At 42.6% G+C, this 144,179-nt stretch overlaps 3 protein-coding genes across 3 annotated transcripts; 1 reads left to right on the top strand and 2 right to left on the bottom strand.

The window, feature by feature from the left end:
• Nucleotides 1–13,440: 13,440 nt before the first annotated feature.
• Nucleotides 13,441–18,651, bottom strand: LOC136579709 (red-sensitive opsin). Its single transcript, XM_066579774.1, has 6 exons — nucleotides 18,543–18,651; nucleotides 16,438–16,734; nucleotides 15,876–16,044; nucleotides 15,362–15,527; nucleotides 14,767–15,006; nucleotides 13,441–13,557 (listed from the first exon to the last, which is right to left on the bottom strand). The coding sequence occupies exons 1-6, from the start codon at nucleotides 18,649–18,651 to the stop codon at nucleotides 13,441–13,443; spliced, it is 1,098 nt and encodes a 365-aa protein (XP_066435871.1).
• Nucleotides 18,652–36,451: 17,800 nt separating this feature from the next.
• Nucleotides 36,452–54,195, bottom strand: LOC136579708 (blue-sensitive opsin-like). The gene is made up of 5 exons (XM_066579772.1): nucleotides 53,808–54,195; nucleotides 46,467–46,635; nucleotides 40,140–40,305; nucleotides 39,345–39,584; nucleotides 36,452–37,725 (listed from the first exon to the last, which is right to left on the bottom strand). Exons 1-5 carry the CDS (start codon nucleotides 54,193–54,195, stop codon nucleotides 37,600–37,602), a joined length of 1,089 nt encoding a protein of 362 aa, XP_066435869.1. The 3' UTR covers nucleotides 36,452–37,599.
• A 29,623-nt stretch (nucleotides 54,196–83,818) lies between these two features.
• On the top strand, nucleotides 83,819–143,533 carry MECP2 (methyl-CpG binding protein 2). Its single transcript, XM_066580734.1, has 3 exons — nucleotides 83,819–83,878; nucleotides 134,678–135,016; nucleotides 137,946–143,533. The coding sequence occupies exons 1-3, from the start codon at nucleotides 83,847–83,849 to the stop codon at nucleotides 138,958–138,960; spliced, it is 1,386 nt and encodes a 461-aa protein (XP_066436831.1). The 5' UTR covers nucleotides 83,819–83,846; the 3' UTR covers nucleotides 138,961–143,533.
• Nucleotides 143,534–144,179: the final 646 nt, after the last annotated feature.

Raw genomic sequence — 144,179 nt, 5'->3', positions numbered from 1 at the left:
GGCTTTGATTCACATTTTGCATTGTGTTCTTGTCTGCGGCTTCTACATATCACTGTATAAAGACACTGCAGTCTAAGGGCTCACTCACATGAGTGTATTTAGCCTGCATATTAGGCGTGTATTTTTTGCACATGTACCCTGTTTCCCTGAAAATAAGACATACCCTGAAAATAAGACATAGCATGATTTTCCAGAATTTTTGAGGATGCAAAATGATTTTTCAGGCTTTTTGAGGATGCTTGAAATATAAGCCCTACTCCAAAATTAAGCCCTGCTAACAGTTAATTAAAAAAGTCAATTTAAATAGTGTCCAGGCAGCTATACATGTAAAAAAGTGAAACCTTTTTGAACAAAAATTAATATAAGACACTGTCTTATTTTCGGGGAAACACGGTAATATGCAGAGCTAAAAGCCCAAATTACATTCGGCCATTCAGACCACCATTTTTCATGTGTGCGCATTGCACATGTGAAAAAAATGCAGCAGATCCTTTTTTGAGAACTCCCACCCCCATGAAAAATCAAACGATTAGTATCTTTTCCTGTCACAGCTGATCAACCATCAACCCATTACCATCCTAAGCAATATATTTATAATATTATATTATTTTAAGTGTTAACCGCTAGACCTCCAGGGTTATAATTACCCTAGACTGTTTGACCACCATAAACAACCAAGAATATTAGTAACCATTTAACCTCTCTAGACCACCAGGAATATTAGGCATACTATCACTAACCACTAAGCTAGTCCCTATATAAAAATGTGTGACGTAGGACAAATAAAAAATTTGCAAAGTGAGTATTTAATCAGGGGCGATCTTGCTGTTTCATGCATTATATGTGCACTTGGTTGCTGAATGATCTCTCTCTCTCTAGGGGTTGCAGCAGTGGCACATGGGCCCTGGTGTCCTACAGGGCCCTAAAGGCCCTTCTATCACATACAAAGATACCAGCATTATAAGTGGTCACAGATTTTTCATTGTAGCCAAAGAGCTTCTGCACATCCCAAGCATCCTGAAACTCACTGAAATAAAAGGACAGAAAAAGCCACAGAAACAACAGAAGCCCTAATTGTAGGAAGCCGCAGAGATCTACCTTAATGAGAAAAAAGTCTGTACATAATAAATTACTATGCGTTTAAACATCAAGATAACCAATTAAGAAGCACTGCTGGAATGGATGTTATAATCGCAGTAAGGTCTCCATTGCAGAAACATGTCCATGGAGCCTGCGTGGCCATGCATGAAGGTAATAATATGGTACCGCTCTCCCGCACCACATTATGGACATATCAATGGATTGCAGCATTGAGCTCATGGTTTAGACATCCACCAAAGTGACATTTCCATGTTTTTTGGGTAAATTTGTGGTTAGGGATCGTGTAAGAGTTGGAGATGAAAACTTAGACGGTGATCGCTACTAGTAATAGGAGTCCGTGTTTTATGATAGTTCCTTCAAAAAAAAAAACTGGGCATCACACCTTAGTGTGACATAAATAATAGAAAGTGACAACAGACTTGTATTTGCCCACAATGGAGCCCAAAGGCGTTGTTTGCTATTTCCACACCCTGCTAAATGTGAAAGTTGGGAGTTGTAGTATGAGTAGTCAACGACTGTCCTCCAATCCCCATCAATATTACTCTAATTGGAGCATGCTGAGGAACAACATACATTACCAATATAAATGGGTTGTATCCAGGCTTCACTGATACATTGTAGCAAACAATCTCAAAGCAGGATACAGATGTGCTGTGATATATGCCATACTGATTTATTTAGCTCTAAGGGGACTGCCTAGACCAGGGGTGTCAAACTCATTGTCACGGAGGGCTCCATCAGCAATATGGTTGCCTTCAAAGGGCCATTTATACGCGATTATTCACATATTTCACGTATTTTGCGCTGCGTATTACTCGTGTAATTCAGGCAGCTTAAACACCTTTGTTTTGCGTTGGGGTATTCAGACGTGTTTTTCACCTGTGAATTTTATGCATGTGAAAAGAATCGCAGCATGTCCTATTAGGGCTCCTTCACGCGGGCGTATTTTTCATCAGCATTTTGTGAGCCAAAACCACAAGTGGAACGTACAGAGAAAAAAAGTATAATGGAAAGATTTGCATTTCTAACATATTTTGGATCTACTTCTGATTTTGACTCAAAACACTGATGAACAATATGCCCGTGTGAAGGAGCCCTTATCGACGGAAATTGCCCATTAGGGCTTAAACAGGTGACCATGATTTTGGCCCGTTTTGTGGGTGTGAAAATCACAGCCACAAGACGGGCCGAAACAAACCTATTGATTTCAATGGTTTCACTTTGACTAGCGGGGTTCTCGCATGATATTACTATGGGCTCTTTCACACGCTGTTTTCACGGCCGGCCAATATATGCTATGATCTGAGGTGTAAAAACTTGTGAACTGGCGCACAAATCTAACGTTTGTACACCCGTTCAGACGGTATGGGCCGTGGTGTATATACGCTGAGCCTGCCAGGCCGCCGCCCTTACTTCCCCCTCTCCAGCTCTCCTCCTCTCTCCTCCCCTACAGCTGCTTGCAATGGCAGGGGGCAGGACAGGGGCAGAATTAAGCTCCGCACCCCGTCCGCAGCCAACAATGGGAGGAGGCAGGATGGGGTGGTGCTTAGTTCAGCTCCTGTCCCGGCCATTCTCATTGCAATCAGCCGGAGGGGAGGAGAGAAGGGGAAGGGAGTTTAGCAGTCATGCTGCTTAACTTCCTCCCACCTTCCTTCTCCGGCCACTATCATTGGCTCCCATAGGAGCCCGTGCAGCGGCCGACGTTTTCTGGCCCAAAAGATAGTTCCAGGACTATCTTTTTGGCCCGACGTAAAAGCACCTGGCGCTATATTGGCTGCCCGGGCGCTTTTACACCGCTGGAATATGGCCATGTGATCTGATGCATTGGATCCAATGCATCAGATCATAGTGTATATCGTCCAACTGTGAAAACGGCGGGCCGATATACGCTCGTGTGATAGAGCCCTATGAGTCAGAACAGATAGGACTTTCCCTATGTTTCTCGCACGTAGTTTTTCTACGTGCGAGAATAAATAGGGCATGACCTATCCTCCTACCTTTTGTTTCAAACTCGCGCAATAGCGCAGAGTTTGCATAGCCAAAAAAATATTAAAAATCACTGGTTCATGCGCTAATATGCTCAATTGCAGCAAGCGTATTTGTGCATGCGCCAGTCTGAAGCCGCCCTCAAAGTTAATGAGATCGCATAAATATACAGTGAATAAATATACAGTCCTGACTAGAGATGAGCGAGTATACTCGCTTAGGCAAACTACTCGAGCGAGTAGTGCCTTATGTGAGTACCTGCCCGCTCGTCTCTAAAGATTCGGCTGCCGGGGGAGGGCGGGGAGCAGCGGGGGAGAGCGGGGAAGAACGGGGGGAAAATCTCTCTCTCACTCTCTCCCCCTGCTCCTCCCTGCTCACTCCCGCAACTCACCGCTCTCCCCCGCCGGCACCCGAATCTTTAGAGATGAGCGGGCAGGTACTCGCATAAGGCACTACTCGCTCGAGTAGATTGCCTTAGTGAGTACGCTCGCTCATCTCTAGTCCTGACCTATCTTTCCCGCTTGCAGTATTCACTAAGTGCGGTCAAGGTAGGGCATGTCCTGTCTTTTCTTGGCCATAGAATTAACAGTCGTGAAAAGAACTAGTGAAAATGAAAGCGCTAAAAAACATTGAAATCAGTGGTTTCGTTTTGTCCTATTATCACAGCCACATAATGGGAAGAAAATACGCCCATGTGTTTTGCCCTTAACAAGGCTATGGAGCTCTATGCACTATAGGGCCTGGGTAGAGCTGCCAGAGCTGTGCCACCACCTGTGAGTTGTTGTACAGAGTGGTGTGCATGTGTGCGCCGGAGTTCAGAATCCAAGATGGCACCCGCTCCATGTGCTGGTGTCTCCCCTTCCTGCCAATGGCTGACTGTGTCCTCTAAAGAAAGTGGAGAGCCGGTCGGGTCCTTCTGCGTCCTGACCTTGTCGCTGGGCCACGTAAAGAGACATGGCCGGCCGATTTGGGTTTGACACACGTGGCCCAGACTGTATACAATTGTAGGAAGTATTAGGCTATATTCGCACGAACGTGTGCAATGCAGGTCCGTGAAAATTGTGATGTGTTAAAAACACATAGTATCGCTTTACATGCATTTTTCACACGCGTGTGTTTTCACTAGTTATAATGGTAATACATGCATCGCACTTACATGCAAATCACATGGCATACGAGTGCGATGCGTTTTTTTTTCACGCTCCCATAGGAAATAAGGGGTGATTCTTGAACAAGAATCACTCCAAAATAGGACATACTGAGATTTTTCAATCCCGCATTCTCAGTCCGAGAGGAAAACCGCTCACGTGAATTAACCCATTGAGGTTAAGGGGCTCATTTCACCTACAAGTTCTGTCCTTCTCGCACACAGAACTCACACGTAAAAATCGTTCATGTGAACCCATCCTTGGGAGGTGCTATTACACAAGCGTTAGCAGCCGCCATTAATACCTGCAATTTACTGTATTTATCGAACTGAAGTCCAAGGGTGGCCCTGGCAATTATTGGTAAATTGCTAGCATTAGCGGAGATTGCTTTTGCTCATGCAGTAGCACCCTTAGGCAAAGATCTTGAAAATAGTGGGGAATTGAAACAATGTATATTAGAAAGTAATTAAGCTCTATTATTTATCCGTGGGATGATTATTTCTCATAGGTACCTCTAATAAAATATATATCCTATGAGGCATCAAAGGATAATTTTCCAATACTCTGATTACATCACCCGATTTGTGACTAATCATTAAAACAGAACGTCACAGCCGGTGTCAAATGAAGGTATTATGGCTCTGTGCAATGCAGTACATCAGTGCCAAAAACGGCATTGGATCCCATTCTGTAAATTGAGGAAACCCTTTCCTGGTGCCTTCTAGAACTGCATACATCTTCATTGCTGTCTTAATAATGTATATTGTAATTAAGAAGATAGGTACCTTGTATCCTGGTTGCTGCCGCTTGTGCTCGTCCTTTAAAGAGGCTCCTTCTCTTCTCGCTGACTCTTCCGCAGTGAACCTACTCTGTAGCTGAATGCTATATAATAGAGCAGCTGAGCACAGGAACGGAAATGTTTTATTCAGACTTGAAATGCATGATGGGAGGGGAATAATCATTGTACATCTCATCATCCGTCATTCATGCTTTATCCAGCCACTGAAGCATCTAATGATTATCTGGTGTCGGCTTGACAGGTGCACGGAGAACATTTCATGTGCTATCAATGGAAATAAAGGCTTTTTGTCAAGAGTTTTGAAAAGCATAATTAAATTCAGATAATCTTTAATCCAAGTAGTGCAAAAAAAAATAAAAATCCTAAAGTAGCTTTCAAATATCATTCCTGGAATTTTTAATGGGAGGGATGAGGATAAAAAAAAAGGGGTCTCCTTTGTTTTCCGAGAAACAGGGCCACTCTTCATGGGCTATGTCTGACATTGCAGGAAAATTAATGTGAGTGATTGGAGCAAAACTGCAATATCAGAGATAGTTTATGGACAAGGGTGGCGTTTCTGCAAAAAAAAAGTATAAATGTCTAATAGTATGGGAAGACATATTGTGAGGATACTTTCTGTGTTGTCTATGTCTTGAATTGTATGTATACTGTATGAAGATCATTGAGGGATAGGGGGTAATTTGCCCATCAATGGGCACCAACCGCCCATCAATGGGCATCCAACCGCTAGGACCCACAACAATCTAGAGGAATTGCTCCTGATAGGTTCTTAAATTTTGACATCGGTAGTCACGCAACACTGAGCCTTTCACTTCAGTGGGACCACCAGAGCAAGCCGAGTTCAAGTGCTTGGCAATCCCATTGAAGAGAATGGGATCGCTAAAGATTGGTGAGTGCTTGAACGTAGCTGTCTTTAACAGCTCTCATTGAAGTGAATGGTGTGGCACTGCGCATGTACAGCCACCGCTGTTAATATTTAAAGATTAGCTGGGGGCTATATTTCTGGATAGGTGGGGGTCCCAGCAGTTGGACCCGCACAGATCATCAAGTTATTCCCTATCCTGTGGATAATGGGGCAGTGGACTATAATTTTGCACCATAGTCAAATTGCTACAAAATCTGCATGTCTTTGCCTTGGATTTCCTTCTCTACAATGCAAAAGGCATAATCCATGGAAAATCCAGATCCCCATGCACAATAAATGGATTTTGTGGCAGATTTGTCCATGGTAGTCCCTGAGTATCCCTTGCAGAAACCCCTGTAGAGGTGCACTAACACAGCAAAACAAAACAATAAAGGTAACAGAAAACAAGAAAAAAGAACACCAGTCCTTATCTGTATATGGCGGTATATCACCCAGCATAGAAACACCAACCTACTGTAATCACTCCTCTAAAGAACTGAACAGCAAGGGGAAGATGGCGTGGTAGGAATATAAAGCTCTCCACACTTGTGCAACCGGCAGAGAGAGGGGGAAGGGACAGGCCGCTTAGTTATTTTTAAAATGGGTAATTATCCTGTATCACGTCGTGACGCCACCGTTCCCACACACTGTTATTCTGTGCGGCGGAGTAATAAACACAGAGACTTGTGTGTCGTACCTCGGGTCCTCAGGAACAGTTGAGGCCCGGTAAAACTTTGCTTGAATAAACGTGAAATAACAGGTAGTTACAGGTATAACTCAACTGCATACAATTACAGGCAGAAGCTCAGAGGTTGGGAGGATAACACAGGAACAATACGGCCCTATAGTCCACATTATCTATATGTCACCGGTCATGTAAATTGGGTATAATCCAGGGGAGATAAAAGGTAGCGGTCACTCCACATACACTCTGGCAGACAAAAAAAAGAACAGCTTAGCCTAGATGCACCCCCACAACATCTGCTTGGGTGTCACCATTACATACCTCTGTGTGGTGATTCTAATGACGGATGGCCACACAGGAAAAATGCTGCCTTTAGTGTGAACAGGTACCTGTTTTAGTGGACAGGGGAAATACGCTCTCTCTCTCTGATAGGGGCTCACTCCTCTCACATCCACTCTCCAGATGCTACAGGTAGTCGTTCCTCTTCCTCCATCTTCACCAACATGCAAGGTAAAGGTACTTCCATGCGGCTCTGTGTTAGCCCTCAGTAGCAGGTAAGATAGAACCCTACTGTTAGGGTCAAACAGACCGTTGAGCTGATGCTGTCTGCTTCCGAATTAGTTCTTAGATGTGAGTACTCAGACGACACAAATGGACAGCCACATACACCATGGGGTTGTCATAAGTGAAGTGAAGGTTTATTCACAGAGTTACAGAAGTTATAGGAGAAGTTTGCTGACGTATTGATTTGATTACTGCGCATGCCCAAGGCTACTGAACATCTGCAGATTTTTAATGAACAATATATCTTTCAAAGACATTTCTTACAGGAACAATACATCAATGCCCGGTGACAACTGTATCAAAACATAATGTCCTTGGCGGGCTTCTTAGAAGGGAGTGAGTTTCTCAAGGAAAGAGAACATGGGAAAGAACTGATAAGGCATATGGGAACATATTCAGGGTCATATAGCGAGAACAAACAGAAAAGAAGTTAATTTGGAAAAAGAAATTAAATGTATTTTCTAAGACAAGGGAAAATCTAGAATTAACCCCTCACACTACTCTAACACATATTGAAGAAGACCTCTTCCCGCTCTCAGACACTCACTTTTATAACCTCACTTGTACCAGATGACACAGTAGAAAAGAGACATTTAGCAGAAGAGCTGACAGGCAATGATTTTATGGGAGTTAACTCTTTAGACGCTGCAGCTGTGCAACATACATAAAGAAAATTGACATGACAGTTTTGCACGGTGAATCTACATAAGACAGAACATGTATGACAATTATGGAGGGGACCAGGATGTTGTTCTGGGACAGTACACTTGCTGATTGGTAGAGCATCTAGCAATCTCTGCACAACGTGCATTAACCTTTGCTCTGCATAGTATCAGGGTGATGGGTTAGACCCTGTGTCGTGGCCACCATGCCACGACGCCATCGCGACTGACAAGCCACGACAGTGTGCTCCTGGAAACCCTTTGTACTATAGGTCCCAGCAGCACAACTTAACAAGAGACTCTTAAAGCCCCACTTCCTTAGCTAATCCCTACCCATCCAGTTGTTTCCTAGCTTGAAATGGAACAGATCAAGTTACAAACCCCTATCTTCTCTGCAGGATTCATACAAATTGTTTATTTCAGTAACATGCAGAAAATTCTTTAAATTGTAAAAAAATTGGGGAAAGATTATTTCCTGTTTACTTTTATCATTTAGTTCTAGGTTTAGTGTTTCTTTAAACATAAAATTTATGCAACTTTGCTTTGATTCTTGATTCCATTATAGTGTATTAAAGTAAGTGTTGTTTGCTAATCGTAGATAGATTCAAGCCAAGTAGTAGACAATCTACCAGAGAATAGACAAGGTCCAGAGTGGGCATAGGATGTCTCTGTGAGGCAGAAGATCTTACCGCTATCTGACAATTACATATATAAGAGACTAGTCAACTGTAGAACTGGCAACAGCAACAGGGACTCAGAACATCCAACATCGATGAAGGCCAAGTGCATATCCAACATTTATCCTATGAGTAGAATGGCAGTAATTAAAATCACTGGAGCATAACAGACCCTTGTAGTAGTCATTGGAGAGCATAGGTTCATATAGAATAGTGTGGGCCTCAAAGAAAATGTAATGTGCCACCTTCCTTATGCTGGTTCATACCACACCATCCCTTCTCCCAGGAACAGGAACTATAAGCACATTTCTTCTCATAGGCTAGATGAGTATATTACCCCTTGGCTAGTCTCCATTCCCATGTTTCATAGTGTTGAAGGGCGTATAAACATTGGACCTTGCATGGCTTTATGCTTCTCATTTGGAAGAGGATGATGCCTCCAATGCAGGGTATCCTTCTCAGCACGGGTCCCATAGATGTCACAGCTTCTAATGTTAATCACATTATCTGTGTAATTTACCTGGTCCGCTACATTAACATGTAATGACAAAAGTTGCAAGGAAAAATGGTGAGGGGTTGTGGCATTTTGTAGGCTCTTGGTAATTTCATGTTCTTCTGCTGCCAAACCAGCAAATTAAAAGTTGTCAAAATCTACCTACATCTTAGACAAGTACTTAAGGAGATTGTACAAGAGTCAGGTGCAACCCCATATAAGCTAGACTTTTTGTTAAAATTTCCCTTCAAGCCACTGTAACGACTAGACTTTAGTGGTGTAATGTCATGTGGCCATGTCATCCAATCTCTGCATGCTCTTCCATTGTGCTGTAACCTCCTCAACAGCATAGCCGAACAGCGGTATATCAACCAAGTAGAATTTGGAGAACACAATATATTATTAATTGCTTTATCTTATTATTTTTAAAGGTTCTGCCCATTTGGAGGATTTTTTTTCCGAATCTTGCATAACTTCAATATATTTCCTTTCTGATGATTTTTTGGGGGGTTTTATTTAGGGGCAACCTTCTTTATTGGGTGTAATTGTGTTTTGATTGTGTATTGTTATTCATATTTCAACTCATATCGACTATAATTACTTGAAAATGACACTTGAGTAAATTAACTGAAAGAGTATGATCCACTCATAGCAATAGTAGGAAAAAGGATCGCACCAGTGGCGGAATGACCTGAATAATTCATAAGATGCTTTTCATTAGCAGATCTTGTTTCCATCCTGTTCTTCGATGTCTTACACAGAAGCATTTTCTCCTAGTCAAATACAGAATGCATAACCTTAGGAGATGTACTGAAACTTCAGATGTTGTGTGTTCTGCACTTGAAGTATAAAACAAACACAAAGCTGCACTTTAGTTTATTCTGTTTTGTACAGAACACCTCCACAACCTACAACTCTACAAACTTGCCTTAAGGAGAGTGGCTTGATGGTGACCCTACCCACCACCTAGGCTCCCACAAGCTACACCCCTGCCTAAATCCTTAAAAGTGAACCTTTACCTTGAAGCTGCTTTTTAAACTTCCATGCTACAGACTTACCTTTCCATCATTTCACTCCATTCTGTACATTTTCTGCAGTTTTATGACTAGAATTACACTGTTGACATATGACAACCATTTGGGTAACATAGCAGGGTGGCCATGTACAGTTCGAAGTTTCATTTGCAAACCCACTGCCATAAGAAAAATACTGGTGATGTTTACGGCACTTCGAATTGAGCAATAAGCTCCACAAAGCCAAACGTACACTAGAAGACGGGGAACTCAATTAAAATCTCAATTTCCTTTCCCTTTAATATTAAAGTGGCAAAGTTTGTCCAGGATTCGAAAAAAATTGGCCCACTTTTTTTTCTCAGAAACAGCTCCACTCTTGTCTATGGGCTGTATATGCTATTGCCTTCTCTCCCCACATGAGTGAATGGGACTGACCTGCAATACCAAAAGCAGCTAATGAAGAAGAATGGCGGAGACTTATTTCTAATCCTGGGCACCCCCTTTAAGTGTGGCTAACATGCATCCATACTGGTCAAGAGCTAATCACCATTGAACTTATTAATAGTTTTAATATTGCAATTGTTAAGTAGTTGGTGGATGAGGGCAGGGAAAATTTTTATCCATTGAGTGTTCAGTCTGTGTGACATTCAATCCCATTTTTAACCCTTTCCAATCCACTGTCTGACTTTCTAAAGACATTATGATTTAAGGCTGTACAGCTCCGATGTTGGAAGACGTCCGTCGGGGTTCTCTTACTGTATATTGCCAGCCTCTCTGCTGTCGGAGCCTATCCAATGTGTCACCTCATGCAGTACTGGCTTTAGCCAGCATATAGCGCCGTTGTATAACAGCAGAAAAAAAGTAAGCCCCCTAGGAAAACCAGACTACAAATTGGATTGGAAAGGGTTAAAATTGACTGCCAGTAACTTGTTATATGAAAATATGTTCCCTTCTATTTGAAGACAAATTGTAAATTAATTTATTTCATATGGTCTGAATAAGATATCAAGAGATAATGGCAAAAAGCAAGGAAAACCCAGGACATGTTGAAAAAAATCAAAGCACAAACACAATTGATGAAGAGTATCAGATCTATTTGCAGAATATTCCAATTTCAAAGTCACAATTTATGATCAGATATTTTAAGGTTCTTCTCTTCACCCTGCACACCAACATGTCATAGGACAAAAAGTTATGTTAGAGCAACATTTCTAAAATGCTACCTGACAGGTCCCATGAGCCCATCAACTAAAGATGTGGACTTTAATTTATAGGGCTCATGAGATCTGACACATTCCCTTTAAAAGAGTTGTCCAAGGCTAAGATAAAAGGTCTACTCAATGATCACTGACATGTTTACGGGATGTCACAGGCTGACCCAGAGCCGGGGGACGCGGGAGAGTTGAGTACATATTCACTGTTATGAAGGAAGCTTTTTTTAGATATAACTGTTCTCTCGGACAACCCCTTTAAAAAGATGATTCATTAGAAAGTCTGAAGAACCCCCATAATAATTAATTATATACTCGTCACCAAAATACTCAAACATTAATTAAACTGCAATATATATTATTAAATGGGTTATACAGGATTAGAAAAACATGGTTGCTTTCTTCAAAAACAGCGCCACACTTCTTCACAGTTCATGCGTAGTATTGCAGCTCAGCCCTGTTCACTTCAGTAGAACAGACCTGCAATTTCAGACACAATTAAAGGACAGGTGTGGTGGTCTTTCTAGAAGAAAGTAGTAATGTTTTTCTAATGCTGAACACCCTGTTTAAAACTCTCATTCAGCAGCCACATTCAACCATATGCTCAACTATTAACCCATGAAGTAATCCATAGGGTAATAAAATGGTATCCTGACTATAAAATCAACAATGATATAAAACAATAACACATAACCCAATATGATCTTCTAGGGAATACATTGCATAATTTATACATACTCCTACCCTATGATGCCATCTCAAGTCAGAGTTACTGGATAGTCCCACATATATGGTCTGTTTCTTGACCCATCATGCTGAAATATTGCATTGCATATGGCCCTCTTATAAATCACTGTATCTACATCTCTGGAGACTTTGAGGGGGATTCATAAAAGTGTTTAGGCCAGAACCATGCAGATGTAAAAAAAAAGTTGCAAGTTTTTGCACAAGTCCCACTTGAGCTTAAAATTGTGAGTTTTTGACATTTTGCTATTTCGCACCGCCCTTACCACTTATTTAAAAAGTGCACGGGGTTTGGCGACAGGGGGCAAGGCCACCCATAGCCCGTCAATTCACTACAAATTCACTATATCGTAGCAGAAATCAACGCCAGGTTTTATCTGAAGTAGATTTCAGGAAGAGGCACATAGGCGGCCCAAGATACAACAAATGCATTAAGAGCTTTGCATCTCTAAATACATTTGGCCACATCGTACTACCGTCGCACTTATCTTAGACCGGCATATAAAACCATGGTCTAAGACGAATGTGCCCCTTTGTCTTCTTCTGGCCTTTGGATTAGAAAGACCCTCATTCAATGTTTTTATTACACTGTCCGTAATTTAGCAAATCTGGCCTTAGGCAGGAGAACTTTGTCAACAAATCTCAACAATCTTGGTAGGATCCTTGAACAATATTGTGTCTATGGTCAACATTGGGGATATAGGGATCAGGCAGGTTGAAATTCAATATGCCCAATCCTATTGTTTTGATCTTTCATTGAGAGAACTCTCATGAGTATGAGTCAAGGGAAATAGGTGTCTTTGATCATCTTCGTCAGTCATCTATAACTAACTACAGATGTGGTGCAACCTTTCAAGGTATTCATTCCAACAGAAGAACAAATTAAATCACCATGTCGCCCATGCTATACATTTTCAATTACAAGAACCTTGTTGTGAAATGCTAGTAAAAAACCCTTATTTACCCTAACTTTTCACTTTCATAAAGCCTACCCAACATTGCAAGCACAATCGAATCCCGGCATTCTATACTGCAGGTTGTGCTTACGTCAGATCCACTGCCTTCTCCTATGTACCCACCTCACTATCACTATATTCACCTTGTCTTTGGATAAGTTGCACATATGACTTCATAAACGACATAATTCATTGAGGAAGCTGTAGTTTTGGCTAGGATATCCCAATGAATATCCAAGACAGGGTAGACTCATTACATGAGCACTACTATGGACAGTCCTGCTGTCTGCAAAATATTTCATTGCATACATTTTTTTAATAGGTAACATCCAGGCTAGTTACAAGATTTCATGATAACAGTGTGACAATATACAGTGGAAATGGGCAAGCAATGCATGTGTCAATAGGAGAGAAAAAGTTATAGCTGCTCCTGCAAATACGTATTTACAATATGTGCAGACCATAGTGAGGATCTCGGAAGAGATATTCCTGGATTTTTATGAAGGTGATACAGAAGAGTTGGAAACTGATGAGACTTCTGTTCGAGATGAACTGGACACTTCTGAGCCATCATCAACCTTTTTACCAAATAGCTGATAGATACAGTTACGGAACTACAGGAAACAAAAAAAATCAAAATGAGTATATAAACCCTGTGCAGCAGTACACAGACTTACTATGGGTCTGTATTATGTATCAATGTAACCATACATACACCATATGGTGTCTTAATGAGGCATTGTATTCTCTCTTGGAAGCAATATTCCTTGGGGAAACACCCCTGCCCTATAATATTCATGTATTTTACATGTGCGCCATAACTTTTTGTTCTTTGCAGATTCTCAAAGATTTCAGGAGTATGGATTACGGATCAGTACAACATGGATCCATGATGTAGTTTTACGCATGAGGTCTAAGCATTATGTAAATGTTGTTTGTTATGGTAGCTACTGGCAAACACTAACTTCAGATCTTATTGACATTAAAATAAGTTGCAGTACCATTTTACACCACTATTGATTGCAAATACTTTCTGTGGACACCAAAATAACAGTGCCCTCAATCTATTAAGGCCCTTTTAGATGGGACGAATGTCGGGCAAACGATGCCCAACACTCGTCCCCACACATGCTAGATCCCATGCTGCTGCATGAGAGCTTGTATCATTAGCTCTCAGCGGGGAGGCTGGAGGAGAGTTCTCACCTTGCGCTCCCCCGCCCCTCTCCATTGAGTTAACATAGTGGCCGTTCAGTACTGAACGGCTGCTGTTTACACTGAGCGATCAGCGATCTGCTCATCGTCCATCGTTTATGCAGCAGCATAAATGATGAACGATGAGTTGATCGCTCAGAACGGCCGCTATGTTAAGTCAATGGAGAGGGGCGGGGGATCGCGAGAAGAAAAATCTCCTCCTGCCGCCCCGCTGTGAGCCAGCGATACTAGCTCCTGTGGAGGAGCACGGGAGCGAGGACACACATGGCCGAGTTTCGGGAATCATTTGTCCCGTATAAATGGGCCCTTAGATATAGTAAATACAACCTTAAAGGAAAACATTTCCCAGAAACTGAAGACCTATTGTTTGACTCATTAATTGGACCTCTAGCGGCACTACCAATATTCAGCCAATTATGGGTGATTTTCTGACCCAATATTAAACTAAACATTTCTCCAAAACATTTCAAGTCACATTGTGGTTTTACATCAATAATATACTAGACCTAGCCCCATTAAAACCTCAAAAGGAAAAGTGAATATTCTATATATTTCACCCGCAAAGCAAAATAGCAAGTTATACTTAATATATACTCAATCATTGGACCAACCTGTCTGTTCATGAAGACATATATAACTGGGTTGTAAATGGTGGCACTCTTAGCAAAAAAGGCAGGCAATGAGGCAGCCAAAGGATGAAAACTGTAGCCTGGGTTGGCAGCAGCAAAACATGCAAAAAATGTATATGGTCCCCAGCAAAAGATATAAGCCATGATCATCACAACCACCATCCTTGAAACCTCACGCTCAGCTTTCTGAGTGGACTCTGACTCCTTCTGCTGTTGTGCAACCTGGAAAATTAAAAAACATTTATAGAATACTTATTACAATGCAATTATATACTAATGGATTTCTTAATAGATTACTATAGCAGTTGGAGGTCCATTTTTTGATGACCATTGGTGACCATATGAGAATTAGTGGTTGGTTACATCAAAATACAAGAGTGCTCAGGGTATAGCCAATTTAATCATCGAGACTTTTTATAAGTCACTTTCATATATTGTCCAGTACTTTTATGCTAACAAGGCTTAACAGTGACAGTTTTTGCCTACTGTTTTAACTCAGTATAGGTTCTTATTGTAAAATGGAAATCCTGCATGTTCTCTAATAACGTAAGTTATAAATACACATATCATTACTCACCTTACGAATGGCCAACCATACAGCTATGTAACAGAGGATGATAATAGACAGAGGAAGAATGCAACAAGTCGACATGAGAGTGAACATGTAAGACTGGATGCCAGGGTCAGAGCTGCCACTGAACACATCTGGGCCACAAGAGGTCTTCAATCCATGGGGCCAGTACCTACAGGTAGACAGAATATCTCTGTGAGACTAAAAAGCCAGTTCTTCATGGTCAAAGTAAACTATATCGTTGCATGTAATCCATGATAGTGGGCAATACGTTCATGCAGCAATGTTCAAGACCAAAGAAATGTATAGCACTCATCAATATGGGTGTCTGGTAAGGTGGCTGTGATTCATAATTGTGTAGAGATGGAATTTTAGGAGGCTATCACAGTTTTATGAGAATATTGGAATTAAGTTGCTGCTCAACACTTCCCCAGATTGGGTTCTAATATATTGGATGCTCTAACTGGGAAATTACTGTTCTATATATGTAACAACAACTGTAACATTTTGAAGAACTTACCTACTCCAGCCAAATATTGGTGGAGCACACCAGCCAGCTGCCCAAGACCAGGCGAAGATGATGCCACCAGCAGCCAATTTTCCATCAAACTTAATGTTTCCAAAAGGCTTGCAGACCACAAACCAACGTTCCCAGGCAATTACAGTTAAGGACCAAAGTCCAGTAATTCCTGTGGACAACATGCAGTTTTATGAGGATTCTAACATTTAAAGAGCTTATCTCCCTTTAATATGTATTTATTTTCTTCACCTTAGATTCCCCTTAAACGCTGCACTTGGCATAACACATTGTATAGATTGATTGTTCCTTGAAATTGCCCCTTAACTGATTCTTTATATACTATCACATATACAAGTAAGGTTTCACATGCACTTGTATGTCCTAATTTAGCCTGCCAAGTTCTATAATGTAGACTTACTCAACACCCCATCCTATATTATCACCTTCCATTTGTCTGGATGCCCTAGTATAGTTTTAATCTACATCATGTAGCATATCTTCTGTCACACAGCACTCCATTATAGTATATAGACCAAATAATGCAGCTGTCACTATAACTTACCACAAACTGAAACAGTATAGCCTTCTATTACACATAATGGATGGCCAAGGATAAAGTAACCAAAAATCTGGTTGAAGACACTAATGGTACTGGCAATAACCGTCTCTCCAAGGTCAGCAATAGCTAAGTTGACCAGAATCCAGTTCAAAGGGTGCCGAAGCTTTTTAAATTTGAATGTAGCTACCAAGACCAGACCATTTGTAAATACAGAGGCTACTACTACAAATATCATCCACAGGGTAGTTATGTTGTAAACCCATCGAGGTGCAATGTGGTAATTTGGACCTTCAAAGGGACCTGTAAATGGTAAAGAACAATAATTAGAAATAATTTACCATAAATGAATCCAATTACATTGCTCTGCCAACATGGCTATTCCGTGCCAGGGCCTGGTTGTTTTGTTGTAATGGCAAGTCTTAAAGGTAATGTATTTAATATTAACTTGTCATGAGTAGTGAGATTACTAGCACTCTATGTTAAAGGTTTTATTAGTAAAGAAGGCAACAAGCTATGACAAGGGTTTGACTGCATTGGACCCCTGAACTGGGATTAGTGACATTACTTGATGACATGAGGCAATCAACTGATCTAAAAGTGTCAAAAGCTGTGAGTGGAACAGAAAGTAATCCGCTCTACTGGCAACCTCAAGGTCATCTCCGCCTTCATAAGGATTACTGCACGCTCATGATGAGATAAGTCAACAGCAAGGTGCCAATGGAACATATATATATGGCATACGAGATTATTCTTGCCTTACATAACGTTCCGATATGCGAAGCTGTTCATACTAGGTCTACACTAATTCTACAGTGAAATCTCTCCAAAAGATCACCTCTTTAAGAAGACTATCCTGTTATCTAAAACAGATTTGCCATGACAGATTTTCAGTTCCATTAGATACTCTGTATACGGGCCATGTTCTTTGAAAGGACCATTCCTCTAGAAGACAATTTTTCCATGTGATTTTGAGTGGTCATCTTAAAGAAGTTTCACTATATATATAATTCAAAGTAATTCATATACTTGGCGACGACATGCAATGAAAAAATACCAAAAAACATCTAAAAAGGAACGCTATATTTTACAAAAATTAAAAGTTACTATGTTAATTAAAGCTGAACTTAACCCAGAGCTTCAAAATTGAAATGTCCTTGCATTTAAGCCAAATACTTCAATAATGCTCATACCATACATTCAGAGGGGTCTAGGAAATTGGGATATAGGGGGTTGTTTGAGAAGACTGTTACTCTGCAGAGTGGGTGATAACTATAAAAACAATAAAATAGTGGTACCATTTTGGACATTTTTTAGCTAAGGAAAGGAAAGCACCAGTGATCCCCTAGCACTTCTCTTTGAGGTCCATGCTAAGGAGCTACACTTGTCTTAACTTCCTGGAGCCCTGCAAGTATGACTTGTCAGTGAAGTTATAACTTCTACCCTAAACATTGTAGAACGTTCAGCTCCATAATGTGATCTGTTAGCAGTATCTGTGCCATAGATATAACTTGAGAACTTGTAAGATGTTGCTTATATGCTGATATCAAGTATTTTGGTTGATAACAATGAAAACTTTAATTTACTTGATTGGCTCCTAGATGCATATTATATGTTGCCTGGATTATTGGCTATGGTAATGATTATCTCTACCTTCCACTTTTCCCACTAGTATGAGATTTTTATTGTCTGGTTTATGAGAATGGGGTATAGTTCAAATTTTAGCTTGATATCTAACAAGTCTACAGGACAGAATAAGGATCTACTAAGCATGTACAGCACATCTAATTCTAGCTTCATTAGGGGCAGTTTGTGTTGACCCATTTTGAGAGTTTTTTCCACGTCTTGCCCATCTCACAACATTATATCCTCTTTGCAGATCAATATAATCAAATAATTGTGGCTAATCCTTAATTCATTTCAATATTGCCATCCTAGAATCTGATATCAAGAACCACAGTGGAAACACAGTGATACAGATCTGCCAAAACGCTCAACAGTTAGCCAAATCCTCAGTAAATATAACTTAGTTCACCATAAATTATAATTTTGGATAGCAACTAGCTTTTTTGAGTAAAAAAAATGTGGCATAGACTACATTGACTACTCACCCCGTGTGTTGTTGCTGTTAGTGTATGTAAAAATACTACTTCTCGTGGTGTCTTCATCATCATGCTTTCTCCGGGCAGCATACACAGCTTCATTCCATGATGCCGCCATGCCCTGTATGTCCCTCTAACACCCGATTCACCTTTATCTTTGATTTAGCTTTAGCGCTTTCACTCTACGTCTTCTATTACTCAAAATTCTTTTCGCCCTTGCTCACTAAACTCATCTGTCATTTGGTTGGGTGATTGGGTGACTTCTCTTCAGTTATATACCGAGCTGAGATGGATTAGCCTAGACACTCACAGACCAGCTCAAGACCCTTAAACTTTTTATCTCTTAATTGGCATATGAGTTTTAAGTTCACTCCCCCTCCTCCTTTTCCACCTTCAATCTTTCTGACTCTGTACTGTGGGTTTACGTCACTTGAGCAGGTTAAGGATGACTTTTCTGGACACTTTGGGTGACAGGATAAGAGCTTGCTTAAATGAAAGAGAGAGAAGGATGGGAATGGCTTGAGCTTTCTTAGCAATCAAATCCTATCTCATCTTCTCCATGTCTGTCCATTTGCTAATACCCTTTACTTTGTGAAATTGGGGTCACTGTGTTAATTAGGGGAAGTGAAAATTACGTGTAAAATAGAAATCACTATACAAGACCTGATGAACTTGTATCTTTGAAATCTTTCTTTAGAGCCTACAACACGGTTATGTAATTGACTATCAAGCAAAGGTGACATTACAAAACACAGTCAGGGAAAGGTTTGAAGGCCACACGTCTTCTGTCGTATTATCTGTTACCAGGATATACATGTCTGATACAACAAGTCAACTTAGTATGGTCAAAATAGCAGGAGATGGTTCAAATGAAGATTTTGTATTGATGCTTTAATAAGAAAATCAAGAAAACTTTCTCAATAGGAACTAGCTACAGATTTAGTAAGACCGGACTTTGATTTTTCTGGGACAGTGGTGCCAATTTCTTGACTGAGGATTATGGCTTTAGGATGAAAAGATATAATGAGAAGCCTAGTTAGATGCTCTGCATATGCTAAGAATAGAATGACCCAGTCCAAGTCAACATCTAAATCAATCAACTACTGTTCTTTGAAGACGGGAATTAGCTACATTTTTTTTATAGTTTTAAAAAATGACCAAAGGCACCCGCTTTTAAAGGGGTTTTCTGGGACTATAAAAATTTTTTACCAGCCTAAAATATTGAAAAAATGTATACTCGCTTACTCCAGGGACTCCTCATCCAGCACCAGAGCTCCAGTCCCACTGCTTGGAATCCGGAAAAAGTCAGTAGGCAATCATGTGCCATACATTCCGCATGTGACTACTCCGACAATTACAGGCTTCAATGGTGATTCTTCCATAGCCACTGAAGCCTGTAATTGGCTGAGGGCTCACGTAAAACAGCACGTGACTACCGCCAGCCTTTTCTGGGTTCCGCGAAGCAGGAATCGGGGCTCCGGTATGGACATGAAACCCCTAGAACAGTTGATCCTACTTTTTTTCATTATTTTACACTATTTTAAGTCTATAAGTTTTCTTAAAGTCCCAGAAAACCCCTTTAACCATTCTTCAGATAGTTACTAACAATGTTTCAACTGTCAATTGTCAAGGATTTTTGGATATTATAACTAAAGAAATTATCACTATACCGTGTAAGGTTCCATGATGGACTGTTTTAGCTTTTTGGTCTATCTATTATTAAAGTATCTAGTATTAAAGTAGAAACTGACTAATCCGAAAATTCTGATGTAATCAGATATAATGGTTCTGTTATTGTCCTTGGGTAAAATAACAGGTTTTGCATATGATGCAGTGGTATATGTGCAACAGATCTTTTGCTCTGTGTCAACAATATGATTCAGGTTATAAATGTTTCCTTTAAAAGAGGATTGTAAACTTTTTAACTTTGGAGAGAACTTATGTAAGTCCATGGAGAGCGTACAAACTTCATGCAAGATATTTATACTGAAATGGTAATAGTAGTCATGCCCTGATTTGCTGCCATAGGTGCAGTAGTTAGATTTGGGTGGTGTACCACTTCTGTTTCAATGTGTGGAATACAGTTGTGTACCAACAACCATGCTATCAATGCAGATAGGTAGCATATAAAGAAATGGGGTTGCCGTCTACTGAACCTTTGAGGCCCATTATTTTGTCAGAGGTTCAGCTTACAGGATGGTCTTCTGATACTCTGGCAACATTATCTATGCTTTTAGTTTATATTTTATGCATAGGCTGACATGATGAATAATGTTAGTAGAGATTATATACTTGGGCCACTGCTTTGTCCAAAGTGTTTGGACTGTAATAAATACAGAGGCTCAGTGCTACGAAGCAAAGAACTTCATTAGTCCAATAAATCAGAAGGAACATATACAAAATAAGACATACAGTATTTACAACACAGACCGATTGATAGTTTGAACAACAGGAAGTGAGGGCCCTGCAAAAGCTTACAGACTTTAAGGAAATGGGGGTGACACAAGCAGTACAAGTGCTTGTTCCATCCAATAGTCCAGCTATTTTTTCAAAATGAAGAATACAATATTAATATATTATAATAATCTGCCAGTTGCTTAAAACTCTGGGCATGAAAATTAAGCTGATTGGGGTAGCGCAGTGCAGAGAACTGGTGACACTTTCGAAAAATCTTGTAGATGGGAGTGGGAGGTTCTGATGAATGGGAACTTAGTCTGAGGTCATTACCGGAACAGAAGGTGCAGGTAGGGTAGTAGTCTGAGATGAGGAAGAATATTTAGGATAGTGCAGTACTGTGGAGAGCTTTATGGATGAGAGTGATGAGTTTAAATTGGATTCTATATTTGATTGGCAACCAGTGCAGTGACTGGCACAGGGTACAGTCAATCAGTGTAGTGGCTGGACAAACAGATGAGTTGCAATAAGAATAGATTGGAGGGAGAGTTTAGGGAGGGGAAGACTGATCAGTAGCGAGTTGAAATCAAGCAAGAAAGAATGAGGGCAACAATAAGAGTTTTTGTTGTATCCACTATGAGAAAAGGGCAGATTCTGCGGATATTTTGTGGTGCAGGTGACATAAACATGCAAGTGATTGAATATAGGTAGTGACAGAAAGATTGGAGTCAGACAAACCCCAAGAAAGCGGGCATGCTGCTGAGGAATTATAGTGATACCACAAACTGAAGTGGAAATATTAGGATTTGGTCAGTTGGTAGATTGCAGGAACATAAGAAGTTCAGTTTTTGAGGGATTCGGTTTTAGATAGACAGACAACATGCTGATAGAGATAGTAGACAATCAATAGCATTCGGTAGTAGCAAGGAAAAGTGTATAATTGGAAGTAGTCAGCATAAAGATGGTACGGAAAGCCAAATCTGCTAATAGTTTGTCGAATAGGAACTGTGTGGATGGAAAACACAAGAAAACTGAACCCTGAGGAACCTCAACAGGTAGGAGAAGAGGAGAAGAAGCTTAGCTGGCAATTGATATACTGAACGAGCAATCAGAGAAAATCACATGAGCGCAGCATCCTTAAGGCCCAAAGAACGAAGCATACTGAGGAGAGGTTAGTGATCTACAGTGTCGAACGCTGCAAAGAGATCCAGAAGAACTAGCAGAGAGTTGTCACCATTCAATCTAACCTTGACTGGTCTGAATAATATGTTCAATTTATAGGTTTAAATTGTACAATACCCCAATGGTTAAAACATCACAAAGCAATTTCCACCAAAGAGGTTCCCAGGGACAACAAAAATTTAGCCAAATAATCTAAGCAGTAAAAGTGCCCTAATTTCCTAATATGTTCTTTGTGCTAATTTGCCCTTCAAGATCTCAGGAACCAAACTGGAACAGATATTGTAGGCAAATAAGGACACTTTCAGTGTTTATTTAATCCAATTCTATTTCTGTTGACCTAGAAAACCCCTTTCATTTTGTGTACTACTTGTTAAAATAGTATGTTATGCTGTGGTAGAAGAACATGTTCTGGTGTAAGAGTTTCACCTTGACTCTCATTTTATGGAGTAAATTAATTCAAGGTCTTAGCAGATGCCTTTTGACAGATGCACCAGAGATTATCTCCGCTTTCTGCTCTGTACTAGGAACTAGTTAGTGCAAAGAACCCCAAATCTTATAAACGTGTCACACTTTTTGTAAGTGACTGATGGAGACTGACATCAAATGTCCATGAGTGTCACTAATCCCCCAGGGGATTCTTGGTTCAGGCCAGGGAAGGCAGATTAAGGAAATTTTTAATCTACCACGCTGGGGAGATGTGGGCTCTGAAATTTAGGCTAAGACAAGAGAGGAAAGAAAAAGGAGAGGAAAATCATACCACAAATGTGAATGACGGATGTGGAGCAGTGAGTAAAATGGACAAGTCTTGCCACATCTCAGATGACTATCAGCAGGAGCAGAGGCATGGATCTTCAGAAACAATGATAATAACTGGGAAGGTAATATAATCATAAGTAAGTAACAAAACTACAATACTTGGTAAACAATTCGGGATTGGTGGGAGAAAAAAATGATCAATTACATAGTCCACTGTTTAATTCTTGACCACACAAGAGTTGTCATAGGGAAATTTAATAATATAGAACAATAAAATAGTTTTATATTTTTCTGCTATTTTCTAGTAGAAAATCATATAGGCATTGAAGTTATTCTCTTTTTTTCGTTTATATACTGAAACGTATGTCTTCATCTACACTTGAAGAATAATGGTTGGAAGTCTTAAGCCCAAGACTTGTGTATTTAGTATATTATTTCATTTCAACAATATGCTGCTATACACAAGTCAAGTCACCCTGGTCATAAAGAGATAGGCATTATTTTAAGTAATACGAAAAAAGAAGAAAATTAACTAAGCATTTGTAATGTGGTTTTTAAACATAGTTAACACTAATGAGTTGAAGAAATTAACTAATGCCTAAATTGATTAAATCTGAGCATAGTCTGAAAATGAAACTGATGACTGTCATATGACATTATTTAAATAATTTAAATAACTATATATAGTAAATATATTTAATTAATTAGTCAATTAAATATTCTGTCTATGCTATATAAAAATATACAAAATTATTCTATACAAATTTCTAATTTGATTTTGCAATTTTTTTTTAGAAAATATTACCAGCCCTAATAGTATGTAAGGCAAAAAAATGCTTATTAATTTTTCAATGATTTATTCACAGATAGAGTGAATATAGTATTCTGCATTTAATTTAATATAAAGTATAGAAAATAAGCAATTACAGACCGTATTTTATAAAACATTTAGGATTTAAGTCAAACTTCACTTTATTTACGTGGAAGACTTGATTTATAAAGAGGAATTCCACCTTTAATTCACAGTATTCTCTTCTCAGCTGTATTCATACTAGTTCTTTTCATCAGGTTTCCATTTCCTGTTGGTAAAATAGCGTAGCATGCTGTGTTATTGTATTTAGTAAAAATTAAGTGAAAACCTTACAAAAATATGACTTGCTCACTTAAACAAACAATACGGATCATAATGGAATTATCATATATATTATGAATTCTGTAAAAGCACAGGCTTGATGACGCCATTATGGACTTTTTGTATTTGTATCACTTTTAGTGATAGTCATCTTGTGTTTAGGATCTATAGTAATTATTCCGACATGTTAAAAATTATGGTCGCCAGTAAAGTACTATTGTAAAGATTGCTGTATGTAAACTGAAGGCTTTCAAAAAAATAGGAAACTTGCCTTCCAATGTCAGAATTGCTGGATGGAGGCACTTTTTGTCCAATGATACATAATGCTCATAATAATTGGATTGTAAGTAGGCACTTCATCGGATTACATCTATCTTCAGCCTAATTCTAAGGGTGTAATGCAGCATTTTTATCTTACAAACGAGTATTTTATGGGGTTTTCTGACATTTTATTTAAATTTGCCAGAGGTTAGATAAGTGTGTGAAAAAAAAGGAAAAAAAAAGTACTCACCTTTAAAATGTCCCACCATTCCAGTCTCACAATGTCCTGCAGTAATCACATGCTGTTTATCGTTCAACTGACTGGCCTCAGCAGTCATGTGTGCATGAATGACATATAACCCCTCAGGCCTGTGATTCGTTGCAGCAGTAATGTGAATGATGAATGGCACATGACCACTGCAGGAGATTCTGGGACTGGAGCTGTGGGACATTTAAAAGGTGAGTACTGCTTTTTTCTTTCTTTTACACAGTTATCTTTCCCTGGCAAATTTTTAAAAAATTATGGAAAACCCCATTTAAAGGAGTTGTCCCATCAGATCAACCACTGTCCATATGTCCTACTAGGGCATAAAGACCTCTAAGAGAGGGGTCCTTTATTAGACAACGCATGAAAAAGATAGAGAAGAAAGCAAATAACAAGCATTACCTCCAGTGACGTAACCAGAGTCCCATGATAGCCCAAAAGGACCATGGCTCCCGTTGTATTGCACCCAAAATTATTATGCTTCTGTTCTCACTTTCCCTAACCCCTACACTGTTATTACTGTGCATGAGGGGTCCAACAGTATACAGTCTGGCAGTGCCCAGCTGGCATATTTATTACAGTACCTCCACTCCTTAGGAGCCCCTTGCAGCATACAGTCAGCCAGTGTCTATCTGGCATAGTTTATTACAGTATCCGCCATTATTTAGCGGCTCCCTCCACTTACCATACAGTCAGCAAAAATCCAGCTGGCATACTTTACAGTACCCCCCAGGTGCCCACAAATGCAGCATACAGTCAGCCAGCAGTGGACATAGCTAGCAGCTTCTTCTCCCACATCAAGCACTCAGACTCCAGCAATGTACTGCGCATGATTAAAGAAAGACCAGCGTGCTCACTGCTCTTGCTTCACTTACATCACTGTCTGTGCATGCAAGCAAAGCGAGAAATAAGTGCTGCTTGCTACTCCTGCAGATGTATAGTGTGGTGGTATTACCATAGGTCCCTCTGCCCTTCTGGACTCATTTGCATCTCTTGCAACCTTAACTGCTATTTTCCTTCAATGACTCTTGCTCTAGGGAGAGCAAGTCTACATGGACCTGGTCCGTCCATGTATTAAATGGGCATATATTTGAACTAGGCAACTTCACTCTGAATGTGACTCACAGCACACTTCAGGATTTTTAAGCCAGTACAAAGATGACTGTTAAGTCCATGGGATGCACGCCACGATTTCGGGGTCAGAGCCTCCAGAGAACCCAATGTACCTGTGTTCCACTTTCTCACCAAAGGAATGGCAGCATCCAGGGCGTGGTATAATATAATAATTTATTCCTCCAAAGTCCTGCTACGTTTCGACCCTCTTGGGGTCTTTGTCAGCATCCAGGGCGTGGTATAATATAATAATTTATTCCTCCAAAGTCCTGCTACGTTTCGACCCTCTTGGGGTCTTTGACAAAGACCCCAAGAGGGTCGAAACGTAGCAGGACTTTGGAGGAATAAATTATTATATTATACCACGCCCTGGATGCTGCCATTCCTTTGGTGAGAAAGTGGAACACATATATTTGAACTAGACCAAGCTGCAGGGAAAATTATCAGCCAATAGCAACTATCACCAGCAAATCCAGAGGGTTGGCTCTCATGGTTAATGGATTGTCTGTAATGGGGCAACTCCTTTAATAACAATGCCATACAGAGACTAACTTTTTGAGTGCTAAAAATGGTGACTTCTCCACCCTCTACCATTTAAAAAGGATTCCTACTACATTTGGATAAGAATCAGGAGAATTACCTGAATGTGAGCAGAAGGTTTTAAGTATTAACAGCATTACACCCAAAGTGATTGCAGGAGGTGGGAGGAGCAGGAAGTCCTTGAGGTGCAGCTTCAGCCAATAGTTGCAGAGTAGGAAATTATGTCAGAGATTGGGGAATACAGCCCAGTAGCATGCAGCAGTAGCTGTTATTGCCTATGATGTTAAGGATATATAATGGAAGCAGTACAGTGGTAACTTGCATTGTGAGGACCAGAGTGAAAGAAATAGCAACCCTGGTATGTTAAGTAACATTTGTATAGCTCCATGTATATAAGTGCTTAGAGTTTTATTTAAAACAGGTAAGCCACACTTTTTGGTAAATTGCACAGGAGACCTACAATATGGGTTCCAGCCCAGGCAACCATGAAAGTCAGTCAACGGACAAGGAATAGGCCATGGTGTGAGATGGTAAGGCAGGAGCAGACTGAGCCCCATCTCAAGAAGTGCCTGCCACCATGAGGTGGTGTAAACCGCAAAACAGCTTTGCCAAAGTAAATTATCTGATTTTTTAAAAACAGTTTATGGTACATAAGGGAGAATTCCTTAGATTTAGTAGGTGTTCTTCTGTTATTCCATATATTGGCAATTGAGGCAGATTTACTATTGGAATCAGATTCTTTTTTCATGCAACCACTGGTCTCATTGGGCAGCTATGTCTGTGTGGCAACTGGGGGCAGATGGGTAAGCAAACAGGGTCAGGATGAGAATAAAATGGGCCCTGGCGCACTAAACATCATGGCTTCCTTACCAACCACTATAGACATGATATCCTTATTTGCAGTTCCAGCACTTAACTATGGCAGTGCTTTTAAAACAGTAAGGTAACCCTAAGTTCTTGGTGAGGTACAGCTAAGAAGGCAGATTTGACAGAGGTGATGATAAGTTCTACAGGCCTTTTTATGGTTGCACCAATCTCTGGTTTAACAGACACTGGATCTTTTTGTGGTTATTTTAATGGTCTACTGTGTTTTTAAAATTTAAGACAAATTGAGGTCGTTTTAAAAAATGTTGGCATGCATTATGACAAATGGTTAGACCCCTGTAGAAAGAGATTGAGAAACAGAGCACTAAGGGGCCTCTATCCCTATCTGGCCATGGACCTTTGAACACTGCCCTAATGCCTAAATAGTTAGCCTGCTTCCACACCTCTTATCGATTGTGCTACCGTTAAGCTATGACATTTTCTAGGTTAGGCTCACATGGCACAATTAATGAGATTTATTTTGAAATATGTATAGTTGGATGATTGTGCAAGTGATGATTTCTATCATTAATCTGTCTACCCTTAGTCCTAACAGCAGCACAATAATAGGGTAATTCTGCCCCTGTGCAATGGTAGCACCAATGGAAATTTTAATTAAACAGTTAACCCTACACCATGATGACTGAATTAGTCCATCCCATCTTGTGTTTATTATGAAATAGTAGCATTAACTAAGGGTGGGAAATTTGTGCTGCTGTTAAGACTAAGTAAAAGCAGATTAACATTAGAAATCATCACTTCCTTTACATCTTATCACTAGCTCATTAATGAGGATTTAGCAAAAAGTAACCCTATTAGGGAGAGTTCTCTTGATGGAAAGAATTCAGAACGGACCGCCCAAAGGTCATCCCTTCCATAATCTGAGAGTCCAACCTATAATGGTTGACAAAGGTGTTATGTGAGCTCCAAGAGGCTGCATTACAAATTTGGTCCAAAGGATGAAACTTCTTTCAGCTCAAGAGGTGGAAACTGCCCTACCTGAATGGGCCTTTAATAATTCAGATGGCTCAGAACCCAGCAGTTCATAAGAAAGTCTAATGGCCTCCTTAATGGATGGTTTTGAAGCCTTGAGACCCTTGTTTATCTAGTAAAGAGGTAGAGGACATCTGTGCTGTCTTTACTGACTCCCTTATATACAAACAGATTTTGAGGCAGATGGAGATGTCTAGAGTTTGGAAGCGAAATTCCACATCATATGAGGTGCTAAGGCAAAGTTTTGAAAGAGAAATGACTTGGTTGGCATTATGGAATTAAGAAACCTTTGGTAAAAATCATGGTAGGTAATAAAGTTGAATCCTGTCTTGAAGTAGGAGTTGGACTGCATTTCACTAATTCTGTTGGCAGAAGTAATGACCAATAGAAAGGGACTCATACTTGAATTAAATTTTCAGCAGGGGTTCAGATTGGGAAAGGCACAGCCCCTGCAGGACCAAAGGTAAGTTCCATTTCACTACTAGTTCAAGATAGAGGGACTCAATCTGATAGATCCCTTCAGGAATTTCTTTATAAGAGGGCCCTGGGAAAATAGGTTTATCTAACAAGGCCGAGATGGCTGCCATCTGTACTCTTAGTATAGATGAACTTAGGCCTTTCTCAAACTAATCCGTGAGAAAATTTAGAATTTAGTTAGGTACTGTAGTTCATTCAGCCTTTATAGGGCTGAGGCTTTATTTGCTAATTTAATTATTTAATGGAAATTTCCATCTGCCTTACCAGCCCACAACGCAGAAATACCCAATTTTTGTGCCGCTGCTAAGGGAAGATTTTTGTTGAGCCTTTAAATGTATAGATTTAGCAAATTATTCCTTTACCACTTATGACATTAGAAGGCCAGTCATTCCTTTGCGAATGACTGAAAGAGACTTCTATTGACATATGGCAATCACCACATTTGAGCTTCTCCAACTACACAAACTTCTATATCAGGTGTTCCAGATTCAGCAAATAAAGGTTATTATTCGTATAAGGAAAGTTAGAATAATTTTCCAGTATACTTTTTCACTTCTCTCCTGGTTTTAAAATTTCTGCTTGCTGTCACTGAATATGATCCTTTATTTCTTACATCCAGTGGATACAAATTTTTCCTGGTCATGTGATGTACCTGGCTCATTATAAGACACAGCTCTGATAACTGTACTGTAAGTGTTTGAGAAGTTGTGCTCCTGTTTGTCCATCACATGACCAGAAATGTTTATTTCCTGGAAGTTAACAATAAAGGTCCCTATTGAATGATAGCAAGCAGAGATCTTAAAAAGCCACAAGGAACTGCTACGGAAAGTATATTGCAAAATGATATAACTTTTCATATCAAATTACCCTTTTGTGTAAGAATCCAGACGGTGTACGAGTCAGGCAATCTTATATTTTATTTGTTGCATGCTACTGTGCATGGAAATGTGAAATCAAATGACTGTCATGGCCAATCAAGGTTTGATTTGAACTGATATGCGACCAAGGAGTAAACCAGTCACAAATCACGAGCCTTATATATTGATTTTTCAAGAAAAGTTTCACTTTGAAGAAAGAAGCAGAAGATTCATTCTTTATACACAGGATTTCAATCAGTGAAAGTTTCATCCTTTCTAGTTTTGCCTCTACACGGACAGGGTCTGAAAACAATCACCTCCTTGCCCTCTCTCTCTGGGTCCTTGACAGGAATTCCGCTAGTTCTGAACTATTCCATATTACTTCACAAAAGTTCACTACTAGCAGAACTCAGTCACGTACCACACTGGCAGCAAGGGAGAGGCATGAGGGAAGAGGAATACTTAGCAGTAACTAGGCCATCTTCTGACTTCAGCAGGAGGTTCAAGTGCCAGGTCCTTGTGGCCTTAATCCAAGGCCCTGGCTGAACTGACTGCTACTATGTGACTCCATCATCGGCTTAAGTCTTGGTGTCTTTAGTAGAGTGTATTAGTATCCTTAGTTGTGTTTTGTCAACTTAGTAAATGAAAATGAGGATTCCTATAAACAATAAAATGCCTTGTTCTTCAATTATTACTTTTCATGTGTCCTATTAGAAGGCTATCTATTGTGTACTACTAAGTAACATAGTCATCACATAGATTGTCATTTTGGTTAAGTCGTCTCCGTCTTCCATGTTGAAATAAAGACACATTTATACTTTCAGAAAAAAAATAAGTGACCGATTAATAGATTTTTTTTCACTTTTTCTTTTAGGACACATTGTTAAAAATTCTGTTTAGTTATTTCTTATTATATTGTTATTTTCGACTGCTGATTTCCAAAGCTGACCACTAATGACTGCCATTAGAGTTCCTAACTATGATGGGGTTGTCAAACTCCTAAATAGTAAATTTGACTAATTATGCATTAAAATGGGGATATGAACTAAGGCAGACTTAGTGGCATAGCTATAGGATACAAAGAGGTAGCCCAACCCAAAGGCCCCTCTGCCACATAGGATGACGCCAGTACCATAAAAGGCACATAGGAGGATGACCTGTTACACATTTTTCATTGGGGGTCAAAAGGCTCAAGCTATGCTTCTGGACAGATCTGCCATCTTGGTTTCTGGGATAGATCACCTAGGCTTAAAAGAAACCTAAGATACTAAGATATAGCTGTGAGATGGCTAAACAGAATTTGTAACAACTTTAACGGAAAACTCAGATACTTTGCTGTTGATTATATATTATGTTTGGATGTTTAATAATATAGTAACCTGCCTACTTTACCAAACACGTGACAACAATTCTGTCTCGGAGAGAAGATAAAGTGGCATCAAACATAACGAATGGTATGTATTTTTTCTAATCAATCGCTGGCTTAATGCCATAGTGTTCTAACTCCCAATTTGTTAAATTTTCATCTCTTCCTAGGCAAAAAAAACCCCTTAAACTCCATTTTACAATACATTAGACTAGCATTGTTAAGAGTTATTTCCAATGTTAACATAGTAGTTCCCTTGGAGATAGAACACTGTTTAGCCGCATGAATTGTTACAGAACAAAATGTATTCTGACTACTGTTCTTAGCTTACTGTTTGATATGACATAAAGACATTCCATTTAGTTCTGAAAGAGATCTAAATCTGAAAATGATAACTTTTTGCATACAAAGACACTGTTTATACGTGAGTTATACTTTTTTCACAAGTATTATAAGTAATATTAACTGAAAAGTAAAACTAACTGTAATCAGTGTTCACTTCAGAAGAGCCATAAGGACCACAAGGAAGGCCAGGGCACGTCTTACACACAACCAAATATGCCTATTGGCGAAAAAATGCCCTAATTACGGCATCCTTGTCACTTAAAAGGACTCGCTCTTTACTGTATACTATTAAGATTACTAGAGGGCAACAAATTAAAAAACCCAGTGCATACCACCATCTTCAGAGATTAAGTGTCATGGTATTAGTTTAACATGTCTCCACCGAAAGTATGGGTGGAGACATGGGTTGGCCAACCTGAGTGAAAGGGAACGCCCGCTGCTGCTGATTGTCTGCCGGAAACACACCTTCTGAGATCCCTGACAGCCCGCCCTACATACACTGTACAACCCAGTATAGTGTATCCCCGCACTGACAGGCCGCACGACTCCGCTATCTCCTGTCCTGCGGCGGCCTGGCTGTGGTGGTCAGTGTTTGCAGTGGTCTTCCTTCCCTCCCCCCCCCAGCACACAGCCCCTCCAGGGCAGCAGGTCGCAGTCACCGCTCCATATCTCATTCCCCTTATTGGTGGTGGTGGTGTTTTCCCCATGACTGGAGGGTTGGGGTGGGGGTGGTGCTGTGTCCTGGGTCCGCTGCCCATCTGTCTGTCTCTTTGATCTTGAAACTCTACAAGCAGCCACCACCACACTGTATAGCAACTACACCACAAGTCACATCCTATCGCCCCAATGGCAGGGCGAGGCAGGCTGGTGGCAACAAGGGGAACGAGATATAGAGAGGGCTGAGTGTGGTCGTGGGCCCAGGGGCATGTATGCTGGGGTGCCAGTGCTGCAAACAGCGAGTGCCACAGACAGGCCATCATAGACAGGTGGCAGCCAATCAGCAGCAGGGGGTGTTCCCTTTCCCTCAGGCTGAGCAACCCATACTTCTGGTGGAGACATGTTAAGCTAATACTGAGTGACACACAAACACTTGGTGTATAACTACATGTTTTTTTTTAAGATTAACCAGTTTTTTTGCTGCAGCCAGAAAACGAATAAATGTATCTGTGTGTGTGTATATATATATATATATATATATATATATATATATATATATATATATATATATACACATATATGCCACAGGGCTCACTGCATATTAAAATACATATTTATTTTAATATGCAGTGAACCTTGCGGTGTTTTCTTGCCAATAGGCATATTTGGCTGTGTGCACTTCAGAAGAGCATCCCAGCATGCCCTGTTCTCTCTTGAAAAGTGTTTGTACAGATTCTTAATGTCGCTTACTTTTAGCTTATCGACTTTAAGCTGGCTAGTGTTCAGCTTTGCAAATGGAAGAACACTTTCTATCACTTCTGTTAATATCTATTGTTATTGGCAGCAGCTGTCTCAGGTCCTTATCAGCAGCAACCAGGAAGAACAAAGTACTTGTGAAGCAATTTTAGGAAATGGGAAAAGCCCTTTAACAAGAAGTTGATGCAGTTTTACAGCATAAACAACTCAGATCTCTACCCTTGCTAGTGCCATTACATCTCTGCATGTCTGCTGACAATACACAAGCTGACTACTAGTCAGAGGAGTTAGAAAACTATGACTCAGACAATACAGTATCCTGGAAAGTTAGAACTAAATGGAATGATCAGTATCTCTCACAGATATACAAGCTTATGCAATACTGTTCCCTTGTAAACAATGGTAGTTAGAACACAGATGTCTATTCAACTGAATATGGGCTAAAAGACGAATTAGAATATTTTGGAACTGAGGCAGTGAAATGTGTTCAGGATCCAATTAGTTATGTCAGACTTGGGAAACTAAATTCGTTCCAGCTTCTTGAACGGTGACATCAAGGTTTAAACAAGGCCTTCCTACCTACCAAAGCAACCTATTCTAAGATATAGTGCTAAATTCAAAGATTGTCTGAAATCTTAAATACCTGGACTCTAAATCCCCATTTACACGCAAAGATGATCGCTCAAAATTTGTTCAAAAGATAGAGAGAATGACAGTTTGAGTGATCATTTTGCATAAGTTGTAATGAGCACTAATGTGCATTAGTAGCTTAGTACCTTTATTTGCATGTAAATAAGGCTCCCCTTGTTGTATGCAGATAACAGCAGGTGGTCTGTTATCTGCATACAGCCCCTTTGTTCTGCTGCGGGACTGCAGCTGAAAACAATGTTCTCAGCGCTCCCCTGGAGAATCACAGCGTGCGGTCCCTGCTATCAGCTGCCCAGCCGAAAGATGGATTTTAAACTCAACATAAAATCATGGTTCAGCCAAAAAGCTAACGATGGTAGCATTTACACGCAATGATTATAGCTCAAAAGACATCATATGAGCGAATTTTGAGTGATAATCATCCCGAGTAAATGGGGCTTATATTGGAGGATAGAACAAATTACAAGTCTAAACCTCAAAATGATAATGTAGGTCACACAATTTATATTTACAGTACAGTATATACACAACTGTCATGTGGGATTCTACAAGAATAGGAGATTGATACTTCAGGCAGAAGCAAATATATTAGACTACCAATGCTCTAAAAGCAGTTGTGAACATGTCATCATAGTTCAAGGCATTATGCGACTTCCACGTTTCCATTAGTTTAATTAAGAAAGAAATGGAGTTGTACAAATAACTATAAAACTGAACACACTGCCCTATAAACAATCTTGCCAAGCCCAATCTTTATTGGTTGTATACATGATATAATCCGCTACTCTTGGTTGCATCTCTATTAGAGATGAGCGAGCGTACTCGCAAAGGCAAACTACTCGAGCAAGTAATGCCTTATGCGAGTACCTGCCCGCTCGTCTCAAAAGATTCGGGTGCCAGCGGGGGGCGGGGAGCGGAGGGGGAGAGCGGGGAGGAACGGGGGGGAGATCTCTCTCTCCCCCCTGCTATCCCCTGCTCACTCCCGCAACTCACTGCTCTCCCCCGCCGGCACCCGAATCTTTAGAGACGAGCGGGCAGGTACTTGCATAAGGCACTACTCACTCGAGTAGTTTGCCTTAGCGGGTACGCTCGCTCATCTCTAATCTCTAGCAATTTACAATATGTAATAAGCTACCACTTCTTTCTTCATGTCACTAAAACTAAGAATACTCAAAATAAACTATCATGCAAAAGCTTATATAAAAGAAAACCTTGAAAGAATCCAGCAGTCTTTTTGAAAAGCCAGTGACAAAGTGGATAACATTTATGAGCTACATGGGCAGAGCCCCTCATTTGTATAGTGGTTGACCAACAAAGTTATGTGAGTGGTCACCAGATGACCATGCCAGCCATCAATTCATGGTACAAAAGATTTTCTGCTTTTTATTTTTTGACTGACCCTCTTTTGTTCTCAACAGGGACAAGTAGCACTAGAGATGCCTGATTCACACCTTCACCATCCATAGTCATTACATGAAGGTTTGGCCAAGCAATATATGTACGATCTTGGGTTACTGAATGCTCTAATTACTCTTTGCAACCCTCTTGTATCTTATAGTCACTGGAACAATCCTTCAACTGGGACATTTAAGAGTATAGATGCCACAATGCCGTTTTCTATGGCATACAAGCCTAACATAGCCATAAGTTGTAAATTGTTGTGGACTTCCTATGGCAAAATGTTAAGATTTCTTATTCTGAAAAAGGAACAATTAAAGAAAATGAAATCCATAATTAACTGGTGCCATCTTCTACCATATTGTTCTCTAAGAGCCATGAGTGTATATAACTTTCAATATAGAAATTGTTTTAATAATCTTTAATATTTGCTGGAGGGAGTCCAAATGATTGGCCACCAATGTCTATCTTGACACAACTCCTTAAAGGGTATCTGTGAGTTGAAGACAATTTTGAAGCTTTGTTAATTGACCTCTTGAAAATTAAAAGCCCCCAGTATAGGCAAACAAACCAACTGTGTCCAAGTTCAATAACGAAGAACAGAAGAACACAGCAAGGTCTTACAGCGGTGGAAATAGGAATACAATACAAGGCCTGCACTGTCTCTTCTGTGTAATAGAGTGAAAAGTTTATGAAGGTCTTGAAAGCAAACTTCGGAATAAGCTCATTACAGAGCGAAACACCAGTCGGGCAGATACACACCTGAGATGTGATCTTAAATTTTGTTACATTCAGCTTTCCCTTGAGTATAATAAATCTGTATGGGATTCTATCTTTACTGGCGGCACTTTCCCATAGGCATGTTTGATTCCATCTGTATTTAGCACCTGAAGTGTGTGAAATATCGTACCTGGCCTGGCCTACAGGCGTTACCAATGGCCACTGCAATAGGTGTTTCTGGATCTGCCTTTTAGACCTCCATGCACTTTTTGCCCTATTACACAGAAGAAACACTGCAAGCCTTGTATTGTAGGACTCTTATTGTAGGCATTGTATTGTAGGCCTCTTGAAAATTACCAAGAGTATTATGATCATACACTCACAAAGGATCAATGCTGATCAGTTAGTCTTCTTTAGAGCTGACACAACTTCTAATACAATAAATGATTACAACAGATCCTCTGTTGATCCAGTTTATCGTTGGGAGGTCCTTCTCCGACAAACCTTAACGACCTAGTTATACAGGTATGTGCCCGAATTACGATGCCTTAACTTTTGGGAAGTATGACAAGGTTACCATGGTCATTGATAAGTAAAACTATAAGTAAAATGGTATCATATGACAACCTGTGAAGATGAGAATGATTTTCGTTCTTTGACCGGACAAGTAGAAAGAAATGGAAACATTTTGCAAGAAACAGCGTCCGAGATGCATCTGATATTTTTATTTAATGAAATGAGAGGTGCCGAAAACTAAACTACTCCCTACAGAGAGACAAATACAGATATAAGCCTAGTAGCCCCAAGGAACGATATTTACAATACTGAACATGTATTCCCATCTTGAGAGTATGTAGAATGGTGGTATGAAAAGGTATAATAAATATGGAATGTTATGAATTCATCTTGTTGAAGCCCCTAGTTCCCCCCACCCCCAATATCACATGGTACAGGTTTCTAATATCTAACACATCCAGCTTTTATTTGTATGGGTGATGATTGGACACTATGACATCTCAGTCTTCTTTATCATTTCATCGATCTTGACTCTTATAGCTTTAGCAGACAAAGTTCGACACTTCTCAATTACCCTTCTCTCCATCTTGTAGGAAAGAAAGACTTAGAGCTTTATGGGATGCAGAATAAGCTAATATGTTTAATACTTCGAAAAAAAGTGCAAAACATTCACAGTCCATCAGAGCCAGTCTTGTTTACATTATGTTTCCTTAATTTTTACAATAAGGGGTATTGTAAAGATATATATATATATATAACAATTACTGGGTTAATGCATTTAATACAGATGTTTCCATATTAAAACATATTGAAATGACATACTGTAGGTCATATAACACGTTTCCATACAAAATGGTCCCATTTTTGGGGAAGAATGAAACACGCGGAGGGCCCAGTTTATGACACTTCTGTTCTTTTTCTCTGTCAATCAAAGCTTTTTTTTATACTTTTTGTTATCCTTTTATACTTCTGATGTTTTTGTCTGTCAAGCAAAGCTTTTTATACTTATTGTTATCCTTACTTTTGAAGATCGAAATTAGATATTGTAGCTCCATATTTATGACAAATTACTTGGCATTGTCGGGTTTACAATGCCATATATATGATATATGTAGTTTAGATGTAATACTGGTGTTACGCTACCTCAATTTTTCCCCTGAGTTTTCTTTGCATCTAGGCATACCCATCTTCATCTGAAGGGGGTTCAGTTAAAAAGCAGAGCTTCCAATTACTTAAAAATGTTAATAAAATGATGATTTTTGTATATGGTAAGAACATGCTGTTAACCAGCATATAAATCATAGTAATACTTCTCAGTGTCATAAAATCTCTTCCCTGACTGTTCTTGGAAAAACCTATGGAATTAAACCAGAATTTTGCTTCTTGGATGTGGACTTAAAAATAATGCTAAAAACTTATTGGGCTGTAGGTAAAACAAACGGTAAAACCACTTCCTTTTGTTATTATGAAAGGGGGACTGGACTTTTTAGGACCCTCAACGAAGCAATGAGCATCAAAAATTGAATGTAGCATCTAAATTACTCTCAGTGCCATTGGTGTAACTCTTATACCCTCTGGTGGCCTGTAATTGCATACTTACTGTTTGTTAAATGGAGAGTTTCATGTTTTGCTATTAGTTGAGGAAGGGATGAGGTGACTCCTGAAGATGTAGCATCTACTTAGCCAAGTTGAAAAAATTATTTTCATAGAGGCTGTGGGATAATTGGGTGAGGATTTTTGGAAGGTAGTGGTGTCACCTGGAAGCTTTTGAGGGCGTACAGCCGTGGCAGCAGACAATGCAGAACAGAGGATAGATGCTGTTGGCGTTATGCCGGAGCCACCTGACTGCTGGACACTGAAGACACCTGGGTAGACCCAGAGGCAGAAGCATCCTCATCATCACCCAATGGATTCTTTCCACAGAAGATCAGCTTCATCATGCAGGATCGGAACTGAAGAGAAAAGCAAAAATAAATGTGATTAGCAAAGGTATGTAAGATAGAAACATATGTTTGGTAGAAAATATTGTTAGGCAGCAGATGTGCTGCAAAACAACAAAACATAACATGCAGCCAGCGGATTATGGACTGTACAGTTTTAGACTAGGACAGTGCTAGAACATCCAAGTATCAGAGGATCCTCCAGTGGGCACAATCTTTGAGACAATAATGCCCTTCAAAGGTCTAACTGGGAACTTTGGAGCCAATCACTTGCCACTAGGTTTTCTTTTTATGGGCTGATTCAGAAATTACTTAGTGGACCTTATTGATGATATGTCCTGTGTGTACAATGACACAACAGAAGTGTGACAATAAATGGAAAAGTGTATGTGCTCATGTTCTTTATAGATGGAGGGTGAGTTCAAGGGACGCCTGTCAAACACTGAGATTATCCAAGGAGATTTAATTGGGAATGTTTAAAACATTTTACGCCAGATTCTGCCGTAAGAAAAAAAAAACCACAAAATTTTGCATAAGCCCTGCTTGCGCAAAAATGTTTCAATTGATAGAAAAGCCATGAAATAATGATAGATAAGCCATAGAGATGAGCGAGCGTACTCGGAAAAGCACTACTCGCTCGAGTAATTTGCTTTATCCGAGTATCGCTGTGCTCGTCCCTGAACATTCGGATGCCGGCACGGAGCGGGGAGCTGCAGGGGAGAGCGGGGAGGAACAGAGGGGAGATCTTTCTCTCCCTCTCTCCCGCCCGCTCTCCCCTGCTCCCCGCTGCGACTCACCTGTCAGCCGCAGCGGCACCCGAATCTTCAGACCCGAGCACAGCGATACTCGGATAAAGCACATTACTCGAGCGAGTAGTGCTTTTCCGAGTACGCTCGCTCATCTCTAATAAGCCATCAATGTATAATTGGTGATCAGTAGGATGAAGGGGTAGCTCAAGCCATTCAAGTAAATGAGGCTGAGTGTGGTTGAGTTGCAGCAAAAGGCACAGCCACACTATTATGGATTTAATTTTGCCAGTTACTGAAGGAGACGCTGTGCATCAAAATGTGCCGCTGCCCCTTCAACCTGGTGATTGGTGGGGTTCCTACCACTGGAACCCCACCAATCAGACATAGTAAAGAATTTCTCAGAGAAAAGAGAATTTAAAGGGATTTTCCCAAATGTTTTCTATTGATGACAGACAGTTGATCTTCGGGGACCTGCCACTTAGATCCTTGCCGATCAGCTGATTCCTGGGGCCACTGTCACTGCGGTCAGTGCAGGAACTAGAATGCACTAACCACACTGAGCGTAGGGCAGCTGCCCAATGAATTCAACATGAGCTGCACCTGCAGTACCAAACCAGGCCACTGCACTATGGTCAGCGCATTCTGCTTCCTGTGCTGACCACAGTGACAGGGGCCTGGCAATCAGCTGATCTGCAGTCATGAATAGAACAAAATAAATAAAGCTTCCAGAATAACCCTTTAAACTTTTCTGAGATTAGACAGGATAAGATTAAAAACTCTGATCGGAAATGCCCTTTAACATATATATGGCGTTCTATAATGACCTGGACAGACATACATAATAAGAAGTTTTTGGGTCACCAGTTATCAGGATAAACTCACCTGTCTATTCATAAAAATGTAAATAAATGGGTTGTAAACCGTGGAGGCCTTTGAAAATACAGAGGGGATGGAGGCCATACGCAAGTCGAATACTTCTCCACGATGTGTTACAGCCCACAGAGCGAAGGACGCATAGGGAAGCCAGCAAATTAAGAACCCGACGACCATCATAATCACCATTCTGGTCACTTCTCGCTCAGCTTTCTGTGTGGTGGCTGACTGTTCCTGTTGCTTGGCAACCTGGATGGAAATATAGCAATTATCGACTTGTGTTATCTCTGAGCTCCTATACTGCTATCTGGTTTGATAAATACTGTAGCTATGAGCTACTATATGAAGCATACCTGCCCAAAAACTAGTATAATATATATAGGCAACATGATTTGGCATCTCAGTTGGGTGGTCACCTTGACAGGTATACCTCCAACTTGCTGCTATATATATTTTGAACTACATGTTCAGCAATTCCCTAACTTTTTCCTGTTAGAAGTCCTAACGACTTCACCTGTGTAGTTTTTAAAGTCTAGTCTTTTAATACTCATGTCTTATTATGTTGCAAAGAGATCTTGTAGCATAAGTATAACTGTTGCCTCTGTACCCAATAGCTACACCCCTACACCAAAGTGCGAGGAACACTGGTTAGTAGATGATAGCCTAAGTGGGGGGAAGACCATCCATGAAGCCCATATGCACCCTAATAGGGCATATGGGCAATTGAGGTCCTCCTCACCTATCGTGCACTATATATGATACTCATGTCTAGGTGCCATAATGCTACAGGAAAGCACTACTTACCGCATGAAGAGTGAGAAGCAGACGTCCATAGGAAAAGACAATGACTGCCAGGGGAAATCCAAAGCAGAAGCAGAACATGAAAAGTACATAAGACTCATTGTTCCATTTGTTATTGACAGTGTACCAGTCTGGTCCACAGGAACACTGCAGGCCTTCTGGAATGTATCTGCAAACACAGAACAAAAAGTAGTCGATGGATATTGTAATGATAGTTATCTGTGGTTTTTTAAGAGATCAAGGTGACACACAAAAGGTTGGAGCAGAATATTAAAATACTTCACTCAAAAGTTGACGACTACCGATGTATAACAAAAGATGTTCCAGGTAATGTGTTAAATGGCAGAATATCTGCTGTGAATGCAACTGAGACATGCAGAAATGGTAGCGAGGGTCTATAGCTTTCATAAGTGTTGAACGAACCAAACCCGTAGAACCCTGTTTTTGGACGAACTTTGCTCAAAGTTCGGTTCAACATGCACTCGAACTGAGCTTTTAGTAGAGTTCTGCCCGAAACAGGGTTCTACTGGTCAGTGCGCTAAACGCTATTCTTGAAATCTGTCCAAGAGCCATAAAAATTTGTATAATACTCTCAGCCTTTATAGCTCTTAGGGCTCACTTAGACTAGGGTCAATTTTCTACTAAGTTGCGTGATTGTGGATAAAAAGAGCATGAGGCAGAGTGTCTCTGAGACAAAGGCTGGTCATATATCAACACAATCCAGAAACGCTGGCATCTTCTCTGGATCATAGCTTATTTAAATGGGAAACTGTTTTGTGGTCAGATTTATCAAAATTTGTACCTATTTATGGAGACCACATACGCCGTGTCATGTGGACTCAGGAGGAGAGGGACCATCCAGCTTGTTTTCAGCGTATAGTTCAAAAGCCTGCATTTCTTATGGGATGGGGTTGCATTAGTGCCTATGGGCAGCTTACTGGGCAGTTTGCACATCTTGAAAGGCACTGTCAATGCTGAGCAGTATATAGAGGTTTTAAAACATATGCTCGCATCCAGACAACATCTCTTTCAGGTAAGGCTTTGCATATTTCAGCAAGACAATTCTAAGTCTCGTGTTGCATCCATCAAAGAGATAAAACAGGTTGTCAATTTGTCAGCCAAAATGTTGACTTTTGAACAAATTTCCTTATTGTCTTGTGGAATATCATTTACTCCAATTTGTCATTTTGACCTGTATAAAACTTTGCTTGATGTTAACCGTTTTGCTAGGATTCGTACAGTCAAAAACATTTCTTTAATACCGATTCATAGGAGATTCCTTCAGATGACGGTAGTGTTTTGGAGGTGAATGCCACACTGGGCGTGTTCTCTTTTAAGGGTTATCTCAGTACTATTGTATCTTGTCACCACCACAATAATGGGTGGAGACCTACAATGAGAGCTAAAATCTAGGGTACGCCCCCAAAGGTCCTCATTGGCTGCATGCAAGAAGGTCCTAGCAGCGTGGGGATGTAGTTATGGCTGGGATGGAGGGTTAGGGTTAGTTTCAGTGTTAGGCTTACATTATTAGCTGTACGGCTGCAGTAACATCAAAGTATTCACAGCAAATAATATAAGCCTTACACAGAAACTAACCATAAGCGTAACCCTCCATCCCAGCAATAAATCATTGGCCAAGCTGAGAGCGGAGGTGGGAGACTGCCGCAGGGACAAGAGTGACAGCGGGGTGGCTGGTAAGAGGAGCAGAGGTGGGAGACTGCCGCCGGCGAGACTAACAGCGGGGCCAGTAAGGGGAGCGGAGGTGGGAGACTGTCGCAGGGACAAGAGTGACAGCGGGGTGGCTGGTAAGGGGAGCAGAGGTGAGAGACTGCAGCCGGCGAGACTAACAGCGGGGCCAGTAAGGGGAGCGGATGTGGGAGACTTCTGCCAGGACGAGAGTGACAGCAGGGTCGGTAAGGGTAGTGGAGGTGGAGACTGCTGCTGGGAAACCCGAGAGTGACAGTGGGCCAGGTAAGGGGAGCAGAGGTGGGAGACTGCCGCCGGGACGAGAGTGACAGTGGGGCCGGTAAGGGGAGATGGTAAGGTGAGATGCAGTCACAGCAGCGTTGCTGAGAGGGCACAGCCGGTGGCTACAGTCAGAGCGGGGGCAGGAGCAGCCCCGCCGCCACAGCAGCAGCAGATGGTAGCAGCACACTCACATCTGTGGCTTGAGTCATCTGAGACCGGAGTGGTGAGTGCCAGGACCTGTGAAGCCGAGGAAGGGAACCCAGCCATGCAGCCAATCAGGAACAGGGGGGCGTCACCGGCCTGTCAATCTTGTCTCCACCACTACTTCTGGTGGTGACAAGATACAATAGTACCGGTTATCTCTGCATTGTCATATACCCATCACTTACAGTCTAGAGTTTGCCGGCTTTGTTTCCAAATCTCCAACAGTTTGTATTGCCAACAGCACTTTTTATCCAACCAAATCACGTTTGGCTCCTTTTGATCAATTTCAGGAGTAAGTGGAACGTGATTTGAATGATTTGCATTCTAAAATGTTATCCAGGCAATCTGGCAACAATCTGACCCAAAAGGAATTCATGGCTGTCAAACACTTAAAAGCTCTCCCTGATATTGAGATACGTGAGGCTGACAAAAGGGGTTCTGTCGTTGTTCTTCATTTTGGTCTCTACAAACAGCAATATCTGGATATGCTATCTGACACGTCCCGTTTTTGTGAACTGCAATCTGACTTGACTTTTCAATTTCAAACTTATTTTTTCTGTAGCAAGATGAGGGTCGTAGTCTGGATGTTCTCACGCCCAAACAGGTAGATGGCATTAAAGTACAACATCCTACTATGTCAATTTTCATTTACTGCCTAAAATCCACAAACTTGTTTCATCCACTAGTTGCAAGCATTGGTTCTCTCGATGAGAACTATGTGCGTGGGTGGACAATCTCTCACAGCCTCTTGTCCCCAATATTCCTGGTAACATTCAAGATTCTAAAGATCTTTTGAGACAATTAAAGTTTTTTTCTTAGCAGCCCAGTTATATAACGGTTGATGTGAACTCTCTGTACACGGTTATTCCTCATTATTTAGCAAAACTGGCGTTGGAGTTGTTTGTGGAGGTATATAAGAACTATACCCGTGATTTGAATTTTTTTCTTATAAAATCAGTATGCTTTCTACTCTTCCACAATTTTCTGAGTTTCAATGGCAGGTTTTTTCTTCAGTGTACTGGGGCCAGTATGGGAGTGAAATTCTCCCCATCCATCGCCATAGTTTTTATGGCTTTTTTCAGTGTCAACCCCTTTAATGCAGTTCTCACCTGTTATGGCTGCTACATAGATGACCTGTTATTCATTTGGTGTGGGGATGTGACGGCCCTACCTCAGCTAGAACCGTATCTCAATAATAACCCCTTTGGGTTAAAATTTTCCTTTTTTCCCCAAGCATTCTCTATTTCTTATCTAAGGTACAGTTGAGCGTTGGCCTCCATCATCAACAGGTAAATATGCTTACATAGTGAAAGTAATGACAACATGGTGTTGTACGCTTCATCATGTCACCCCACACATACAATCAAGAGTGTTCCAGTTGGGGAATTGCTTTGCGTAACTGTTCTATCACTAATCAATTAAATTGTGAGAATGATAAACCTATTCATCACTTAAAAAACATAAATATCTACTATGGATGTAAGGCCTCTTTCACACATGCTACCAAACCTCGCTACAAAATCATCGCTACAAAACACATGTATGTGAAGCCCATGGTTTCCAATGGGTTCTTTCACATGAGAGATGTTTTGCAGCCTAAAAGAACACATTGGAAACCATCAGCTTCACATACGTGCGTTTTGTAGCAATGATTTTGTAGTGATGATTTTGTAGCCCGTGTAAAAGAGGCCTTAAACAGAGCTAAATCAATTGTAATTAATAGGGATCGATCTGATCGCTTACATACACCTCTGTCTGTAAAAAAAAAATCCAGTTATTTTCACGAAATATGCTAGGTAGTTAATAAATATGGACCTATTTAGCATATTAATTCTATTTTCACATCTATTCTCTGCAGTGGTCATAGGAATGTAGCAAAGACAGACCAAACTTTGGGTCAATTATTATTGCCTAGTCTGTTTTCTGACCATATTGTCCATCTGCCTCCTAGCTCGCACATCTTAGGTCATTTAAATGTAGACATTCCAAATGGAGTTTTGTTCGGTTTTCCATATCTCAAAAACATTTGTTTCATGTGTAACTGGGAGGTCATTCGATATTAAAGAATATATCAATTGTAATACTGCTTATGTGGTGTACAGTATTTGATCACTTGTGTCTCATGTCAACTTTGGCATGTTGGCTGCATGACTTGCAGTTCAAAAACACGTATAAGGCCTTAGTCACACGGGCGTTTTTTCGCGCGATTTGCAGATCGCATGATGGATGCGCATCCGCAAATCGCGTGACCGATGCCCAAAAATCGTCCGAAAATCTGCTCCTAGCCGCGTTTCATTAGAAACGGGCCGGAGCTGTCCAGCACATTGCATTCAATGGAGCCGGCAATACATGAATTCATGAATGGGTGTGAGTGAGACCTGCCTCTGATTGGCTCAGCGCTGAGCCAATCAGGGGCAGCTTTGATTCACACCCCCTTCACACCCACTGCAGGACGGCCGCGCTGTACTCCGGCTGCCGGGACAAGGTGAGTATATATATTTTTTTTATTTTAACACATTTCTGGATGAATTGCAGGGAAGGGCTTATATATTTAAGCCCTTCCCGACAATTCATCCAGCGCTGTCCGGCAGCCCATTGCTTTCAATGGAGCCGGCTGTATTGCCGACTCCATTGAATTCAATGGGCAAACATCGTTCTTCTCTGCCACAGCTGTTACAGCTGTGGCAGAGAAGAATGATTTGTCTTCTATATGTTCTCAATGGGGTCGGCGCTGCTGCCGGCCCCATTGAGCGCATATAGAGAAGAGAACAGGAATCGCAGATCGCAGATAGGTGCGATCTGCGATTTCTGTTCTATAATTTATCGGACGAGCGCATAAAAAGCGCTCATGTGTCCGATACCATTGCAAAGCAATGGTTTTAAAAAATCGCCGGACGCATGCGAAAAATCGCCCGTCTGACTGAGGCCTAAGACATTATATCTCTGATATATCAAACAGGAAATCCAGGAATGTTTCTGCAGTTTCTGTGTCCTTTTTCAACATAAATGCTAGCAATTTTTCATCTACGTGCGCTGCAGGCATTGAACGGGTCAGTCCTCCCATTAGGGGAGGTGACCACTATCAAAATTAACTTCATAGAGAAATATAACTGATTTTTTTGGTTGAAAACCAGCACTTCCTTTGGTTTAAACAAAAGATCTGACCTAATTTTGCACAAAGGGTTAATTGCCAGATGTTCTATCTCCCTTTTTTCTGCTAAGTCACATGATTACTTTGTAGTTTGTTTATTAGTTGGATTTTTCTTTAAACTGAGCAGAGCGCCTTGTTCTTATGCTATGACTTCTGCTGTGACAGCTTCATACGCGTTAGTTTGACGCGCCATTGTATGTCCTTTCAGTTGAGATTTTAACCCTTTCCAATCCAATTTCTATCCTAGTTTTCCTAGGGGGCTTACTCTTTTTCTGCCGTTATACAATGGCGCTATCTGCTGGCTAAAGCCAGTACTGCATGAGGTGACACGTTGGATAGGCTCCGACAGCACAGAGGCTGGCAATATACAGTAGGAGAACCGCGACGGACGTCTTCCAACATTGGAGCTGTACAGCCTTAAATCATAATGTCTTCAGACATCGGACAGTGGATTGGAAAGGGTTAATATGTCTCAATAAAGCTGTGATTTTATGGATACTGGGTCCTTTTCTTGCTTTCTTCTGCAATTATAGCCTATGGGTGCATAAAATACGTAGTTAATACGCATGCTACATGTGTATCAGCTGCGTACTGTGTATTACATGCTCAGCAAATACACCTCTTGTACGCAGCCAAAATACACTCATGTGAGTGAGCTCTTAGACAGTGTTATACACAAGTCTTAGGGGTTTTGGTGAACTTCCAGTCCGGTTTGAACTAATTCAGACCAAACTGAACTTTTTGCAAAGGTTTGGTGAATCAGCCAAACCAAACTTTTCCAAAGTTCGCTTATCACTAGCCTTCATCAAACAGTAGTTGCACTAGTAGTAATTTATTATAAATGAATGTTTGCCTATGATTAACATACATTGTAATACAAGAAAAAAATCTCCACTTAGAAACTGTCAGCAAGCAGGCTAACTGCTGTTTTGTGGGAGGAGCTCATGGAGGAAGCAATATACAGAACATTATTAACAATTTTTTTTAATGTATACAAAATATCATACCTGCTCCAGCCCAGCAATGGGGGAGCAGCTGCCACTAAGGAAATGACCCAGGTGAAGATGCAGCCCATAACCGCATGGCTTTCTCTGAACGTGAAGCTCCCCATAGGCTTACAGATCACTAGAAACCTTTCAAAGGCTACAACAGCTAGAGACCATAGACTGACCATTCCTGTGAAATGAAAAAAAAAAACATGTATTAATCTCCCAAGAAGCTCGGAGTCAAGGATGAAAGCCTATAACATGTACTGCGTTAATCAAGCAGATCATTAAAAATGGAAGCCTTCAAAAGAAATGCTAATAATATCATAGAAAACCATAATTATAAATTATGCTTTTATAAGTGTGCAATTAATCCATGAGGAGCTGACAGAGGAGATTTGCAAAGTTGTTAAGAGATTACACTAAAATGTTATTAAGAGATTAAGATACAAAATACATTAATTCCATATACGACATGCAAATGCTTGACTCTGACCTGCTTAATGATAAGGGGCGAGCTTGGAAATTTAAACTGATTGTACAGAAGCAGACAAAAATGGCTGCGTTATTCCATATGAATCTGATATCACAATTTAACTTCATTGAATTAAATGGGGCTGAGTTGTAGTACCGCACACAAACTGTTCATAGGTGTGGCACTGTTTTTGGAAGAAAGGAACAAAGGGGGACATTTATGAGCATTTTTGACATTTATGACATTTTTGCCCTGTTGTGCAAACATTTTATAACTTTTCTTCCTCCTGCGCTGGCCCAGCCACTTCTATGAAAAGCGGGCGGGGCTTGTTGGGAGGGGGCGTGGCTGCCTAAACTGACAGATTTATGTATAATTTGTGCCATAAAGTAGAAAGATGGAACATTACCTCTGCAGCGCCACCTATTGGATGGCAGCATTCTTTTAAATCAACGCATGACACTTTACAGCTGTCTGTATATGGATTCCTGCTTGGTTATCAATACCCAATCATTGCTCTACAGACCTGTATAAAGGGTCAAGCATTGATTTGAAGGAATGCTGCCATCCAATAGATGGTGCTGCAGAGGTATTGTTTCATCTTCCTTATTTGTATATTACCCAGAGGAGCATGGATGGCCTTATAAATCTCGTCATTCACCTTCTTGGTGCTCTCCCTAAGGAGAGATGATACCACTCCCATACCCTTATGCCAGAAATGTACACTTGGTGGAACCAGGCGTACATTTCTGTAAAGGAGCATGGGATGTGCTGCGCCTTTTCATGTATTCAGCACACCATGTTCTGGGGGAAATCTTACTAAGGGCTTATTTAGACGACCGTATATTGGCTCGGTTTTCACGCCGAGCCGATATACGGTGTCCTTGCCTGCAGGGGAAGGGGGTGAGGATAGAAGAGCCAGGAGCAGAAACTGAGCTCCCGCCCCTTCCCTTGCCACTATTTGCAATGGGAGGGATGGGACAGGGGCAGAGCTAAGCGGCGATACTTAGCTCCGCCCCTGTCTCACCCCCTCCTATTGCAAATAGTGGAGAGGGGGCGGGAGCTCAGTTCCTGCCCCTGGCTCTTCCATCCTCCTTCCCCTGCAGACAAGGACACCGATATACGGTCGTCTGAAATAGCCCTAAGCCTGGCGCAGGAAATGCCAGGCTTAGTACATTTCCCATAATGTGTTTCTGATCCTGTGCAATCCTTTTAAGGCTAGTGTTACACAGCGATTTTGGCCTCGACATGTATGACACAACCAAATCATTTATGTGGCCCAGCAACATCGCATTGCCATTAAAATCAATGGAGCCACTGGTTGCCATTACTGCAAAATCGTGGTCGCAAAAAACTCCATAGCAACTTACAGCGACTTGCAACACACTGTGACTCCATTGGATTCAATGGCAGTGCAATGGCTGCGCTGCACAGCAGTTTTGGTCACGAGACAGCTGTCACAGACAAAATCGCCATATATCCTTAGCCTAAGGCCAGTTTCACACAAATACATTATGGGCGCATTTACGGGGCTCAATGTATGATGATCTCAGAACACCAGCGGTTGGGCTTGGGACACTTGTCTGAATTGTGAGCGCATTAAATGCACCTTAAAACGTTGATAGAGTTTAACGAGATTCTGACCGCTTTCCTGACACGTTAGTTTTAGTAAATAATTGTATTCCCTGATACATCATTCTGGTGCTTCTTTTCTTAAAGTCTATGTTCCTCTGTTATTCTGCCTAGAAATTTGTGAATAAATATGACAATTGGGTGTTACCAGTTGGGGGGGGTTGTCCTTAAGCAGTCTGTTGCTGTCAGAGTCAGATTGTTCATGGACACACCCCTTTGACAATGGTAGCACTCAGTTATATCTAGGCCAGTTTCAGATGAGTGTAATGTAACACTTTCATAATATGGATGTGTTACATATGACATTAAACCCGTATCTCATCACTATTTGCTCTGTACTTGCCTCCATACTTACTGTTGTTAGTTTTATTTCCTACTGGGCAAGTACTCATCCATATTTTCCCAAAAGAAAATACCAATTCGGAGGGAAAAACAAACAAAAGTAGTTTTTTCAAAAATGGCCATGAAAAATAAGGCCATGTGAATAGATATATAGCTTTTAGAGATGAGCGAACATACTCACTAAGGCAAACTACTCGATCGAGTAGTGCCTTATTCGAGTACCTGCCCGCTTGTCTCTAAAGATTCGGGTGCCAGCGGGGGCGGGGAGCGGCGGGGAGGAACGGGGGGGGGGGGAATCTCTCTCTCACTCTCTCCCCCCCTTTCCTCCCCGCTCTCCCCCGCCGCTCCACGCCCCCCGCCGGCAGCCGAATCTTTAGAGACGAGCGGGCAGGTACTCACATAAGGCACTACTCGATCGAGTAGTTTGCCTTAGCGAGTATGTTCGCTCATCTCTAATAGCTTTACATTCGCATCGTATCATGATCTGCAAAACATGGACCAAATGCGGAATTAAAAAATGCTTCTTGGAAAGTGGTCTTATTCGTATTTCTAGGTGGAATAACAGAGGAATGGCACAATGCAGAGTATATATATATATATATATATATATATATATATATATATATATATATACCGGTATATATAATCCAAAATTGTGATTTATGAGGAATACAGGTATTTACTAAAACAAAAATGCCAGGATCGCTGACCAGTCCTCTTTAACCCTTTCCAATCCAATTTGTATTCTAGTTTTCCTAGAGGGCTTACTCTTTTTCTGCTGTTATACAATGGTGCTATCTGCTGGCTAAAGTCAGTACTGCATGAGGTGACACGTTAGATAGGCTCTGACAGCAGAGAGGTTGGCAATATACAGTAAGAGGACCCTGATGGACATCTTCCAACATCAAAGCTGTACAGCCTTAAATCATAATGTCTTTAGATGTCAGACAGTGGATTGGAAAGGGTTAAAATAAATAATCTACTGACTCAATAATGTTCATGTTTGGCTGATCCATACATAAAGGAGCTGATGGCTCATGCAACCAACGACTCCTCTGATGCAGCTTATTTTGGAAGAAAATCTGCATAGGGAAAAATCCAACAACTCCAATTTACTGTTTTCAAAAATAAACCAGACGCATGAGGACTGTGCAGTCAGGGCATGCAACCCCTCCCAAAAACATGCATCAAGCTGAGTTCACATTAGCTTTTGTTTGTCAGATCCCGCTTTATAAAAAAAAAAACGGAACAGTGCAAAATGAAAATTAACGAAAAGTATTCCCTCCTTTTTTGGTAACTCCATCAGATCCTTAAAAAAAATGGAAAGTATACTTTCAGTTGATTTCCATTTCACTTCCATTTTTCAGCATTTTAAAGGGATCCGTACTTTTGTACTGCTTGGCTTGTTTCTCTTTCCCTCCCATTGTCATCTACACTTTAAAACCTGACACAAAGGCAGGAAGGGAAAACAGATGAAAATGGATTGCTTTCCTTTTTTTTTCAGTCTTCCATTGACTACAATGTAAACAAAACAGATGCTTTTTGATCAATTTTTCGAACTGGAAACAAAAGCACAGCGGTCTACGCTTTTGTTCCAGTCTAAAAAATGGAATGGAGACGGAAAATTGAGAAATTAATTGAGGGTCTTCAGTTTCAATGTATTTCTATGGAGAGGAACACTAAAATGTTTTCTTTCCGTTTTGCTGCTCCCATAATGGAATAGCTAGATGGAAGGCAAAAACGCCAGTGTGAAATGGCCCTTACCTAGCACCCAAATATAGTAGATTGGCACATGTGAAACTGGACAAGACAGGGGCATTTGTTACTATAACTGAAGACTCTTTCAGTACCAGGGCTTAAGTGCGACCTTAAAAGGGTATTCCTAAAATTGACTTTTATCACCTATCAACAGGACAGGTGATAAAAGTCTGATTGGTGAGGGTCTCACTGCTGTGACCCTCACTGACCCCGAGATTGGGGGTGACATTTCCTCCTCTCCTCCTCACTGTGAGCTCATTGCACCCCCCACAGGGACATGAAAATCAAATGGAACGTCAGCTGAGCATGTGCAGTTTCGCTCCATCTATCTGCAATCGGACTGCCGGAGACAGCTGACCACTCGTAGTGACCTATTTCCTACAGCCACATTAAAATGAATGGAGCAGCACCATGCAGGCTCCACCATCACTCCATTCAATCTTCACGTCACTGCGAAGAATACAGTAAGCTCGCAATGAGAAGGAGAGGGGGACGTAGGAACCCCGTTCTCGGGACCGGGGGGTGTTTCAGTGATGAGACCATCCCCGATTAGACTTTATCATCTATCCTAAAGACAGGTGATTAAGGTCAATTTTGGAAACACCCATTGATTCCCATCCCTCCTCAATTTGATCTCTCCGACCAGCCATTCAGAAAGCCATTTGGTGCATAGAAATCACCCAATTGAAGTATTTTATGCATGCCTTAATTAAAAGGAATCTGTGATAACAGATGGCCTCTAATAACCTCTGACAGGTTTACATTAGAGATGAAAGTAATATAGGATGGATCACGGTGACCCCAACACTCTTATGGAAGCTGTCTAGATGAAAATCTGTCGTTTTTGCCCATAACAAGCAATTACAGCGCTATTCTCAGTTTCTATAAAGCTGAAGTAAAATGAATGCTGTGCTGTGATTGGTTGCTATGGGCCAAAAAGACATTTTCTTTTTGGAACTTTTCATAAAAGTCTGGTACCGGGCTTATTTTTCCTGTATCTAATATTTTAAAATAGTGTATTTAAGTACAATAAAAATTACATACACAAGATGAACTATATGGGCTGCATGTGGAATTAATTACACTCTTAGGAATGCTGGTCACATAAACTGTCTAACCTTAAAAGTTACAGATAGATAGATATAAGATGGATGGATAGACAGACAGACAGATAGATATGAGATAGATAAATAGATAGATATGAGATAGATAGATATGAGATAGATAGATAGATAGATAGATAGATAGATAGATAGATAGATAGATAGATAGCTATGAAATGGATAGATAGATAGATATACAGGTATGAGATAGATAGATATGAGAGAGAGAGATAGATAGATATGAGATAGATAGATAGATAGATAGATAGATAGATAGATATGAAATGGATAGATAGATATGAGATAGATAGATAGATATGAGCTAGCTATGAAGTGGATAGATAGATAGATAGATAGATAGACAGGTATGAGATAGATAGATATGAGATAGATAGATAGATATGAAATAGATAGATAGATAGATAGATAGATAGATAGATAGATATGAGATAGATAGATAGACAGGTATGAGATAGATAGATATGAGATAGATAGATAGACAGGTATGAGATAGATAGATATGAGATAGATAGATAGACAGGTATGAGATAGATAGATAGATATGAAATGGATAGATAGATAGATATGAAATGGATAGATAGATAGATATGAGATAGATGATAAACAGATAGATATATATGAAATAGATAGATATGAGATATGAGATGGATGGATAGAGTCATATTATTGTTATTACAGCATAGAATAGATACATGCTGGCAACCTTAAATACCAATGATCGCATACCAATTATTTATGCAAAATGATCGCTCAAAGCTGTCACTCAAACTGTCATTTGAGCGATCTTTGAGCGATCATCTGCTGGTGTAAACCAGTCTAATGAATCAATCAGCAGAATGCAGACTACTGTTTGCAAAAGCTTTCAGGTAAATCACAGGATTGACTGACATTTTTGATTGTATAGGGTCCTCCTGGCCATTCCCAGATGGCAGATGTCGGGATGGGATCTAGCATGTTCGATTTCAAATAAGCCTGAATTTACATGAACAATTTTCCCGTGAGAGTTCTGTCTTATTGCGGTATGAACAGGAAAATACCCCATTGATTTCAAGGGACTAATTTACATGGCAATTTTTCGTTGCCACCGATAGTGCGAGATCGAAAAATCATAGCATGTCCTATTTTAGGCGATTCCGCTGCAAATATAGCCCATTCTTACCTAGGGGAGAGTGAAAAATCGCATTGCACTCACATGCCATATTTCAGCTATTGGAACAACAAGCGATTTCTCTGCCGCGCATGAAAATCAGATGTACGGGAATCCAATGCATTTTTCTTGCAAAACACATCGCAATCATAGGAAAAAATAGCAGGTTTATGAGTGCGATATTGGTCTGGTTTTCTCAAACAGATATCGCACTTGCCAGGTAAATACTATCTTAATGTATGCACTTCACTGTGAAAGCAGACAATGGAGCAGTATAGAATTTCCGTCTCTCACAGCTTCCCCTATTGGATCAGTTTCTATATGGAAATTACATAATTCAATAATTTAAAGGTGTTTTTCCCATTACTTAACCCATTGCAATCCAATTTTGGATTCAAGGTTTCCTAGGGGGCTTCCTCCTTCTGCCCTTATACAATGGCACCATCTGCTGGCTAGAGCCAGTACTGCAGTATGTGACATGCTGGAGAGGCCCTTGACAACAGAGCGGACAAAAATCTACAGTAAGAATACCCTGCCGGACGTCTTCCGACATCGAAGCTGTACAGCCTTCAATCAGAATGTCTTTAGACGTCAGACAGTGGATTGGAAAGGGTTAAAGTCACTTTGCATTTCCTAGTTGTCATTGACCACGGCATATGACTGCGGCAGCCAATCACTGGCTATAGAAGATCTCTGCTGTGGCCAGTAATTGGCTGCAGCAGTCACATGTCCTGGTCTACAGCAACCAGGAAGGACAGCGTGGTTATGGAGCAATTTTAAGTAATGGGAAAACCCCTTTAAGTGCTAATTTTCCTTTATGCAATATTCTAATATACAAGTTTAGGTATGCCAAATAATAAGTTCTAGATAAAAAAAATAATTCTTACCTCCCAGTGTGGCTGTGAAACCTTCTATTTTGCATGCCAAAGTTCCCAGGGCGAAGTACATTTGAGAGAAGCTGTAAAAGGCAGTGGTGGAGCCAAAACAGATGACTACAAGGTTGGCAACAGCAAGATTTACCAAGATATAGTTGAGGTGGGAACGGAGCTTCTTGTACTTGGCAGTGCAGATGACGGTTAGTATGTTGAGGGGAAAGCCAAAAATGATGGTGAATAACATGAAGGCTGACATGCTCATAAACATGCCCGGGGTCCCCAGATGTGTTTGGGGTACCAGGAATGGGCTTACAGAAGAAATGTTAGTGGTTTCCAGAGGAATGGGGATGAAGAATTCATCTGGCATCTCCATCCTCATGTCTGGACGGCCTCTGCTCATTTTGGAACTTAGGGGATTGTCAAGGACAATGAAGAAGAGATGACTACACACTCATACAGGACAAACCCTTCGATCTGCAGTCGTCGATGGCCCCCCGAACAGAGCTTATCCCCTACAGTACAATGCAGTGAAGATGGATGAGTGTCTTTTATAGTCACGCAAGTGAGGAAAGGTCTGGCATGGACCCCAATTTTTCTTTTCTTCCTAATCTTACTTAAGAACATAAAGCTAGGCTTAGTCATATTATCCAGCCATCATGGCAGACAAGCTTGGGAAGGTGGTAAGGGATAATCTTCAAGGCAATCTCCTTTACAGTCACCTAATACAGATGGATGGCTTTAATCTAGTGTTTTAAGATACTTATTACGGATGCTGGCACACCTTTTCATACCTTAACAGAATGTCAAGTATACATGTCATATGGCTTCGTAAGCCTTTCAAAAATGGTGTACACCCTGGTTGTAAGGTACAGCTTGGGCAAAAAACATGCAGAAACAGCAGAATGCAAAACAGACATAAAACAATAGGCTGCTGATCATTCAAAATCGACATAAAATTATGAAAAATAGCAGTTTGGAACTGGTGACATCAATGGCATGTAGGGCACACTACATTAGACAGTATGCCATGTGTTTTTTATGAAAGTGGTCCTCGGGTTTCGGAACGAAATTCTGACCTGAGACAGGAGGTAGAGGGAGTATATTACCTGTAGTTCTTATTTGCCACCCCTTCAATTAGCTAATTCTGGGCCCTATTTTTGGCTTTCCAAGAGGGCTATAGCAATTTTTTAACACTTTGCACTGTTATCTAATTGGTCAATGCTCATCACGTGACCAGCTATAGCCAATCAATGAGTAGATATATTGCATTAATAGTCTAACACTACCAATGCACTGTAGGGAATAAGTAGTCTGCAGATTGATTGCATTGGTCAACTTGTGTGGCATAAATGGGTCTCAGTACTGGTGGATCAACAAAACGGAAGTTAATAACAACTGCAGGCCATATACCCTCTCCCTCTCTGATCCTGGGATGAGATTGTATCCCAAAACCTGAGGGTGACTTTAAGGCTGTAATGCCTGCATACCTGGTAAAATTGGGGTTTACTCTTTCCCACAGACTATCTCTGCTTCCTGCATTGCTCTCCAATCTCTAGGCATTCTCTCTTTGATTGTTGGGTGATGTCGTTTGCATCTCCTACATATTTCCCAGATGTCACGCAGCTAAGTATCGGCACATACGCCGATCGTTTGGCCCTATTGTGGGCACACTTGGCCAACTCTTTCATGTATGCAGAGGTCTGTGCTTACGCATTTTCAGCAGTGTCTTCTGGAGCTACATGAATTATCCGTCTCCCGGCTCTGTGTCTTCCCCTCCAGCGAACTGGAATATCAGAAAGGAGGAGACATAAGTGGAATAAAAAGTATTCATGTAGCTCCACAACTTGCTGCCATATTGAGGAAGTGAGAATATTAAACAATTAAGCCTAAATTCTGCATAAAGATTGGCTGTGGGGCAGAAAGCGGGTACTATTACATTATGGAGCGCTTTAACCTTATGGGGGCACAAAAGGGACACCATTACCTTATGGGGGTGCTAGTACTTTATGGGGACACAAAGGCAGCAATGTTGCCTTGCAGAAGTAATATAACTGTGGGGAGCTGAAGGGATCTAAAGGAGCAATTAATGGCAATTGGACACCAAGGGGGCACTAAAAGAAATACACACAATAGGCAATGAGTAGCAATTCAGCTGAACGGGGGCACTGAAGAGAAGGAAACTACAGGAGCAATAAATGGCAAATGGGAAGGGAATTCAGTGCCTCTGTATTGCCTTTTCTCTATTTATTACCTTTTTAAGCCCTGTTCACATCATACTATTGGTCTATGCCTAGCGTGTATGCCAAGAACAGCTCCCTATGTACACAGTGAACGTATCCACAGGGCTCCGTTTTTTTGGCATCTGTCAGGCTGGTATACCTTGGTATACTTTTTATTGTGTTGAACAGCATAGTAAACTTTGCTATTCTATACAAAAATCTTCTATATATAAGGAATTGAATCTTAACAGTTAGACAAAGTGGAGCTCTGTCAGCACACTAGCACCCTTGCGATTCAAGCCCAATGTCCAGGGGCGGATTTGAATTGCGGAATGACCTGCATGGACAAGCTGCCTATAGGGAAGCTGCGCAATTAACACCTGCGGATTTAATATGTGGATGCCACGTACGGAAAAATATTGCATCATGCTCCATTTTACCGTGGATTCTGCGCGGATGTGCTCCGTTGATCTCTATGAAAGCGAGCGATCCGCAATGCATCTGCAATTCAATTGCGGATTTTTAGGCAGATACCTCTCTGGTTGCTTGGAGACCAAACAGGGACGTAGGAAGGATGGGGAAGGCTGGCACTTTGGGCTTGCAATTTTTTTTCTGCGCGGATGATCCTCAGTGCCTCCACATACATCGATGCGGAAAAGCATTTAAAATTAAAAATAATTTCCGCACTGACATGCAGGTCTTCCGCTGTGGAAATCCGTGCGTGCCTTGGACATGAGACCTCAAGCACTTAGTTCTTCTACTGCACTTCTACTATTTATGTAATGAGCTTGGTTCTGGTATTGTATCTATGTACTGAGGTTGGTGTGTGCTGTGTTTATGTTGACTTTGATTCTGGGGCTGTATTTATGTTATGAGCTTGGTTCTGGTTCTTTGTTTATTCACTGAGCTATTTTGGAATGGGTATGCTGCTGTCTTGCTGCTTTCTGCACAAGAACAGTACAGGCAGACTGCTTATCAGAGCAATATATACATATATACATATGGAATGGGGGGATCACGCAGGATGTCATCTAACATAGGGCTGGTTTTGTGCCCCTAATATATTCTGAAAGATTAGCCAAAATGTAACCCAGATTGTAATGAAACTTCTACCAGTCCTTCTACAAATTCACCTGCTTTTACACTAGGTGGCGCTGTAGGCTTACATAAATAAGCAGTCAGTTTCTGTGCAGTATGCAGTGCTGTAAAAAATATGATGCATCAATATGTAACTATTAAACGCTACTTTTTTGGTAAAAGTTGTATATCAGCAGTTGGAAATTCTGCATTTACATAGTAAACATGCAATGACTGGTAATGTAATGCAGCTGAAAGAGCAATGTTACCAAGGAAAGAAACCATACCAGGATGTTGTCAGACGTTCCGTAGTAATATTAATGATCATTTTCGAATGCTGGACAGCAACCGGATGAGCAGCAAGAGATGTTTATAGTTTTTATTTAAAAAAAAAAAGAAAAAATGAGATGTTATTTCCGGCTCTTTTCACATCAGTGTCAGAGGCTCCATACAAGCCCCCTGTGTAGATCCATCACAAAATCACAGATGACATGCATGTAAAAATATGGTGTGGATTTGTCCACGGACGGATTTTCTGCCACACTATATACAAACATATGACCTGTTAGGGAGGCTTCACACGGATGTATTTGCGCGCAAAATTTGCACACGCAATGTGCAGAGAATAGAACCCATTGATGTCAATGACATTTACGCATTTCTGTGAAATGCAGGCGCAAAAAACAAAAAAACATGCTGTACTTGTGTGAACATTTGGACACCAAAGGTCCCCATGGAAGTCTATGGGAGGTGCGCTAATGCGAGCGCAATACGCAAGCAGATATGCAATACGCTGCACAATTCTGCTGGAATAGGAACAAATCTGGAACTCATTAGGCTAAATAGCCATTTAAATTGGTGCGTTTTGAGTCCAAATGAACCTGCCCTGCGGCCGCAAATAGTATAGTGCAAAACACCGACAAAAAAAAGCAACTTGTTCAGGGCTTAGCCACACGGGCGAATCGGCACCTGTACACGGGCGCCCCTGTGACTGAGCCCTTACTGCAGGAAGAAGACGTCCGTACTTCAAGAAGGACGACTCCCTGCAGCGCTGAAGAAAGAACACATGAGCGGCAATGAAGCCGGTCACATGTTTTTTCTCCCGGCTCTGCAGGGAGACGTCTGTCTTGAAGTACGGCTGTCTTCTTCCTGCAGTAACAGGGCCGCCGATGCGTCCGTGTGACTACGCCCTCATAGCGCAAATACATTGCGCTGAGGTGCGCACAGTTGTGCATATGCTCGTGTGGAACCACCTTAAAGAGTGTCTTTTTGCTATATTTTGATGGATGCACATTTTTGTATTCCCGGAACCCATTCTTATAAACTTTTTAAAATGTAAACTATCATTCGAAGGCTGAGAGACCTCAAATGACACTTGAACTCTGGCTATTATAGCATTTACCCACTTTGTCTTGTCTTTTTGAATGAGGTCTTGAAAACTGTGTTCTCAGCGCTCTGGTGTCCTGCTTTTAGTTGGCAATGAAAAGCATAATCACCCTAAGCTCCTGCCACTGATTTAAAAGCTTGTCTCAGATCCCAAGGTGAATCTGTGTCACTGCCAGATCCAGATGCCCTTTTCCTGCCTTCCTTTTCTTCATTTTCTTGCAATATGCATGTAAATGAGAAATCAGCATTCATATATCATATGACAGACGAGCAAATAAAGAGACATCCTTAAGCGGACCGCACACATATCTGTCTTTGATGTATGATCTCACATGGTATTTGAATTGATCTGATAGTAAACCTAGATGTATGTGTATATATATATATATATATATATATATATATATATATATATATATATTGCCCATTAGTTAAAGGTGTTTACATGACAAAAGTCTGACCGGTTGAGATCTGGCCTCTGTAACCCCCACCAATCTTAAGAAAAGGCTGCTGACTATTTAGATCCAATGATGAATTTTTGCAAATGAGTGTCCATCTTCCTTTGATGGTCTTAATCAGTCGTTGAGAACCCAACCAATTTAGAAAATGGTTTTGCTGCAGATTCTGCTAGAAGAATGGGCGATGAGGGAAGGGGGGTCATGCAGCTTTAAAACTCGGAGTTATGAGATGCCACAGGTCTGGGTAGGCAAGATGGTGATAGCCTTGTGGTTTGCTACCAATCAAAGTGGGCAGTCATCCAGATGTAAAATGGGTTTAATGGCATAAGAACAAGGGAAGGTAATATGTATTGTAGTGGCCAGAGAGTAATGGGAGATTAAATAAGAGGCAGGTAGAGTAGGTAGGGCGTTCACATTTTTTTCCTTTTACAGCAAAAACCCCAACTATTCTAACTTAAAAGGGTTACATATTACTTAAAATTGCTCCGCACAGCCAAAATCACAGCCAAAACATGTGCAGCTTTGTTGATGCTGTTTTTTGTGCGTTTTTTTGCAACACTCCATGTGAATACAGCGTAAGGGTGCATTCAGATGACCGTATATCGGCTGGGTTTTCACGCCATCTCTCTCTGCAGGGGGAGGAGGCTGGAAGAGCCGGAGCAGTGCTCTGAGCTCGCGCCCCTCTTTGCCTCCTCTCCACCCCCTCTCCGCCTCATTTGCAATGAGAGGAGGCGGGATGGGGCGGGGCTAAATTCAGGGAATTAGCTCCGCCCTGCCTCTCCTCTTTAAAAATAGTGCAGAGGGGCGGAGAGGAGGCAGAGAGGAGGCGGGAGCTCAGAGCACTGCTCCCGCCTCTTCCAGCCTCCTCCCCCTGCAGAGAGAGACACCGTATATCGGCTGGGCGTGAAAACCCAGCCGATATACGGTCGTCTGAATCCAGCCTAAGACTTCATGCACTAAGACTAATTTAAAGTTGCACCTGATATTCTCGGACACAACTCACATGCCTGATGTATGGCACCCTGCATATGTACATGTGCTATTTTATCCGAATCAGACAAAAATAGGACATCTTGGGATTTTTTTTTACTCGGACTTTCCATCCAAGTTAAAAGAAGCCCATAGGCATACACTGATACAAATGAATGGGTGCTATTTCTGTCTGATTTTCGGACCAATTTTTTTTGTTTGAAAATCGGTCAGAAATATCGTACATATGCGTGTACCCTAAGGCCCAATGTCCATGAGCAGATATGATTTGCGGAAACTGCGCAGGTAACCCGAGTGTAAGACCGGCAAATCAAGTTGCCCATAGGGATACATGGGCGTCCGCAAATGAAGTAAAGCATGCAGATGTCATTTGTGGACCTTTTGGTCCGGAAATAAAATTGCAGCATGCTCCATTTCAGTGCAGATTCTGCATGGAAGGCACAAATAATACTTCCAAACAACAGTGAAGAAATATCAACATTAAAAGCTCACGTAATACCACTAAGGGCTCCTTCACACGACTGTTTGCCCAGGTACTAAACAGAGAGAATAGAACCCATTAATTTCAATAGGTTTGTTCCCATGAGGGCGTTCTGCACACAAATTTCTTTATGATCAGTGAGGGTATCCAATCTCTGGGACCCCTACCAATCCTGAAAATGAAGGGGTCACATTGTTAATCCATCACATCTCCATTCAAGTGAATGGGGTCGGCTTCAGTTCCCTAGAAAATTAGGTGTCTGGAGCAGCGACATGCGATGTGAAGGTGCCACAGCTGAACAATGTGACTCTTCATTAGAAATAGTCTGTCTGTGCATGGTTTCTGGCTTGGTTTAATATTCCCAATCATTGATGACTTGATATAAGGTCACTTTGAATTAAAGGAAAGCTGCCATCCAATAGATGGCGCTGTAGAGGTGTTTTTCCATCTTTCTTATCTCCATTCTCAGGAACTGTGGGGGTCCCAGAGGTGGACCTCAGCCGATCATAAAATGATCCTAGAGATATGCCATCGTTTTATGGAATGGGAAATACCCCTTTAAAAATATGCACACATTAAATACCTATAGAATTTTACACACAGAATCATAGCAAGTCTTATGGAGGAGAGGAGTCCTGCAGGTAGCCATAGTAGCACGGAAAACAAAGGGAAGGGGTCACCAGGCTGGACAAACTTTTTCTTCTTGTTTTCAATAGCAGCTTCTGCTGCAACTCCCAACAGACAATTTCTTACAGGTCCGATGGCTGAGAAGTTCAAGCAAAGCGTGTGCAGTAATACTGATTAGGCACTTTACAGCACTCAGAGAAGCTGGGACGGCGGGGCTGTAGTGTTACATGTCACACACAATGGCTTGTGCGGATTACTGAATGTTGCTGGTCAGAAGTCCCACCTTCCCTGAGTACTTACAAAGTTTACATCGCGTTGCGAAACTCGATAGTAACTTACAGGAATCCGTACAAGCCAATATGTGTGATGTGCATGAAAGCTAGCTATTATTTCCCAGGGGATCCTGTTTCTTTTATACTGCTTATGCCTAAGGCCTCGGTCACATGGGCGTTTTTTCGCGTGATTTGCGGATCGCATAACGGATGTGCATCCGCAAATCGCGTGACCGAGGCTGGCGATTCGCTAAAAAATCTGCATCTAGCAGCGGTTTCAGCGAAATGGCCCGATCAAACGAGCGCTGCCCGCTATCCTCTGCCACAGCTGTGGCAGAGGAGAACGATGTTCGCCCATTGAATTCAATGGAGCCGGCAATACAGCCGACTCCATTGAAAGCAATGGGCTGCCGGCAAGCACTGTATTGAATGACAGCTGAGAGCTGTCTCTGATTGGTCCCTGCGCTCAGCCAATCAGAGGCAGCACTCACTCACCCATTCATGAATTCGTGAATTTTAAATCCCCGCCTACTGAATACTACAGAAAGCAGTTCAGGAGAACTCATTTTCAGGATGCTTTTCAGGGAAGGGCTTACATTTTAAGCCCTTCCCTGAAAATTCATACAGCGCTTGCCAGCAGCCCATTGCTTTCAATGGAGCCGGCTGTATTGCCGGCTCCATTGAATTCAATGGGCGAACATCGTTCCTCTCTGCCACAGCTGTTACAGCTGTGGCAGAGGAGAACGATCTTTAGTACATGTTCTCAATGGGGTCGGCGCTGCTGCCGTCGGCCCTATTGAGCGCATATATAGAAGACTGATTTGCGCAGAACGCAGATAGGCGCGTTCTGCGAATTGTTGTGTCTCGCTCCTATTGCGATGCATTGGGTCTATATATCTGCAGATCACAAGTGCGTCTGCAAATCGGACCAAAAAACGTCCGTGTGACCGAGGTCTCAAGCCCAATGTCCACGGGCGGATTTAATTTGCGGAACCTGCTCCAGATATCCGTAAATCAAGCCGCCCATAGGGATGCATTAGCGTCCACAGGACAGTAAAAAGCATGCAGATGTGATTTTGTTTTCCCTGGCACACGGATCGCATGTGCAGGAAGAAATCGCAGCGTGCTCTATTTTTCTGCGGATCTGACAAGGACGGCTTCCATTGAAGTCAATGGAAGTCGTCTGATCCGCGGCACACCTGCAGCTGTCACTGTGGACGTGCCGCGGATCCACAGGAAAGCAGGAGTTCAAAAAAAAAAAAGAAGTGCTGGGGGCATCTGTGGTGCAGAAGAAAGAAGATCTGTCCGTGGACGAAGTGTACCCGCTCCGGCTCCTGACAGGTAAAAAATTGTCCGTGGCTGTGGGCATGGGCGGATACCATGCGGGATTCCTTGCACAGAATCCATGCATGCAAGTGGACATTGGGCCAAAGGCCCGCGAGTGGATTTTATTTATGGAATTCGCGTGGGTCTCCCGTGCGGGAGATTTGCAGCTCTAGCCGCCCATAGAGAAGCATTGGGCATCTGCACTTCATTTAAGTCCTGCAGATTTGATTTTAAATGATTTACGGATTCCGCGCGTGAATAATTAATGGCAGCATGCTCCATTTTACCGCGGATCACGCGCAGATCTGGCTCCATTCGTCTCTATGGGAGCTTAGGCATCCGCAGTGCATCTGCAAATACATTTAAATACCTGTGTGGATCCGCTGCAGATTTGAAGGTTAAAAGCAATTAGGGAGGTGGGAAAAAGCTGTAAGGTGGGGTTGCAGATTTTTTCAGTGCGGATGATCCGCAAACTCTCGCGCTCGAAATTCTCGGGTGCAACTCGCATTGCACACCACATGGCCCCCTGCCCTGTCCATGTGCTTTGCAATGTGTGGGATACCGCACATTACATGTTTTTCTCTCGTGCAAGACTCACATGGCAATAGGACATGCACTAATTTTTCAAACTCGGACCATCGGTCAAATGAATGGCTTCTTTTTCCATGAGAGTTATGCCTATTCTGGACACAGACAGAAGTCACGTGGAAATGTTGACCATGTAGATATGGCCTAAGCAAGAACCGTAATAATAAATTCTTTATCAATCATCAGTTATTTATTATGTTACCCCCAATATTCTATCACCCTAGGCACACATGAGTGGGCACCTAGTGGGAAATATGTCCCAAACTGCAGATATAACCTTTATAACTAGTTGCCCTTGCCATTGAATGGAATGATGACATGCTACTTGGCTGGCTGGGAGAATGACAGTCTTCTTGGTTGTCAGCTAGACATAGAGGTACATGTAGTGGAGTAGATAAATTTATATGCTGATGCGCTACGCCATCACGCTGTAAGAAGTATCTGCTGGAAAATTTAGGTGTGCATGGTTTGCATGTGGTGCCTATTGGAGTTGCTGCTAGCCCGTGAGATAGTTAGGCCTATTCACATTGAGAGTGGATTGCCCATTGGAGACTTTGGCAGTGGACTGGAAGCTGGGATGTGTGACATGAGGCCTGAGAAGCTGTGCAGAAGCTCTACTGGTATACTTGAGTGAGTTTCTTGAGGGAAGTCAGCAGTTCAGCTGCTACGCTGAGCAAGCCCCAGTTGTCACTGGAGTATACAGGGAATCACTTAAGAAACACCCATATTACTGATATGCCTGTTATATGCACTTTGACATAAAATTGTTGCACAGTGCTTACTGGAAATTGTGAGGATCCACTGGGTTGCTAAGGATTTGGCATTGGTCTAAACCAGGGAACGGAGTCTAACGAATTATGAGTGCTTCCCTCTAAAAGTCCTACAAAGAGGGATGGTCATCCCCATAGGAAATCCCCAGGTCGCTATTCCCTGTGTAGTCTCCATTAGCAGCGACTGATGTGTGGATGGACAGAAAACACCAATATGTGGTACAAAGAAGCAGGTAGAAATCAAATTGAGATGGGCAAGATCAGGGCTGGTGGAGTTCGGGCAACGGACAGGTAGTAGGTCAGGCAGCAGATGGGTAAATGAGGTCAGGAGACAAGCCAGGTCAACATAGAACATAAATAAGGACAGGTAGCAAAATGTTCTTATTTCACAGATCCTGGGAAAGGAACCTAAGGTGCAGAAAAGCCCTATAGAAGATTGTGACCATTAATCGTTGGCTGGAGTGCAGATGAATTTGGGCACACTTGCACTTTAATAAGTCAGGTGTCAGCGTATATGAGAGCAGAGGTGGAAGGGTAGGTTCTATGCAAAAGAACTATTTCAACAATATCCTATTAACCCTTTCCAATCCACTGTCTGACATCTTCCTACATTCTGATTGAAGCCTGTGCAGCCCTGATGTCGAAAGATGTCCAGCAGGGTATTCTTACTATATATTGCCGGACGCTTTGTTGTTGGGGCCTCTCCAACATGTCACATACTGCAGTACTGCCTCTAGCCAGTAGATGGTGACGTTGTATAATGGCAGAAGAAGGAAGCCCCCTAGGAAACCCTGAATCCAAAATTGAATTGCAAAGGGTTAAGGATAAACTTTCCAGGAGTGTGCCACTAACGTTGTGTATTGCTTTTTAATTGTGGTTCTCATGTCTGCAACGAAATATCCACAGCAATTCTGCAAAAATTCCGGGGTGGCCAAATCAGCACCTAAATCGCGATGACCGATGACCCTGGAGGTCCCTTCCAACTACCATTCTAGGATTCAATATATATAAGCTCAATCCTGAGTTTTTCTATGAGGCCTATTGAGGTTTGATATCCAGTAAACACTTCACATCATCTATCTTGTGTTCCTGAACGATGCTTGGACGTTGTCATAGACAGGAATTTAGAGGAGATAGATACCTCAGGAGCTGTAATCACTTCCACACATTACCCCCCCCCCCCCCTATTAAAGACACTGACTTTCACAGCTCCACTGATATTGGTGGCCTATTACTAACTGTTTAGCTTGTATTACTTCATTCACTGGCATCAAGGCTTTATCCTTTTTTTTCTATACCGCTAGATGGCAGACTAGTCCAGGGAAAGTCTCCCTTCAAATCTCCATACATACGCTCTATCTTAAATGTATAGTAATAAGATATACGTAATGAGCAGCTTTTCCTTATTTTTGTATGGCAATTTCCCTTGCTTCCTCGTAGCTCATATCAAGTAGATGTTAGAGCCATTAGGGCGCCCTTACAGGGGATAGAAAATATTCAACGGGACATTGCAGAATATTCTGCTATCAAAATCCGCAGGTCTAAATGCTGGCAGAATTCTACCATTTTCAGTTCCGCATCGCACGTCATTTGATTTGTATGCCTCCATGATCTGAATGATAAAGAAATGATCATTCGTCGTTTGGATGATGCAGGCATTTACACTGAACCATTATCATTCAGATTGCCGCCATCCGGCGAGAATCTGAATAACGTTCAGAGCCCCTAGACTAATGATCCATACTAATGCGCAGAGTGCCTCGGGTAGTTAGAGTTTGTGTCGCCGCCATCTTTATTTGTCCTGGGGAGTATTTCCTACAAATTGTGCCATAGATTGTGGTCAGAATTTGCCATTGCTTTTTGCGCTTTGCATTGCAGAGGGTGAATACTGCACTCAAGTCCGTAGCAAAAACTGACATGATGGGCAGGGGCGTAACTATAGAGGGTGCAGGGGATGCGGTTGCACCCGGGCCCAGGAGCCTTAGGGGGCCCATAAGGCCTCTCTTTTCCATATAGGGAGCCCAGTACTATGAATAAAGCATTATAATTGGGGGCCCCGTTACAGGTTTTGCATTGGGGCCCAGAAGCTTCAAGTTATGTCTCAGCGTGGTTTAGGTATGGGTACAGGTACAGATACAGATAGAGGGGGGGCCCCAGCTCACCTTTTGCATCAGGGCCCCCGAGCCTTTAGTTACGCCCCTGATGATGGGGATTTCAATTCTGCTGCATACAGTATGTCATTTCCGCTGTGGATTTCATGCTGAATTTTTCATCACATGTGGATGAAATTTTTTACATTTAGCCCCGTGTAAACTGCCCTGTCAATCAGCTTTATTCCTGTGAACTGCAGAACCTTGTCAAGCTTGTGATATCTAGCCTTGTCAAACCAAAGTCTGCTCAGCTCTCCCCCATCGCCTCTACCTGCCATGCTCATCTGTGCTTCCAAGATACCCCGTGATCAACAGTCAGATCACGGCTTAACCCCTTCAAGACCAGAGTGTTTCAGTCCTAAAGGACTAAACACTTTCTAGCTATTTTACCTATGTGGTGGTTTTATTGTCCTATGTGTTTTCCTGGCCTGCTAAAATAATTTTTGCAGGTTTTTTGTCATATATTGGGTTATTTATTTGAATTTTTTTTCACTGAATTTTTTTTATTGTATTTTATTAGTGGTAATATGTACAAAAAGGAAAAGAAATAATTTACAGTTATTTATTTTAACCCTTTGCAATCCAATTTTGGATTTAGGGTTTCCTAGGGGGGGTTTCTCTTTCTGCCATTATACAATGGCGCCATCTGCTGGCTAGAGCAAGTACTATGATATGGGACATGCTAGAGAGGCCCCCGACAACAGAGTGGCCAGTAATATACAGCAAGAATACCCTGCCGGACGTCTTCCAACATCGGAGCTGTACAGCCTTCAATAAGAATGTCTTTAGACGTCAGACAGTGGATTGGAAAGGGTTAAAAGTATCATATTTACATTATAATAAAGTATAGGAATGAGATGTTTTGATACATAGTTTGTATAATCTTGGAACACAAGGTGGATATGGGAATGGTTTAGGTTGGTGCGGTGGTGGGTCGTTTTCTGTATATATATATATATATATATATATATATATATATATATATATTTGTATTTTATTCAGTTTTTTTTTTTTACCTATTTGTGTAACCATTTATTTTTACATTTATGTCCCCCATGATGTCATATAAGGCCTCTGGGGGAAATTCATACTGTATTTTTTTAAATTTCATACATTTCCACTGTAACTGGAGCATCCATAGTCTCTATCAGGGCTGGTCAGGGGTCTGCTAAGACCACACAGCTCTGACATTCCAGGGTTTCAAGTGATCATGCGTTTGGTTGCCATGCAGGGAATGACAATGCTGCTTCCTGCATTCTCTACATAGCACTCATTGACCGCGTCTGTCTTCTCTTTCAGGTCCTCAGCTGTGTCTGACAGCCGAGAACCAAACCAGCTCCTGCTAGATTGCAAGAGCTTTAATCCTGCACTATGCTTTTACTACCGGCCATGATTAAAGCTCAGGACCAAGCGCCATATGTTTACGGTGCTTGGTCCTTAATGGGTTAAAGGATCGACTAACTAACTAGTGCCTATAGCAGGTCTGTCTACATACAATGATCTCTAATTAGTAGAGGTGAATAAGCCCTAACTGAAGCCAGAAAATTAGAATGACTTGTGGTATTATCTGTGTCCTATATGAAAAAGTGTAAGTACCGCAAATTAAACACATTTAGGAAGGCTGTACCCCAGTTTTTTTCTGGCATAGAAAAGTTGCAAAATTGTGTGCTAGGACTGCTTGTGCAAAAATTTTGTGACTTTTCAGTCTTCTGTGCTGGCCCCACCAATTTTTAAAAAAAGAGGTGGGGCTTGTTGGGATGGGTGTATCCACCCCAAACTGACAGATCTATGTATAATTTACACCAAGAACTGGCGTAAATTATGCCAAAAACATATACCTGGTCGAGACCAGGTGTGCATTTCTGCAAAGTATTGGGAGATGCGCTGAATGCATGAAGTGACATGCGCCTTTTCGTGTATTCACAGCACCATGCACTAGGGAAGTCCTACTAATCCCGGCATTAGAAATGTAAATTTTCCCTAAATTATGTTGTATCTGAATATGACCCTTATCCTGACAGCATACAGAAAAGTCACAGAAACAACTAACTGCCCACTGACTAACACATATAAATATAAAACATAACCTTTATTAATACTTTTAAAAATACAAGACAAAAATCCCCACCATAACCCTATTAAGCCCTATTCTAAAACCTGCATGCAGAGCACCCGCCCCGAAAGGGGCGACTCCATGCTGGAACCTGACCATGGTGTGTCCTCTAACAGTTTATAGACTACCACTAAATCAGAAAAACAGTATACAGAAAATGTACAAAAAAATATATATATATATACACATTATTAAAATATATATAGATAGCTGATACCTAAATGTAAAATCTATGCACTTTCAGATACTTAGACGAGTAAGGCAAGCCTACTTTAAAAAAAAATAGAACCTGGTCTACAACAAATATATACGTAAACAGCTAAAAACTCCAAAATGAAAAATTACAATATGTATTAATTAATCAATTTATTTTACTTGCAACACATTAGTGCATAACTAGGGTTACCCAGAAATTCCTGGACAGTCCGTAACAATAAGGCACTTTTTTACAGCATCTGTGAGAAATAATAGAAGTGTCCAGGATTTTTTTTAATGCTGGTGGTACTTAAGCAGGTTCTTATGACTGTAATTATCATAATTTTACGGCTCACCGTAAATGCTGGTAAGTTCATATCAGTATTTGACTTACAGGCAGGTATCATTTGCTCATCATTCAGTGTGAATTTCTAATGTGTCCATCAAAAATATTGTCCGTCTGTGAATTTTGAATGAGTTGTCCAAAGAAAATAAAAAATTCAGGTTGGCAACCCTGTGCAGGAGACCCGCATGCAACAACTGTGTACATATGCAAATGTACACGTTACCAGTACCTACAGTCTCTAGGCTTATTTAGACAGGCGTTTATCGGTCCGGTTTTTACACCTGGCCGATATACGCTGTCCCTCTCTGCAAGGGGAGGAGGCGGGCCTAGCAGGGAGCTAGTGCACTGAGCTCCTGCCCCCTCTTCACCCCTCGTCACTGCTTGCAATGGGAGGTGCGGGACAGGGCGGAGCTAAGTTCCACCCATCCTGCCCTCTCCCGTTGCAAACAGTGGCAAGGGGCGGAGAGGGGGCAGGAAACCCCAACCGAAATACGCCTTTCTGAATAAGCCCTCTTGTACAGGCTTCATATTACTATTCCAACAGTAGTAATATAAAGCTCTAATACATACGCTACGGGGCGTATTAGGAAATGAACCGGGATTTTTGCTTTTTAGAGCATTGAAACTTTACACTAGTGCACGCGACTTTGAAAAGAAAAGCGGGAAGATAGGTCTTGGTCTATCTTTCTCACATGTAGTATTAACTATGTGCGAGAAAGATAGGGCAAGTCCTATTATTTTCTAGCACATAGTATGAACATGCGAGAATCCCGATAGTGGAAATGAAGCCATTGAAATCAATGGTTTCATTTCGGCCCGTTATGCGGCTGTGATTTTTACGGCCACCTAATGGGACTAAAACAAACCCATGTGTTTAAGCCCTTATACAGATTGTAGGGGCTAAAGCATTCAGACATCACCACTAGAGATGAGGGAACGCACTCGTTTCGAGTAATTACTCGATCGAGCACCGTGATTTTCGAGTACTTCAGTACTTGGGTGAAAAGATTCGGGGGGCGCCGGGGTGCGGGGGGAGGCATGGCGGCGCGGGGGGTAGCAGCAGGGAACAAGGGGAAGCCCTCTCTCTCTCCCTCTCCCCCCCACTCCCCGCTGCAACCCCCCACTTACCCATGGCGCCCCCCGAATCTTTTCGCCCGAGTACGGAAGTATTCGAAAATCGCGGTACTCGGGCGAAAAAGGGGCGTGGCCGAGTACGCTCGCTCATCTCTAATCACCACCAATAAGGCATTGACAAAATGTAAGATTTTTTAGGTTTGTCTTTTTTTGGCCTACAGTATTCAACACATTACAACTTTATTATGCAATGATGTTTAGTGATGGCCTATTCTGTATCATGAAATCCTCTAGATACCTCTTTGAAGTAGCTGCGCAAAATTGCAGAGTCCATGGTTTTTTAAAATGGTAATCTGCTCCAATTAAAGGGACAATATACAGAGGGGCTGATTTTTCATAAGAGGAATAATATAAATTAACTTTTTGCTGTGCCCTTTTTCCCTACACAAGCACAAAATGCAAAAAAATTATCTAACATTGTGTGATAGTTTGATAAATTTTACCTTAATAAAGTAAAAAAAACAGTGCATGGCAAAAAAATCTATTCCTGTCATGATGGATCAGCCCACAAAACTCACACCAGCTCAGCACTGGAGTCTACTTGCACAAAGATTCTGAAACTTTTTTAAAACTCCAAACCAATAAACATGTTGGAAAAATATACCGATCCGATCCGCGTCCCTGCAGGGACCAGTGCGGGTCTCACCTTCTCCCGCGGCTCCAGCTCTGTGATGTGCTGGCTGCCGCCAGCCAGAGCGCTGAGAGTGACACTTCTGTGGGTGCCTCTGCGAGACCCGCACAGAAATAGAGCATGCCGCGATTTGTTTTCGTGTGTGTTTTCATGCGAACGAATCGCGGCCATCTGCCTAGGATTGCGTTTTCTAATGCTATTCTATGGCAGCGGCCACAGGTGGAAATTCTGCGAGAAATCGCGCCGCAGAATTTGCGCCTGTGTGCAGGGGGCCTAAACTGGTAAAAAAAAAAGCTGTCAGACCAAGTGTAAAGAAAAGAAAACATACACAAATATAATAAACTAGATAAAGAAAAAGGAAGTGCAAATTGCCCCAAAAATTCGATGGAAATCAAATGATAAATCAGTCCCCAAGGGGAAAAATCTAGTCTACATAATGGTGGCCTTCTCTAAAAGATGTTCTTTCGGAAAGGTTTTAGTGAGTTAACCATAAGAAGATTTTTTCAAAAAGCCTCAGAAAAATGAGAGGTGGTATTTCATTGGTTCCTAAGAGGAACCATTCCACTTTTCCTCTCCTTCAGTATTTTTAAAGGGGGTTTTCGTGATAAGGAATATATACTCACCTGTTCTGGACTGCCATAGCTCCAGTGCAGCACCACCCATTCCCCCGCTGGCGCTCTGTTTACATACTGCAGTCAGCCTATATACAGAATGTTACAGATTGACCAAGACCTGTGATTGGCTGCAGTCAGTCTGTGACGTTCTGTATACAGACTGACTAACATGTAAACAGAGCGCCGGTAGCAATAATGGGAGCTGCAAAGGTCCAGGACGGGTGAGTATATGTTACTTCATTATTTTTCAGTTTGGCTAGCCAGTTTTTTTTTCTGTTTAATTATCTTGGAAAACCCCTTTAAGCCATAAGTTTGCTGCGGCTCACTACTAAGCATAAACAAGGAGAGTGATAAGAATACTTTTATGAAAAAAGAACAGTGTTATATTTGGTCATACTTATTTTTACTAATTAGCATTATTGAAGAATTTATATACAAACCAGCAGTTGCGGAAATAAGGAAAATATCCATATCATATTATGTTCTAGTCAATCAATTAAATTTTTTTTCCTTGCTTGTCTTGTGATAGAGTTAAAGTTCCAATTTTGGATTCAGGGTTTCCTAGGGGTTTTTCTTTTTCTGCCATTATGCAATGGCGCCACCTGCTGGCTAGAGCTAGTACTGCGGTATGGGACATGCTGGAGAGGCCCCCGACAACAGAGCGGCCAGTAATATACAGTAAGAACACCCTGCTGGACGTCTTCCAACATCGGAAGCTGTACAGCCTTTAATCAGAATGTCTTTAGACGTCAGACAGTGGATTGGAAAGGGTTAAAATTCAAAAACCTCTTTTATATTTCTCTAAGTTGGGGGGAGGCAGGTTGGGATCCCTATCATTGGTGTGGATTTTGGATCGGGGTCAGCTGCGTGCCCGCGGCTGGTTTCAGTGGGCGCAGTGCTCCCCTTGCCTCCAGGATCTGTGCTCTGCCAGCATGGCTTTTCTCCCAGTGTCTGGCTTTCTGTAGCAGGCATGGCACTGCTGGTCAAGTTATGCCACTTTTTTGTCATCTGTCCAACGGCACATAGCTGAAGGCCACTAGGTGCTAGGAGGGGCTGAGCTAGAGGCGAAGAGGGTTGAGAGTAGGTGGGGCACTGTATCTCCCATAGTTGGCTGCAGGTGTACAGCTGGTCACTGATTGGAGTCAGCGCCAGTGGTACGAGTTTGGGCTCTGTTTCTTTTGTGAGGGTGCTGCAGATTTTGGGCTCATGTCCATGGGTGTTTTTTCACCCCATACTACACATGCATTGCACGCCCGCGTTATACACGCTGAAAGGAGTCAATGAAAATCAATGGACTTTTATTGATCCATGCGCATGTGTCTGTAGACACTGCATGTAGATATGAACGGGAAATAGATCGCAGCATTCTCTATTTCTCTACATACTAAGCAGCATGAGCCCTATACATTTGTATAGGCAGCGTATGCAATGCTGTCCATACTTAATACATTGCGTTTGGATGGCGTTTTCATATGCAATTCCACTATGAAGCAGAGCAGGGATTAAAAAAAAAAGTCACACTGCGCACAAGTGCGTGCTGCTGATACACAGGCATACGCAGTACACTCGCAGCCATACACGGTCTCCGCTGGCTCTCTGCCGGCAAACCCGGTATTTACAAACACCGGAAAAACGCTGCGGGGAGACTCACAGCGTTTTAACAATACGACTGTGGACATCAGGCCTTTGTTGCAAGGTTTTCCACCGCAGGGCGTCCATGGCATTTCCACTGCATGTGAACGTGCTCTTAACCCTTTCCAATCCACTGTCTGACGTCTAAAGACATTATGATTTAAGGCTGTACAGCTTCCATGTTGGAAGATGTCCGTCGGGTTCTCCTACTGTATATTGCCAGCCTATCTGCTGTCGGAGCCTATCCAACGTGTCACCTCATGCAGTACTGGCTTTAGCCAGCATATAGTGGCGTTGTATAATGGCAAAAAAAGAGTAAGGCCTCATGTCCACTAGCTAAATGGAATTGCAGATTCCGCAGCCGATTTTGCCCATAGGGAATCATTGGCCATCCGCGGTCCATTAAATTGATTTTTGCACCCGCAGATGGCATTTTAAAAGAATTGCGTTTTTCACGCGCGGGAGAAAAAACGCGGCATGCTCCATTCTGCCGCGGATTCCGCGCGGATAGGCAACATTGCTATCACATTGATAGCAATGTGTGCAGATATCTGCATGCAAAAAAATACCATTTAAAGCAAATCCGCGCGGAATCCGCAATTCCGGATTGGAAAGGGTTAATGTATACCTTAGGGTTTATTCACATGAGCCTATATCAGCCGCCCTTTTCACGGTCGGCCCATATACGCTACCATCTGATACATTGGATTCCATCTGAACGGGCGCACAAACGTTAGATTTGTGCGCCCGTTCACGCGTTTTTACAGCGCCGGTGTACGCACGTAAAAATGCCTTCGGCCGGCTAATTTAATATTTAGTAACAAAAGATCTATATGGTTGTAAACTTTCTTATTTACTTTTTCCTTTACAAGAACGCAATAAACATAGAGTTTAAAAAAAAAAGGTTCTAAATTCCTTTATGTTCTTCCTTTATAATTTTCTACTCTTTGGGTTCCACTCCTGGCTTTGGCTAAAAATCTGGCACAAAAGTCAGGCCTACTACTGGAAGTTTATTTTCAAGTTATTATAAAACTTAAGAAAAAAATGTTTATTAAAAATTTTCGAATATCAATGAAAAGCAATATCATCATATAACACTATATATTCACAGTACTTTGCAAATTAGAGCAAATGAAAACACCTCGCATCCAGGGGTTTGACATGAGTCGCGAGGGCGATATCGCCCTCGCCAGTGAGAAGCAGCCCTTAGATCTCTGTTTTGTACATTCACTTTGCATTTTGATAATTGACAAAAATAAGCTACTAACACGTCTATTTTTGAAAGCATTATTACTTTGCAGCTTTTTTCCCACACCTGTCTAAGGTCTCATGTCCACGGGGGAAAATCAGGCCCGCCGCGGATTCTCCATGTAGAATCCGTAGCAGGTCCCTCCTGCCCTGCGGACATGAGGCTAAAAATCAGAATAAACTCACCTGCTCCGGACGATGCGGATCTTCCTTCCTTCGCGGCCGGATCTTCTTTCTTTGGCCCGGCGGATGTGCTCAGCACGGCGGCGGCGCATCGTGCGCATGCGCCAGGCACATCCGCCGGGCGGAAGAAAGAAGATCCGGCCGCGAAGGAAGGAAGACCCGCATCGTCCGGAGCAGGTGAGTTTAATTCTGGTACGGGTCTCCTGCGGATCCGGACGGCTTCCATAGGCTTCAATAGAAGCCTACGGGAGCCGTCCCCGCGGGAGACCCTCACGAAAATGGAGCATGTCCATTTTTTTTCCCGCACATGGATCCGCGCCTGACAGGAAAAATGACATCCGCAGGGTGTCCAATGCATCCCTATGTATATAACTTTCCATATGTCTCAATGCATGCATTTCCATTGCATATGTAGACAGCGCAATCTTGTAGCGAGTGCAATCTTCTTTATAATTGCATTTTGCTGAACTTTTGACTACATATTACTCTCTTTATATACTGCGAACTACACAATCATACACCTGTCTTTGCATAAAAATCGACACATTATTTTCATTTGGACAATAACAAATCCATTTATCGTGTTATCCAATAAGTGATCCCTTATCCCGCGTCTATTTGTTAAGTTTGTCTGTCGGCCCATAAATGTTGTTTTAAAGAAATTTTCAATAGAGGATATCATTTTAGTCTATATCTGTGAAGGGTCTTTATAATTGCACTTCCAATATATTCAGGTTTTCTGTTGTATTCTTTTGTGACTTTGCAGCATTTTCTCCACACCTGTCTAAAACTTTTGCTCAGTATTATATATAATACTATAAGGGCTCGGTCAGACGAGCCTTTTTTTCACGCATATATAGGTGCTTTTTAAGGGCTCAGTCACACGGGCACATCGGCGCCCGTGTTACTGCAGCCAGCAGACGGCCATACCTGAAGACGGACGTCTCTCTGCAGTGTCGGGAGGAAGAACGTGTGACCGGCTTCATTGCCGGTCATGTGTTCTTTCATCAGCGCTGGAGAGAGACGTCCGTCTTCAGGTACGGCCGTCTTCTAACTGTCAGTCACGCGGGCGCATCGGCGCCGGTGTACGGGTGCCGATGCGTCCGTGTGACTGAGCCCTAAAAATGGCTCTATTAGAACCAATGCTTTCATATGAAAGTGGTCACATGTCTGTTTTTTACAAGCGCAAAATATTTGCACCTGCAAAAGATAGGACATACGAGTGCAAATGCACCCATTCAAGTGATTTTTTTACACGCGATGTCCGGGTTTTTTTTGCGCGCCCATTCATGCGCGGAAAAAACGATAATCTGACCGAGCCCTAAATATAGGATTGTATTTAGAGCATTTATTTTGTGAATGCACATGCCAGGTAAGTGTGTCTTAGTGCACTATCATGTGTATATATATACATATGTATATATATATATATATATATATATATATACACACACATTAATGTGAACAACGACACATTTACCTGCCGTATGCCGAACTTTCTTCTATTTTGTTTGAAAAGCTTGATAGAAGAGTACAATCAAAGTGAAAGCAAAACACTGAAACACTAATTGGTTCCTATCAACTAATCCACTTGATATGTTGACAAATATTGAATGTTAAATCTGCCTAAGGCGTTGTTCATATGTTCAAAATCTAAAAACATCAGACGCGGTTCTGCCTTGTAATCTGCTCCTTGGATGTCTGCTGGAGCTTTGTATTTCAAGATGCTTTGGATCTGCGTTAATTCTCCCCATTCAATAGGACTATTCCGCGTGTGGATTTCTCGACACGGATTCCATGTGGAATCCACATCAAGAATTTATATGTCAAGTTTCAAATGGAAATTACAAAGCAAACTCGAACTGAACTCAATGGGATGCTACAACAACAGGCTTTCAGAGTGGAATTAGTGTGAATGGGGTCTAAAACTCTAGAATCACTATATACAATTCAGTGACTGCCTGCATCACAATGATGTCTCCTGTAGGGCAAATCCAGGATGCTTGCATGCCCCAACAGGCCTACGGGGTTATTTCGGACTGCTTCTTCCTGCAAAAGAAGATATCCCAATAATAACATTACACTGGGGAATTGCTAGTTTCCTACTGTAATCATAAAATGTGGCTCTAATTAAAGCATATTTCTACGTTTTCAACCATTTTTTCATTGCGCCAATGTTTCTAAAATAAATTTAAATAATTGCGGTATAGTCAAACAGTCTTGAGTATATACCACCATTATGCCTCTATACCTCCAATGTCAGAGGCTACAAATAAACCCCGGGTACAGTCTGATCCTGTAGTCATTTGTTCCGTAATTCCCATTAATATACATTCAAAATAAAATGACATGTTGTGATCTATAATTATGGAGACTCATAGGCCTGCATAAAAGCTGTATACACCAAACGGTAAGATATTGTTAATCAAAGCTATTTACAAATCAGCTTTATTTATTTTTTAGATGCATTGAAGCAATAAAAGAAATCGATTCCAAAAGTGTACATATCCTTTAACTGAAACAAAAAAAAAAAATCTGTACAAAATGTGTTTTTCTTCGAGTTTATCCAATCAATAATTATAATCTATCACCCACTAGTTCTACAAGCACATCAAAATCCCATTACCGAGTGTTTTAGAGCGATACAAGGCCCATTTCATATATAGTATGGATGCTTGGTAATGTAATTACAACTCTCTGTGGCCTACAACCTTTTTCGGGTGGCCAATACATTATCCTGACAATTATTTGCAGATTTGTCGCCGACATTTCTGCAACTGAAAAATCCATTTCGTACATCGGGTTGTTTCTGCACATGTGCATAGATTTCTGCAATCCCCATGTGTGATAACAAATCTGCCACATGTCAACATATGCTCAAAACGCTTCAAAAAAGGGGAAATTCAATTGAGCTTGGCCACTTAGCACTCATTGTGCACCTCATATGGAGTCCTTCAGCAAGCTAGAATTTGCTGTTTTTGTGAAGATGCAAGAGATGCCTCCACCCTGTGCCATCCACTGCACTGATTGCCCATCCACTATAGAATACATTTTAAACTCATCAGTCTTCAATAGAGCTCTCCACAGTGTTGCGCCATCCTATATCTCCTACCACATCCCTTTCTGCATTCTTAAACCTAATTCCTCATTAATTAGAACTTCACACTCCCGTTTCCAAATTTTTTCCGAGCTGCACCATTTCTCTGGAATGCGCTACCCAAGTTAATCAGGTTAATTCCCAATACTCACAGATTTAAGGACACCTAAAAAACATCTCTTTAGGGAGGCCTACCATATTCCCTAATCTAACTGTTCTCCATTTACCCCTTTTCTCCATCCAAAAAAACCTGACACCCTCATTTCTCAGTATCCCAAATACTCTAGCACTTCATATCTGTACATTTTCAAATGATGGCTAGTGACCGGCTCATTTAGCTTGATGGATACTACCCTACGTATTCAAAAGATGGCTGGACCATTGTACACAACAAGCAATTTTATCTCTTATATTAGCTCTATTTCGTCATATCTTGCAAGCTCTTGCAAGCAGGGCCTTCTCTCCTACAGTTCAATATTCCTTATTGGTTTAATACTGTACGTAATGTCTTAATTTGCCTATGTTCCCTCTGCTTTATAAAGTGACGCTGAATATGTTGGCGCTATGTAAAAATTATTATGATTAATAATAATAATCTTTATTTATATACCGTCTTTCCCAAAAATAAGACAGTGTCTTATAATAATTTTTGTTCAAAAAGGTTTAACTTTTTTACATGTATAGCTGCCTGGACACTATTTAAATGGACTTTCTTAATTAACTGTTAGCAAGGCTTCATTTTGGAGTAGGGCTTATTTCAAGCATCCTCAAAAAGCCAGAAAAATCATTTTGCATCCTCAAAAATTCTGGAAAATCATGCTATGTCTTATTTTCAGGGTATGTCTTATTTTCTGGGAAACAGGGTAGCGGCATCATATTTCGCAGCACTTTACAAATCACTGGCTGCATACAGAGACAAAGTCAGGCATTACCCATGCAATATAAAACCAGTAACAAATAGAAGGGGTGAGGGCCCTGTCCCCCCAAGAGCTTACAATGAATAATAATAAGAAATGACATTATATGAGCTGCAAAGGAATGTATATTTTAACAATCAAAGCAGCAGCTAAAAAATGGAAAAGTATAAATGTCTAATCACAGAATACAATAAGGCTGCTTTCAGACAAGCGTATTTATAATCCGTATTTGATCCGTATTTTGCAGGCGATAATACGAAGCTAATGAAAATCTATGAATCTATTTACATGGGCATATATCTTATGGCTGTGTTCATAAAATGTAGTATGAGCTACTTTTGTCTGTTTTTGGTGAAAAATAAGCTCATTATAGTCTATGGAAAGTGATTAAAATATATAACCCATATGCACCCATAATGTATCCATAGTCAATCAGTATTTGATCTGTAAATGGCCTCCAGATTCGCATTTATTGGTATTATTTTCTATTGGGCAAAATCTACATTTGCCGAGTAGGAAATGAAACCAATGCAAGCCCATACAAAGGCAAATTCAGATCAAATACGGAGGCAATTTCATCTGTAATACATACGCATCCCTATTACATACATATATGCTCCAGTAAAACTGACCCAAACTAAATATATTCCGTCACAAGCACAAATAACCTGACTAAGGGCTCCTGCACACTTGCGTTTTTTAACGCGATTGTCAATGGGACTTTCGAATGTTAAAAAACGCATCGCAGGTTTGTGCTTTGCAATTTTTATGCGTTGCGTTATTTAACATTAGAAAGTCCCATTGACGATCTTGTTAAAAAAGCGCAGCATTAAAAAAATGCAAGTGGGTAAGAGCCCTAAAGGTGCCTTCAAACCTGTGATAAAATTGCGCCATGCGAGAGTGAGTAAAATTGCACAATTATGACGCCAATGATTTTCAATAGTTTCATTCCCATTTGCTATGTTTTCACTCATGCGATGCTGCGATAAAAAAAAAAATCGCAGCATGTCCTATCTTTTTTGCATTTAGCTTTTTTTTTATCTCCTGTGTTTCCCTATGGATCCTCCTTTTTATTGCATCGCAAAGCACAAACTCACGATTTTCGTTTGATGCGATTTTTACACCAGGAAGTCCTATTGACTTTCAAGCTAACAAATCGGGGCAAAATCGTGCGAGAACATCAAAATCGACAGCGATGTTTTTGCGAGAAAAAGCATCGCTGACGCTCAGAAATCCTGAGAAAAAAGATGAGACTTTCTTGCGGTGATATCGCGATCGCCTATGTGAAACTGGCCTTACAAGGGTTTTCTAGGAATATACATTGATGAACTATCCTTAGACTAAGCCCTCAATGTCTGACCCCTTATATTTACCAGAATAAAGGGGTGATGCCACTCACTTTAGTTCCACAACCCCTCCATTCTGATTGGTGATGATTCCAAAAGTTAAGACCCCTAAAGACTACTATTATTGGCCTATCCCATTCTATACCCCCTCTTTGATTTGAATTTTTTATATGGTCTATTGTGCTCGCTTACAAAAAAAAAGAAAAGAAAACCAAGAGTTAAATGTGCCTAATATTGTGTCACTCCTTGCACATCCAGGAGCGGACACTGGTCAGACCTAGGTTCTTCATCTCCATTCTGATTGGTGATGATTCCAAAAGTTAAGACCCCTAAAGACTACTATTATTGGCCTATCCCATTCTATACCCCCTCTTTGATTTGGATTTTTTATATGGTCTATTGTGCTCGCTTACAAAAAAAAGAAAAGAAAACCAAGAGTTAAATGTGCCTAATGTTGTGTCACTCCTTGCACATCCAGGAGCGGACACTGGTCAGACCTAGGTTCTTCATCTCCAGTTATTTATCATTTGAACAATATAACACCTTAATGACGAGCCATTGTTAATTGATTTATGCATGTGTTACAAAAATGTGCCCTCGTCCATGCTCTAACATGGTTATCTACTCAGGTAGAAGAACGGTAAATTATACCCTACACTTGGCGTTGTATTTCATAACATGTGTTAAACACAATCATTAAACATGGATGTTATCGCGCCCATTAATGTTCCATCACTGTGTCATCATGTATATTCAGCAGACTTTCAGGCTTTCAAATAAACTAAAATTTAAAAAAAGCAAGTTTTTAATAAAATGAATCGATTTCCAACAACGTTTTCTGTTCTGCATATAAACAAGGATTTGTGTTCCATATTGTGTAGTTTAACCCCTTAATGACCAGATTGTTTCAGTCCTAAATGGCCAGACACTTTTTGGCTTTTTCATGTATTAAAATGGTTTCATGGTCCTATTTTTTCTCTTGAGCTACCAAAATTATTTTTACTGCATTTTTTTGTGACATATACAGCTATTTATAATACCTTTTCTCATTGATTTTTTTTCCATTGTTTTGTTTTATTATGGATAATGTGTACAAAAAGTTTGAAAAATTGTGCTATTTATATTCTTTTTTTAATTAGTATATTAATGTAAAAACAAAGTATTAGTAATAGGTTCCCCATTTCATTTACTCCGTTTTGATCTATTATATAGAGTCAGATTACAGAGTGACTATGGCGACGGTTTAGGTTGGCGTGGGCAGTTGATTTTTCCCCTCTTTTTTAAAATACATATATTTTTTTTTTTTTACTTATTTTTATATGTATTTTTTTGACATATATGTGAATTTTCTAATGATTTTATATAAGGCCTCTGGGGGACATTCACAGTGTCAATTTTATCTTATTTTGCAGCTTTCCACTGTAGCTGTGACATCACAGAGGTCCCAATTAGCTGGGAAAACATCCTCTAAGGAATAATAGTCAATGACAAAAATGAGCTGGGCCTACTAAGACCCACCAGCTCTGCCATACCGTGGATATTGACAATTACGTGATCGCTGGGCCCAATAGAGGAAAAGGCGCTGCCGTTTTCCCCTATTAACTACGTAGCACTCATTGAGCACTATGTAGGCTGGAAAATAGAAGCAGTTATAAACTGCTTCTGTCTCCTCCTCAGGGTCCTCGGCTATCTCTGACAGCTGAGCACCCGACCTGCTCCTGTTAGATTGCAGGAACAGGAGCTTTAAACCTGTGCCGTACATTTACAATGCTGTGGGTTTAAAGCCCCGGAACAAGTGCTGCACATGTACAACGCTTGCTCTCAATTGGATTAAAGGGGTTTTACAGAATTATGAAAGCATGGCTACGTCCTTCCAGAAACGGCATCACTTCTGTCTACGGGTTTTAGGATGTACTGCAGCTCGGCTGCATTGAAGTGAATGGAACTAAGGTGCACTACCATACAATTCCTGTGGACAAATGTGGCGCTGTTTTTGGAATAATGCAGCACACTTTTTAAAATCCTGGACAGATCTTTATGGTCACATGGCACAATGATCCAAATTGCTTAATTATCTAATACACTGATATGATTTCCCTCTCCTACAGATATGGTGTAAAAAACAGTTATAATCATCAAATTAATTTAAGAAGTTCCCCATAATCCATGGCCTTGGTTGCATAGTTACGTTATGGTCATTTATTGCACATTTGTCAGGTAAAAAAAGGGTATGCTTTTTTTCAGAAAGAGCGCCCCACGTCTGTCCATGGACTGTATCTGGTATTACATCTGCAATACAAGACAAAGCCCAAGGAGAGATGCGATACTGTTTCCAGAAAGACAGCAGACCTGTTTTTCTAGTCCTGGTTCTGTTCACCATTGTATCTTCCGTTAACGCGGCGTACGGTTACATTATCAGCCTCCCTAAGGTATATTAGGATGCAAACGCCTACATAGAGGGACGTAGCGGTGCCTGTTACTTCTACATGACTACTTTCCTCTATCCTGGTCCCTATAGATATATATAAACTATATATTCTGCTAAGCATATGCTATCGTCCAGGCGTATTCCCTAAAGAATGGTAAATTTACCATATGGGCAGAAAAATATCAAAGATGAACAATCCCTTTAAGGGACCTCTAATCCTTGATATATAGCTACAACCGAGAACACAAAGACAATAGCAACGAGTCTCCGGGTCCTCGTCTGCAACTGTTAACGCAAATAAATAATTATTAATTGATATGTTTTTAGGTATCGAAATTAATTGTTTATGTTCGAGCTCGAAGAAGTTTACAAGTCACACACACACACATTGGACGTGGTTGAAAGTCATCCGTTTATTCCATTAGCAAACAGAAGTGTATATACAAAGACATTTGCAAGAAGGCTGGAACACGCCTCTCTCGTAATAATTATAATTTATAATTAATTTATTGACAATGGTTATTAAAGCTAAACATGAACAGTGACGTCTGAGCTGTCAGGCGGGACTTCTCTCAAGCCGATTGGAACTATTTCCCATGTAGAACAGCTGCTGATAGAACCCGGGTTGCATCGTCCGATCCTCTTGTCTCAAAGTACGGAACGTATGGGATGTCCTGACCAAGCGAGATTATACTAGGCGTAATATCTGCAAAGTCCTCATGAAGGAGAATGTCGACCATATAATAGGCCAGGCTGAAGCATATAAGATGGTTACAAGATACAAAATGGATTCCTATTTACTGCTCTAACACAATAATCCAGCGAAGTAATGGCCCTTTTACATGAAATGTCTGAACGCTCCTCCGAACGCTCGGTGGGACGACGATTGCGCCTTATAAAAAGGCCAATGATCAGCCGACGAACGTGTGACTGCTGATTGTTCAGTTCCAGCGGGCAAAAGAACCCGCTAGCAGATCGGCTGTACGTCTCCCCGTGTGATCGTACAGCCGGCCTAATAGTCATTACGACCGTTCGTCCCCATTCGCCAATTCTCACTGCCATGCGTAAAAGTGCAAATTGACACTGCATTTCAATTGGCACTGAACCGAAAACTTGGCCAGCCTAAAGGGACCGTAAGGCTCTATTCCCATTGGTGCCGCTCTGGCACGTAATCCTGGACAAAACTGAGCAGCATGCCGCGCCATTTTGTCCATAAAAGCGCCACCGGACGCCCGGCATATTCCGTTATAGCCAATGCGGTTCACCGTATCTCTCGTCATGGGCCAATTTATCCCCGACTTTGAAAAAACGTTAACCCGGACGGCCGTGAGCGCGAACTGACCCTAACGCGTCTCTCAGCCGTTACGTTTTACTATCCGCCTTCAGTAAACTGCTTTTTCATTCATTTCAAAAAGGATTCTAGACCAATAAGGCCTCTTTTCTTCCCTATTTCCATGCCACAAGCAAAAATCACCAATATTTTTCACCCAACATACACCAAAACCCCAGGAATCTCCTCATAGTAACTGCGTCAACTCAAAGCCCACCACATTTATGACGCACACGGTTCAAAACGAAGCCCCGCCCCTCCCCATAGGCTAATATCAGGAGAGGGCAGGCTCGGAGGGCGGGAAAACCAGAAGCCCGCCTTTTTTTTTCTTCTTTCCCCTCTCTTGTACAATGAAACCTCCCTGACGTCACTGCGAGTAAGAGGCAATAGAGGAGGCAGGTAGGCTCGGCGCGGTGACGTCACCTCGCCGCTGCTCTCCCGCCCTGCCCACCCCCTTTTTTCCCTCCTCAGCCTGTGGAGGAGCCGTTAGAAAATGGCCGCCGCGCCGAGCGGAGAGGAGAGACTGTGAGTGCTGGGACTAAGCCGGTCTGGGTTATTCCCCCCCCTCTTTTTTTTTTCGCCCCCCCTTCCGCTTCCCGCCTTCTCGCTTTGCCAAATGCCAGCCGTTATCTCCCTGTGTGTGAGGGGGCGGGCCCCGCAGGGTGGATGTTTTCTGATGATTCCCCTCAGGCTTGGGGGGGGCGGGGCTGTGGGAGAATAAAATGTCACTGTCAGTTGCTGTTGCTTTCCCCCCCTCGTTATGGTGTGAGGTGTTTTATGGCGGGGGGGAGTGGAGGGCACTTTACGTCCGTCCAGCTTGGCATTTCCACAGTGCGTCATTGAACCCCCTCATAGAGAGGCCCCGGACAGTCCAGGGGAAAAAGCCGAATCCTGAGGGGAAAGGGGCCCCGGCAGGGGGGCTGCGCTCAATGACACACCCCTCACCTCCAGCTTGTGCTATGTGTCCAGATACAGGAGACCCCCCCCCACACAACGACCGCAAACATGGAGGCTCGCCACCTGCCATACCGCACTTTTTACGCTGTTTTTTCATACGTGTCGCGTCTTCACGCCGTCCCCTCTGTTATTAAGCCGTCTCCCAGCGCGTATTCGGTACGCTACGTAAGGAAACGGCGTGCCGACGGGGCGTCTCGTGATCCGGGCGACTTCGGCCATTTCTAATGCAAAAAAAAAAAGTGAAGCGTTTTGGGCGTCCGTTTTTCCATTCGTCGAACGCCCGCAAGTAGACGCATATCGTACGATCGCACCATCCTTAAGGCACGGGCGTAAGTGCATTTACGTTGCGGGTATTGCGGGTTTTAAGACCGATCTCTCGCAAACGGCGTCGGTAAAACGTTTTACCGTGAGTTTGATTAGCGTTTTCAGGACGTCGCTGCGTTCGGCGGCGCTTTTTAACGCTCCCCATCACTGTAAAACACGAAAATAGAGCAGGCGGCGCTTGAAAATCGTGAAAAGCGCAGCGTTCGGACGCCGCTCTGCGAGGCCCTGTTGCCCTAATTGCGGGATAAAGCGTCCTGTGTGAGAGCGGCCTAAGGCTGGTTTTTTACAACGGCGGTCACTATTATCGTCGAGAGAATATCGCGTCTTTGTTCTCGCGATGGAGCGTCCGCCATGCTTTTTCTCTAAAAACATCGCTTGTGATTTTTTTTCTTTTTTTGCGCAATTTTTGCATATTTTTTCAGCCGTAAGTCAATAGGACTTTCTAATGTAAAAAACGCATCGTACGGAAATCGCAGGTTCGTCTATTGCGACGCGATAAAAGAAGGCTCCGTAGGGAAGCGTGGGAGATAAAAAAATCACAGAAAGACGGGGCATGCCGCCATTTTTTTTACCCAACGCAACATCGCATGAGTGAAGGAAACCATTGAAAATCATTTGCATTATTCTGCGTTTTTACTCGCTCTCGCATCGCACGATTTTTATCGCCCGGGTAAAACCAGCGTCATCTCCGTCACACAGACGGTTTTTTACTGCGATTAGCGCGGCGCTATCCGCGGTCTAACGCTTCCATCGTTTTCAATAATATTGGCGCAGATTTCCCCCCTTTCTTCCTACATTGATGTTTATTGAAGACCGAGCGGGCGGAGTTACAATAATAAGGCCTCCTGCACACGGGCGGATTGGCATCGCGAAATCCGGAGCGGGATTCCGCCTCCGGAATCTGCATCAAATCCAGGCCATAGCATGCTACGGCAAAACGCGATTTCTTGCCTACGAGCGGAAATCGATTGTGATTTTTCCGCTCGCAGGGGAGAAATCGCAGTATGCTGTGACTTTCTGCGGGCTACGCATGGGCAACTTCCATTGAAGTCAATGGAAGCCATCCGTCCCACAGCCGTTCTGCAATCATCAGTGCAGAATGATGTGGCTCCCGCGACCATCGCCATAGCAACGGCCAGGCGTCTTCTGTGCTGCACACGTTTGCCGGCGGCGCATTCGCAACAGAGGAGGAAGACGGCGCAGCAGTAAGCTATTGTTACTGGCCGGGCACCGGGTCCGACCCGCCCGTGTGCGGGAGACGTAACGTGGTATCTCTACAGGTAGACAGCTGCTATCACAAATGTGCTTTCTTGAAATTGACATTCAATTTTCCCCCTTTTTTTTCCCCCTCAGTATTTTTTCTTAATTTCAACAATAACAGAAACCTTTATAAAACGGCATCTGATCCAAAAATAGAAAATCATCCTTTTTTGTAAAATTATGACCACAAATCCCAAACCTCTAAATATTTATTAAGGGAATTAGAGCGAATAGCCGTCCATTTTTCTCTCTCAGGCGTATTTGCACGCGCAAAATTTACGCACGCAATATGCAGAGAATAGACCCCATCGATCTCAATGGGTTCGTTCACATAAGTGTATTTTCTTGCGCAAGAACAAAAAAACGCAGCATGCTCTATTTTCTTGCGTATTTGTGCACCAAAAGTTCCCATAGAAGTCAATGGGGATGAACGCAAAATACGCTAGGAGAGGAATGAAACACTGCGTCGTTGTGCAGGAAAGAGAACGCATCTGGAAACTCGTTAGACTAATTGGCCATTTCAGTCGGCACATATTTTCTTTGCACATGCCTTGCACGTAGAAAAAGTACAGTTAAATATGTTGATGTGTGCGCAAAAAAGCATTGCTCTTCTGTCTGCAAGAACTTCACGCTTGTGTGTGCAAATACGCATCCGCTCGTGTGAAGGGGACCGGCGGGCGTGTTCAGAGGGCGGAATTCACGGAGGAATTTTCTGCATCAATTCAGGCTCTAAAAACCATTTAGTCTTGCTGCCGGTTTTGGCGCAGATCCGCGTGTGGATTTACCCTTGTCAATAGGCAAAATTCGGACATGGAAATTTGCTGAAATGTGATTTTTTTGGGGGGGGGGATTTTGCCCACTGACAGGGCTAAATGCACACCAAAACCCGCTGCAGATTTTTACATGGTTTTGAGAAGTAGAAATCATGCAGAAAATTCCTCTGTGAATGATGCCGTTTTTGGTGTGGATTCACCCCCAAATCTGATATTTATGAAGTACCTTGATGATAGAACCAAACAATGCAGAAAAGACCATAATGGGGGTCCGTGCGCCTTTCTGGCTTTTTCCTGGATTTCAATAGCAGAGGCTCCAAATGGAACAATTGACGCCCATGTGAACATAGCTAATGACATCCAGTTGGGCTCCTATTGGCTGCAGCGGTGACAGGGTTGCAGCAGAGAGGTGAGGTTTTTTTTTTAAAGTACATTTATGACTTCCACTGCCAGCAATAATGCTTTTTTTATATTGAAAACCCGATACTTGTGGGTTATCTGTCGCTACTTTTAACATTTATACCATTTGACGCTATCTTGCAGGCTATTGCTGCGTTTATACCGCCTCAATCATATTAGAAATATTTATGTTTTGGATATATAAAGAGTTTAAGAAATAGTGGGTTTTTGTATTTGTAAAACATTTGTGAAGTTAATTTAAAAAGTAGTGACAGATAACCCACGAGTACAGAAAACCCCACTAATTGAAAACCATACCTGGACAGAGCAATAAATACAATGGAGATAAATGGAGAATGCGGTTAACGCATTTTTGACTGCGTTTTTTCAGTTCTGGCATTATCAGCTTGCTTGGCTTTGTTTATGGGCGCTTTCACACGAGCGCTGTCCGCCCGCAGTGTAGCCGCGTGCATAGCTCAGGCTATAGTTCTATAAAGATCGCGTGAACGGGCTAATTCAAACTACTTTGTGTATGGAAAGCATGCAGCAAAGATAGGACAGGTCCTACCTTTGTGTGCAGCCCAGAGCTGCCATGCGAGTTTGCACTCACATGTCCTATCTTGTGTTAGGTGCGCAAATTTAGCTCTTCTAACATTCTCTCGTGTGAATGCTTCTATAGGAACCCATTGGTTCCTATAGAAGCGGTTTCTGTGTGCGGCTACACTGCGGGCGGACAGCGTTCATATGAAAGAGCCCTATAACTGTGCCGAAAACGCAGTCAAACGCTGTCAAAAACGTATGTCAACGCAGCATTTTTACAAGCGTCTGCGTAAGAGTGGCCTGAGTCACAATCCAGCATGTTCTCAAAAATAGCTATTGTCACCAGCCACAGGTGTCTTCTGTTACTAAGTAGCAACATTGACATATTTTTTTTTCTGAGGCTGCTGTCACACAAGGCGTAAATCCCGCGGAATGACCGCAGCGGTACCGCACGGAAATACTGCAAGATTTCCGCAGCATAAATGCAGCTTTAAAACTCGTGCTGTTTTGAAGCGGCTTCGCCGCCTGCATTCCGCTGTGGCCGTCTCTCCTCATGTAAACGAGAGATGGCCGCAGCAGAGATGGCAATAAAACTGACATGCCGCAGCTTTGTATTCCACGCGGCATGTCAGTTTAACCATAACCTGGCCGCAACGGCTTCTCCGCTGCGTGTGTATGAGATTTTTGCAAATCTCGTCCACTTTGCTGCTTTATCCCGGGATAAAAATTGCTGGCGGTATTTCCGTGCAGAAAGTCTGAACGGAAATTCCGCGGCAATTCTGCCCCATGTGACCCCAAGCTAATAGTAGTTGGTGGGATTTTTAAAAAGCGCCTTTTACACTGCTCACACCCATTAATAACATCTGAAACTGGCTTGAAAAGGGGTTATATGGCAACTTTGGTTGCGACACAAGATCGCTTCGTAGCTCTATAACCTCGCACACAAGTTGCATCGCAACCCAATTAACTTCAATAAAGTGCAGGGTCGCAGGGCTCACAGCAATCTTTGGGCATATTTTGCAGCATATTTTAAATCTGCACCCCCTGGCCATATTGCACTGCAGATGTTCTATCTGCAGTCGTTGCTGCTGGTATTGTAAAATGCTGCAGATTTTCTACCTTGTGTGAAAATATCCGTAAGGTGCATTTACATGTAGCAGATTGGTGCAGATTTTGACATGATCTGTAGCAGCTTCACCCTTTCAATTGAAAGAGTGAAATCAGTTGCGGATGCACATCAAAATGTTATGGGTTTTGGTGCGGATCCACACCAAAATCAGCGGAGCAAAATATATTGTAGATTTTGATGCGAATTAGCACCAAAATTTCACACGTGTCAATGTATCATTCGGTCGCTCCCATGCATGCATTCAGATAAACACCGCTCGAAACCGCGGTATTTTACAGCGATTTCGAGCAATGTTTTTGAATGCATGGTACAGTGTTTGACAGCACCTTTTAAAACACCCCATTATTGTGATGAGGTGCGTTAAAAAAACGCAGAAAAATAGAATAGGAGGCACTCTGCAAGGCCCCGTTGAAATCATTGGCAGCGTTGTACCGTGATTAGTACGGCGCTCGGGATGCTGGTATGAGAGCGACCTTAACATGGTTTCAGACACAAGGTTTTCTGACAATTTTTTTGTTTTATGAACAAAGCCAGAAATGGATCCAGCAGAAAAGAGAAGTATTGTACAAGTCCTCCCTTTATATTTCCTAAGCTTATTGAATTCACTTTTGACTTTGGATCACAAAAAACTGCGTGAAGAACGACTACAAAAACTGGCAGATAAATCTGTGTGTGAAACCCCTCTTAGACCATGTTCATGGATGAGATCTTCAAAATCTTGTCCACATGCTGCAGAAAAAAAATGTGCATTAAAACAGGTGCAGATATTAAGCCCGCAGCATGTCAATTTGAGCAGCGGATTTGCTGTAGCAGACTTGGGGATCGCTGCTGTAGCCTTCAATCGTTAAGACAAAATTCACAGCAAATCTGCCACACTAGCTACAGATTTGGAGAGCCAATATCTGCAGCAGATTGTCTTTGCTGAAAATACACAGATAATCTACTTAAAAATGCGCAACAAATCCATAAAAGTTGCAGTGGGTTTTCACATAGATTTCACATGGGGAGATGCTGCCGCCAATCCGCCCCTTTCACAAGTTGCAGAAAATCTGTAGATTTCATCCATTTATTTGAAAGAGTAAAATCTGTGTTGAAAATCCACAGATCAGTTGATACTGCAGATTTTGTTTGTAGCATGTAGATGGGATTTCTAAAATGCCATCCGCTGTAAGGCCTCTTTCACACGGGGACCTACGTGTGTAAAAAAAACTTGCGACTATTAGAGCCAATGGTTTCCTATAGGAACGTTCAGATGTTTTTCCTACAAATAAAATTTCTTCATCTGAATGTTTCCATAGGAAACAAGTGGTTCTAATAGCCGCTGCATAAGCGATGGACGATGAGGAGATCACTGATCGCTCAGTGTAAATAGCAGCCGTTCAGTACTGAACAGCCGCTATGTTATGTCAATGGAGAGGGGCGGAGGAGTGCGAGGAGAAAAATCTCCTGTAGCCTCCCTGCTGTGTGCCAGCGATAGTAGCTCTCGAGCAGGTGCACAGGAGCTACAGTAGTATGTGTTAGGGACGTTGTGTCGGGCATCGTTTGCCCCACACGTATCCCATGTAACTGGAGCTTTAGTCCTTGTAATCAGATTGGCCGTAGGTATATGATAATTATCTGCCAAAACAGACAAGGTTGAATTAGCTTATTGCTGTTGTCTTCCGTACTATATTTGAGGATGTTTGCCTAGAATTCTGAAGGTTTGGAAATGCTGTTGGCCAAAAGAATTGTTTGATGGTCAGTCGAGAAAACACTATTTGATAAATCATTTCGAAGGATGTTCTCCAAAAGTAGTCCTGTTAGGTGGTGATGGTGTTGGAAATAGCAGTAGTGAAAACCACTTAGGGTGCCTTCACACATAACAGAAACCGTGCGGAATGGTGTGATCATAGGGATCGTATCTGTACGCAAAAGGTGACATTTGTGGTGACAGTCACAATAAACAATTTAAGGGCTCCCACACACTTGCAGTTTTTTTTAACGCAAATGTCAATGGGACTTTCTAATGTTAAAAATGCATTGCACCAAAATCGCAGAAGCACAAACTTGCGATGTGTTTTTAACATTAGAAAGTCCCATTGACATTTGCGTTAAAAAAAGCATGTTTTTTTGCGTAAAAAAAAAAAAAGCAAGTGTGTTGGGGCCCTAAAGAGACTAGACTGTCCCCTACATTTAGCCCTATAAGCTAAGCTATGCGTTAAAAGTAGGTGCCCTGCTAAGTTCAGGGATGTAAGTGTTGTACTGCTGGAACTCACCGCTGCTCAGCGCATTAAGCCGTGCGCTAAGCAGTCCGCCCATTATTAAGTTAGAATAGGCGCACTACTTAGCGCAACACTCAATGGATTGAGCAATAGCTGCCAGCGCTCACACTGGGAGAAGAGATGGAAGTAATTATAACTTACACTTACTTTTAGCCCATAAGCTCAGTTTATAGGGCTGAAAGTAGGTGACTGATTCCCATTAATATTGTATGTCAATTTGTCGTGTTTTTTTTTCTTTTCTGCACCATGTCAATGAGATTTGTTAAAAATTTTATGCACATAGCTTGTACTGTACATATTGCAGATTTGGGCCGTATGCACACAGCAGAGCCAGACTCCAAATGCGAATTCTCTGATTCTCTGTGGTGAGCCTATCAATTAGATAGACTCATCGCGGAAACCTTACAGTGCTCCCCACTCCTCCCCCGCGGCAGAATATCACCAGCGATATTCCGTCGCGGACATAGGCGGCTTAATGGATTCAGTTTTCCTGCTCTGTTATGAGAGGAGGGAAGGGGAATCCCCCTGGCTGAACGGATCTTTTTCATAGCGGAATTGAATAGCGCCAAACGGACCCCATCGACTATAATAGAATCCATTCATGTTCCATTTCGCTGTCTGGCATTTTACTGGACTAAAAAAAAACCTGCATTTAGGACTTTTTAGTCGTTTTTTCATACCAAATTTGTATTGGAGGCTCCAATACAGATGGTATTTCTTTTTTGTATCATTTTTGGGATTGCTAGGATTATCCCAGGCTTACGGTATATTCGCTTACTGTTGATTTTCCAAACACATCTGCTTTAAGTTTGTTCCAAGCATCTACTACTCTTTCAGTAAAATGTTTTCCGACATTACTTCTGATCTTCCCCCACAACTAGTTTCGGATTGTTTCAAAACACTCATTGAAGTCTTTGAAAGTGCTTGAAATATGAAGCCGCCAGTATTTGCTTTCATTGGTATTATTTTTTATTGGTCGAAATTGACCCGTAAAATAATACCAGTGGATGCGAGTACGGATGCTTCTTGCCTCCTAATGCGTCCGTATTACGAATACACTTGTGTGAACAGGCCTAAGGTGCGGCTCAGATCTGCTTCACGGTTACTTTTTAAAACAGAAGCCACTAATCTGCGAGATCCTTCACACAGCGCTATTTTTCTTGTCCAATCTGATTGGATCTGCAGTGGAGGCAGTTTTGCACAATTAGACTGTTATTTACAGGGATTAGAATGAATATAATATTTAGTTGGGATTTTGTAAAATGAATATAATATTTGGTTGGGATTTTTCTTTTTTTTTCCTTTTTGGTTTACGTTTACAAGTTCTAAATATTTTTTGCTCTTAACTGTATTTTGTGATAAATGGTGACATGTGGTTATCCTGTTAATGTCATTTTCATCACTTATGTGCAGTTCACATCCTGATAATTCAGGCCACGTAATATTAAAGTCATAATGTAGTCGATCACTGATTTAGGGTTCCTGCCCACGTACAGATATTTGCTGCGGCGGGCATATGCACCGTGGATCTGCAGCAAATATCGCCCATAGCATGTTATGGGAAATCGGTTCTTCCTGCAAACTTGCAGAGACTAATTGCGGTTTCCACAAGCGTAGGAAAATTCACAGCATGCTCCACTTTTGTGCAGATTCCGCACTGACGGTTTTCATTGAAGTCAATGGAAGCCGTACAAACCGTGGCCCTTCTGCAATCACATTGCAGAAGCAGGAGTTTAAAAAATAAAAAATCTGTACTGCGAATGTCCGGCGGCTCGCCATGCGGACCATCTGCAGTACTAAGGGAAAAATGAAAGTAACAGGTACGCACGGACACCGCTGCTTCCAGGGCCGGATTCTGCATGTGGAATCCAGCCCTGCCGTGTGCAGGCGGCCTTAGGGATCATGTTATTTCTGTATACACTTAAGGGACCACGTTTACCAATTATTAACTATCTTGTAAGTTTTAATGTATACCAATTTATCATCTACAACCGTTTAACGTGAGCTAGGATTTTCAAATTGGCGTTAGGCTGGTTTCAGACAAACGTATTGTAACACATCCATAATACAGACGTCTTACAAATGACATTACAACCTTATGTCATCAGGCTTTCATTACTATTTAAGTATGCCTCCGCATATTTCATTTTCTACTGGGCAAATACTGATCTGTATTTAACCAATAGAAAAAAAATAGCAATACGCAGGCAAATATGCAAAATAGGTCATGCTGCGGTTTTAAAAGAACAGCCACATAAAATACGGCCATGTGAATACATATATCGATTTACATTCACTCCGTATCGCGATCCGCAAAACACAAACTAATACAGAGCTAAAATACACTTGTCAGAAAGCGGCCTTAAATGGGTTCTTTCGGGCTAGAAAAAATGGTCTGTTTGTTTTCTTACAGAAACAGCGCCATGTTGTGGCCTTTATTTTGTATTACAGCTCTGCTCTATGAGCTGTAATATCAGACATGGCACTAGTGCAGGAAAAAAGACTTGTTTTCTGACCATGGAGAATCGCTTTAAAGGGTTGTTTTGCCAGTACCGAGAATGCAGCCTCAGTGTGTGCCGAAATGTGGGCCGCGGAGGATGCATAGGCGTTCCTCTGATTACTTCGATGGGACAGCTGGAGATAGCTGAGAACTTGAACTCTATTTTCGGCATTCCCAGTGAAGTGAATGGAGTGTGCCCGTCCTCTGCTGCCCACACTTCAGGACGCACTGGTGCTGCATTCTTGATATCTGCTTTGGTGAGACAACCCCTATGAGGGATAAATGTTAATTGTTTCCACTAGAAGCAAAAATATTCCATAGTTTATGATCAGATTTTTATAAAAGACCCAAAGAAAACAGTCTGTTAGATACTTTCTCAAAGTTGTATCCGCAGGTGATTTTGCACGCACTAGACCCTAAGCCGTGTGCGCATATTAAGGTGCCTCTCAGCCTGATGGGCCAAAAGGCAACATGTGGTCGTGGCTGCAATTCCCCTCATTATGTGATGTCTCTTGTCCAGTTTGGCATTGAGGGACTTTAGTTTCCATACAGCACAAATAAATTAGTTCACCCGCTGACAAGATCTCATCCCTTGACATTCTTGGTATAATGGCTGATTTTTCTTTTCATATGAGCCTTACTACGAAATGTTCCTAGTGTTTATTTTGGCACGTGCATTGTGGTCACACAACTTTAAAAAAGTGCATTTTCGTGTTCTTCCCCCACTAAAATTTGTTGAATGGCCACTAAAGAGTTAAGGCGTTCAGATACATCTTTCCATTTACACACACATGATCAGCAAGAATGATTGCTCTAGGTCATCTTGAATGAAATATTGATGTCAAACACCTTTATTGATTTTTCTGTAATGTGAATTCCTACTTAAAATTTGATGGGGTCTTGTATGTTAGGGAAATTACAGCACTAGGTAAATACAGCAGATGCAAATTACATTTTGTCTATTCAGTGTAGTCTTGTCAGGTTTTGGAAAGACAATTTTAAGGGTTGACTGCAAGGTGTGAGCGCCCTCTCAAACATTAAGAGGAGGATTTCACTTGCGGAAGGGGTTAATAGACTGAACTGATGTGGTGCTGAAATGTAATCACAAAAACCCTGTAAGGCCTTAGTCAGACGGGCGTTTTTTCGCACGATTTGCGGATCGCATGACGGATGCGCATCCGCAAATCGCGTGACCTATGCCCGAAAATCGCCCAAAAATCTGCTCCTAGCCGCGTTTCATTAGAAACGGGCTGGAGCTGTCCAGCGCATTGCATTCAATGGAGCCGGCAATACAGCCGACTCCATTGAAAGCAATGCGCTGCGGGCGAGTGTGGGATGAATTGTCGGGAAGGGCTTAAATATATAAGCCCTTCCCTGCAATTCATCCAGAAAAGTGTTAAAATAAAAAATATATACATACTCACCTGCTCCCGGCAGCCGGAGTTCCGCGCGGCCGGCCTGCAGTGGGTGTGAAGGGGGTGTGAGTCAGACCTGCCCCCTGATTGGCTCAGCGCTGAGTCTGACTCACACCCCCTTCACACCCACTGCAGGCCGGCTGCGCGGAACTCCGGCTGCCGGGAGCAGGTGAGTATATATATTTTTTTTATTTTAACACATTTCTGGATGAATTGCAGGTAAGGGCTTATATATTTAAGCCCTTCCTGACAATTCATCCCGCGCATGCCGGCAGCCCATTGCTTTCAATGGAGTTGGCTGTATTGCCGGCTCCATTGAATTCAATGGGCAAACATCGTTCTTCTCTGAGAAGAATGATTTGTCTTCTATATGTTCTCGATGGGGTCGGCGCTGCTGCCGCCGGCCCCATTGAGCGCATATAGTGAAGAGAACAGGAATCGCAGATCGCACATAGGTGCGATCTGCGATTTCTGTTCTATAATTTATCGGACGAGCGCATAAAAAGCGCTCATGTGTCCGATACCATTGCAAAGCAATGGTTTTAAAAATCGCCGGACGCATGCGCATGCGCAAATCGCGGCTAAAAACGCCCGTCTGACTGAGGCCTAAAACATGGTCCATTCAGCTGAACTTAGGGCTACAACTTAGTGACACCTTTAATTATCTGTTTACTGTATGTTTACAAGCTGTGGATGAGCAATGTTACATAGCAATATAAATAGCAACTGTAGAAACAAAATATACTAAAAATGAAACTAAAGAGGAACAAATCTTTCCTGCTAGCGGAAGGAAAGCAAAAGCTTGACAGAAGAAACCAAAACAAAGAGAAAACTAGGTTTTATTGCAAAATCATAGTGTTCTTCATGATTTTGCTGCCGGCGTGTTTAGTAGTTTTTTTTTCCGCCAAAAATGTTGCATGTTCTCTTTTGGTCAATTTTGAAATGTTCTACCATACTAACAGCGTAGGGTTTTTTTGACTAGTGTTCTTTACCTCATGTTTTGTGCCTTTTTTCGGGTCCTTGCAGCATGCTCTGGGTATCGTGATTTTTTTTATTTTTTTTTATTTGGGGGGGGGGGAGGGGGGGAGATGTAGCTATAAAAAATAAAAAGGCGAAACAATAAAAAAGCTGCGTGCGACCAAACACCTCCAAAGAAAAAAATTTTAAAAATGCAAAAAAAAAAAAAAAAAGGAATGCAACTATCATTAAAAACATATGCAGATTTTTTTGGGTGTTTCAAACCTTTAAAACAAAGGGCATAATGATCATGGCATCTTTTACAAGTTTGAAAACATGCCACAAATAATGTGTTTGATGGAAGCCTTAAATTTACAAGTAAATTGCTTTCAGTGTTGAAAACTGTTTGAATGGACAGAGCCGTGCGAACAAGCATGAATTGGTTTGCCAAATGGCGGGTTTCAGATGGCATTTTCGGGTCTACCTCCTCTCCCTCTCTGCCTTAGAAGATTTTCTGTCTTTTATGCCGAAGATTGCATAGAGACGGATATCTGGAGAGAATCACTGCCGTCTTCATTTCACAAGGTTTCTGTCCCCGTCAGTCGTTTTAGCTAAATAGAAAAGGATCTTCCACAGCGTGGACCCAAGAACGCCACCTAGAGGAGCTTTAGCCGTGCTTCCTCAGATTAGTTTATAGGGGCACAAATCTGAGAGCGTTTATGTTGCAGTGTTTCAGCACTACAGGTATTGCTGCTGTTAACCTACTACTCCCTTTTGGGCCAGTTTCATGTAAAAACACCTCCGCACTACAGATTTGTGTTGAAGACGTGTTTCACAAGACATTACATCAATTTTTCATCCGTATCCGCCTCTGCATTTTTTATTATGTTTTATTGAGCAAATACTGATCCATATTTGTCCAATACAAATACGAAGACAAATAGGCAAAAAAAAAATAGATCATGCTGTGTTTTTAAAAAACTGCAGTTTAAAAAATACAGCTATGTAATTAGTCATGTAGATTGATGAAACTGTCTTAGTTGCCTATAGAATCCGATCACAGCGCAACTTTCATTTTGTATTCTGCTATGGTTTTTGTTTTGGACAGCTTCATAAATCTGCCCTTAGGCCTCATGTCCACGGGGAAAATCAGGCCCGCTACGGATTCTACATGTAGAATCCGTAGCGGGTCCCTCCTGACCCGCGGACATGAGCGCTTAAAATAAGAATTTAAAAGAATTTACCTATCCGTAGTGGGCGGGGCAGGGCAGCTGGTCCTCACGGCCGGATCTTCTTTTTCGGCCGGTGGATGAATTCATCACGTCGTCGACATCCGCCGAGCCGAAGCAAGAAAGATCCGGCCGTGAGGAAGAGAAGACCTTCCCGGTCCGCTCCGGATGGGTAAATACTTTTAAATTCCTATTTTAGGTCTCCCGCGGATCCGGACGGCTTCCATACGCTTCAATAGAAGCCCGCGGGAGACCCGCACGAAAATGGAGCATGGTCCAGATTTTTTCATGCTCCATTTTTAAAAAAATCCCTTTTATTGACCATCCGCGGGTATTTATCTACCCGCGGGTGGTCAATGCATCCCTATGGGGTGCGGATCCGCATGCGGGAGATCCGCTGCGGATCTTAAATCATATTTTGCCCGTGGACATGAGGCCTTAGGTCTGTATTACGGTCCCCTCAACACAGACCTAATTACGGAGAATCTTTTCGCCCGAGTACGGAAGTACTCGAAAATCGCGGTGCTCGGGCAAAAAAGGGGCGTGGCCGAGTAGGTTCGCTCATCTCTAATGCCTATGTTTATATAGGCAGAATTGAAGTTCAAAAAGAAAATATTGCTTAAAACATCTTGCTGTGTTTGTCCATTCGTATTACCCCTTCACTCTGTGTCACACGAACGTACCCCTACACACACACACCTAGCAGGTATAAATGGTATTACCTCTAGCTGAAGCTGTCCTGATGCATCATGAGCTTAATTGAAAATGAAAGCAAAAAAAATGTCACTCTCAAGATACTGCCTGATAAGCATCAGACAGGAAGCTGCAAGCATAGAGGTGGCTGCAATACACAGAAGAGACCTCCACATGCAATTAAGTGAGGGGGATCGAGATGGAAAAATGTGTGTTTGCTGGAATAGGCCTTTAAATTGTTAAGACTTTTACTGCCTGCATGAAACTCTGCTTTCGAAATGCGTACTCATTTTAATGATTTTAGGAGGTACGTTTTTAATTTTAGTATGGCCTCCCGGGCATCACCATGTTCTGGTGAGTGAGGCCCCAGTAGAAAAAAAGCTAGGAAACCCTTGTTTATAACACGCACGTATTGTCAGTAGTTTGAGTATGTATGTATACTACAATTCATTACATAAATATTAACCCTATGATGTAAATGACTGGTACGTTTTTTATAAAGGCTAAGGAGTTCTGAGATGCTACTTATAATGTGATTTCTGAGTAACCGTGCTGTCTTTAGGGTAATGGTTCACATCAGATTTCTGCATCTAGAGATGAGCGAGCGTACTCGGGAAAAGCACTACTCACTCGAGTAATTTGCTTTATCCGAGTATCGCTGTGCTCGTCCCTGAAGATTCGGGTGCCGCTGCGGCTGACAGGTGAGTCGCAGCGGGGAGCAGGGGAGAGCGGGCGGGAGAGAGGGAGAGAAAGATCTCCCCTCCTTTCCTCCCCGCTCTCCCCTGCAGCTCCCCGCTCCGTGCCGGCACCCGAATCTTCAGGGACGAGCACAGCGATACTCAGATAAAGCAAATTACTCGAGTAGTGCTTTTCCGAGTACGCTCGCTCATCTCTATCTGCATCTAATTCATATTCATGAACTGGGGAGACCCCATCAGTTATGGATCCAGTGCTGAAGAAAACACTGAGAACGGAATGAACAGATGCAGCACAATGTGGGGTAGTTTGGATGCATTTTTATTTCACCAAAGCTTTGAGTGAATCCTAAAGCTAAAATCATGAGTGTTTTGCGAAAGACTTTTACAAAATCCTATTCACATGCTAAAGGAAAAATGAGCACAAATTTTAGGCAATGCTGTAGATTTTCAGTTAAGCGACACACTCTAAAATTGTGGCAGATCTTGTCCTTTGAAGCAGTGCTCCAGACTAAAAAAAAATTGCCTAAGAATCGTTGGCTCGAAAATTGAAAAGTTTCAGAGTTGAAACGCTTGGTCCTGGGCTTTAGGGCTATTTCAGACGACCGTATATCAGCTCGGTTTTCACGCCGAGCCGATATACGGTGTCCTTGTCTGCAAGGGGAGGAGGATGGAAGAGCCAGGGGCAGGAACTGAGCTCCCGCCCCCTCTCCGCCCCTTGCGACTATTTGCAATAGGAGGTGGCGAGACGGGGCGGAGCTAAGTTCAGATGCTTAGCTCCACCCCCGTCCCGCCCCTCCCATGGAGATGGAGACCACAAATAGAATTCATCCCTTAAGGCCAGCTGCACACGGGCATATTTGCATTGCGGAGAACGAAGCGAGCGTCCGTCTCTGGATTCTGCAGCGAATGCCGCCCATAGTGTGCAATGAAAAAGCGCTTTTTCCTGTACATCAGCGGAAATCAATTGCGATTTTCTGCACGCGGAGGAAAAATCGCAGCATGCTCTATTTTTGTGCTGTGTCCGCATGGATGGCTGCCATTGAAGTCAATGGAAGCCGTCCGACCCACCGCTCTTCCTCAATTAACATTGCAGAAAGGTCACGGGAAAAATCTGTACTTTGCATGTCCGACGGCTGATGGGCTGGGCCATCCGCAGTACATAAATAACTGAGAAATGAGAGGTACATGGAGTCACCGGCCTGGCACAAAAGGTCAGATTCCGCTGTGGGCTCCCGAATGCGGAATCCAATCCGGTCGTGTGCAGTCAGCCTAAGGGCCATTCACACTGGCATATTTTCTGTATGCATTGCATCTGTAATTTTTAAATCTGGAATACGAGCAGGACACACACCATTTATTTACATTAGAGTGTCCACATGAGTGTTTTGTTTTGCAGACTGATCATCAATGTAGAAAAAACCTGCACCATATCCTATTTTTCATCCATATTTATGGACTGAAATGGTTAAAAAATGCAGCAAATATGCAGTTGCACGCGTATTAACGCCCTTTTTTTTTTTAAAAACATATGTTCCTAGAAGAGAGTAGAAAAAAAACTAAATTGGGCCCTACTGTTTTTTTTGCTTTTTTTTTTTGTGCACGTGAAAAACGCAGTGAATACAGACGCGGTGCGGACGTAAAAAACATCCACACTCATCCAAAAATGAATGAAACATGCACAGTGAAAATGGTGTGTTTTTCACTGACCAAAATTGCATGCGCTGTGTGAATGGGTCCCTCTGGCGCATGTACACTGGAGCGCTCCTCGCCACATTTTTGCCGCTGGATTATATATAAACATATAATTGTGAAGGGGATTCTATTAAGGCCTCCTGCCCACGGGCGGATATTTGCTGCGGAATCAACGGATTTGCATCAGCCTTGCGGATCCGCAGCAAATAGCGCCTATAGCATGCTATGGGAAATTGATTCTTCCTCCACATTTGTGTAAACCACGCGGACGGCTTCCATTGAAACCTAGCGATGGCGCAGGGAAAAAAAATTTGAAGTAAAAAAACTGTACTGCGCATGTGCGACGACGAGCCGCCGGGTCCATCCGCAGTACAGATTATCCGGCGACAGACCAGGTACGTGCGGACACTGCTGCTGGCAGAGCTGGATTCCACATGCAGCATCCGGCTCTGCAGTGTGCAGGAGGCCTAAAGAGAGAATAAGCGTGCTGCAGTATTTGAAAACAGCATAGGTCTTATATTCAAGGGTTTGGCTAATTTTTGATGGCTTTATCTCATTGTGTTTATTGTACCGCAGCATGTTTTTCCAACGAAGTGTTGTAGAAACGCTTCTTACAACTGCTACTATAATAACAGTAATGTTATCAGTATTGTGGCAGAGCGGTTGAGGCTCACTGATGCAAAAAATAATGAAACAATGAGTTGTACGATTATTGTATCTGTTTTTTTTTTTTTTAACTTTGTCTTTATTAAGCAGGTTTAGACAAACATGTAATATTACAGTATTCTTGCAGGTTCTTTTTTTTTTTTTTTCCGTATTGTCTCAGCCTGCATTTTTTGTATTATTTATATTAAACTAAACAAAATAAAATAGAACATTGAATCAGACAATGAAATCTAACCTTTGACCCATTTTGACCACGGATATTTTTGGTCTACTGACCTGTATGTTGAGGATCTTCAAAGTTTTCGGAGGCCCCGCGGGCTATGGCACGACCTGTATATCACCCTAAATCGGTGTGTCTCCTATTGCTATCTGTTCCTGGAACCAGCAGGTGTAGTAGAAACAGTTTCTCAGTTTGTCTTTTACCCTTTGAGGTAATAATTGAATGAAGCTCCCCCAGGTCTCAAAGAAAGTTTGTACTTTCTTTTCTTTGAAAAGTGAGGTTTCCGCCCAATCCATCTGGAACAGGAACGCTAGCTTGTCCAGGAACAGTCTGAATGGGGGTCCTGTTGGTTGTATCCATGTTTGTAAAATGGCCTTTAGTCCTGCTGCTGCTATAAAGTGCAGCAGTTTTCTAACGCCTCTCGAGCAGTGATAAATTTCAGGGTCTAAGTAGCCAAATATTGCCCATTTTGGTTCTTGTGGGCAGAAATTCGTCAGGTGCGTTTTTGTGTATTCTCCTATTCGTGTCCAGAAGTTCTGTATTGGGGGGCAGGTCCATAGGTTGTGATATAAATTCGCGTATGGGGCCTGGCATTTAAGGCATTTTGGGGTGTCGTAAGTTCCTATTTGGAATCCCCTACTTGGGGTTATGTATGATCTGTGGGCAATTTGCAGTCTCATCTCCAGAAATCTGGCTGATGGTAAGTATCTGTGTGCTGAGGTCAGAGACTTCATTATCAATGTAGGTGTGAAGTCAGGATTATCCCTGGCCCATTTACCTACCCCGGGGTCAATGTCATCTTGCTCCCTCATATTTCTTATTGTCCTGTACAGCCTGGAGATCATTCCCTGTGGACCTGTTTTCCTAGCCGTCCATATGTCGTTTGTTTGTGTCCAGTCGGGTTCTTGAAGTCGTGGTATGAGTTCTGTGATGTAGTGTCTTACTTGTAGGTATGAAAATAATGGGATTTGGATCTCAGGGTATTTTTGTTTCATTTCGTCATATGTTAGGATTCGTTTTTCCCCTGTGTGCAGCAGTCTGTCTATTGTATGTATTCCTTTGGTCTCCCATTCCGCGAATATATTATGGGGGTTACCGTCTTGAAAGTTGGGGTTGTTTATTATCGACAGATATGGCGATACTTGTGGTGATGTTTGGTTATCTTTACGCAGTTTATTCCATGTTTTCCAGGCCGTTAATATCAGGGGATTCTTTTTGATTTTTCCTGGGAGTTCTGCGTATGAGCAGTGGAGGATATTCTGGAGTCGTATTGGGCCTGCCATTTCTTGTTCGAGTGGTTTATTTGTGAAGTGTGACTTGGAATGAATCCAGTCATGAATAATTCGTGCCTGTGCCGCTAGGTTGTAGTCTCGTATATTGGGTAGGTTGGTTCCTCCGTTCTCTCTGTGTTTATGTAATATTTTGAGCGCGATGCGTGGTCTTTTCCCTCCCCATATGAATCTCCTGTATAAATAGTTTATTTTCTTTATGTCTTTTAGTTTTAGGAAGATAGGTAATGAGTGTAGTATGTATAATAGACGCGGAAATTCTATCATTTTTAATAGGCTCACCCTTCCCAGGAAAGAGATCGTGAAATTTTTCCACGTGTTTAGGGTCGTTTCTAGTTTTTTAATGTGGGGGTCTATGTTTGTGTTGTATAATTTGGAGGGATTTCTCGTGATTTGTACTCCCAAGTACTGTATTGCGTGTTTTTCCCACTTGAATGGATATTGCGTTGCCCATGAGGGTTTAGCTTGCCCCCTTAGAAGTAAGGCCTCTGTTTTATCTAGGTTTAAAGTGTAACCCGAGAGTTTGCCGATTTTTTCCACGTCCTGTAATAGGGGTGTTAGTGTTTCCCTAGGATTGTCTATCACCAGTAGAAGATCGTCTGCGAAGGCTTCTACTTTTATCTTTGTCCCTCCACAGGTGACTCCTGTAAATAGCGTTGTTTGTGTCAGGTACCTAAGCAGTGGGTCTATTGATAGATTAAATAACAGTGGTGAAAGGGGGCAGCCTTGTCTGGCCCCTCTAAATAAGTCTATGTTGGGGGTATTAAGGCCATTGACTGTGAGAGTCGTGGTGGCCCTTGTGTGTGTTGTGTCTATATAGTTCATAAAGATCTGTCCAAAACCCCTTTTTTCCAGCAGTTTGTTTAAATATGGCCAGGCCATTTTATCGTAGGCCTTTTCCGCGTCCAGACTCAGCAGCATTGTTATTTGGCTCTCAGGGTTTTGTGCTATGACCGTTGCCGCTATGGCGGCTCTGATGTTTTTTAAAGCACTTCTCCCTTGTGTGAAGCCTTTCTGTGCTGGGTCTAATATGGACGGGAGAATTAGCTGGAGTCTATCGGCTAGTATTTTGGACAGGAATTTATAATCGCTGTTTAGCAGTGCTATTGGTCTGTAGGATTTTGGATCTGTCTGGTCTTTACCCGGTTTGGGGAGTAGTATCATTCTTGATATTCCGAAGTCTTCTGTTTGTGTGTCGTTTTTATATATTGTATTATAGAGTTGGGTCAGTATTGGCACCATATCTGTTATCAATATTTTGTAATATTCCGCCGAGAATCCGTCGGGGCCTGGCGTTTTTCCCCTTAGTGCCCTCGAGATCGCCTCTCTTACTTCTTCCTCCCGTATGTCGGCATCTAGTAAAGATGTTTGTTCTTCTGTTAGTTTTGGTAGGTTCACAGATTCTAAAAAACTGTTTATGTCTTGCATGTTTGTCGGCTCTGCCCTATATAGGTTTTCAAAGTACTCGTGTAATATTTGAGTCACTTCTTCCTGTTTTGTTGTAAGATTGTCTCCATTAGCTTGTCTCAGTGTCAATATTGGTTTGTGTGGTTGTTTTTGTTTGGCCAGGTTGGCTAGCAAGCGGCCTGTTTTGTTGCCCCATCTATAAAACTTGTTTTTTGTTAGTTGTGTTTGCCAGTGTGCGTGGGTATGTACAAATGTGTTTAATAAGTGTTTTGCTGTGAGGAAGGTTTGATATGAATTATCGTCCTGGGAGTTCATATATTCTTTTTGTGCCTCCAGGAGGGAGTGATGTAATGCTTCGAATTCTGTGTGGAATTTTTTTCTCCTATGTGACAGGTAGCTTATGATGTGGCCCCTCATCACTGCCTTTGAAGCCTGCCAAAATAGGTTTATGTCCTCTATGTGAGCCCTATTGTCATCTGCGTAATTATTCCAATTTATTTTCAGGTATGCCCTGAAATCCTCTGATTCCCACAGGAATGAGGGGAATCTCCATATTTTTGTTAGCCTTCGCGGGGTTGTCAGTTGTAGTTTAATTGTTATCGGTGCGTGGTCACTGAGGGATATTGGGTGGATTACTGATTGGTGGTGATGTTCAAAAATGCTGTTTGATATCAGAAAAAAGTCTATACGCGAAAATGAGTGGTGTGCATTAGAACAGCACGTATATTCTTTGTTGGTGGGGTTCAGGAGTCTCCACGGGTCACACAGATTGAGTTGTTCTTTCAGTGTTAGTAGTGCATGTGTGATTGAGGTTGTTTGGGTGGATGGCCCTGTTCTGTCTAGTGTTTCGTCTTGTACGCTGTTAAAGTCTCCTCCCATAATTATTCTGTCGTTTAGGTACGGTTGCAGTTTTTCTATTAGCGTGGTACAGAATGCCGGTTGGTTTGTGTTGGGGGCATATACGTTCACCAAGGTGTATATTTGTTCTTCCATTTTGATTCTCATTATTAAGTATCTGCCCTGCGGGTCAGCTATGTTTTGTAATATTACATGTGGTGTGTTTCTCCTAATCAAAATGGCTACTCCTCGTGATGCTGATGTGTGTGAGGCTGTATAGCATGCGTCTATCCATGGTGCTTTTAGTTCCCCTTTTCCCTCTTTTTTCCAGTGTGTTTCCTGTAGAAACACTATGTCTGGTTTATATCTTTTTAAATGTGTGAGTACTTTTTTTCGTTTAATGGGTGTGTTTAGTCCGTCTACGTTCCAGGACAGTATTTGTATCGTGGAGGGTGTTTGGTATTCAGTAGTCTCTAAGTCTGTGGGCATGTTGGTGTGTGTCGGTTATAATTACCGTGGTTTTTGCCTCTTTGTTGTCGTCACATCCTTCGGTCCCAGCGAGCCGTGGATGCGACTGGGTGTTGATTGTGCCATGCCCGCGGAGCCCTCCGGTCCTCCCTTCAGTCCGTTTTTTAAAGGTCAAGTGGGTCAGAAAAAGAAAAGAAAACACAAAAAACGTGAAAAACATTGTTATAAACATATAAACTTTCAATATTAAATTCTTTTGTATAACGGATGCCACATCCGCGATGTTTCGAACAGGGTCATAGTGGATAGCAATTGAGCAAATTCTTCCCCCCTCCCTCCTCTCTCTCTCATCCCTGTTCTCCTTCTTCTTCCATACGCAGGTGTCTTCTGGCTTCCTCCGGGGTGTTAAATATTAGAGATTTATTGCCATCCAGGATTCGGAGCTTTGCTGGATATAGCAATTGGAATCGTGTGTTTTGTTCATGTAGGGACTTGCAGATTGGGGTAAATAATTTGCGTTTTTGCGATACTGCCACTGAAAAGTCCTGGAATAGTAAGATTTTTGATCCTTGTATGATTAGTTCTCCTTGTCGTCGGTAAGCTTGTAGAATTGTTTCTTTCGTTGCCCAGTGCATGAATTTTGCTATCACTGGGCGGGGTCTGTTTCTGTTGTTGCGCCCCTCTCCCGGGGGGCCAATTCTATGAGCTCTTTCTATTGTTAGAGGGTCTTTAGGTATGTCGAGTTGGAGTTCTCGTGGTAGCTCGGTTGTTAAGTAGGTTGTAAGCTGGTTATTGGTTACTGTCTCTGGTATTCCCACAAAGCGAAGATTATTGCGGCGATGTCTATTTTCTAGGTCGTCGATTTTCTCCCGAAGCATTTCGGTTTCTGACTGGTTTCTTTGCAGCGAGGTTTCCAAGTTTGCTATGATTTGTTCTGTATTCTGGGTTTTCGTTTCTAGTTCCGTCAGCCTTTGGGTGTTTTCTGTGATTTGGGATAATGCTGAATTTATGGATTTATGCAATGCTTCCAGTCTGCTATCAAATAGGGGGAGAAGCATTTTTGAGACCTCTTGTGCCACCAGTGTCGCCTGGGTTATGTCCATGTTATTATTCGTTGGTTGGTCATTGGTTTGTATGGAGGAAGTGTCCATTGTCTCGTGGTCGGTGTCTGATAAGACCGCGGTACGTGGTGGGGAGTTCTTCGACGGGGAAGCAGGTTGGTGTGTATTTTTGCTTTCTCTTTCTTTGATGTTTTTAGCTGATTTGTTCTTTTGTTGTCCTCCCATTGATGTTTTGTCTGTGTTTGGCTGGCGTGTTGCCCTTGTTGAGGTGCCCGCATTTTTTTCGTTTAGATATTTATCCATGTTTTTTATGTTGACCGTTTATGCGGGCTGATTTGCTGAGGTATCTTTCCCCGTTCTTGAGGTTTTTCTGGTTTTATTGCAGTTTAATTTTGTTGCGGATGTGGCTTGTCTTTCGTTGTCTATTGCTCCATCTCTGTTAGTCTGGGGTCTTTAGTTCGCCCCGCGACTAGTGTTTCTGCTGGTTTCTTTTTTGTCACCTTTGTCTCTCCCTCTTCTGTTTTTGGTATATTTTAATTATTCTGTTTTGTGCTGTCTGTGTCTTCTCCCTCCTCTCTTGCTTATTTTCCCCCTCCCCCTCTGTTGCTGTTTTATTCTTTTTGGCGATTTGTCAGGGGTTAGGCCCGAATAAAAGTCTCTTAGGATCTTTTCTGTGTTTATGTATTAGGTTTTGTACTTTTCTTCTGGTTGGGATGGGGCTCGTATGATGGTTGTGGTTGCCCACTGTTTTTGGGTTGTTTTGTTTTTGTCCTTTGTGTTTTCCTCTTCCCCTCCCCCCCCCTTCTCTTTTTGCTGGGGATCTCTGGGCCTCCTGTGTCTCTGTTGTGTTCTGAGGCTTTTTCTGCAGCGTTGGTGTGGCTGTGTGGTATCTCCACACTTCTTTACTGCCTCTCGGCTCCTTCCCCTGCCTGATGTGGTGGGCGGGGCTTATTTTTGGTGTCGCGGCCGAAATTTATGCCGCGGCTTCTGTTGTCGCTAGGCCGCTGTGTCCCGATCGATGCTCGGGGGGGGGTCACCGGTCCGGGGGGAGGGGAGGCCTCTCCGGTTGTCCGGGTGCTTTCCCCTTGCGGTGTTGTATTGCGCCTGTCACGGCCTAGGGGTTATGGCGCGATACCCGCTGCCGCCCGCTTTGGTGTTCCGGCGGTTTTTCGGAGGGGCAGCTATTCCCGGGGGGTCCCCAGAGTCTTCTTGTGGCTTCCCGAGGCCTTCCCCCTTCCCGCGGCTCTTACCGGGCTCAGTCGCGGCTCTCGCGGCCGGAAATCCAGTCCGCGGCTCTAGGCGCGTCTAGGCCGCAGTGTCCCCGGCTCTCTCAGTGTGTCCTGTGCGGGGCCCGATGATTCTGCAGACCTTACCGGAGGTCTTCGGTGAGGGTAAGGTCCCGATTTGTTGTGGGTTAGTCGTCCCGTTTCCTCGCCGCTGTGCCCCGGTTCTCTTTTCCCGCGTTCCGCGTTCGGGTGTTCACGGAGGGTTTTCCGGGCACCTTGCCGATATGGGGTCTTCTGCCAAGCAAGCAGGGGAGATGTCCGTCCCCTGCAGCTGCTTTTTTTGTGGGTCTCTAGAGGGTCCCGGTGTCTCTGGGGGTTATTTCACCTATTGTATCTGTTTTTAAACTGGTTACCGTCAATTCTGATACAAAAGCCTTGGATTGAAGGTATGTTCATGAATAGCGTATGTCTGCAGGAAGTGCGTAGTGTATTACATTAGCAGCAGGGTGGGGGAACTTTCAAAGGTAAGGCCGGTCTCACACGGGTGGATTTCTATAGCGGAATCCGTGGTCGGCGACCACACGAAGGATCCGCAGCAAATGGCATGCATTGAAAGGTATGTAAAAATCGCTTTTTGCTTCACACTTGTGGAAACGAATTTGGTATCCCGCTAGAGGAGGAAAAATCGCAGCATGCTCTATTTTGCTGCGGACTATGCAAGGACGGCCTCCATGGAAGTCCGTGGAGGTCGTCTGACCAGCAGCCCATCCGCAATTGAAATATTGCTGATAGGCTGTGGGTACCCGCGTCATCGCCTAGCGATGGCGCTGGAAGTATAAATATTTAGGTAAAAAAAACAGTACTGCGCATGACCACCGGCAAGCTTCTGCGGTCATCTGTAGTACAGAACTAGCAGGTATGTGGAACCCGCATGCCTAATCCGGATCGTTCATGTCTAAAATGTAAGACCTCACTGAAAAAAAGAGTAAGGCTAAGTTCACACGGGGCGGATTTGCTGCGGAATTCTCGTGGATTGGCCACACCGAAAATCCGCAAGAATTCCCCTGGAAAACTGCAGCTGCGGGTTTTGGAGCGGCTTTGCCGCTGTATTTTCGCTGCGGCCATCTCTCCCCATAGAGGGGAGAGAGGCCGCTGTGGGGAAAAGAAGAGAATTGACATGCTGCGTGTTTAATTTCTGCGCCGTATAGCCGTTTACGCACCATTTGTCCGCAACAAATTGGCCGCAGCATGTGAACGAGATCTTTGCAAAATCTCATCCACTTTGCTGGCTAATCCCGGATTAGGAGCCGCATGCGGACAATCTGCATGGAAATTCCATAGCAAATCTGTCCTGTGTGAACCCAGCCTAGGATGTGAATGGAAACCAGGGATGGTGAGTAAACCAGAAAGGAGCCTCAAGGGAGTTCTTTACCCTGGGTTGATGCTTGCCACTAGAGATGAGCGAGCACGCTCGGATACAGCAGTTACTCGAGCTAGCATCGCTCTTCTCGAGTAACTGCTTACTGGTCCGTGCTCGGGAAGAGGGGGGGGGGAGATCTCTCTCACTTGCTCACTCATCTCTACTTGCAACTATTATGACATTTATAGGGTCTTGAACCCTTGTACATCCAGCTGTCATCCTGAGAGCTCTTTTACTTGCATGATGAAAATGGGATTAGGGCGCGGGGCCTTGGGACTTTTTTTTTTCCTTCTAGCGGGAACACTCATAGGACAACGGGGGTTAACTTTTCAAGCTACAATATGCTTGTAATGAAGATGATGCCCACAGCAAAAAAAAAAAAGTATCTTTTTGTTGGGAAAAGGTGTTTCAATTAATTTTGGATTACAGAAATGGCTCATGGAATGTCAAAGAGCCAAAGGGCAGAAGCAGATAGCGCTGCCCTCCAAGAAAAAACCTCACAAGGATTTGTTATTCAGTGTGCCGAATCTGTGCATTTCAGGTGTCTTACAGACTGCTGCATTATATACTGGGCACAGAAAGGTTCACAGACAGGTTAGGGAATATGTTGGCACACTTCTTACTCTCCTTCCGTGACTATCATAGGCCTTGTTCAGGTTCACTGTAAGGGTGACTACCCACTTGCGATTTTTTTTCCTGTGATGTTTTGCGTTTTTTCTCAAGAGCAATTAGTATAGAATGTGTTCTTGTCCATCTGGGTTTTTTTTTCTGTTTCGTGGGGGTTTTTTCACATAGGAACTGTCAGTTGCATATGTCTCCTTATTTTTCTCTTAATGCACCCATGATTGTCAGTGGAGGGCTGCAAAAAACGCGCGGAAAACGCCGCATTTTTCACGCGCGAAAATCGGCAACGCAAGTGGGTAGGCGCCCTAATTGATGCGCGTGTGTTCTTTCTGAGCTAGACAACTTTGATATAATTTCTAATGCACTATGCTGTTCTCTTATAGACTAGTATGCGAATAAAATATGATTACTCTTAAATAATACCTGACGTGTAGATGAACAGAAGTCAATGAGTGTCTTATTGATTGCTAGCGTTTTAAAACCCGTAACAAGGTGTTGTTTGTTTTTTATTAAACCCCTTAAGAGCTTTTACCGACTAGCGTTTTTTTAATGCTGCGATATCGCTGCGTTTTTTTTACTGCAAATGTCAATGGAACTTTCTAGTGTTAAAATCGCATCTTGCAAAAATCGCAGAAGCGCAAACGTGCGATTTTTAACATTAGAAAGTCCCATTGACATTTGCAGCGTTAAAAAAACGCTAGTGGGTGAAAGCCCTAATGATGAACTAAATGTTAACATTTTTGCCTCTTCACATTGCAGCAACTGTAACTTTTTTTTTCAGTGACATGGCTGTATGACTCCTTGTTTTATATGGGAGAAACTTAAATTTGTGGGGAGACAAATAACTGTCGTTTTATATAATTTTTTTATAGTGCAAAGATAGACAAAATGATTTTCATAATTTCTTTCCATTTATGTAAAAGTAATTCTTCAGGCAGGACTGTGCGATTTTGACAAAAGTACGGCTTTTTGATCTGGAAACAGATGAATGATAAACAACAATACTGACATAGTTCATTGTTTAGTTTGTTTGTGCTCGATGTGCATTATAAATAACTATTTTGTATGGGTCAGTACGATTTCAGTGAGAAATACATTTTTATATATTTTTTATCGTCTACTACTTTTGTACAATAAAAGCCTTTTAAAGGAAGAAGAAGAAAAAAAAAAGCACACGGACCCATAATAGCTATTTAGGCTGTTCACACAAGCGTCTTTGCAGTGTGAAAAAATCGCAGCATGTCCTATTCTGGTCCCAAAAATTCAGACACAAATCGCTCATATTGACAGAAATGCAGTGATGGTACATCTGCCTGCTACATTACCCAGCCATTTCACAGTCAGTGTGTAATGTAATGCCTGTAGGTGCAATGTAGGACAACTGAAATCATAAGTAGATTATGGGACTCTCCATGACTGCCGAACGCACAGACAACTGTATTTAGTACAGGTAGCGCTCTCACTGTGCTCTTTAAAGGGGTTGTCCCGCGCCGAAACGTTTTTTGTTTTTTTTCAATAGCCCCCCCGTTCGGCGCGAGACAAACCCGATGCATGTGTTGAAAAAAAAAACCGGATAGTACTTACCCGAATCCCCGCGCTCCGGTGACTTCTTACTTACCTTGCGAAGATGGCCGCCGGGATCTTCACCCTCGGTGGACCGCAGGTCTTCTGTGCGGTCCATTGCCGATTCCAGCCTCCTGATTGGCTGGAATCGGCACACATGACGGGGCGGAGCTACGAGGAGCGCTCTCCAGCACGAGCAGCCCCATTCAACACGGAGAAGACCGGACTGCGCAAGCGCGTCTAATTGGGCGATTGGACGCTGAAAATTAGACGGCACCATGGAGACGGGGACGCTAGCAACGGAACAGGTAAGTGAATAACTTCTGTATGGCTCATAATTAATGCACGATGTACATTACAAAGTGCATTAATATGGCCATACAGAAGTGTATACCCCAACTTTGTTTCGCGGGACAACCCCTTTAAGTCATAGAAAGTCCTATAACCTGCTTATTTTTCACAGGCTCTGCATTACATCCTGCATGCATCACATTACTTTTTTTGTAGGGTTGGCTAAATGTGTTGGGCAGCTGTCACATCATTTGATTTGTTACATTTAAAGGGGTTTTGCCATTACAGCAAAAATCTGTCCTCCAGCTAAGGCCCTGCCTACAATCTAAAAACAGAGTGTATATTTGCCTCTCCTCGAGCCTCTGGGATGCAGCTTACAGGCGACGCCAGTATCTCTGGTGACCTGCGAGTAGATGGCGGGGCAGAAGCACATGACTGCTATGGCCAATCCGAGGCCACATTGGCGCTGTTGGTGCTTCTGGCATCAATGCTCATGATGAGTTTGGGGACGTGATGCTGCAGCTTCTGATTGTCCGCAGCAGTAAGGTTCTTCCGCTCAGCTGTCCACACGGAAGTTCTGCCATGTGAGAGTGGCCTAAAAGTGGTCAATAAACAAGCTGAGGTCAGGAGACGATAAGTTGGGAAAGCGGAGTAGAACAAGAATGGATCAAAGCCAGTAGAGCTCTAAAACCTCTTTGTGCAGTTGGAGATTAATTACTTAGGTACCCTTCAATAGGGGAAGGTGCCTTAAATATCTAGGAACCTGTCCGGATTGGCCGGGGACTGGAAAGCTGAGTACGTGCGCTGTCCCTTCTAACAGGCGAGCTGTGCACGCCCTTTGGATGACAGTGACAGCAGCCCTAGGATGAAGAAGGATGTAGCTTCAGCGGTAGATGATGGGAAGAGGGACTGGAGCTACGGCTTCCGGAAAGAGGAGATGAGGGACGTCTGACGCCGCAGCCATCAAATCATGACACGAACATTGTATCATTTTCCCATCTTTTTTTCCCTTTGCTCTCAAGTGCAAGCAAAAGTAGCACTTTTTTTTCTGCTGATGATGAACTCTTATCTGAATGCTATTTAGTATTTAGATTTGCTGTGTATACGTATTGATCGCACAGTGCTTTTCCTGCTGTTTGGATTTCTGTTATGCAATGTTATGTAATAATGTGTGTGGATCTTCCTAATGGGTTTTCACATTAAAGTGAATTTTGGTCATTATGCATGCTGAAAGCTACCAACTAAAACTTCTGGAGTGCTGACAGCTCCAGAGGCAGTTACCATAACCTTTCATTTTAGAACTAATAAAACAGCAACATTTTTCTTGTAGCAGTGTACTAAATCAAATAAGCAATTACTCTTTGGTTGTGTTCACATTGTGTGATGGGAACACTTTGAATGTATGCACCAAAAAAAGCTTCTGCTGAATATTCTGAAACAATAGTCTGCAATAGTCTTTTTTTTTTCTTTTTCTTTCCGTTTTGTTTAGAAAAGTGCAGAAAAAATGGAAATTAGAAAAAATGATCTGCTTTTTTGTCTCCATAAGCAGCGCCTATTTTGTCAATGGGCTAAGTCTGGACTGCAGCTCGGCTCAATTCACTGCAATACCAGTCACAATACCAGGGCCCAGATTGGCGCTATTTCTGGGGGAAAAAGTTGATTTTAAGAAGAGGAAATCACATCTATGATGCCTGTGTAAGCGGCTCCCCCCAGCGCTCCCAGTGTTTAAAGTCATGTGTTGTAAGTTGGTCAACTAGGGGGGACAAGGCTTCTCCTCAAGGAGAGCGCCAAGTTGGCATAGGGAGTCTAATATAAGTCATGTGATGCTCCCTGGGGAAAAAAGTACCTCCACAGCGCCCCCTATTGTAAGGTCACTTCCCTATAAGTCCATGTTCAACCTTTTAACAGGTCCTGACAGCATGACTAAATATCTAAGCCAAACCAGAATCTTCTCAGATGGGTGTCTTTGCCTTCTGGAGAAGGCTCTGGTTTGGCTTATACCCTTAGTCATGTTGACAAGGCCTTTTGAAAGATGTAACATTGAGTCACAGAGAAGTCCACCTTCCAATAGGTGGCGCTGTGGAGATACTTAGGCATCTCCTGTGTTGTATGTTAAGCACCATAACTCCTGTGATTATTGGCAAGAAGAACCGCGTGACTGGCTTATTTGACGTGTACACAGGAAGGATGTCAGTATACTAGCTGCGTAAAGGGCTGTGCTGCTTGGCTTACAGTCTATGCCTTTTTATGACTTTAGGGAGGCTGTTTAGTGGGTGAAGCAGAGCCCTGTAACTATCCAGTATTGCTTGAATTGAACTAATGCCTAAGTAGATACTGTGTTGCATTGTATGTTGTAAATACTCATCCCTAGAGGCAATGCTTTCTGTGAAGAATACCTTTTGTAATAGTGAGATTGAACATTTGGCACAATTGTTTTATCCTGTTCTAAAAACCTGCCGTCATATAACAGCTCTGTATCACTCAGAAATTGGACAGTGTCGTAATATGGCCATATGCGGAATTTGAGGGTAATCCGTCACAGCATCGTCATTTCTGAAGGCCACGATGGTAGCGTAAGGGTGGTTTCACATCTGCGTCGGAACCTCCAGCCGAAGGTTATGTCGCAGATGTGGCTGAAAATCCCGAAAGATAAAGCATGCAGCGCTTCTCCTTCTGCCCAAAATCTGGGCAGCTGAGCTGAGATGCCCAACACTGTTCTGTTCTGTCCAGAGACTGATTCCCCTTTTTGCCGGAACGGACGAGGAAAGCGGAATCCCCAGTGCAGATGTGAAAGCAGCCTTAGGCCTCATGTCCACGGGGAAAATCGGGCCCGCTACGGATTCTACATGTAGAATCTGCAGCGGGTCCCTCCTGCCCCGCGGACGTGAGCGCTGAAAATAACAATAAAAAGGAATTTACCTATCCGTAGCGGGCGGCGAAGCTCTGCTCTTCCTCACGGCCGGATCTTCTTTTTCGGCCGGCGGATGAATTCCTTACGCCGGCGGCACGTCGTCGACGTGCCGCGCGCATGTGCCGGGCACATCCGCCGAGCCGAAGCAAGGGAGATGCGGCCGTGAGGAAGAGAAGAGCTTCGCGGCCCGCTGCGGGTGAGTAAATCCTTGAAATTCCTATTTTAGGTCTCCCGCGGATCCGGACGGCTTCCATAGGCTTCAATAGAAGCCCGCGGGAGCCCCACACGAAAATGGAGCATGGTCCAGATTTTTTCATGCTCCTTTTTTTTTTAAATCCCTTTTATTGACGATCCGCGGGTATTTATCTACCCGCGGGTGGTCAATGCATCCCTATGGGGTGCGGATCCGCGCGCGGGAGATCCGCTGCGGATTTTAAATCTCATTTTGCCCGTGGACATGAGCCCTTAGGCCTCATGTCCACGGGGAAAATAAGAATTAAAATCCGCAGCGGATTTTAACTCTTCTCCCGCGCGCGGATCCGCACCCCATAGGGATGCATTGACCACCCGCGGGTAGATAAATACCCGCGGATCGTCAATAAAAGTCATTTTTTTAAAAATGGAGCATGAAAAAATCTGGACCATGCTCCATTTTCATGCGGGTCTCCTGCGGGCTTCTATTGAAGCCTATGGAAGCCGTCCGGATCCGCGGGAGACCTAAAATAGGAATTTAAAAGCATTTACTCACCCGCAGCGGGCCGAGAAAGTCTTCTCTTCCTCACGGCCGCATCTCCCTTGCTTCGGCTCGGCGGATGTGCCCGGCACGTCAACGACGTGCCGCCGGCGTGACGAATTCATCCGCCGGCCGAAGAAAGAAGATCCGGCCGCGACGCAGAGAAGATGACGCCGCAGCGAAGAGAAGAAACGGAGCGGATGGGAGGTGAGTTTATTCTCATTTATTGCTATTTTCAGCGCTCATGTCCGCGGGGCAGGAGGGACCCGCTGCAGATTCTCCATGGAGAATCTGCAGCGGATCTGATTTTCCCCGTGGACATGAGGCCTTAGGGCTCCTGTCCACGGGCGTGATTCCACCGGCGGTAAATAGCCGACAAATCACGCTGTCTGAAGCTTTTCATAGCGCTGCTATGGAAAGCGCCGTCCCCCTATCAACGAGTAGGGAATCATTGCGATTCTCCACTCGCGGCTGGCAATTCGCAGCATGCTGCAAATTGCCGCTATTCTCCGCAGTCAGCCTATCTGTCAGATAGGCTGACAGCAGAGATCCATCTGCCAGCTCCTGCTCCCAGGCCGCGGCTCCCGCGGCGGAATACCGCAATGCCCGTGGACAGGCAGCCGTAGGCCTCCCCCACACAGGCGTTGCTGAAAGCTCCATGATTTACTTTAATTTTCGGCCACAGCGATGCTGTGTCCGACGCTGCCTTTTAGCACTCTTCATCATTGATGAGGTGCACTAAACGCCCTAAAATAGAACAGACTCCGCGATCAAGCAGCTGTCTGAGGCAGTGTGAGAGGCTCCATTGAAAACAATAGCCGCCCCTGACAGCGTTTAGCACTGCGTTTCAAGCCTTGAAAAAAATCGTCTGTGTGATGGAGACCTTCGGCCGCTCTCACACAAGCGTTAGTAAATGCAGCATGTTTACTACGGCAGAGCTGCTTTGTACAGCGTTCAGTGTGAGCATTGGCATGCATTGTTACTGGGCTTTTTTACGCAGTAACAGCGCAGGCAAAGAAAGCCAATGATATCGCCACTTTCACCTTCCATCCCGGTGGCATAGAACGTTGCGTTCAAAAATGCGGTAAAATGCTGTATACAGACAGCGTTCTATTGCCTTTTTGATAGCTCTGATTTCAATGGTTGACACATTGCATTTAAAAACACTTAAACAGCCAAAATAGAGCAGACAATGCTTGAAAAACGCATATGAACGCTAGTCTGAGTAGCACCATTGAAATTAATGGAGGCATTTTACAGCTTTTAGCGCAGCATTTAAAACACCGCGGTAAACGCTGTAAAAAGTGTTTTGTGAGAGCCATACACAGTGGAGACATCTACACATCTATTATCAGATTTTTATATAATCCTCAGTAACACAGCTCCATTCACTGTCTGTAATGACGCTGTGCAGGGAACATCCAAAGTGCTCGATGATCTGTAGAGGTCTCAGCCATCAGATCTATACAAATGGTGAACTTGTGGCATCCAGGTGAAAACTCATAAAGTGGTTTTTTTCCACCTCCAGCGGCATCTGCCAACGAAGCTAAATGTAAATGATCTGATCCCATGTGGATACGTTCAGATGCATGTACTTGGGGATAGATTACACTTCTGCGTCCATATATTTCCAATACGTATAGTTAACCCTTTCCAGTCCAATTTGTATCCTGGTTTTCCTAGGGGCCTTACTCTTTTTCTGCCATTAGCGCCATTGTATATCTGCTGGCTAAAGCCAGTACTGCATTAGCTAACACATTGGATAGACTCCAACAGCAGAGAGGCTGGCAATATACAGTAAGAGAACCCCGACGGACGTCTTCCAACATCGGAGCTGTACAGCCTTAAAGGAGATGTCTCGAGGAAGCAGTGATTTTTTTTTTTTTGCCCAATCCCCCTAATTAAACATACATTACTAATTACCCCTGTAAATGACTTTCCTAGCTGGTTTGTACTTACCGTTCCAGCGTTTCAGCAACTTATAAAAGTTTCCCCAAGATGGCCGCCGGCTCTTTCCCCGTCGCTCGCTGCAGCCCGACGTGCGCGCTCCCGAGACGCTGCCAGCTGTGTCTCCATGGCAACCGGACGCCCTGCAGCCGCCGACCAGACGCCGCGCAGCCGCCGACCAGACGCCCCGCAGCCGCCGACCAGTCACCCACCGCCAGGCAGCAGGTAACCGGCGCTAGCCCCCGGCTCCCCAGCGCTAGACCCTCAGCCCAGGTGAAGGCCCCGGAGCCCAGCGCTGGGCTCCGGGGCCTTCACCTGTCAGTGAACATCACCCCCGACCCATCACTTACCCCCCTGGCCCAGCGCTAGTTCCCCCCCGGCCTAGCGACAGCCCCCCCATCGCAGCGACAGCCCCCCCGGCCTAGCGACAGCCCCCCCATCGCAGCGACAGCCCCCCCCGGCCTAGCGACAGACCCCCCATCGCAGCGACAGCCCCCCCCCGGCCTAGCGACAGCCCCCCCATCGCAGCGACAGCCCCCCTGGCCTAGCGACAGCCCCCCCATCGCAGCGACAGCCCCCCCGGCCTAGCGACAGCCCCCCCATCGCAGCGACAGCCCCCCCCCCGGCCTAGCGACAGACCCCCCCCATCGCAGCGACAGCCCCCCCCGGCCTAGCGACAGCCCCCCCCCCCCCGGCCCATCACTTACCTGGACGGCAGGACAGCTGGACGGCTTCTCCGGACGGCAGCTCCAGTTTCTGCACCTTCCTCTAACAGAGGAAGGTACAGAATGGCCGCTCCAGCGCGCTCCCGAGCAGTGACAGCTCATCTGCGCATGCGCAGAAGAGCTGTAGCGGGGAGCACACTGAAGCGGCTCGTGCTGAAAGGAGAAGACCGGACTGCGCAAGCGCGTCTAAAAAAGCAAGCTGCCGGCGAATTTAGACGGAACCATGGAGACGAGGACGCTAGCAACGGAACAGGTAAGTGAATAACTTCTGTATGGCTCATATTTAATGCACGATGTATATTACAAAGTGCATTAATATGGCCATACAGAAGTGTATAACCCCACTTTGTTTCGCGAGACCACCCCTTTAAATCATAAATGTCTTTAGACGTCAGACAGTGGATTGGAGAGGGTTAATGTCTTAAAATGTAGTTGAGAGCTCAAGTAGCTTCGCTGAATGGGCATGAGATAGAAATGTTATTGCTGGATCAACATTCGATTGTCATCCGGTTTACTCCATTAACAATGATGTCCGTTAGTAGATTGCACCCAGTTGCACCCTTTCAGTCAGATGGAAATTCTGCAGGTGAAACAGAAACAATATTATTTAGGTTTTGCTATTTTGCAGACTATGAACAGTGTTTGCATTTTAGTAGTTGCCTCTGGTTTTTGTGGTTTGTGATAGCTCGGTTTCCTTGTTTTCTACAGTGCTGTATACAAAGCCTTATGAGGGTAGTTGTATATATTTTTTTGGCCAGAAGATGACTTGATGCCTCTGCTGCATGTGAAATCTGTGCACTGATCAGACCTATAGCCTGATTAACTTGTTAGTTTTAGACTGCATACATGTCTACAGCTGTATTTACAAGGCTAGTTTCCTCACGTAAGTTCCTCCCTTTGATTGTGATATGAACGGAATTTGCACAACAAAAGGACCCATTAGTTTTTGTGATTATTCACTTAGGTGATTTTTCTCTCTGACTGAGAGTCCAAGATGGGAAAATCGCTTGCAGATGGGATTTTTAACTTTTCATATTGTTACGAGGTGCTTTTTTTTTTTTTTATGAGGCACATGAAAATCGCATGTGCATTTTTCTTGCAAGCCCCATAGTGATCTGGATTATGATTTCTCCAGCAGGCTATGGGGTATTTTGCCGCTTCCGAATTATATCGTGTGCACACATCGTCGACCAGAATCAGACACAAATGCTGGTCTAAAACCGGGAGAGTCTCTACCATGTGTAGAGGCTCAGGCTTTTTATTATAACACATGACAACCGCCCTTCAATGGGCGTGCAACAGATTACATCAGTAACATATAAGATTCTCATTTGTCGGATCATATAGAATCTCCCACCTCTCTGCCCACCCCCTTCCAAGTGCTGAGGTAGTATGGACTTTTGTCCTAGCTGAAGTCAGCTCCGTGTAGTGATGAATCATTTGTTTAACTAGCTTCGGTGAGGAGTGGAAGGGGGCCTAGGTAAACACTCAGTATTAAACACAGGATATACACAACACTATGGCCCTTAACTCTTAGAGGCTTCTTGTGTAACTTCTATGTACTTAACTAACATTACATCAGACATCCATTGTCTAGCAAATACCATGATTAGATTGTGTGTGTGTCCTTTAAACTCCTCAGAGCTGAAAGTCATTACAACAGCAAAATACATTTGGGTTATATAAATCGATAGACATTTTATACCAAAATAATCATCATGTCTATCACAATAGCACTTGCAGGAAAAATTACAGATTTAAGAGTGTGATATCGCACCCACCTGTGTGAATACAGCCTGGCAGAAAATTTGCTTGAAAGTACATTGCATCCATGTGAATGCAGCCTAAGGGCTTATTCACACGAGCATAAATACACTGCGCATTACATGCGCAATGCGCAGTGAATAGAACCCGTTGATTTCAATGGGTTTGTTCACTTAGGCCGCCTGCACACGGGCGGAAATCCCGTGGCGCGATTTCCCGCGGGATTTCCACCACTGAAAGCCTGCATAGGAGTGCATTACAATACGCACTCCTACGCAGACGGCCGCGCGAAATGTCGCGCGGCAAACAAAACGTGGCAAGTCCTATTTCTGTGCGGGGCTCGCAGAGCCTCACACAGAAACGTCACTCACCCAGCCGCTGGCTCCGGTCTGCGCATGCGCCGGCTGCCCGGCAGCCGGCACATGAAAGAGCTGGGGCCGCCGGGCGCGGGTGAGTACGCACTGCTCCCTGCAGGCGCTGGGGTCGGGTCCTGCGGCGAGAATTCTCGCCGCCGGATCCGACCCGCCCGTCTGCAGGCGGCCTTTAGCATATTTTTTCACTCGATGTGCCATTGAGTAAAAATATGCATGGCATGTCGTATCCTGGTATGTATTACGCACCGTAGAAGCCCATTAAAATCAGTGAGCGCGTGTAAATGTGCGCAAATTTGCATATTCTCTGTATTTATGCACACATTTAATGCAGTTTTGTCTGATGTTTTTTTTTCTTAATGCATGTAAATATGCAGCGTATATACGTGAGTGAAAAGACTGCCGATAGGTAGAAAAACACAAGGCAACAGCGTATGAATGCACCCTTAGGGCTCCTGCACACGCGTTTTTCTTGCCCGTTTTTTTTTACGCGATTGTCAAAAGGACTAATGTTAAAAACGCATCACACAAAGATTGCAAAGCACCAACTTGGGATGCGGTTTTAACATTAGAAAGTCCCATTGACAATCGTGTGTTAAAAAAAAAAAAAAACGCGCAAGAAAAACACAATTGTGCAGGAGCCTTAAGGTTGCTTTAACACAGCTGAAAAGATTGCACAAGATTTGTGCATGGCGAGACGCACAAATTCCACATGAATATGAACCGCGTTCATTTGAATGGGGTCATAATATACATGAGTGATTTTTAAAAATTATTTTTTATTTTAACTTTCTCTTTTCTCACACCGCGGTGTGGGAAAAAAATTGCTGCATGTCCTTTCTTTTGGTGTTTCCTCGGAATGCCTTGCCCATTGTTTTCTGTGGGGCTGGAAAAAAATTGCACAGTGTGCGAGGTGCACACGTTCGTGATGTGATGTGACTTTGTGTCCAGAACGCCTCCCATCACTTCAGTAAAGTTGCTTTCAGCTGGGTCGGAGGATGAGTAAATGTTTACTATTGTTTTTAATGGGAAACCTCGCAATCGCACTTGCATGACATGCGATGTGCTTTCCTCTCCCATTGAAAACTATGGGCGATGCTTTCTAAGGTACGTGAAAATATAGGAAATCTATATGACTCCTTTCAAAATGTGATTGTTCCCAGTAAGAGAAATCAAGCAATCTTGTAGACATGATACCTTTTAATGGCTAACAGAAATACATGATGTTATAGAAATTGTGCAGGAAAGTCGCTCGTCTAAATGCATCCCAAGGCCACTTTCACGCAGCCAAGAAAATCGTGTGAGATTTGTACGCTGTAAGATGCCCAAATCTCGCACGAATATGAACCCTATTCTTTTGAATGGAGTGACAAAAAAAGAGGGGGTTTTGTACAGTGTTAGCCAGTAGAGCTAAATGTGATTGTTCTCAGTGAGAGAAATCAAGCAAACCGGACAAATACTGAGAGCCAGGATGAGATCTCATCGCCACACAAATAGAGAGGAAAAGACTGATTACTGTGGCAAAACACTTTTGTGGTCAGGGACACAACATAGAGCAGATAAGAGTTATGATACTGAAAGGCAACTTCAAGTCGCAGCGTCACAGAAGAATTTGGGAGTATAAATTTATGGCCATTTTTGAAACCCTCAAGAATGGCATGAACCCCGGAGCGGGGTTTTTGCATCAGTGGAGAATATGAAAGGTCGGTAGGAGGTAAAGAGGGGTGTCATGCTATAACATCATGTATTTCTGTTAGCCATTAAAAGGTATCATGTCTACAAGATTGCTTGATTTCTCTTACTGGGAACAATCACATTTTGAAAGGAGTCATATAGATTTCCTATATTTTCACGTACCTTAGAAAGCATCGCCCATAGTTTTCAATGGGAGAGGAAAGCACATCGCATGTCATGCAAGTGCGATTGCGAGGTTTCCCATTAAAAACAATAGTAAACATTTACTCATCCTCCGACCCAGCTGAAAGCAACTTTACTGAAGTGATGGGAGGCGTTCTGGACACAAAGTCACATCACATCACGAACGTGTGCACCTCGCACACTGTGCAATTTTTTTCCAGCCCCACAGAAAACAATGGGCAAGGCATTCCGAGGAAACACCAAAAGAAAGGACATGCAGCAATTTTTTTCCCACACCGCGGTGCGATGTTATAGAAATTGTGCAGGAAAGTCGCTCGTCTAAATGCATCCCAATAAAAAATAATTTTTAAAAATCACTCATGTATATTATGACCCCATTCAAATGAATGCGGTTCATATTCATGTGGAATTTGTGCGTCTCGCCATGCACAAATCTTGTGCAATCTTTTCAGCTGTGTTAAAGCAACCTTAAGGCTCCTGCACAATTGTGTTTTTCTTGCGCGTTTTTTTTTTTTTACACACGATTGTCAATGGGACTTTCTAATGTTAAAACCGCATCCCAAGTTGGTGCTTTGCAATCTTTGTGTGATGCGTTTTTAACATTAGTCCTTTTGACAATCGCGTAAAAAAAAACGGGCAAGAAAAACGCGTGTGCAGGAGCCCTAAGGGTGCATTCATACGCTGTTGCCTTGTGTTTTTCTACCTATCGGCAGTCTTTTCACTCACGTATATACGCTGCATATTTACATGCATTAAGAAAAAAAAACATCAGACAAAACTGCATTAAATGTGTGCATAAATACAGAGAATATGCAAATTTGTGCACATTTACACGCGCTCACTGATTTTAATGGGCTTCTACGGTGCGTAATACATACCAGGATACAACATGCCATGCATATTTTTACTCAATTGCACATCGAGTGAAAAAATATGCTAAAGGCCGCCTGCAGACGGGCGGGTCGGATCCGGCGGCGAGAATTCTCGCCGCAGGACCCGACCCCAGCGCCTGCAGGGAGCAGTGCGTACTCACCCGCGCCCGGCGGCCCCGGCTCTTTCATGTGCCGGCTGCCGGGCAGCCGGCGCATGCGCAGACCGGAGCCGGCGGCTGGGTGAGTGACGTTTCTGTGTGAGGCTCTGCGAGCCCCGCACAGAAATAGGACTTGCCACGGTTTGTTTGCCGCGCGACATTTCGCGCGGCCGTCTGCATAGGAGTGCGTATTGTAATGCACTCCTATGCAGGCTTTCAGTGGTGGAAATCCCGCGGATAATCCCGCTGCGGGATTTCCGCCCGTGTGCAGGCGGCCTATGGGAGCAGAAAAAAAATTGCATCGCACTCGCATATACATGCAAGTGTGATTCATTTTTACTCCTAGAGAGAATGATGGGTGGTTTTTCATGTAAGAGAAAACTGCAAGTGCTGCGATGCGATGGTGATGCGTTTTTCTCATAAAACTAAAATCTTTTCAAGTGCAATATCGGTCTGAGTTTCTAGAGGCCATGATGGTAGTGTCAATGCACCCTTAGGCCTCGTTTAGTCGAGCGTGTTTATGTGCGTACATATGTCTGCACAAAACCGTATGTCTATTAGAACCATTGGTTCCTTGTGGTGTGTTCACATGTCCGTGTTCTACAGGCGTGCACATGCACGTACCTGCAAAACATAGGACATGTGTGCACCATAGGTCCATGCTGCGCGTAAGTATTCCCCACGGGGAGTCCCCTTGTCACTGAACACTGTGACAGCACTGACACAGTGTTCAGTGACAAGGGGACTCCCTGCGGGGAGTAAGGAATCCCCTGCCACAGCTGTGGCTGAGAATCGCGAAGATCTCCTACTGATTTCAATGGGGATGCAGCTGCCGACGACTCCATTGAAAGCAATAGGTTGCCGGAACCCCTGCAGTGATTTTTCCGGGAGGGGCTTTAAATATAAGCCCTTCCCTGAAAATCATCCTCAGCTGTAGTAAAAAATAAAAAAAATATATACTCACCTGTCCGGCACTGCCGGGGCTCAGGCGCGTCTAGCCGCTTGGTCCCCTGCACTGTAATGAAGTTCTTTCAGCAGGTGGGGATTTAAAATGACAGCTGAGTGCTGCCAGTGATTGACTGAGCGCTGTAATCAATCACAGACAATGCTCAGCTGTCATTCAATGAATGGCTGAGCGCTGCCAGTGATTGGCTGAGTGCTCAGCCAATCAGACAGCGCTTTCAGCAGGTGGGGATTTTCAATCCCCGCCTGCTAAAAGAACTTCATTACAGTGACGGGGACCAAGCGGATAGATGCGCCTGAGCCCCGGCAATGGCGGACAGGTGAGTATATATTTTGTTTATTTTCAGGGAAGGCCTTATAGTAAGGCCTCTACTCTCTGCCACGTGCATATTCATCTCTACCTCTTAACAGCTTGTATATCCTATATACACTTCAGTATAGTAGATTATTCTGTGTCACGGACAAACAATACCGCGCGGTATTCCTGGGTTGTGTTTACTTTTTTTCTAAGTACGACTAATAAAAGTGTGCAAAGGGGCATTAACAGACATCCATATGCTCTCATTCCAACCAGTTTTGCTGCTTTAGCTTTGTCTTAAGTTTTTAACACGTTCATTCCTTCTGGTCTTTAAGATGCTAGACATGTAATAGCAGTAAATTGTAAAAAAAAATTACCAAATCTAAGGTTAACTAGGGGGAGGAACAGCCAACTGTATAAAGGATTTTATTACTTTTGATTCTGTTAGTCGTAAATTTCTTTTATTGCTCCCTGTGGGAAAAAATATATAGGATGAGCTTGTTGGAATTTGAAGACCAGAAAAAGTGAGCATGTTAAAGATATAAGCAAAGGTTTGACTGCACACAGATTATCCACACATTTTCTGGAACACCATAAGGGCTTATTCAGATGACCGTATATCGGCTGCGTTTTCACGCCGAGCCGATATACGGTGTCCTTGTGGGGAGTATGGAAGAGCCAGGAGCAGGAACTGAGCTCCCGCCCCTTGTCACTATTTGCAATACGAGGGGCGGGGTAGGGGCGGAGCTAAGCTTCGAGACTTAGCTCTGCCCCGCCCCTCCTATTGCAAATAGTGGCAAGGGGTGGAGAGGGGGCGGGAGCTCAGTTCCTGCTCCTGGCTCTTCCAGCCTGCCTCCCACCCCCTGCAGACAAGGACACTGTATATCGGCTCGGCGTGAAAACGCAGCCGATATACAGTCACCTGAATAAGCCCTAAGAATGGTCACACGACTGGATTTGAATTACGGATTCTACAGACTCTGTCTGCCCGTATGATACGTGGTGGCTCACAGGCAGTCGCATTTCCTTACGCAGTTCCGCTCGCAGCATGTTGAAATTGTACTCCGCAAGCCGAAAATAGAACACAGTATGTTCTATTTTACCACGTATATACACGATATATAGCCCATTGTTCATGTATAGAGATGAGCGAGTATACTCGTTTCGAGAAATTACTCGATCGAGCACCGCGATTTTCGAGTACTTCTGTACTCGGGTGAAAAGATTCGGGGGGCGCCGGGGGGGCGGTGGGAGGCGTGGCGGAGCGGGGGGTAGCAGCGGGGAACAGGGGGGAGCCCTCTCTCTCTCCCCCCTACTCCCTGCTGCAACCCCCTACTCACCCACGGCGCCCCCCGAATCTTTTCACCCGAGTACAGAAGTACTCGAAAATCGGGGCGCTCGGGCGAACAAGGGGCGTGGCCGAGTAGGCTCGCTCATCTCTATAATCATGTATATACCTGCAGCCCATATGCAATTACTTGGTGTATGGACTGCGGGTATACGCACCATCACTAAGCAATGGTGTGGGAAATATAGACATAAAAAAAACCTCAAATGTACTGCGCATGACTGCCTATGTGAGTACACAATCATGCGCAATACAATATCGCTGAAATCCTTGTCATTTTTGCATCATTTGAAATTTGTGTTGCGGGTAAAAAGCAATTGACCCGTCCATTCTTGATGGAATCCACACCAAGAATTCTACACACTGATTAATCTTATTGAATAGAGCTAATCCATGTGTGGATCTGCAATGTTTTCAAATGAAAATCCACAGCAGAAATCTTGAGACATGGCCTGCGGTTTCTGTTGTGACCTATTTTGAGTAATTTACCTATAAGAGAATGTTAAGCACTAAAGACCCTTTAAACGGGACAACCTGTCAGGCTAGATGCCTGACAAGTGTTCCCAGCGGTAATCGTTCCTGTGCTTTTATACAGGAATGATCATCGCTAGTGAATAAAGGCAGTTGTTGTTGTTCATAAATGAACGACTACCTGTTTACACGGGCCGACCGGCGTTCTGTTCTCTTTCGTTTGGTTTCTGCATTTAGAAAACGGAACAAATTCTCATTTTTGTTAAGTTGAGGCATGCATTTACACCGAACGTTAATAGTTCAGACTTCTGCTGAACAATGTCTTGGCCTGTGTAAAAAGACACTAAGGGTACTTAGCGAGAACACCAATCCCTGCTGTTAACCCACTACATGCTGCGATCAATGTTGATAAGCGGAGTGCACAGAGAACGCCAAGCTAGTTTCTCAGTCCAATGTGGAAAAAACGCGGTTTATAGCTCCAGCGCGTCTCATAAAAATGAATCTTTATTAGAATATCCATATATATATCCATAGAAAGGTAAAATCATTCACGTGTGAACAGAGATCAACGCGCTTCAGCAAAATACTGAGCATAAGGCCCCCTGCACACGGGCAGATATTCTGCGGTGGGATTTCCCGCAGAATTTGCGCCCGTGCCCGCCTGCTTAAGATTGCCTTACAAAACGCAATCCTAGATAGACGGCCGCAATTTGTCCGCATGAAAACATATGCGGAAAACAAATCGTAGCATATTCTATTTCTGTGCAGGTTTTTCAGAGGCCTGGACAGAAATGTCAGTGAAAACTCCCCACCTCCGCTCTATGCATGCGCCGCACATCACAGAGCTTCGGAGACGCTGGGAGCGGCTGAGCCGCAGGGCTGTGCAGGGGTGCAGCTCTCCTTATTGAAAATAGTGCAGAGGGGCAGAGAGGGGGTGGAGAGAGGCAGAGAGGGGGCGGGGGCTCAGAGCACTGCTCCCGACTCTTCCAGCCTCCTCCCCCTGCAGAGAGAGACGCCATATATCGGCTGGGCGTGCAAACCCAGTCGATATACGGTCGTCTGAATGCACCCTAAGTGAGGATATATATATATCACCTTGCTGGATTTCCAAAAAATGCCTGGATGCTGCAGACAGGGAACATCTCAGCACACCTGAGGAGGCATTACAGCCAGATATATGCTCAGCAATTCGTAGCTTTAATTTACTTGATGTACATCCGACGTATTGCTCATAACAGATTAGTACATGTGCCAAAAGGAGTAGTGTTGTATAAGCTAAGAGCTATCATGTTACTTATTGTATGTGTTGTCTTAGCGATAAAATTTGATACCTGCCTGGAGAATTTGGGCAACGGAACCGTCCTGTATAAGAAATGTTTTAGTATTATGTTTAATGTACAAAAAAAATCAATGCTAAAACTAGTAAAAAAAAAATGAGATCCAGTATCAGGTGTGTCGGTTGTCTGAATTGTGTCAAACAATTAGATTGTGCCAATAGTCATTTAGTTTTCGATGCGGCTATATTTTTGGCCCTATTCATGATCCCACTGTGGTAACCGCAAGGGGCACAACCTGTCAGAGATAACACAACACTTGATTATAATCTGCCAATGAACATGCCCTTTTGGCTCTTATAAACTCCCCTACTGGGAGATCTTTAACCGCATGAGGGGGGCGGCAACTCTGTGCATGTAATAAGGAGCTGCCAGAGAAGGGCTTCCTATACAATACAGTATTCATGTTCTCTGATAAAGGGTCTCCAACAAGAAAGACATCAAGAAAACCGAGAGATAATCCAATAAAGATTCTTTTTTTACGCTGGCTTTCTATACATTACATTGTTTTTTTTCCCACTAAAACCCTCAGAGTTGTTCTTGTTAAAGCTACAAGGAGTCCAGAGAGGGATAAGAGCGTACATGGACATAAAGCCCACATTGTGTATACGGCATTGTACTAACAGGCGTCTTCAAACTGCGGTTTCTGCCGTTATTTTGCTACAGGCTGTTTAGGGTGAGACCCAGCAGGGAATGTTACATACCGTACAGTGCAGCTTACAATAGAAACATTTGAAGTAGTTACTGTTTCTTTATCTCCCTCCAATTACAGCAAAATCTGTTTCCTTCGCTGTTGCTTTTCAGGGGCCTGAATGGAGGCTAATTCTCTCCCATTCAGCTTCTGTTTCTCTTTATGCTGTACAACCTGCAGAATTAAAACTGACAAGGAAGGTGGTGGCGAACACCTCGTCAGTGCCGCAGATGGCTACAGATACCGTACTGGTGGTAGGCCAGAGTGTGATTGGTGCACTAATGTAGTTTAACTTGACAATTTCTGTTGAAGAGTAATGAGCAGCTATAGCACTTATACTGGAAATGGCAGCTATACCGATAGGCTCCCTCTAAATGGAGCGCTGTCGTCTAATGATGTGTAAAAAGTCACACGGGAACATCTAGCCGTTATTACAAAGCCAATCTCTCTGAGCTCTTGGTGCAAGGTGATTCATACATCCTGTTGGTTTCCACCTGACGATTCTGTAATGAAAGTACAAAATAGAAAAGACAGTTTTTATCTGTAGTCGAAAGACTGTTTGGGATTTTTAAAGGCTGGGCTCACCTGACCGCTCGGTAAAAATCGCAGCGGTTTACCGGTGTAGAGAACTGCGTGTGTCTGCATATTGTCGCATTTTTGCACACCTGTGAACCGCTTATTTCATGCACGCTGTCATGCAGGGGCTTCCTAGTTTCTTCTTTTTTTACTTCTCATGTTTGCCAACAACATGCATAATAAACTGCACGTACGCAAAGTAATTGCGTATGTACTGCTTTTCCGAATGCACCCATAGAAAACAGTAGGGCTGTACAAGCGTAATACGTGGTAAAATAGAACATGCCGCGTTCTTATATCTTGTTTACGCGTGTAATATTGATCTGGATTATGATTTCTCCAGCAGGCTTTGGGGTATTTTGCCGCTTCCGAATTATATCGTGTGCACACATCGTCGACCAGAATCAGACACAAATGCTGGTCTAAAACCGGGAGAGTCTCTACAATGTGTAGAGGCTCAAGCCTTTTATTATAACACATGACAACCGCCCTTCAATGGGCGTGCAACAGATTACATCAGTAACATATAAGATTCTCATTTGTCGGATCATATAGAATCCCCCACCTCTCTGCCCACCCCCTTCCAAGTGCTGAGGTAGTATGGACTTTTGTCCTAGCTGAAGTCAGCTCCGTGTAGTGATGAATCATTGTTTAACTAGCTTGTGTGAAGGAGTGGAAGGGGGCTAGGTAAACACTCAGTATTGAACACAGGATATACACATAACACTATAGCCCTTAACTCTTAGAGGTCTCTTGTGCAATCCCTATGTACTTCCTATGTATTTAGCTAACATTAGATCAGACATCCATTGTCTAGCAAATACCATGATTAGATTGTGTGTGTGTCCTTTAAACTCCTAAGAGCTGAAAGTCATTACAACAGCAAAATACATTTGGGTTATATAAATCGATAGACATTTTATACCAAAATAATCATCATATCTATCACAATATGCACAACAACTATACGCAAGTGTGAAAGGAACGATGAAAATCGACGTACTTCCATTGACGCCATTGAATTATACAATTCAAGTATGTTCCTGTGAGCTCGGCCTAAAGGATATCTATTGGCCTCTTGTTCACGACTGAATGCGCAGCATTATAGTCTCCGCTGGACGTGACAGCTGTGATGTCACACTTTATACCTTGTGATGTATCGGCAGCTTTGCCGGTCACCGTTCGAAAAGAAAGCAAAGCAATTAGGGGACTCTGCAGGTTTCTTTTCTCTTTACGTGGAGGCAAAGCTTGCAGAATGCAGAAGAAGGATGTGTGATTATCGCTTGCATAAAAGAAAGAACTAATGTCATGTTCCACCGCTGAAAACCGCATCTCCAATACTGGATCCTTATTGGAGAAAACAATTAGCGGACTTCGTGAGGTGCTCGAAACAACGGCGCGACTCCTGCAGCGGCGCTGGTCTTTTGTTGCAGTCATCAATTACCCAGCGCTTGTGACTCTGTTACTTTAAATGTGACTATTCAGCTTTGTATTTTTGCATTCTTCTCCAGTGTTTCACAACAAAGAGTGGTTCAGCATTCTAAATATCCTTACAAATATAAATCTGTCACGCCAACTACTTAAAGCTTCTGCCAGTAATAGTTGGTGCTTCTGCCAATGTCTTTAAAGCAGATGATTATTAGAAACTCTTTATTCATAAATCTAAATTCAACAACCTTCAGCGCTGTGCTTCATAGAAGCCATTTAAGTAGGTTTATCAGTCGTTTCTGACTTTTCTTTTTTTCTATTTGAGCAAGCAGCTGATTCACGCTTTATAAGGCCTCCGACAGACAACCTTATTTGGGGCCGTGTGCTGTCTGTGGATTAACCTGAGCAGGCCTCTTTATAGGCCTATAAGACCATGCACATGGAGACCATCAAAAAAACCTCATGGTATGTCCAATCCATGTCAATGTGTTGTGTCCGTGTATATCAGACAGCATGCTTTCCATGTGCTGTCCGATGTGGGAGCTACTCTAGCCTGTGTGCACCTAGCCTAAGTGTAGTGACAATGGCTAATTTTGTGGTGTTTCATTTTTTGGAGCCAAGATTTTGTGGAAATTTCCTCAAAAAAGGGCTGTTATGTTTTTGTAGAAGTGTAAATTGATATGGCCGTTGCTGGGACTTTGTGGACCTAGTATATTAGCCATCATTATTTGTAAGTTGTTGTGCAGGACTCTCTACAGTATAATTATTGGAGTATTCGGGGAACAGTTTACCAGAGGTGAACCTGACAACAGAGCGTCGCTATTGGGGTGAAGCTACAGTATGTGGATGGCTGCATGTGACCAAAACACTCCCACCCTCGGTGGCCAATGGCTGAACAATTTTGCTGTAAAATCGTGTGGCCATTGGCCAACGTGGGTGGGTTTTCGACTGTGTCCTTATCCTTTTACTGTTCTTTTTATTTTTTTTACCTCCTTAGCAAAAATAAATTTCCAAAAATGTAATCCTTATTAACCCCTTAAAGGGGTTGTCCCGCGGCAGCAAGTGGGTCTATACACTTCTGTATGGCCATAATAATGCACTTTGTAATGTACATTGTGCATTAATTATGAGCCATACAGAAGTTATAAAAAGTTTTATACTTACCTGCTCCGTTGCTGGCGTCCTCGTTCCCATGGAGCCGACTAATTTTCGCCCTCCAATGGCCAAATTAGCCGCGCTTGCGCAGTCCGGGTCTTCTGCAGTCTTCTATGGGGCCGCTCGTGTAGAATGCCGGCTCCGTGTAGCTCCGCCCCGTCATGTGCCGATTCCAGCCAATCAGGAGGCTGGAATCGGCAATGGACCGCACAGAAGCCCTGCGGTCCACGGAGACAGAGGATCCCGGCGGCCATCTTCAGCAGGTAAGTATGAAGACGCCGGACCGCCGGGATTCAGGTAAGCGCTGTGCGGGTTGTTTTTTTAACCCCTGCATCGGGGTTGTCTTGCGCCGAACGGGGGGGGGGGGGGGGGTAAAAAAAACAAAAAAAAACCGTTTCGGCGCGGGACAACCCCTTTAACGCTATAGAATATACAGTTACGTCCTGCACGTATAGGATATGTATGAAGGGAGATCATGGAGTGTCTCGTTCCATATAATGCGGGTGCCAGCCGTTTCTCACAGCTGAACCCGCCCGTAACAGCTCTGATAAGCCACATGGCGTATCGGAGCTGTTAACCCTTTAAATCCCGCTGTCAGTTCTGACAGCACCTTTTTTAGCCAGAATTGCGCTTTTTTTAATCACCTCGTCTCCAAGAAAAAATATAATACAAAACCGATCAAAAAGCCGTATGCACTCTAGAATGGTACCAACGGAAACTACAAAAAATGAACCCTTGCACAACTATGTTGACAAAAAAATTTAAAAGTTATGGCTTTCGGGAGATTGCGACAGACAATAATTTACAGTAATAAATTAGTACAGCAAAAGAAGCTATAAATTTGGTATCCTAGTTTTCGTACTGACTCAGAATAAAGTTATCATGTCGTTTTTGTTGCAGCTTGTACGTTCCAGAAACAAGACGCACCCAAAGATGGCGGAATTTTGGTTTTTTTCCATTTCACTCCATTTAAAATTTTCTTAAGTTTTTCAGTGCATTATATGATACACTTAATAGTACCATTGAAAAATACAACTTGTCGCGCAAAAAACCACCCTCGGACATCTACTTCGATGGATAAATAAAAGGGTTATGATTTTTTAAAAGTGGGAAGGAAAAACTGAAAATCGGAAAAAAAGGGCCATGTCCTTAAGGGGTTAAACAATGTTAACCTTTAGGACAGTACGGTCCCACATAGCGGTTGTCACAGCGATGCGGCCGAAACAAAACTGCCGGTGATGCAGTTTTGTGCCTTGCCAATAAATGAAGTGTTCACAAGTTGTATGTTGCTATTGCCCAAGCGACCATTAACAATGAACAGCTAGTGAACACTTAAAGGGTTATTCTGGGCATTTAACCCCTTGCGGTATTTCTGACCTAGCTTCAGGATAGGTCATCAATAGTTAATTGACGGGGGTCCGACATTCTTGACCCCTGGCGTTCAGCTGATCTCAGCCATTGCACTCACTGCAGTGGGCCGGATGTTGACAGCACTGACCGCATTTGAGTCCGAGACAGAAGTGCAGGATAAAGGCTCACACCCACTTGCCTTTTTTTTAACGCTGCATTTTTTTAACGCATATTCCAATGAGACTTTCGAATGTTAAAAATACATTGTAAGTTTGTGCTTTGCGATTTTTGTGCGTTCTTAACATTAGAAAGTCCCATTGACAATCGCGTTAAAAAATGCAAGTGGGTAGGAGCCCTAAGGCAGGGTTTACACGGGACCCAAATCCTGCGGAAATCTCGCAGAATGATTGCATGGAAATACCGCGAGATTTCCGCGGGAGAAATGCAGCTTCAAAACCTGCGGCCTTTCGCCGCAAATTTTGAAGCGGCTTTGCCGCCTGCATTCCGCTGCAGCAATCTATCCCCATACAGAGGAGAGCAACTGCCGCGGAACGGGGAAAAGAATTGATATGCCGCAGCGTTGAAGTCCGCGAGGCGTGTCAATTTCAGAGCGGCTTGGCCGCAACAGATCGTCCGTCCGCAGCGTGTGGATGAGATTTTTGTGAATCTCATCCACTTTGCTGGCTGTCCCGGGATAAAAAGCCGTGGGCAGAATGTCTGTGCAGAAAGTCTGCATGGACAATCTGCGGCAATTACGCATCGTGTGAACCCAGCTGTACACGCTGCAGATTTCCACTGCAGATGCAGGCAGAGCTCCCCCGAGTGTCAGGAGGCACCTGGACTTATCAATCACAAATCCCACTGCTGGCCAAATAGTATCAGAGTTCTGCCTGTGCTTGCGACAGAGATCCACACTATGTGTGGGCATCCTAAGGCTGGGTTCACACATGGCGGAATTGCCCCAGAATTTCCCTGCCGAATTTCGCTGCGGCAAATCTGCCTGCTGCTGCTAATCCCGGGATTAGCCAGCCATGTGGACGAGATTTGTCAAACATCTTGTCCACATAGGGCAGACAATCCGTTGTGGCAAAGTCGGCATTAGCAGCATGTCAACTCTCTCTCTTTTTTGCCCCTTGCGGCCTCGCTCCGCTCTATGGAAGAGCCGGCCGAAACAGAAAAGCATGTGGTGAAGCCGCTCCACAACCCGCAGCTAAGTGCGAGCATTGTCCTTCGCGAGTACCTGCCCGCTCGGAAGAAAAGGTTCGGGTGTCGGCGCGGGTGAGCGGGGGGGAGAGAGGGAGAGAGAGATCTCCCCTCCGTGTCCCCCGCCGGCACCCGAACCTTTTCTTCCGAGCGGGCAGGTACTCGCTAAGGACAATGCTCGCTCATCTCTAGTTCAAGTGTCTTTACAAACGTTTTTGCTTTTATATCCATACATTTTTTGCATGTATGGCCCATACTGAAGCCTCTGCAAAAATTTCAGAATACACAGCCATGTAATGGAACTCTAAGGCTGGGTTCACACAGGGCGGATTTGCCGCAGAAATTCCGTGCAGAGTTTCGCTGTCGCAGATCAGCCTGCGGCCGCTAATCCCGGGATTGGCCAGCCATGAGATTTGTCACTAATCTTGTTCACACGGGACGGGCAATCTGTTGCGGCAAAGCCGTTGCTGCGGTGTGGATTTCCCGGCCGCACCATGTCTATTTTTTTTTTCTTCATTGCGGCCTCGCTCCTCTCAATGGGAGCGCCAGCTGCAGCAGAAAAGCATGTGGCCAAGCCGCTCCAAAACCCGTTGCTAAGTTTTTGAAGCTGCACTTTGCCGGCAGAAATCTTGCGGTTTTTCGCTGCTGATTATGAAACCAGTGATTGTCAGTGGTTTTCTTCCCATCTCCAATATTTTCACTGATGCGATGTTGAGAGAACAAAAAAAAATCGCTGGATGCGCTATCTTTCTGCAATGTACGATTTTATTTATTTATTTTTGTAAATGTTTTTTGTTTTGTTTTTTTAAATCTCCCATGTTTCCCCACGGAGCCTCCTTTTTATCGCATCGCAATGCAAGAAACGTGTTGTGATGCGAATTTAACATTGGAAAATGCTATTGATCTTTGCAATAAAAAATTGCGCATTTTTATCGCGTTTGGCAGCAATGGGATATGAGAGTATTCTGGTTTTACAAAAAAAACATTTTCTCGCGTCAAAATCGCGATTGCCTGCGTGAAACTAGCCTTACAGTAACCCCTCTGTGAATATTTCTTTATCAGAGAAGGGCTTGTCATGTTTCAGAAAGGAACATAATTGGTTACCCTGTAGCTGAACACCCAATGGATAAGGATATGAAATAAAACCTTTTTGCATTCCGTTTGATCTTAACGATATAAATACTGTTTTGATTGTAAGTCTGACACGGTTGTGTGTTTGTTTCAATTTCCATATTATTTTTATCTTTAGGGAGGAAAAGACAGAAGATTTAGATCAGAAAGATAAACCACCAAAACTCAGGAAAGTGAAAAGGGATAAAAAGAATGATGAAGACCAACCTGAAGAAGCCCATCCATCAGCACAGCAAGCAGAAGATCCTGGTGAAGGGGGAAGAGCAGAGGTACCAGAAAGCACAGAGGCTGCACCTATGGTGCCTGAAGCCTCTGCCTCCCCAAAACAAAGGCGCTCTGTTATTAGAGATAGGGGACCTATGTATGAAGACCCTACCCTTCCTGAAGGCTGGACAAGGAAATTAAAGCAAAGAAAGTCTGGACGATCTGCTGGAAAATATGATGTCTATTTGATAAAGTAAGTCGTCCAAATACTTGTCAGAATCCTAGAAATGTGAATGTATGTATTTAGTATGACAGTGCACTGACACCGTAGGTATAGTAAATTATAAGCTTGGGTGAATAATACTTACCTGGAATTCATTTACACTTAAAGGGGTTGTCTGGTTTAGAGCGCTAGGGGATGTTTTACGAACTGATAACCCCTTTTAAGTCTGGGTTCCCGAATATTTGGCTTGTTGTAGGTAGATGCCAGAGAGAAACTTATGCCAGAATTGACTCCATTGCTGTTCATGGCGTCTGGCACATCAGCTTTGATGCTGGATTCATCCCTGCAGCGGACAGAAAAACCGCAGCGCTTTTCTGCCATGAAATCACTGGCTGGGGGTCAGAAACTTTTCTCCTTAGGGAGAGGAACTATATACGGTGAGTGAGGAAACTCAAATGGCCATGCACGCTCCTCTGGGTAATATGCAGTCTCCTCACTCACCGTATATAGTTCCTCTACCTAAGAAGAAAAGATAGCGTTTCTGAATCCCGTCCCAGGCCTCTCACTAGCAAAGCCAGACCCCTACTGTACACTGATGAAGGCAAAAACCCTGAAACAGCTGTATGCACATGGAGTCTGGCTTTGCTTTTACTTTACGGTCATTGTAACAAGGCTTGTAAAAAAAAAAGTCTGACTTTGGCTTGAAGGAATGCTGCCTTTCAATAGGTGGCACTGTGGAGGATTTATCACTGGCTGGGCACAACCGATGTACGGGAATCCAGACCTAGTGGCTTTCCATCTCTGGAGCCATAGTAGTGAAAGATAGAGTTGAGTATTAAGGCAGTGGACTTGGCTGGTTGGGCATAGATCAGTGAGTGGCTATCATAAGGAGGGACAGATCACAGGCTATATACATCTAACTTTGTCCCACAGCGTTGAAGGGGATCTGTCAGCTTGAACTTGTTGTCCAAACTATATTATGCTATATGTATGACTATATAAACAGGGGTATCTGTCAATCACTGATAGGACCGCCCATTGGACTGTTCAGCTCATAATGTGCAGAGATATATACATATATAAAATACAAGTTATACTGAATCTTTCCCCATATGTATCGATCTGCTCCGCTCCCCCTGCTCTGTAACAGTTGGGCGGCAGGTTCAAGCTGCCGGATTCCCTTTAATATGCATCTACAGGTTTATCTTTCGGCTTACATAGTAACATTGTGGTAGAAGTGACCAGCCTTAGCTAACATTTACAGATAGTTTCCTTGTTGACTGACCAATCCTACTGGAATGTTTGGAGCATGCAGCTCTTTTTAGAGGAGATATAAATCTTATAGGTGTTGTACGCGGTATTTTATATAGGAGTAATTTGCCTTAGCGAGTACTCTCGCTCATCTCTAATTATAATTTATTTTTAATGAAAGTTTCACTTCGTCCTGTAATAAAAATGCATAGAATTAATCCTGAGAGATGCATACACACACCTGGATAAATAAATATGGCTCCGTTCTCTAGTTTCCATTTCAACAGGTTTTCTGTTGCTTTTTGATGCCAAGAATAGTCAGGCCTACTGCGCTATTCTTAGAAGGGGTGGAAATTTGACTGATGCATTATGAGCCAATAGGATTGGTTAGGATCCACTTTACAGTGTATTCGTCATAGTTGTCATACTTCCACTTTTATATATGGCCCCACAATGCAGTGACAGCATGCAGCGAAAGGCCACACGATCTTGCAGATAAAGCCGGCAAGATCGTGTGTCCTGGCAGTGGGGTTTCAGCCACATGCAGTCACCACATCAGTAACTCATACCCTTATGTTGTGAACAGAGTCTTACAACTGCAGTGCATGATATCTGCGGGGTGTCACATTCAGAACACATACCGGAGCAGTTTTATTAATCAAATTGTGCCTACCTTCTAGCTCAGATTGAGCCAGAATTTTGCTTGCATGCTGTGTGTGCAGCACATACTGTTAATCATTTTAGACCCTTTTTGAGACTCTAGACAACTGGGTGTGGTTGTGCCTTAATGAGACATGTGGCTTTCAAATTTAGTCAAGTGTCTAAAGATGTGTTACTTCTATCATACAGTGTTAGCTGTACATTTGGGGTGTCTAGTCTAGTTTTAAACTGTCTAAATTTAAGATCTTTGTAATAAATCTGCCCCACTGTGTAACCAGTCAAATGGCCCTAGTAGAGATGAGCGAACGTACTCGGATAAGCACTACGCGTCCGAGTAATGTGCTTTATCCGAGTACCTCCCCGCTCGTCCTGAAAGATTCGGGACGCGCTGCGGAGCGGGGAGCTGCAGGGGAGAGCGGGGAGGAACGGAGGGGAGATCTTTCTCTCCTTCTCTCCCGCCCGCTCTACCCCGCTCCCCGCTGCGACTCACCTGTCAGCAGCGGAGCGCCCCGAATCTTTCAGGACGAGCGGGGAGGTACTCGGATAAAGCACATTACTCGGACGAGTAGTGCTTATCCGAGTACGTTCGCTCATCTCTAGGCCCTAGTATTAAAAATGAACTCCTAGTTTAACCCCTTAAAAACCTGTCCACTTTGTTTTTTTTAATTTTTCTTACCACATTTCAATTTATAACTTTTTTTTTCTATCAACATAGTTGTAGGAGCTTCTGAGCGCTTTCCATACTCTCCCTTTGCACATCTGTGTAAATATACACAAGATGGTGGTAAGGGGTTAAAGGGTGTCTCTGTGACTTCAACATTGGCACCATCAACAAACACTGATGACCTATCTTAGGCCTTCAGTATTGATGTGCCAAATAGCTACCTGCAGTCTCATTTTCCCAGACATGGACTGAGCTTAAACCCATATATTACTATGTGTTCTGACTATCACTGTTAGAGTATTATCAATGCAGGCTAGTTTAAACAATGAAATACCATATATACATAGATTAATATTTGTTTATTCTTTTTCTTTCTTTTATTAGCCCGACTGGTAAAGCGTTTCGGTCCAAAGTTGAGCTTGTAGCGTACTTCGAAAAGGTAGGAGACACAACCCTTGATCCAAATGATTTTGACTTCACGGTAACTGGGAGAGGAAGTCCATCTCGGAGAGAGCAAAAACAGCCGAAAAAACCCAAAGTTTCTAAACCTGTTGGAACAGGTAGAGGAAGAGGAAGACCCAAAGGAAGTGTGAAAGCAAAGCCGGTTGTAAAGTTAGAGGGCGTCCAGGTTAAACGGGTTGTCGAAAAGACTCCAGGAAAGCTTTTGGTGAAAATGCCTTTTTCAGGAAATGAAGAATCAGATGCAACAACATCAGAGCAGGTCCTTGTAATCAAACGTCCAGGCCGTAAAAGAAAATCAGAAATTGATCCACCAATAGCACCAAAAAAACGGGGTCGTAAGCCAGGCAGTGTGATTGCGGCTGCTGCTGCTGCTGCAGCTGCTGCAGCAGAGGCAGCAAAGAAAAAAGCAATCAAAGAGTCTTCCATCAAACCGCTCTTAGAGACCGTATTACCAATAAAGAAACGCAAGACTCGGGAAACTGTGAGTGTAGATGTTACGGACACAGAGACCCCGGAGTATCCTTCCACCGTTATAGAAAAAAGTGTTATTAAAGTACCGAAACCTGAAAGTAAAAGCAAAGAAAGTAGTCCTAAAAGCAGGATCATCTTACCGAAAAAGGAACAACATCACCATCATTACCACCATCACCACCACCACTCTGAATCAAAAGCATCGACTACCAACCCAGAGCCAGAGACTTCAAAGGACAGCATAAGTGCCCAAGAGCCACAGGACTTAAGTGTCAAAATTTGCAAAGATGAGAAAATACCAGAAAATGACGGATGCGCTCAGGAGCCACCTAAGACTCAACCTGCAGATAAGTGCAGAAACCGAGGGGAAGGTGAACGAAAAGACATTGTTTCTTCATCTGTACAAAGGCCGACCAGGGAGGAACCAGTCGATACAAGAACACCAGTGACGGAGAGAGTTAGCTGACTTTAAAGAAGATTAACAAAAACAGTTAAAATATATAAAGGCAGCTGTTGTCTTTTCTCCTTGTGGGTAGGGCTCTGACAAAGCTTCCCTATAAATGAAGTAAAGAAAAGTCTATTTTTTTCCTCCTCTAGCTTGGAGTTTCGTAGCTTCGGGGTGGGAGTAAATGTCGAATGTGGATCTTTTTAATATCGACGAGCACAGTCAGTCAGGGGTGAAGACTTTTAACAGAGCCAGAAGCAGCTTTGCACTTTTTTATACTAAATAGGCTCCTTTGATCATGGCTTACTCTGCATCATACTACTGACCAAGGTGGGCTGTCTCCTTAACGTTTTAGGTATGCCAACTTAAGCTTTGCTCCTGTTTAGCACATTTAAATTTCTGTGCCATCTCTAGTGGGGTTCACTTTGCTGCAGATCAGTGTCTCAATATCTTACATAGTTACTCTCTCTGTGAACAAGATATAGACAGATGACTTAATCCAGACCACAGTATTGCCAAATGATCATTTCCCTTGCACTGAGCCAGGGCATACAGAAATGTTTAACTCCATTAGCAAAAAGGTTATTTTAACCAGTAATTTATTAAGTAATTCCTTCCCTGTTTAGTTTACGGTGACATCTGGTTTTGTCCTGCAGAGGTGTGTGTGTATACATAGAGATATATCTCTATCTATATATATATCTATATATGTGTGGATAGATAGATAGATATATCTCTTTCTATAGATAGATAGATATAGAGAGAGAAAGAGATCTATATATCTATCTATCTGCATATGTTGTTATTGTCACTACTCGTGATGAACTAAAGTGGGACTGGCATGAACACTCCACCAATTTCTTTGGTTATATATTTGTTGGAAACCCTAGTTTTTCACTTACCAAATCTCTGCATAATCCATGCTACAGATACAGCTCTGCAATAAGTTGTTCTATTGGGAGTGAAAATGTGAAGAGAATACAGTGTACAAGCCTTTTACCAACAGTGCAACTATATCTGTAGACATATCCATACCTGTATGTTCAGATATGATGGGAAAATGAGATGAAATGTTCTTCCAGTTAATGTAACAGAAGTAGCTTCTTTTCTCTAGTAATAAATAACATTGCACTGCTCTTCTCACCCATACAATCAAATCCAGAGTTGACGAGGATGAAGTCATGAAGCTAGGGATTTTTTTTTTCCATTTTTTTATATTTTATGTAGCTACAAATACATTAGTTTGATTTTTTTTCTATAATCTAGTCAAGATACATGAAGCTGCGAAACTCTAAGTGTTCTAGTTTTGTGACTTTTTATGTTGTTTTTCTTTCTTTGCAGTTTCATAAGGACTTCCTGTTAGAAACTAATTTCTATCTCTCTAGTATAGGATTCTGTACTGAAGCTCCATATTTCCACTTCACCTTATAAAAAAAAAATGAAAAAAAAACAACTCAAAACAGTAGCACTTGCTTAAGTGACACCTAGAAGTTTGTGGATGACCTTCTTCAGCAATATTTGTGAGAGTCTAAGACCCTGCTAACTGAGTGAATGTGACTTTTGTGTTCGCTTTATTTTTTTTCTTTCTTTTTGAAAATGTAACGTGAAGGCCTTTGTCATGATTTTTATTGGATATATATTTGTGAGGACGCTGTGAGTTTGCATGGGTTTTACTATTAGAAACGTGCATAACTCCTAGGAACTGCTGCATTTGTATGTATACATATAATTCTATATATATACATACATCTAATTATATCAGCATTTTAATTTACAAGAATTTTATGTATAGGTAAACAACATTGTATGTGTCAATGGGCAGACCGTGTCGACCATGTCTTTTTTTTTTTTTTTTTTTCTTCATGCTCATTCCAAAGCATTTTTCAAGTTATATAAAGAAAAAAAAAGAAGTATGTATATAATATAACTGAAAACCTGATTAATATGGTCATTTCATTACATAATCATGATGGTGGCATGGCAAACTTTGGAAGTCCTTATAAACCTGCACCTTACGTCTGTTCAGAAATGAAGAATACCATTGTTTACAGAGAAATCCATTGTATACATGTTACACGATAAGCACCTTGTGTATACTCCAATTGTTTTTAAGGATCGTTATAGACTCTCAGCATGAAACGTGTTAAAGGGAGGCAGTGCGATTGTCAGTTGTGCCCAATCTTCTCTTCTGCAGTTACTACAAAGAATCACGGCTTGAGCTCTACCCTTGTACAAACCTTTGGAATGAATTCACATTGTTATTTGCCATCAGGTGAGACTGTCTACGTTGTCTTCTTTCATTATAAAATGATTTTTTTTTTTTTTTTTTGACAAGCGGGAAATCGGTCAACTAGAAAAGCTGCTTCCGTATTTTCTGGGTAACACCACGTATCTCACAGCTCAGAGACTTTCTTTCTAGATCTGGAATGAGCCCGGCAGTGTCATCTTTTTATTTTTTTGTTTCTTTGCTTCCATAGGCTGCATGTTTGAAACAACACAGCCAACCGCTCTATAAATTGTGATATTTTGTTTTCCCAGGACTTTTTCCTTCTCAAGTGTTTTTGTTTATTGGGAGATGCGCACTTCTATGTTAAAAAAAAAAGAAGAAAAAATCAAGTGCCCTTCTCAGATGCCTTTTTTTTTCATAGAGAGCACTTTAGTTGTGTTGAGAATGCTGTCATCATAGGAAAGACTTTGCATCCATACTTTCAGATATCATGTGTGTAAATGTCTGCTTACTGAAATACACAAACCAACTCTGGCTTTGATCATTCATTTCATGTTTGTGCTACCAAAATTTACATTGGAGGTGGTTTGGTGTTAGAGATCATATCACTTATATGACATGTTGCTTTGTAGATGTTTTTTAGCCCGGTATTAGGTAATGTTTACATCTGTGGTGGAGACTTCCCTGAAAATGTAGCACTGACTGCATGAGTCGGTGGGTCTCAAGTGCCGCTGGTGTCGTATCGCATGACAGATCCAATGCTGCATTGTGGTTCCCTTCGATAATGGAAACCATGTATGCAAATGGAAGATGCAATAAATGCCTCTGCAATACCACTTATTCCAACAGGTGGGGCAACAGAGGCATTTTTTCCCCATTCTCCACTTGCATCCCTTTTTTTTTTCCAGGGAGCCATACAGGGATACCATTTTGGTGGTCTCCCTAAGGAGAAACAGTCCCGTCCCTCCAGACTCTAATGGAAACCACAATGCAGGTGGGAACAGAGCCTAAATCACATAGAGCCCAGCTGGAATTCATAGTCTACCTTGTAAATATGAAAAATTTCATTAACTTATGGTTCCATGACATGAATGGTTGTCAAAAGACAGGCACTTGAAATTTATTACACTTTTTCTTCCTTAAAGGGGAATATTACTTTGTAAATTACTCTCATTAAACTTTTTACCAAAGGTGCTAGCAGATGCACATGCGGACACATTCAGAACTAGTAGATTTGTTGCAGATTTTCAGTGGATTATGAGTGTAACACACATGGCTTTTGTCATGGATTCACTGCAAGTTTGCAGGAGACAACTTCTACTTTTCTACATCTGAACATAGTTTTAAGGTGCGCCTTCAGTCAAACCTGAAATCCTAATTCTCTAAATGCACCATGTTTGTGGTCTATGGCAGAGGGATACACTTGATTAAGAAGAGAAATGTACAAATGTATCTTGTGACATATACCTAGTTTCTATAGACCAAACTTTAGCCTAGACCAAACTTTTGACCTATACCTAGTTTCTATAGACCAAACTTTAGCTTATAAAGTGTCACTTTAGCTTGTCTGTGGCTTACTTCTGGATAATGTTGAAAACTACAATCTGAACAGTTTCTTGTTTGAACGAGCCAACAATGTATCTGCTGTATAAACAGGCTGCCCGAGCCAAGTCCGACATAATTCGCTCGTTCAAACGATAAATCATTTGGCATAAACTGACCCTAAAGCCTCATTTACATCTGTGTTAGGGCTTTCTGTCTCTGTTTCATTTTTGGAGCAGCAAAAGAAAATTAAATTTATCTTCCCCCCCCTCCATTGATTTTAGTGGGTTTTCAAAAAACGGAATGCTTTAAGCTTGCTTCCGGTTAGTTTTGTTTACGCTTTTTTTTAATGGAAGAAATAGTGCGGTCCGCTCTGTCTGTTCCAGTAAAAAAATATATCAATTGGTAAAAAAAAACGTTTACTTCAGTTTTTCTGGTCCAGAAACGAAAGCGACAGAAAGCACTAAAGCGGGTGTAAAGGAGCGCTTATTGTGTCTGCAGGGGGCTGAGTCTGAGGTTACCTGGTCCATCACTTTTTGTAATAAGTGAAATGAGAGTAATTTATTGGAGACAGCAAAGCACTTTAAAAGGTGGAGCAAAAGGCAACACAAAGGGTTTTCTAATTGCATAAAAACAATTATACGGTGTGGTGATGTTTCCCTTCCGAAGGTCCACAGATGAGATATTTAGAATGATATGAGAACATACAGTTTAACAGGGATTCTGATTATGTCAGTAAAGATGCTTTCAGACTATCATATTTGAAATCCATATTTAATCCATGTTTTACGGAGCTAATGAAAATCTATAGAGAGATTCACGTGTGGTTTGTTTGTTTTTTTCACGTCCATGTTTAAAACACTCGTGCTACTTTTTGCTATGTTTTTAATGAAAAATACTCCCCTTACAGACTATATTAAGTGATTAAAATACAGAGGCATCCGTATTGCATCTATAATTGACCTGTGTTTGCATTCATACATATTATTTTCTATTGGGCACAAAACATCTGTTTTGGCCCAGTATATAATAAAACCAATGAAGGCAAATATGGATAAAATACTGCTGACTCACTAACGCGATTTTTGGCAGTTTCCATGTGTTTTTTTTTTTTTGTTTGTTTTTTTTTTAGTAAACTCCGAAGTGGAATCAGAAGAAATGGGAAATATAAAGGAAGAACTTGTATTTCTCCTTTCTGCTGGATCCACCTCTAACTTGGGATAAAAACTGCGGTGATTTTTTTTTTTCATGCAAAATACTGGGGCACATTTTTAAAAAAATGACTTTTACTATTTTACAACTTCTTAAAAAAGTGGTCAAAGCTTAGTATTCAGGGGCATTGCAGTTTGTGGCCAATTAGATTTACATTAATGCTGTAAAATTTCATATTTGGCGCACAGACGGCCCAAAGTTGTGGTAAACGTATTAAAAGGCCTGCACCTCGTAATACGTTTCGTGCATTTTACGCAAG

This window comes from Eleutherodactylus coqui, chromosome 10, assembly GCF_035609145.1.
Source record: "Eleutherodactylus coqui strain aEleCoq1 chromosome 10, aEleCoq1.hap1, whole genome shotgun sequence".
Classification (NCBI taxonomy): Eukaryota; Metazoa; Chordata; class Amphibia; order Anura; family Eleutherodactylidae; genus Eleutherodactylus; species Eleutherodactylus coqui.
Note: the sequence above shows the minus strand (reverse complement) of the source record. Positions and strands in the feature narration are given on the sequence as shown.

Bases quoted from the DNA above. Each gene is read 5' to 3' on its own strand.
- LOC136579708 (XM_066579772.1), bottom strand. From the start codon at position 54,195: ATGAGCAGAGGCCGTCCAGACATGAGGATGGAGATGCCAGATGAATTC. The intron at 40,306-46,466 runs GTATGATATTTT...CTGTGTTTGCAG, and splicing joins CCATTGCTGGGCTGGAGCAG to ATACATTCCAGAAGGCCTGC. The intron at 39,585-40,139 runs GTAAGTAGTGCT...ATTTCCATCCAG, and splicing joins TGCTTCTCACTCTTCATGCG to GTTGCCAAGCAACAGGAACA.
- LOC136579709 (XM_066579774.1), bottom strand. From the start codon at position 18,651: ATGGCGGCATCATGGAATGAAGCTGTGTATGCTGCCCGGAGAAAGCAT. The intron at 16,735-18,542 runs GTGAGTAGTCAA...TACCATTTACAG, and splicing joins TAACAGCAACAACACACGGG to GTCCCTTTGAAGGTCCAAAT. The intron at 15,007-15,361 runs GTGAGTAATGAT...TTAATTTTCCAG, and splicing joins TATGGTTGGCCATTCGTAAG to GTTGCACAACAGCAGAAGGA.
- MECP2 (XM_066580734.1), top strand. From the start codon at position 83,847: ATGGCCGCCGCGCCGAGCGGAGAGGAGAGACT. The intron at 83,879-134,677 runs GTGAGTGCTGGG...TTTTATCTTTAG, and splicing joins CCGAGCGGAGAGGAGAGACT to GGAGGAAAAGACAGAAGATT. The intron at 135,017-137,945 runs GTAAGTCGTCCA...TTCTTTTATTAG, and splicing joins TATGATGTCTATTTGATAAA to CCCGACTGGTAAAGCGTTTC.